The 103,445-nt window shown below is 46.5% G+C and overlaps 1 protein-coding gene across 1 annotated transcript; it reads right to left on the bottom strand.

The window, feature by feature from the left end:
* Nucleotides 1-14,709: 14,709 nt before the first annotated feature.
* On the bottom strand, nt 14,710-91,792 carry LOC119390590 (techylectin-5A). Its single transcript, XM_037658184.2, has 6 exons — nt 91,771-91,792; nt 33,146-33,336; nt 31,136-31,278; nt 27,868-27,973; nt 18,564-18,731; nt 14,710-15,064 (listed from the first exon to the last, which is right to left on the bottom strand). Exons 2-6 carry the CDS (start codon nt 33,294-33,296, stop codon nt 14,769-14,771), a joined length of 864 nt encoding a protein of 287 aa, XP_037514112.1. The 5' UTR covers nt 33,297-33,336; nt 91,771-91,792; the 3' UTR covers nt 14,710-14,768.
* Nucleotides 91,793-103,445: the final 11,653 nt, after the last annotated feature.

Raw genomic sequence — 103,445 nt, 5'->3', positions numbered from 1 at the left:
TCTCATTAGGCTAGTCGGAGTTTCTTCGTTGCGTGGCTAGAAGGTACTGGCGCCCTGGTGTGTTCCACATGATTTTTCAAAAAACACAGGAAGGTTTTAGAAGGTATCAACAGAGATCTTGCGAGTTTAGATATTGTGCTAAGGCCCTAGGCGCGCTCGGGCACCAACATTAGTGCCGTTTGGTTCCCGCTGCGCGCAGGCCAATTGCGCAAAGAGGCCTTCAGTACTGAAGAAGGATCGGCAGCAGTATATTGTCTCTAGAAGCCAATAATCAAGTTGGGCGCGTAAGATAGTGGATATGTAACACATTTCTATTTTTGAGGTGTTGTCCTTGCTATTTCTGCTGATAGAAAGCGTAGAGGACAAGAATGCTTTAATAGCTCGTGGTGATGCACCGAAAACGATGGGCGTTGACACGGCTAATCGCACGATGTGTTTCCGTATAATATAAAAAAAAAATTGTTGAAGGTGCATCTGACAGTGCTACATACTGTACACGCGCGAATCAAGTAACATGGTACTTTTTTAGCACTAAAGTGTTTTATGCCGGGGTTCTCCAAGGCTTCCATGACGTATTTCTGTCACTGAAACACGTTAGCAAAACGCACACGTTGAGATGGCAAAGTAAAAAACATTCAAGAAAAATGTTTGTAAACGGGAGTAGAACCCAGGACCTCTCGGTCCGCGACGATAGACGACGGACGCTCTAACCACTGCGTCACGGTCACACATGCAGGAGCCTTCGCGAACATGCCTTTTATCTCCCACACTTTCCACTCGCAGTGCTCTTGGTCCACGGAGCGGTGTCGTGCTCTGGCAGCGGTAGAGTGAGGTAATACGTGGTTCCGCGAATACTCCGGCAACGCGCCGTTTCACCATTGCTACAACCGTCCCATTCGGCGCGTTTTCAAAAGAAGTGTAATTTTCTCACCTCGAGCTGGCGGCTTTAGCCCAAGCCTGGTAGCGTGTCTCGATGCGTGAAACGGAGAGCACGCCTCAAGGCACCCTAAAGCCTCGCTCATAGCATCCATCTATATAAAAAAGATAGCTCTGCAACGCTCGCCTGGCCGCCACACCGCATTCCGCGCTCGAACCGTGATAAATCACGGCCACACTAGAGGGTAGACACGTCGCGTCGCGTATTCCGTCGCGTTTCTAGCCCGGCCGTCGTGCAATTTTTCTGTTAACTCTTTAAGATTCCGCGGGAAGGCGACCTTAGCCCAAGCTCAGTAAAGAAGCTCAGCGTCCAATAACCGACGCCCTTCTGGCTGTCGCACAGCTTTCTCTGATTACGCTCTCCCCGTGCGAATGGAATGGCCTGAGCAGCACTAGCAACGGCGTTTTACCGGAGCCGATCTCGGAGGCCGCGAGTAAATACATCATTACGCCAGCGACCACCGACTGCGAACGTTTCGGTAATCTCAGCGTGGCGGAGGCTTTTGCTGCAATATTCTAAAAAGCTCTATGGTCGGTGAAATGCGGCGTCCAGGGTGATTCAATAAGGTGACGACGCAGTTGCGTGGTTCGCCTTTCGCGTCAGCGTGTGACGCCGCCTCGCCAGCGCAGGGCCGCTTTCAAATGGACTAACGGTGTTTCTCCGCCGCCTACAACTTTGAGTGCCCTGGCACCGACTACTGGGGCGCGCACACCTTACCGTTTCTTTCGTCAGATGACTAAACTTCGAAAGAGTGCATGTCGATAGTGTTCATTATGTTGATGTTGAATACATCTTTGTACGAGATTCACTATATGCTATGTCCAGGTGTATCTTAAGTACTACAGCAACCACAAAGGTTTAATCCCGTTCACGGACGTTAGTCGTCGGGATGAAGATGTGCCACCAGGCGTCAACCTGAGTGCGTCCACATCAAGAGCTGCTATAGCTGCCAAACACCAATAGATATTGTGCAGGTATAATAAACATCCAACTACTTCTGAGTGGACACGTTTGACTTTCATGTTATACCGGCGGCGGCGGCGGCGGCGGCGGACTACTACGGCGCCAAAAACGGCCGTTGAAATGATCTCATAACAGCTTTTGCTGTAAAAAATGACTCGAGAAATCGTGGAGGCCCAGACTCGTGAGCCTAAAAGACAGCTGTGTTAGTACCCCTTCCATAGCCCTTTTACAGCGAAAGCTGTTATGAGATCATTTCATCGGATCTTTTGGCGCCGTAGCTGACCGCCGCCCCCGCCGCCGGTGTCCGTAACCACTATCCCTCTAAATAACAAAATACGCAATAAGAAAAAAAATTCCAGGATGGAACGAGGTTCGAACCTGGGCCCTCTGCGTGGGAGCCCAGTATTTAACCTCTGAGCCATGCCGGTGCTTCAACCTGCTGTGCAAAAAGGTGCTATACAGGCTTCATGTCGGGAAGGAACCACATTAACATGTGCAATGTAGCGTGGTAGACGAGTAAAATAAGCACTAAGCGTCGCACAACGCGAATTCTGTAACCAGGCGCCACACAATGCGAAAGCGCAACGAGTAGGTTGTTGAGTGCTTCCAACCCATTACAGAGGCCTCCGCCATAATTCTTCATCGTCATCAGGCACAGCATCAACAAAGTGCGCATAATGCCTTACATGCGCTTAGCAGGTACCAGGGCTCTCCATAGAATGACGAAAAATGGCAAAGTGCCTGCTTCCCTACTCAAAAATTACAATGATTTGTAGCGTAGTGGGTTCCTCGCAAGTGCACTTGTATTGGTTGCCAAGGAAGCCCATAAGCGCATGATCCATTTCCTCGGGGTCTCAGTAAAGTTCTTTGTTCCCCCCCCCCCCCGTCTCTCTCCCACGTCAACGTATGTTATACAGCATAGCGGGAGAGGGAAATAGCGACCGGGCGTCACCCAATGCAAATTACATAACTGGTGGGCCGTTTAGAGCTTCCAACCCTTTACAAAGGGCTGAGCCATAATTCTTCATCGTCATCAGTCGTCGCGTCAACAAAGTGCACATAATGCTTTACAGACGTGTAGCTGGTGCCTCGTTTCTCCGCAGAATGACGAATAATGGCTTAGTAGGTGCTTCCCAACTTCACAGAAATTGTTATTTATGGCGTAGTGGGTACCTTTCTAGTGTACTTGTATTGTAGCCCCAAGAGAGCTTACAGCGGGCTCTAGAAACGCCGCTCTTCCAGCTTTCGCTGTGACTGTGCTGCGGTTTCAGCGCGGGCCTGGCGTTTTTTTTTTTTTTTTTTTTGATAAATAGTTAGCCTTCCTATTGGGGGCTAGATAATCGGGTTACCTCTCGTAAAACTGTTTTGAGCGTGTATCTGTCAGGTTTTGCTTATTTTGCCGTGCATTTTGGTTGCTGTTGATACGTGCTGCATATTTACCGTGGCGTATGAGCCATAAAACTCCAGTAAACAGCGTCTATGCCTTGTGTTCCATCTGTCCGTCCTCGTCAAGTGCGCGCTGTCCTCACCTCGTTTTCAGGTTCGTTGCTGGGCATGCACGATAGTCGGCCTATGCTTATTTATGCCACCAGAGACACTGTCCAACTTGTGTATCAGGTACGATTCACGAGCCTCCCGGTCATAGTGTGTTGTGAAATTGGATTGATGTACCACAGCGGAAAATGCGTGGAGGGGGTGGCAAAGGTTATTGACATGTTTGGAGAGAGGAAGGTGCGGTAGGGCCTTTACGTGTGCTTTGTGCTTCTTGATTCTCGTCCTGATGCAGTCTCAGTATGCCCAATGTACTGGGCGTGACATAAGGTAGATTCGAGAAGGTATTTGATGTTTGCGCTGTCACAGTTGAAATTGGCACTTTTCTAATAAGAAAACGAAGACGCGGTACTGGTGACGCTGGACACCATGTTCATCATTGGATAGAGTTTGCGCCTTGTCTTGTTGCAGGGGCCGCTGCCTGTGAATTCAGGAGTGTTGACTTTAGAGGACATTACAATATATCTAATGTTCCTCGCCCGTCTGTAGACAACGCGTGGAGGTTCCGGGAATACACATCGTAGCTTTTCGCTTTCAAGCAGAATGTTGTGGTGCCTTCTGAGGGTGCGGTTTATGTTAGGGGAAGAGGCGGAATATGTTAGAATAATGTTGGGACTAGTATTTGCGGGTTGAGATTTTTTTTTATCAGGTGGCGCGCGGTCCGGCTTTTCAGATTTCTTAATAGCGTCGTTGATGACAGAATGTGGATATTCCTGCCTTGTGAGGTCATTGCATAGTTGTTGACAGTCGGAGGCGAAATCGGCCTAGTCAGAACATATACGCCTAAACGAAAGAGGTGTGCCGAGTTTACAGTACTTGACGTGGCTGCTGCTAAAGTAGAGGTATTGGTGTCGGCCCGTTGGTTTCCTATACACTGTGGTCACGAGCTTATAATCCGATATTTTCACTGAAACGTCAAGGAAGTGAATGGTGGATGCCGGATATTCACGAGAGAATGAAATATTCTCGTGGGCGTTGTTAAAAGCACTGACGACATCTATAAGCTTCTTTTCTCCGTGGCATCAAATGAGAAAGACGTCATCGATGAACCTGCGATAAAAAAAAATGGGCGAAGGGGGTGATGCTTGAAAATTCAGATTCCAATGTGCGCATAAAAATATTGCCATAGTTGGCGCCTATCTTTCTTCCCATTGGGGTTCCATTATTAACGCGATAGCGTTGAAGAGCTCGTGCCGCAGAAATTCCAGTGTGGGCGTCGGTGTTGGCGTCGTTGGTTTTGAGCGAAAAATCATCACCTTGTCCATGACCGAAAAATTGAGGAAGATGCAATTAAAATAAATAAAAAAGCTGAGGTTCGAGTGAGCATCGAACCCAGGCCGTCTTCGTGGCAAACAGGTGCTCTACCACAGAGCCACTCAATGGCTTTGAACTGCACTGAAATTAATGTCTTACAAACAGACGCGTCCTATGTACAGGTGTCACAGTACGAGATGTATATCGTAGTGAAACTGGGTACAATCGTATGTTGTCATCGGGCGTCACACCATGTCAAATCAAATCAAATCAAGTCAAATCAAATCAAATTTTATTCCGGTGTACAGCGAACACTGTATACCGAGGAAATTGGGCTAAAGGTGTGTTAATACACCTGACGAGGGCCCAACTTCCCTACGGTAGGCACATGTTGCAGCATGAATTTCATAGAAGTGCTACACTTCTACCTTCTACCTTCTACACTTCTGAATTGCATAACAAGTTGCTGGCTTAAAGCGGGCCACCCATTGGAAAAGGCACACACATTACTGCGCGTATTCCCTTATTCCCTTACGAACACGTAGTGGGTGCATCGCAACTTCGAATAAATATCACGCACGTAATTGCTCCTGGTATAAAGCATGCCACCCATTACAACGGGCATACACATCAGTGCGCGCATTCACTTACACACACGTAGTGGCTACACTGTTGTCTAAAAAGTGCTGTTGAAGAGGGCGCAAACCTTCACGTTTACTACACGTATGTCGTGTGTGTGTGTGTGTGTGTGTGTGTGTGTGTGTGTGTGTGTGTGTGTGTGTGTGTGTGTGTGTGTGTGTGTGTGTGTGCGTGTGTGTGCGTGTGTGTGCGTGTGTGTGTGTGTGTGTGTGTGTGTGTGTGTGTGTGTGTGTGTGTGTGTGTTTGTGTGTGTGTGTGCGCGCGCGCGCGCGCCTGGGCGACTGCACCTAATGACAAGCGAAACAGAGCGCGATGAGGATGGGGCCGGTTATCGCTATCGCATTCAACTCTTAAAGGCGAAGCTTAAGCGTCCCCAATTTTTTTTTGGAAATAGTGCATGTTATTAAACTCGAAGTTGTTCATCTCCAGAACGAGCTTCAAAGGTGCACCGAGAGTTTTGCCGTCCATTGAACTGTTCTGGGGTGAATTGTCGTATGCCTGAATAACAGATTTAGTGCCGTCCGAATGAGGAATATTTTATACAGAGAGGTGATGTCAAGCGTAACACAGCAGACTATCCTTAGGTGGAGTCAGATCGATAATGTCAGCCAGAAAATGACTCGCATCTTTGACATAGGAAGGTAATGTTGGGGGAATGTCTTTCATTAGGCTATTTGTAAATCTGGATACTGGTTCAGGATAGTCTGCTGGATATGCCTGACGTCGCCTCTCTGTATACAGATATTCCTCAAAATGCAGTCTTCTGAGAGGTAGTCGGGTAAGTCGTTGAAATGTGATAGCAAAACAAAAAGGGCCTAACATAAATCCCTGGGGCAGCCCTCTGTTAGTTATCACTTGTGAAAATGACATGTTATTAACAAGCACATACTCACCTGCAACGGTGGTCTATTGGTTATGGTGCTCGACGGCTGACCCGCCGGTCGCGGGCTCGGATCCCAGCAGCGGCCGCCGCATTTTGGATGGAGGAGAAAATACTTTAGGCCCGTGTGCCCGCTTAGGTGCACAGGTGCACATTAAAGAACCCTAGGAGGTCGAAATTTCTGGAGCCTTCCACTACGGCATCTCTCATAATCATATCGTGGTACTGAGACGCTAAACCCGGAAAATTATATAGCGACCGCATACTACTCACGGTTTTCAGGTATGTGCGAATGAGGTTTAGTGGTGTTGCACGGATGTCGTATTTCTCAAATACTTTAATAATACACTACGATTAACGAGATCAAATGCCTCCCCTAGGTCTCAGAAAACACCCACATTTAACCCTTAAATGCCCATAAGGTATCTATTGTAAATAGTAATGCAATACTCTTCGAAAACGCTGTTTATTGACCAAAGAACATAATGCAATCTCAAAAGTTTCCTAATACGACGCAAAGTAAAAATTATTAGGGCGGAAATATACTTCCCTATGGGCCTTTGGCAGAACCGTACTTCTGGTAAAATTCCTCAAAAATGGCGGGGCGCAAAGGTGTGAAGATTGCACGTAAACCAAACAATCTCCGACCTCTCGTCATTCTGTTCACTTGAGTAGCCCCGGCAGCGTTTGAAGGTGGCTGTTCCTCAAGGAAAATGCCGTACAAGAGAAAGCCGCACTTCATCTCAGACGCCAAGAAGCTTTCCGAAGAGCCAACGCCTTGCATTGTAGTCGTACGGGCATTGTCAGTTGCATCAACATTTGAGCGAGTAATTATCATCATCTTCCTCGCTCTCACCGGAATTCTTAACATCATCAGGTAAAGAAAAGTAATAAATTTAGGGCCTCTTCCACGGTCAAACGCCTATCGATCTAGAGAAAGAGGAAATCTCACCCCGAGGATTAGCATCGTTCCCACTGCATAGCTGCAATTCCCACTGCATAATTACAATTCAAATGTCAATAACTTTAGTTCCTCGTTGCATTCGGCTCTCAGCGTGAACCAGAAAATAGCCCTACACTTGAGGCTTTCAATAAATGTAGTTACTCACCTTTCTCATGGAGGCAAAAACATTCATCCAAGAGTTATTTTAACTGGTGAAAACGCGCGCGACGAAGTCTCAGTACCAGTGGCGCCAGCGAAAACGCTGGTGCCGGGTGGCTGGTTGCGTCGGAGTTGCTAATTTTTTTTTTTTTCAGTTTATTCTCAAGCATTACCACAGATGTAGCAACCGTCTCAGGGCGAAGGATCTAGGTGTCCTGGAGATAGACGTGTTTAACCGTGTAGGAAAATATGTTTCCTGCGGGCGTTTAAGGGTTATGAATATTTTTTTATATGTCCACTATTGTGTTTTTTCTGTAGCGTAGTCTCCGCAGTCTTTCTTTCTGTGTACCCGTACTGCTTTTTCACGTATATTTTGTGTATTCGCAAGACGTTACATTAACGTGTTAGCAGCTCTTTCTCAAAAACTTTACAGAACAGAGATAATATGAATATTGGACAGCGATTGAACATGTCCCTCTTGTCTCCTTTTTGAAACACTGGTGCAAACTTGGAAACTTTAGGTAGCGTATAAAACGAGCCTGGAAGAAACATTTCGTTGATCATATGGGCTAGGCGGTCACTATGCAAGTCGATCACTGTTCTGTTACCCATAGAGAAGCTAAATCTAGAGTTGCGGATGAAATATTTCTTAAGAATATTATTGCGTTATTTTAGATGTGAAGCATCTTATAGCGGAGTTCAATCCGGTGGTGGTGGTGGTGGTGGTGGTGGTGTGCGGCGTGACCACCCTTACTGCACATGCGCAAGCCCTCTCCACCCGCCCTTTCCCCCTCTCCTCATCACCCCTCCCCCTCCCATTTCCCCTCTCCACTCCTCCTCTCCCCTCCACTCTCCCATCTCTCCTACCCTCTCCCCTCTCCATCTCCCCTTCTTTTTCCCCTCCCCCTCTCCTTTCCCCTCTCCACTTCCCCTCTCCCCTTTACCCCTCACCACTCCACCTCTGAAACGCGGGCTCTACATGCCGAAACACTGCTTCGCATCGCCTCATGGTCCCCTTTAGCGGGAGATGGTGTGATTTTTTATCTAGGTCGGTAGGCTGAAGAAAGAAAAAATTGGGGGAGGGGCGAAGCATGTTGGGAAGGGTGCTTCAGCTCTACTAACGTGTAACCTGTGGAGGGGCGAATCAAGCAGTGTGTGCCGGTGTTTCCCACAGTAAAATCACTGCTAATGGCCAATGAGAGACAGCAGAGAGATTAGACACAGAGACCCGCAGTCCGATTTTAGTTAATGTCCACGCTGCGAATCTTTATTGTTCAACTACGCACAAGAGAAATCTCCCAGCGGCACTACATTGCAGGTCAAGATCCAGTGTCTATAAATACGCGGTGGCCGGTGAACGGTTGTGCAGCGTTAGCAGTCGGTCTTTTCAATCAAGAAACTCGCTAGCACACGCTGCCTGCGTCGGCCTTGTCTCTCGCCGTCAGCGCGCGCCGTTCGCTCTCTCTCGCCACACGGCAAGCGCTGAGGCGGTGGCGCCCACTCTTGCGCTTAAGCAAATGGACCGTCCCGACAGCGGACGTCGATGCACGCCGACACGCCGAGACCCCAAGGTTCTTCGCCCCTAAAACTGGGAATCGATATCATCGTGTCTGACTGTGAAGTACATGCATTCATTGTGGCCAAAGTAGCTGTTGAAGCTTTCAGCTATTACAGAAGGATCACTTGCTATCTTGCTACTTACAGCCATATCGCTTATGCTATTTTAATTCGCATGTTGAGGGCTGTATTTATGACGTTCCATGTTACTTTGGAATCGCCTTGCGCTCGCTTAATACCGCATAGATATTCTAATTACGTTTTCAAGATTTTTAATGTATTATACCTGTTTTCTAATGGTTTTCGCTCTACTTTTCTAAACATTCTTCTAAACATGCCTTTTTCATGCACGGACGTGGGATTTTGAGTTGTTAGTGGGTGGAGGGCCGGGCATGAGTTATGTCGCAGAGCGTCATTGCCTTTACCGGGAATGGCTGGCGCTCACGAGAAGTGGCGTTCTCCTGGACTGTAGAGGTGTGCGCCGCCGCGCTGCGCCGCAGCCGCCGCCTGTTTTTGGTCACGCCGCTCGCGCCGCCGCCGAAGTCCCAAGAGAAATCATGCCGCCGCCGCCGCCGCGCAATAATTGCGGCGCGCCGTTACTCGTTTCTTTTAATTCGAATGGGGAATCTGGAAATAAAATACAGCACTTCGCCGGAGGAGCTCTTCTCGATGTGTCCATGTAATGAACTGTCCATTTCAGTGGCCGCTGAATAGCGGGAGCTCGGCGAGAAGCGCGCCCCCTGTTTCCAGTTCTTGTACTGCAGCGCCATCATGACATCACGAAGCTTTCAAACACTTTCGACACAAATGATAGGGACGGAATGCGCTTCAATGCAACGAACGCAGCCCTAAGAGATCCGATTTTCGGTGCACATGTCTTTTGATCGTGTTAGCCATCGATTTAGGTTTAATGCGGCCGCTCGTCTAACGCAGCTGCAAGGTCGGTACGCGTTCTCTGCATCGTTCTCAAACATCTGGGACACATTCATATGCAAATTCAGACTTGAAAAGTTCCTGTTTCTGTGCATTTCGTCCACTCTCTTCTTACGCTAGGAATGTGCTGGCGGGTTCGGTGCGGCGGCATGGTCAAGAGCGAGGTGACATCACGGTTCACCGCTTTTTCGAATCACTGAATGCGCTCTGCCGAAATGGACTGTGGACATCTCCTTTGGATGAACGCATCGAGAATAGCTCCCCAGAAGTTGTAGTATCTCTTTCTTCTCCAGAAATATCAGGAGTACTGCCTGACCTTAACGCTACCGAGTCCTCCAGCCTTAAAGGGCGATGACCCAACTCGCTGGATAGCATATTCTTGGAGTCTTCGACCTTGTACACTGTGCATAAATAAATAAAAAAAGATAAGTAATATATATATATCTCGGTGCGTTAGTACACTTTTTCCTTTCATTCTTACTCGAGCAAATCGATAAATAAATACAGAAGTAAAGAGAATGGCAAACTTGGAATATAGCGGAGCTAGTTGGTAGGTATTCATGTTAAGTAGACACGGCGTGGAAACACGGACATAAGAGGAAAGTCGAGATAGTGAACAGCTATCTCTCTCGTAGACCACTACTCGCAATTGATTGACAGGTATGGCCTCTTACGTGGGAATGCGCAGATAAATATTTGTGTCTACCTTCGGTTCCGCCGCTGAGTGATTTTTCAGTTGTTAGCGGCGTTTTTGGTGTTTTGACTACTCTTCTGTGTCCGTGTCTGCACGCCCTGTGTTTATAAAGGACCCCACACAGCCTCTGAAATTACAACAAAAAGCAAAACCAACGAGCGCGTTATTCTCTCTTGGCGTTTCTTGTCTTTTGGTGCACTTCGTGATGCCAGAACAGTGATTCACGTGATATCATCAGGGTACATACTCTCGACTGGTCCATATACGAGAAATAACAATTGTGAATTGTCTCCCATACTGCTTTGCTATGCAGCCGCCCACCCGCTCTTGCTTCTCGCACGACTATCGTGCGCGATTAACTGATTTCGCTCCATTTTGTGTGTTTGCGACGGCGCATGCAGAGATAACAGACTGTAGCCGACAAGCGCGAAATCCAGATAGGTTCAGCGCTTAGTGTTGACATTGTACGCGTGCTTTATGAACAAATAAGTGGCGAGGAGATGTCCACTGTAAGAGGGGTATTGAAGGCGAGAACGAAACCAGTGGAAAAGGCGCCGGATTATATGATTCTTCCAACGGACGAACTCTTTACGGCGGAGACGATGCAGCTTCCCAAGAAAAAGGCGAGCGCGTTTCGATGGTTTTTTTGTATATTTTTATTGCGTTAGCAGTTGTATTGACACTCAGGACAGGCTTTCATCGTCGCCGTCATGTTCCGTATAAACTCTAAATCGATTGCATCGCTCCGCGCATAGTATGTTCTACCCGCGAGTAAAAGCTCGCGAGCGTTGGCAAGGAAAATGGCTAAAGCAAAGATGAAACAAGCTGGCCATCTCCGTCACACGGAATAATATCAACCCGCGTGCGAGGCCTGCCGTCGATTGCTCTTCAAGCAGAAGGAAACGCCCCGCCCGTCATTTGCTGGGCGAAGGATCAGGAAGGGATGTCCGGGGAGAGGGACTGCGTAACTCGAGCAGCATCTGTGAACTTTGACTAATAAGGGCGCCGTCGGGAGCGCTGGCACGCGCGCTATTTCGGCAGACATCCCCCAGTGAGCGGCTCGTATAGCTTCTACGCGCTGTTAGCGCTGTGAGCGCTGTGATCTCACTGCTTCGCGCTCGGACCACTGATATACGACAAGCTGACCGAAAACCGCTTCTCTACCGGGAGCGGCCGTATTGACATACACCAGCGTTTTGTAGAGTTAAGTGAGATGGGAGCAAAAAGAGTTAGCAGCTAGCCCTCGTTCATGTAACATTACGGCGTGTACTTACCCGCATTCACGGCTTCACCCCCCCCCCTCCGCGCCGCGCCGCCGCCCGTCCGATGAACCCCGCGGCGTTCACGCGCCGCCGCCGGAGGTGGAAACAGCGGCGCGCCGCCGCCGGTGATTTTGGGTCCGGCGCACATGTCTACCTGGAAGCCGTCTCAACTGCCCGAAACTCGTCTGCGGTAACTGAGGCCTTCCTTCCTCAATACTAACAAATGTCACAGTAGGCTGCACCCCCCCCCCCTCTACTAAATAACAGCGCACTTGACAATCTGCCGGTGCGGGCAGGAATGCGAGAGGCACGAGCCGGCAGACTCGCGTTGGAATAAGAGCCATGGGCGGAGGGCGGGGGTGGGGGCTGTCGGAGAGCGTCGTAAGCAGCGAGGAGGGGCTTAGCGCCATCCATGCCGCGACTGTTCTCTCGTTCAACCATTTTTGTTTTTCGATTCTAAACACCGCACGACGGAGCGCGGAGAGGCAGTCTGGGCTGTAACCACGCTGTTGTAGGACGGCGAGGCTCTGTACTGCGCAATTCCTCGCAGTGCCCTGGGCTCTAACACCAAACGAGGTGTAGAAGAGTGAGGGCCTGTTTGGTACATCCCCTGTCAAGTGGAAATTAGTTTTCCCATCTCCAATTACCCTGATACAATTACAATACAGTTTGTTCGTTATCATTCGAAGTCTCCTGTGGAGTACTTCATCCCCGCCGAGCTACATCACCAGGGACCTTGTCCGTCAACTTCACGGGAGGAAAGGAACCTTTACAGTGGGGTTCACGTTTTTTTTTCTTTAGTAACTTTGAAACACTTTCACCTAATTTTAACACCTGGTAAACACGTTGATGAACCGTTCATATTTACTGCCAGTTGTTTTAGCTGAGTATACAGAGCACCGTTTTCTTTTATTAGAGCATCACATATATAGTCCTATTTGCGTATAATTCAAGTCAGTTAACGGCTTGTGTTAGTGCTGGATTTGATGGTTGTGAAATCAGGAAGGCAATCAGTAATGGCATAAGCTAAGGCACCGCTTGCGGGCACGGTACTTGGCATATTCAAAATTATATCGTCCAGTGTGCTTTGTCTTTAGTCGGTAATGGGTGTCGGCAATGTGATAAATTGTAATCAATCGGTAGTTAGTAAGTCTGCGTTGTGCTATTTATAGACATCGATTTTATGAAAGCCCATTCTGATAACACCCGCTATATTTATCTGCGTAAAACTGTTTCTGTGACTTTCCAGTCACTTGTCTAAATCTAACAGAAACTCATGTTTGTTGTTTTGTGTTGACCTGTAAACCACGGCAACTAATGCAGGTTTGTGTTTATGCGATACGATGTTTTCCCAGGCTTGATCTGGTGGTATTTCGATAACAAGCGTTTTGCACCACGCTGAATTTAAAGTATTGCATTAATAATACGCTGCGTGCAACAATTCTGACTCCCTACATTATGTCGTCTCTTACGTATCGGGTCACACCCACGTATAATGTTTCTTTGGTTTTGAGACTAGAAAGTATACCTTGCCTACAAGCAAGCTGGAAGTGATCGCAAAGGAGTGGACATATTTGACAGCGTTTCCAGGCAACCAAGTTTTTGACAAAGCGATGAAATTAAATGCGTGTTGTACGCTTTCGCAAAGCTTATTAATGTTATAGCAAAATTTTGGAGGCTTCATATATCCTGTTCTACTAATGATAAATGACGCTAATTGGAAAGCTGATTACTAAAGTTTAGTAGGTTCGGGTGTTCAAATGCAATTTTGCCTTTTTTTGCACCTCATCAGCGTTTCGCCATAGGTTATGATGTGCAAATCACCTCGTGATGTTATCTTGTGGACAGCTCTGGTTGAATTTTATCTTGCTTTTGTGCCACCTTGGTCCCTCCACAGAAACTACCACTATTTGCGCTTTTTTTTCAGCTTGAAAGCCTCTGAGAAGGAATGCTTTATTTCACGAACCTAAGTGACCGTTAAAAAATCGCTTGGCTGGAATATTTGCTTTTGCCGAGATAGATAATATTTAGAGGTCAGGCGAGCTTTTTTAGTTATTTTATGGAAGTCATTCCTTTTGTTCCTATAGACAAAGCGAATGACTCGATTGTTTGCTCTCGCGTTATTGGCGGTGATCACTCTATGGATAGTGTCAATATCAATTGGGACAACAGGACACTCTACTTGTTTTGCAATGTGAATAACTAGTTAAAGAATGTTTTCGCCCGCGGTCTTTGATATACCGCGCATCTCTATATTGTTCAGGCGCAAATATTGTCCTAATTGCGAAACCTCTTTGGCAAAGACGGCATTCGATTCTTTTAATCCGTCGTTTTTTTCACACAGCAGACCTCTTAGAAAAAAGATGCTGAAAAACGTGAAATAAAAAGTCACGCGTGTATCAAAATACACCTAGGCGGCCTTCGCTTTCCTTGAATGCACAAATGCACCGTGGGCATGAGAATGTAAAACCTGAAGCTCCCGCATGGCTATTGCGCAGTCCCCAAGATAATAATTTTTACCTACTGGCACATTTTTCATCAGGGGCATATGACATTTGCCATTTTTGACGGCCACAAAAATAATCAGCCTTAACGCGTTCTTTAACAAATGTACTTGTTGTGGCATCTCAATTTTAGCGCATACTTGCGTTGCTTAGATTCCACAGTCCTTGGATACATCAACTCGCACTATCCGCAATCCTAAGCGCGAGGGCAGTAAACATTCATGCTTATTCTTTTAGGAAAGTAATGTTGTTTAGCTTTCGAGTTTACCGCATGGGCTCATGGAGGATTGATGCCGCAAGTGACGTGGAGGCGGACGATTATAAGAGGGACTACACGATACTCTTACATGTTTCGCACTTGTTTGAGCGATCGTAGTAAGCTCACAGAGCGCTGACTGCTCGAAATTCTGGTGCCCATTCATGAACAAAATAGTTACGCAACAACTTGCCCAACTTTATTTCAGCAGTGTTGATTCACGTACCTACATTCGCTTAAAGAGAGCTGCTCTTGTGATTTTCATTCAGTTTCGCGGGTCTCGTCATCATTGTCACACTGGGATATGAGTAGTAATAAAGGGAAACACTGCCACTCCGGACGCTCCACTCGATGCCGTCGGCGTAGCTGTCGTGGGGACCGTTCAAGTTGAGGCCGTTCAGGTTGGCCGTGTGGCAATCGTTGTACCACCAGCCACCCCGGTATTTCTTCGCGCAGTGGCCGCTCCCGCTGTTGTGGGTCTGGTCGAAAGTGGAAAAGCCGGTGCCGTTGCACTGATGGAGAGCGTCCCAACCTGCGTGTTTTGTCGCACAGACTAATTTCTGCATTCGTTTAATGCAGGGACCATATGCAAATCGTACAAAAAGGATTATTGTTACCAAATTATCAAAGGGATTTTTTGTTTGTGAAAAATACTCTCGATGCCTGAGGAAGCTTGAGGAATGCAATGAAATCAGGCGTCGTTTGGGCTCGAGGGACGCGCTGGCAATTTCAAGCTGCTTTGCGTTCTTCGCGTTACATTCCAATTTATTGCTATCGCATTCATTGCTTAGCCGTTGCGGCGAAACTGTGACTTTTTTTAATATTTGTCTTAATTATCGTTCCCACTGCATTCCAGTGAACCTGCCGCTCTCTGCCATCAACAAACTGATAGACCAAAAGTTCACCACTTCGATATTGCTGGTGGAAGGAGAAGCGGTCTACTTGGCCAAGCGTGTAGTAGCATCCAAAGAAAAGAAAGAAAATACAATAATGCTCGCCGGACTTGTTCTGCAGACGTCGGCTGTGAACAAGAACTCACATGAACTTGAAATATTGGTTGAAGAAAGAGGAGTTATTGCAGCAACCTGAAGCTGCAAAGCAGGGCAACAACGACCCGTAAAAGTAAAATGCAGAATTTTAATGCGCAGCATTATTTGGCGATTTGCCCAGCAATTGTGGCAGCATGTCGTATTTAACGCAGACGGCGTGGCATCTTTCCCACATAAATAAATAAGGCTCCAAGAAAATACATGCAGTTGGAGAGGCCCAGCTTGAGTTTGAGAATGGCACAAATAAATTTGGGCTTTTTAAAAAGCATGTACTGTTTGCATCAGGAGACTGCATGCTTGACTGAAAGTATGTTATTGAAAACATAAATGCAGCACACATCAGCCGCAGCATTTGAATCGCTCGCTACGCACATCCACCAGCAAATGCCATTTAGCTTATGAGGGCGAAAGTCTTAGATGCCTCATGAAACGGGAAGATTGACAGTCGGCGTCCCGCGTCGGCGGCGTGAACACAATGATGCGAAAAATCATCACGTGATGACGTCACCATATGACATCATCATGACGTCGCACATCACCGAAACTTGTGACGTCATGGCGTCACATAAAATTATGCCATATCCACATGACATCGCCATATCGATGCGTGGATATGGCATATTATGCCATATCCACACGACGCGTTAGGTGCAGAAAGCTATTTGGGGGAGGGGGGGGCGGGAGGGGCGAGAATTAATACATCGACTGACAAGAGGAAGAAGAAGGTGGTTTTCGCCTTCCAGTCATCTTAGGGGAACGCGTACGGGACCCTCTGAGTTTTTAATCCAACGTATGTTAACAATGACTTAAGGGAGGACGCGGCGATCATTTGTAACTTTTGAGTTTCTTAGTCTAGGTTAACAAAATTTGGGACAAACACTGAAAGTCATCTTAAAAATGCAAATTGAAGTTTTCATAAAGATATCTTTAGCAATTCTTATTTCATAAAAATTCACACGTTGCCTGCTTCTGGAAAGCCTGGCACAATGATGAAACATGCTAGGAGGCTGGAACTACTTTGTGTCCTTGCTCACATACTGCTGTACCTAATGACACTTTTAGATTACTTTTTAACGGTCCTAATAATTTTCTGCGGAACATTACATGCAAATGCTCTTGTCTCAGCTATTCGTGCGATTCAGTAATTATGAAATAAGAGAAGAATAAAAGCCTAAACAAAAATTCCAACAGTGCATTGAAGTATAGCACAGTCTGTGGATTACAATAAAACAAACAGCATAAAAATCTGTCTAGCCATAGTTTTGCTATGCTTTCCACAAGCGGAGTGGCAGGCACAAAACACTCTTTTGAGAAAATGGACAACAAAGTTTTAGTTGCAGTTGACCCTATGCTAAAGTGAGTCAAGACAGTAATAATTGGTGTCCTTGCCAGAAGGCAATCTTTCGGGCCTCTACTTCTTAATTTGGCCTAATTTAGGAAGTTTATTACCCTCTATCATTTACCGCAGACGCTTTCGTACATCCCCCTAGAACGCTAGTGCACGAGGCTGCATGTAAACATTTGGGCATGTTGGACTGTATCGCTACTTTTGCGGCCACGGAACATGTCGTCACGTGGCTGACATTAGCTATTATTAGTTTGGTGAAGCTTTGCGATCACCCCTGTCAACTACTTATGCCTAAAGATTGATTTCCTTGTACAATGAACCGCACCCGCGCCGCATAGCCGACGCCTTCTCGGCAGTCCGAAGCTGACGGCGACTTCGCACCGAACTATACCGCAGACGCGTTTTCTCACATTATTAGCTTTTCTAAGTGAAACGACAACGCTATTCCGCTAGTGGGACCATTAGACGCCCATTTTATCGAAACGGGACTAGGAACGCACGCGCACGAAGCTATATATATATATATATATATATATATACATATATATATATATATATTTTTTTTTTCCGTAAGGTACACCATGCGGTCAGCATATGTTATTAGATGAGCGGAAAAACAACTCTATATCTAAATTGGCGTCCAATCGATATGCTGTTGGAATCCTTGCGCCAAATCCTCTTCAGCAAAGATTCATATATGAGATACAGGGAAGGTCGTATTTCAAATGACAACGCTCCTCTCCTCATCCCCCTGCCCCACCCCCCAACCCCGCCCCGGCCGCTTTAACTTTCATCACTGTCCCGGCCCTTGCGGGACCACATTTCGTGCCTCCAGCCCGCTAGCAAAGGTGAGATTGAAGCGCCTTGTGTACACGAATGACCCACGTATCGCTCCATGTTTTGTTGAAAAAACAACGCATAGCTTTGGCGAAGAAACAACTAAGCACTTGTTTACTTGAAACCCGAAGAGACTTCGCAGTGCTGTCGACGTTGAAAAGAGCAATCGATCGATGTCACTGCGTAGTCAAGGAGGTGTATTTTTTGGTTTCAATGAAACAGCAATTTTTAAACGAAAGAACATTTTATTATTCTATTTCACGTCGCTTTCCATCCTATTAGTTTGCACGTTTATGTACTTACTCAGGAACCAACACAAGTCAACAATATAGCCTTAAGTGGCTAGTGTAGCTAAAACATGTTGGCGGGCAAGTTGCTTATAATCCATATCAGGGTTTGTAAGCGCGGCTTCGCGAGGAAGCAGAAAAAAGAGGCACGGCGTTGTGTATGCTTCTGTTACTTTTTACATCATCAAGTCCCGCTTACACGCTTTATCATGTCTAATGTAGGACTCGGCTTCGTTCTATTGCCTGGCACCCTTCTAAACGTTTTGTGCAGTCTCATTCCAGTTCTCTTCACTCATATATTTGACGTTGCTCCATATCTCGCCTTTGATATACAGTAGTATCACTCACTGTGCGCTAACTGCTCAATTTTATAACAGTATCCGGACTTTTATAACAGTTTCTGGCCTCTACTTACCACTGCAGTCCTCACGTCATACACCCACAAATAGGGACAACTTGCGCGAAGGTATCGCTTGCCAAATGGAGAACTCATGGTTCATTCTTTCTTACCATTGGGACCTAGGTACGCGCCTAAGCGCATTTTGAAGCCTTCATCTTCAGAGCCGACGCTGAAGCTGTCGTAGTCCATGGAAACGCTTTCACCGCTGTGGTTCGTCAACATAACTCTCAGCTCCATGCGTTCTCCAGTCGACGTTAAAGCATGCAGCGCTCTGTTGCCTGTTTGGGACAAAGTGTCAAAAAGAACAGTCAGAATAGCACACTGGAAAAATAGCAATATACAAATTAGGAGTTCTCTTTTTGCTAAAAGAGTCAACGCCAGGCGCCAAAACTGGACTAACTGTCATGGAAGCTTAAAGCACGCATGAGTGCCACTCACTTGAAAAACATTGGTAATCGAAATCCGGCAAGGTCTGCAATAACTCCCATGGGTGAAAGAACGAGTCGAGAGACATAGAAAAAAGGAGAGAAAGAAAGAAAGATAGAGAGAAAGACAGATAGCGATAGAAAGAGAAAGAGATAAATTCTCGGCGTAAAAAGATTCCTTGCCGAGGCGGTATTCGAAACCGCCTATCCATGATCCTAAGGCGAGCATCGTAACCACTAGGCTATGCAGGCACGCTATCTAAGCAGTAACACAGCTTTGTATAGTATAGTATAGTATAGTATAGTATAGTATAGTATAGTATAGTATAGTATGGTATAGTATAGTACACCAAGGGACTCGGAAAGAGACGTGTGGGTGAAAAAGAGACATGCGAGGGTAAGGAAGAGGGCAGAGAAACAGAAATAAAGGCGAAAAAACAGAAAGAGGAAGAAAGACAGAGAAAGACTGAAAAAAAACAGAGAGAAAGATATAAACAAAAATAAATACAAAGAAAGAGGAAGCGATAAATAGGCAGAGAGAGGGATAAATAAAGAAAAGCGAAAGGAAGATAAAAAGAGCCACGAATAGAAAGAAATATGTATGGAGAGAAGGAAATAGAAATATACAGACAAAATTATGGAAAGAAATAGAGTTAAGAGAGAAAAAGAAAGAGATGTAGAAAGACAGAGAAAAAAATCACACGATCTCCCGCTAAAGGGGACTACGAGGCGATGCGAAGCAGCGTTTCCGCATGTCGAGCCCGCGTTTCAGAGGGGGTGTGGAGAGGAGAGGTGGATCGGGTAAGTGAGGAGAGGGGGAGGGGAGAGGGGAGAATTGGAGAGGGCGAAAGGGGTGATGGGGTGGATAGGGGGAGGGGGAGTGGAGAGGAGGTGTGTGGAGAGCGTTTGCGCATGCTCAGTAAGGGTGGTCACGCCGCGCACCACCACCACCATCACCACCGGTTTGACCTCCACCGTCAGATGCTTCGCATCTAAATATTCGGCAGATCCCACGTACCGTGGGAATCGACGTTATGCGAAGCATGCGGCGGGAAGGTGACCGTGTGCATGTGTGGAAGCGGTTCTTGAGAGTTCTCAGGTAAATGGCGGAGAGCGAACTCTTTTATTGTAATTCATGTGCGCAACAAACACCTCGCCTAATCCGCTGCTTGTCTGTGTGTGTTTTGTGTCTGAATGCAGGCGAAGTGGGATGCGGCTTACGCTGAAGTTGCGCATCACCGTGTTCTTGTATGTGCCCACGCCTCCACGCCTGCAATGAAGCCGCTTACTGTGGACAACACAGTGGGCTCATCGCTCCAGGTTTCAGAAAGTGCTAACACGTCAGTTTCTTTTTCGAGGTCGTACACGTGCGTGTGCACAGATTGTACGTTGAGAGCGGTGAGCGTGAGGTGATTTTTGTTGTTGTGGCATCGAATGAAGGCAATAGCCCGGTCCAAGACAATGTCTAGAGGCCTGTTTCCTAGCCGGGTCCTGTCATCGACAGACTGTCTCTCGATAGAGCCGGCGACATGTCGGAGCCTGAAGTCACCTTTTGCGTTGGTGAGGTATATATAGGCCGTGGACGCTGGTAGCCCTCGAAAGTGCTACGTAGATCAACTTCAGTAGGTGGCGCGTAGTATATCCGTAGACCGCGTGGGCGTATGTGGCCCTTTCTGACCTATATATAGTTATGGCGTTTGCTTGCGCAAGGGGAAACTGTGTCCTTTTACAGCAGGTAATTTTCTGGCATATATCATGGTTCTGGTGGTTCGCATTACCACGGGCGCCCATTTCAATTGTATTGAGGGGTGTGCGGTAGTGATGTGCTTCGTCCTGGCTGGGACGACAATGCCTACAGTGCGCGTTGGAAATTCAAGCCACAGCCGCATGAAGTTGCCGTGTTCGTCACGCTCGATGTATACTAGAAGGTGCCCATGTTTCCATTAATGAAGCCGTCGCTTACGTCGATGTTGGCCGTGATCATGTACGGCTTGCCGATTCGCAGGCAATTGGACCGGCAGGCCACTCATGTCACTTGCGTTCATCTTGGCCGCCTTGGTCAGTGCATCCCTGTGTACCTGCTCGTTCTTACAGCTAGTTATGTTATCGCATGCAGGCTCACATAAAACGGTGTCCGTAGCGTCGAGGCAGCGTCCGTTATAGCGGTCGACGTCCTCATTGCTTAGCGGAGGCCACTTAGCGACGGCTTCTTCACGTGTCACAAAGCGGCTCTCAATCTGACGTCATACCCCGTCAGCATGAGACCGTCGCCCAGCCTCATAAGAAATGAAGACAACACTGCGTCATTCTGGCGGACTACGTGGACGAGTGGATGGCAGTCGAGCGTCTTCCAGGGAATTTCCACCTTCAGCTCCCTCATTTGCCTTCCGTTTCGATGTGAATGTACGCGGTTACTGTGTTCATTGAGACTGAATCAACTGAGGCACATACCCGCATAACGTGAACTGTGGTGTGCGGGCATGTGCCACACGTGACTGAGGGAAATGGTTTCATGAAGTACGCAACAGGCGTTTTGCATTATTATGTCATGACAACTGAATCATGTTCCTCATACACTGGTCCCCTGATATGCCAATTTTTGTGCATTACAAGTTATGGAGACGACCAGAAGAGCGGCCAGACATAGATAGATAGATAGATAGATAGATAGATAGATAGATAGATAGATAGATAGATAGATAGATAGATAGATAGATAGATAGATAGATAGATAGATAGATAGATAGATAGATAGATAGATAGATAGATAGATAGATAGATAGATAGATAGATAGATAGATAGATAGATAGATAGATAGATAGATAGATAGATAGATAGATAGATAGATAGATAGATAGATAGATAGATAGATAGATAGATAGATAGATAGATAGATAGATAGATAGATAGATAGATAGATAGATAGATAGATAGATAGATAGATGGCCTGACTGAACGGCTGAACAGAATTCTAGCCAACATAATATCGATGTATGTCAATGTCGAGCACGAAAAGCGGGACGAAATTTTACCCTACGTCACCTTCGCCTATAACACTGCCGTAGAAGAGACCACCAAGGTTACCCCGTTTCAACGGGGTAACCTTGGTGTATCAGTGTGTGTGCACCACAATGCGCGCACTAAGGTGCGTGTCTTATGTGATTGGTAGCATGCTTTAAACCAGGAGCAATTATGGGCGAGAAACGTTTTCGAAGTTGCGATGCGCCCACTACGTGGTATTAAGAAAATACTCGGAGTAATGTGCGTGCCTTTTTTAATGGGTTGCTCGCTTTAAACTCCCCAAGTCGTTATGATATTCAAATGGTGTGACGCCCGATGTCAATGTAAACTGCTGGCATGCAATATTGCTACGATATTACATCTCGTACTGTGACACCCGTATACAGTGCGCGTATGTTTGTAAAGCGTGAAAGTTACTTTCAGTGCAGACGTGGCTGTGTGATAAAACACCTGCTTGCTACGCAGTCGGCCTGGGTTCCATTCTCACTCGGACCCAACACCTTTATTATTTATTTTATTTCCAGCTTTCTCAATTTTTCGGTGGCGGACAAGATGACAATTTCTTGCTCACAACCAACGACTCCGACAACGGTACTGCAGCAAAACGAGCTCTTTAACGTTATCGCGTTAATATTAAAGTCAATAAATGGCGAGGCAGCGAAATGCAGGGACAGTTATAAACAACGCGAGCGTAGTAGAGGTGCTACCACAGCCGTCTGCTGTGTCATTGGCAATAAACTGACCCTTTGCACAGCGGCAGGCTTTCAAGGCGTGGAAACACTAATTCATTTTGTTTGTATTACATCAGTTATGCCACATAAATTCAAACAGTCCTCTTTCCTTTGCTGATACAACGATCAAGAAAAAGGAAGTGCTACACCTCGTTTCCCAACAGACGTCATCAGCTGCTTGCAGGAGTCTGGTCGTCTACAACGCTTTGGTTTTAAGACCAAGCTTTCTGGGCAATGCAATTTAATACATGCCTCAAGAGACAACCATAGCGGGTCAAGGTAAGACTCAGTTATCCAAATTTTCGCATTTACAACCCTTTGTAACCGTATTGCTGCCTAACAGTGGAACCTTTCTACGAGTGGACTAATATGACATTGCTGAGCGCGCTCCCACTTTCTAAAAGCTTCTCGTCCTAAGCGCCGAAGTCGGGACCGATATATTATTGAAAATGTGGCAACTAGAATGATACTCGCAACGAGCGTATGATTGTTGTGTTCTTAGATATACGTATTGATGCAGTAAAGAAATTTCCTACACTTCAAGCAGTTGTTCCCATAAAATCTTCAGTTGAAGGCTTTTGACGTCGCCATAAGTAACTAGCCTCACAGCTGTTCGCCATAAAACACGCTAAAAGACTTACTCAACCACTGAGATAACACCACTTGACGAATGGTTGAAAATAGAATAGAAAATGAATAATGGTTCTTCTTGTTTTTATTCTGCCGGGCGACTTTCGCCATTATAATTTGTCATAATCTCTTCCAATACATCTGTCAAGTGCATTGGAATGTAGGAAGCCCTCGTTAATGGCTCGTTGTTGGAGGAAACGTCGAGGAGCATTCTTTATTGTCATTTGAATCTCGAGTTGTAGAAAAGTAGTTAACTCAACTCTACAGAGTTCAAATGGAGTGTCGTCGAGTCGAGGAGCGTTTGTGAGTACGCGCGTTAATCTTTGCTACGCTGAGGGAGCTCCGGTACCAAGCTTGTTTTCAACTGTTTTTGTCACCGTTACGCTATCGCACAGCCAGGAATTCGCGATTTATAAATAATAACTGCATGCAATCCTCATGATCAAGTCACGTCCAGGGGAGCAGAAGAGAAAGTCAGAGACTGCTTCATACGGACTATCAAGAGTTATTGGCATCCGCGCGACACATGAACGTGTGTAAGTTTTTTTATGGCTCTCTTGATTGGATACAACAGTTTTTATTATGCAATGATCTTTCTTTTTCTCTTGTACCACACATGCCCCGTCTAGATAATCGCCCTAGAATCAAGGAGTGCAGGTCCGAAAAAAATTAATGTAACGCCTCCTTTATAACGCTGTTGGCATATAAAAACTCAAAAACTCATATACAGGTTCCGTAAAGAGAGGGCGAACGAGAGGAAGAGAGAGAAAAACAACGGAATTGCAGGGAGATTAGCCATAGGAAATTGGTGCAAAAGGTGTGTGAAAGAATGAAAGAGTATAGCCTGGAGCGACACTACAGAGTAATGACAACAGCACTCTCCACGAAGTACACACCGATACTGTCAGTGAATAGTCACACAGCGTCCTTCAGCCCGGTTTCTACGCCGAGGGGAGGCAGAAGAGAAGGGGGCAAGCATGACTTATTCACAAACAATGGAATGAGTGCAAATTAATTATAAAATTACTCATTCCAGCAATGCAGCCATAAGCGCAAATTTCAATCCCGAGTGACGGCATGAGACGCCATACCACTAATACTATGCCATTTTATTCACCCGGCTACGGTTCGCGGCTTTCGCGAAGCCGTTTTACTGCCACACAAAGTAATGTTTGTAATGTTTATACAGGACAATATTGCAGACTTCTAGAGAAACATGGCAGCGTTGCTGCGCTCTATCGTAATTCATGTCCGTTCACTCACCTCCATTGCTATGCAAATATTGTTAGGCCACCAATTTTTGCTGCAAACGAGTTAAACACTAATGCATCGGTTCCTTGTTGCGTCATATCCAGTGCACTTTTAGGGGCGAAGCTTCTTAAGGCGGCACCCGTTCGTCCCTCGTAGTCGTAGTAGTGCATAACCAGTCGTAACGCTAGTACCAGATCTTGACCTCTAAGGTGGTGCCGGTGGGAGATTTTTCCTATGCGTTGTTGAACAATAAAACATTCGCAGCGTGCGCGTTAACTAAAAGCAGAATTCTTCTGTCTCTCATTCCCCATTAGCAGCCATTGGCATGTTCCAGTAGGAAACGTTAGTAGAAGTGTAAGTGTTAGCTAAAAGCCGACTTCTGTCTCTCATTCCCATTAGCAGCCATTGTTTACTTCCAAGGTAGTGTCTGGTGAGATTTCTCCTGTGCGTGATTAAACAATAAAAATTTTGTTCAAAACGCCGTTGATTGATGAAATAAACCAACGAAAGACACCAGATGTTTTCTAAAAGCAAAACGAAAGAACGCCAGATGTTTCTAAAGCAAAACGAAAAGACGCCAGCTGCTTAACGAAAGACGCCAGATGTTTTCTAAAGCAATGGTTTTCTAAACAATGAAAATTCACAGCGTACATGTAAAATTAAAGTGAGCTGCAAGTCGTCATAACTCATCGAACCTTTAGTATAAACGCGCCCGATCTCACGTCGGTGATGATGTACTGGGCAGAATTCACGGAAGATTCACGGTGTTCCGATGAACCTCCGCAGCTTCGCCCACTCATCACCATTCACTCCGTGGATATGCTGTGATTTTTTACGCATTCTTGCCTCACATCAGCACCGTGTATATTACAAACAACGGCTGCTGGGCCAATGATTTCTTTAAACAATATTCGCAATGCCCACGAACTATAGGTGGCGCGCCGTGCTCTTCAAGATGGCGCCAGGAGGAGGGTCAACACGTTTGTTAGCATGGGAACAGATATAGGACGTGCGGACCACGTTGGTGCGGACATACGGCCCGTGCAACTTTCACCGGATGAAGTCATGAGCTGCGCTGAAATGGATGTCAGACTAAGATACTTTCCCAAACCATGGAAAGTGCTAAGTACTCGCAACCTAATTATTTGCTGCGGTGTGAAAGGATATTTCAACTCCGTTACCGTGCATAACGATGGTTTGCGAAATCCTGTGCGTGCTACATAAAACTGCATGAACTAGAACTGACGTATGAGCTGAACGGCACTCCGAGGTAGTACGTACCGAGTCTGCCTCACGGATTTGCCGCAGTAGTAGGCCGCCAGCGAGTAGCGCCATCGCTGCTGCACGGAACCACACGTTTAATGTGGTGATGGTTTGCAAACATCATACGCCGTCGTCATTACTTGCGTGGTCGGGAACACGGAGTTACGTCTTGAACGGAACACAAGCATTTAACATCCCATTCAGTAGCGCTTGTGTCACAGCCATGCTGAGACTCTAGCCGTGTGTAATTCCCTTCACTCCGATGTTCGATCAGCACGAGCGAAACATGAATATCGAAAAGAATGCACACGTATGCTTTTCGCAACGTCGAAGAAATTAGCCGAGAGGCGTGGATTGTGACTGCACGTTCCATCGCTCTAACCATTTCGCTTAGCAGGTCGAGCTCGAGCGTGTTGGCGGCATACGGCGCTCCATAATATCCACAATAATTGTGATACATGCAATGCACACGAGGAACTATGCTTTTATTTTGATCTCGCTCAAGGATATTATACATGAAATACAAACAAAGTGACTTACGAGCGTGAAAGAACATTAACGGACGATGGGACGTGAAGTGCAACTCGCTCCTCGTGAGTTAGCAGCTGATCGTTCTTCGTCGCTGTCACTCTCGGTGCTTTCACAGTCTTCTACGTCCAGTGAAAAATCCTCGTCGTCAAGATGGTTTCTTTCAACACAACAACAACTGAACATTACCGGGAGGTAACTCATGGGATCCGGACCTACATGGTTTCTTTCAACATCAATGCTGAAAGCAATCTGAAGAATTTCCTCCGCCGAACGACTTCGACCACTCCGCGTCACCACGTTTACGATTAGAGAGATGTCTGGGCGCGGAGAAAAAGCACATCGCTTGCAGTAGGCTGCCACCTATCAACAAACGTACAAAAACAAGCGGCGCAGCGGTGGCTATGAAACCCAACACCACCAACACACTGGCGAAGGACGGCGTGGAAAGCGTTCGCTCTACGAAAGGCGCGCCGAGCAGACGCGTCCTCGAATGATTGTAACGTCGCTCGCACGATTCGTAACAGCGCTTTGCTGACAAAGTATAGAGGCCCTATTTTAATGTATCGCCAACTTGAGATAGCACATCGCGAGCCCGCGCGACCTTCCGCGTGCAGTGTTATGGGGCTCATGCACTACAAGAAACACTGGCCAATGCTATACGCAAGTAAAACAGGGTGAGCTTCAACTGAATATGTCAGACGATAACATTTAACTAACCTACGTGGCTACAGAAAGCCTCGCGAAGCTGATAGTATGTGTACGCTGTGGGCTAGCATTGAAAGCGCGAGTTGCCACGTATTTTCACGAAAACTTCGCGTCTGGCAAGAACGAATCAGATTTCTCGTGTCACGGAGGGCCCGGTTTGTTCACTGATGCAGGGAACATGCAAAGTCGTAGTGTACCTTTCTTGCCAACGCGTTAACACTGAGGCTAACACAGCCGAACAAGGGAGCGACTGCGTAGTGCTGCCATTTTGTTGTCTACTAACCCTCCTCGAGAGGACGCTCCTGAATACCGCTTGGCGGTGCTACAGTCTATGGGCATTGCGAATAGTTGATCGCTCTCAATTCTTCAAAGCCTGCAGCCATAGCACGTAGTTTTAGTCAGTGTTAAGAAATATCTTGTCAAATGAGGTCCGGATAATGCGAAGCTATTATAATTTTTCTTATGAATGTTATTTTTGCTTCCTTCTCAACATTTCTATTCAGTACATAATCACGACTAAGGTTGGAAATGCCAGAAAATAATCGATTGCACAGTTAACGTCAAATGTTTAGAGATCCCGAGACAGAAGAAACAAGCTGAATATTCGTGCTGCTTCGGTAGGCAGCCTTGAAGTTAGATCGTCGGCCTGTTCTAAAACGCGCTGTCAACAAGTACTGTGCAGTTGCCGAATACTGCCCCGAATTTCTAGGAAATATGAAGTTTTCTCAGACATAGTGGTCTCTAAACGCTTGACACCGACTGTACATCTCACTCACGCGGCACCGTTTAAAGAAATAACACTATACTCTGACACTGCGTGTGATATACATCACGTGCTCGTCCAGCATAATCTTACCGAGCCAGTATTCCTTGGCCGGCTCACCAAACCCGGTGGCATACTCGGTCCAGTTCCGGTAAAAGTAGTACACGTTGTTGTTGAACTGTCCTCGTCTCTGGATGACCTGCGTGTCGCACAAGCAGAACGGGGGACTGCAGCTTTAGTTCTATCGAACATTCTAGTGTATAGAGGTTAGCGCTGCCGAATAGCTGTTCCGCGGATATTTGCTACTTAAAAACAAAAACACATTGGGAATGTTCACGTCGTTATGACGACAAAAAACAGGCAGCACTTCCAGGACTACTTTGAGGATCTAAGACCTTATACTTATTGAGAAAGATGCCGCTGGACTTGTTCCCAGTAAATCATACAGAAAGGAAATCTTGACACTGGCGATGGGTGCGATCGTTGAGTAGAAACCCATTGATAATGTATACGTTTTAGAACTTTTTGATTACCCAGTTGGTAGTACTTGCTATATGACATGCTTCCCAGCAGTGTGTGCATTTACAGTAGCAGTTATGCCATGTATCATGCGTATGTGTGTTAATTTCCTTTCTTTATTCTTTCTCTTTTTGCTTAAACACTAGCTTGGCAGAGAAGGTGTATGAGGTTCGAAGTAGGTGCCCCTCGATGACTGGACTGCGCGGTGGCAGCGCGAAGGAAGCGCCGTTGTCCAGTAAAGAGGTGGTTAACTGCACTACTCAGGCGTCTGCCCGGGTTCATGCCCGTACGTCTGCTCTCCTCTCACGTCCAAAAACATCAACTCCTGAATCTCCCGTTAGACAAAACGTCTCCCAACAAGCCAATCACACAAGGGGGGTTCACATTGTCACAACCAATAGCACAAGCACTTTCATTCAATGTAACGCCCCTGAAGACCTGAAACATGTTCTATGTGAATGCAGGCGATACGCATCAGAGAGACGATCTCAGAAGGCGGCCTTGCACCTTCAACGGGACTCTTGCTTAGAACTGAGACATATTCTGGGCCCATGGCAAAGCACCACCTGCGCGTTACGTGCCACAAAAGCGCTGCTGACTTTCTTGCGGGCCACGAGCCTGAACGAAACTTTGCAAACAGTGTAGTCTGTGTATGTGTGTCTTTGTGATGTGGTTATCCGTGTATATATCATAATCATCACCCAGAACCTGGTCTAGCATGTCAGGTGAATAGCTAGGCTAACATCTCCAGCTTTTCAATGAAACATTTCTCTCTCTATCTATCTCTCTTTCTTGACAGACACGGCATTGGTAAAAAGCATGGCGCAATCCACGACACGCGAGAGGAAGGGTTCACTGCGCGACAAGTCTCTCCCATACGTTATACCCCGAGTATCGGCTTTGTTGTCTGCCGGCACCAGAGGCCAGGCTCGAGCTCGCACTCGCAACAAGGCCTCGCACCATCTCTGTAAGGAGCAGCCCAACAGCGGCGCGAATGTCCACACGCCATGGCTACTGACGATATATATATATATATATATATATATATATATATATATATATATATATATATATATATATATATATATATATATATATATATATATATATATATATATATATATATATGTGTGTGTGTGTGTGTGTGTGTGTGTGTGTGTGTGTGTGTGTGTGTGTGTGTGTGTGTGTGTGTGTGTGTGTGTGTGTGTGTGTGTGTGTGTGTGCGCGCCCGAGAGTGAGCTGTCCTGCCTGCCAGCACTAAGGAAACTCAGTCATCCCGTGCAGTTGGGAGCCGGTTCGCCTGAACGCTCGGGATGCAGTAATTTTGACCCGAGGGCGATCGCGCACAAAAAACATCCCTCGGTCGCAGCCGGCCAAGCGCTCGCAAAAACAATTAAGATTTCTTACGGCGTTCTCAAAGGGCTTGCGCGGATGCCAAACGGTCACGCTGAAACCCGGCGGTCTTGTGTCGCGTCACCCTATCTCCGCAGCTACGCTTCCCATTAAGCTCGAATATGTTCGCGCTTGTTCCAAGCGAGGGGGCGGCTTTGGTGGCCTCGCTCTTCTACGGCGCAACCACTGAGTGGCCTTTCTTTCCCTGCGTGCGGGTCTCCCGCGTCCCTTTTTCGCGGAGCCGACCTGCGTCCTTCGTTTGCACTAAGTGGGCAAAACTGCAGCGTAGGAAATCACCCTATGCCTAGCAGCACTCGCATAAACTGGGCCGTGCAACAGCACACCGGCTCCGCCTACCCCAGACTGACTGTGTGTTTTATAAAAGTGCAATCGTGGGAAATATAGAGCAGTTGCGGACACCGCCACCACCGTTCTTGCATAATCTACATCACTATGATGCGTCCAATTTAATCAGGCCTACTTTCCTGTAGAGCGGCTGACAACGCTTAAAGTCCCTAGATTTTTAAAAATCTAGGGACTTTAACAACGCTGGATCATGTTCGTGTTCTGTTTCGTTTTTTCTAACCGACAAGGTGTTAGAAATTACTAGTCTAGGGAAAAAGAACACGTGCGAAAAGCAACAAAATGACGCGTAACAAAAGAGTTGGACTCAATCGTACGGCCCATGCAAACAAGAAGTGACGCCTAGGGTAGGTCACCCAGCAGGTGTTCCGCCACCTGCAGGTCACCAAGCAAGTGCTTCACCACAGAGCCACAGGCGTGGCTCTGTGGTGAATCTTCTGTTTGACACGCAGAAGGCCTGCTTTCGATACCGATTGGAACCCCTGATTTTTATCATTTGCACGGATAGCAACGAAAGGCGGCGACGCCGACACTGGCTCCGACACCGGAATTTCTGCGACACGGGTTCTTAAACGCTGTCCCGTTAAAACAGCGCTTATATGCGGTCCTTATAGTGTCAGATTGGACTACACAATGGCTGGTGTTGGCGTTTATATCTTGCTCACCACGGACACCATGCAACATGCGAGAATGAAGATCGAAGCAAGCCACCTAGGTATTGTCATGTTGTCTTGCTGTGACGGCGTCCTGCAGGGGCCGCGTCATTAGGCCTACCACAATCGAAAAAAAAAAGATGCGCTGTCTTAGTGATTAATTTTCGATGCTATCAGTTAGAGGGTAATGCTATCTCTCTGTGCGTTGTGAGAGGATATGAAACCAGCACAAGCACAATGACGCACCAGCACAGTGGCGCTCTGGCGCACGAACTCAGGGCTGCCCAGGGAGCCTGTGTGGCGGCAGAGCGGCTTGGTCTCCCTGTCCCGACATGGGAGCGACCCTTATCAGTCCCTGATTGAATCTCCACGAGCTCAATAACGTTGTTATAACCGTACACTCTTTCTCAAGCATAAAGAACAATGTCACGCACCGTCCAGCCTCCTCCGTCCGTGTCCATGTCGCAGTAGACGACTTTTCTTGTGCCGTCCTCTTTCCCAAGGAATATATTGTAGAGGCCACTAGTCGTTTGACCCGCCTTCATATGGTCGGCGCAATGGCGCGGTCGCATGCTGTCTGCGAAACAATAGTCACATTTGTGCAAGGCCGCTCATTCACATCTTCAAGATAAAATAAAGCCTACCCCTTTGCTTGGGATATGCCTACCGAACTGCACAACCTACTAAAGCTCCACCCCGGATAAGTAAGCAGACAGGCCTGTAAATGCGAGGCATGGAACCTATCTTTTGAAGCATTATTTGTTTCGGATCTCAGCGTGTAGATTTTATTTAGTAGAGACGTTAGAAGTAAATTACAGCGCCCGTTATTTCCGGCAGTTACTTTCTGCGAGCTTCCGTTGCTGTCATGGGCGTGTGCACGGTGAGTACAGGGCGGGGACGCCCATGCAAATCATCAGAACGGGGCGCCAAGCCTGTCTCATGCCTTTACACAGTAGGACCCGTCCATTCCCGATGCCCTTCGTGTTTCTCAATATAGGGGTTTGCATTAACGACAAGATAAAACTTCAGAAGATCAACACAACCGAGATGTTGAAATGAGGACTTCACTGTACTGCAGCAGCATTTGATGCAAAATGTGGAAATCCGTGCTAAACAATGGCTAGAGCTTCAAGACTCTCAGTGGTGAATGCTAACACGAAGTGCGTGTCATGTTATATGCTAACCAGCGCTAAGCCTTAAGATGTGTTCCTGTGCATACACTTTTACAAAAAAACGTCGGCATATTTACGAACTAAATACTAACCCTTTACTGGTCAGAAAAGCACTAATCTCTTAGCCAGTGGTGGTAGTAAAGTTCATGTTATTGAAATCCACTACATCGTCCGCTAGTGAACAGTACTAACTGAAACTGTTGGTTTTTTAATTAGTTGTTAGTAATCGAACTAGCAATTTAATAAGCGTACTACCACTAGTGGATTCAGATTACGCAACAAGAGGCTTCAGCAGCTTAAGTACTTCATGGTTATGTGCCGTGTGCATTACCATACCAAGTTCATTCTATTACAAAAGCGTATACGAGCTGAAGTAAAAGAGACAAAACGGCATTGAACTGTTGCACTAAACTATAACCGCTAATTACTTCAAGTAATTACGACGTTAATTATCTCACAAAAACGTACATAGACGCATGAATGACCCAGAACCCAGGTCATGCACACGCACACACATAATATCAAGGCTTCAACACACGCGCCGCGTATTCCAAGAGCTGCTTGACGGCTATTCATGCACCTACTTTGGGATAGCAACCGAGGCCCTGGTTAGCCGCCATAAAATTTTGAGGAATGGCCCATGTTTCGTATTCAATATTTTCTACCCTGCTGTTTCCACATATGTGCGCCGTCATGTAGTACTAAACTGTTATTCCAACATAATGAAGAAAATATGTGAAAATTATTATTTGTCTGTGTTCTCTTAAGACTGTGATAATTATGGCATGATGTGCTACATCATCTACGAAGCATCTAGCAACATCGGTTGCTAAATAGTTAACGAGTTAAAAACAGTGAGGAAGGCTCCCTCGTAAGAAACCACAAAATTTACTAGCTTTAAGAGCTGATGGTTTGCAAGTTGATGCCGCGAAAGCAGTAAAATGCGGTCAAATCCGGTAAATACATGCATTTGCTAATTACCAACCTTTTTTTAAGAGTCAAACGTACGGGGAAAACTGTACTAAAAGACGCATTCTGTCTTTGTTCTAATGTTCTCGTTATGATGCAGGTAACTACAGCAACGACATGCCACCACGCTTTCAGCGATCGCATATTAATTTTGGGTGTCGACGCACGAGCATATAGAGAACACGTGTTTTAATCGTCAGCGCTTATCAGTTTCATTTAATGCAGAGACGACACCGCGAAGTTGGTGTTTCTTCAGGTTCCACAGAATCACACTGCGTGAGCAAGCACGAATATTTGTCTCACATTTTATGTTGGAGAAGAGGTCCACGAGCTCCTTGACACGTTTTTCGGCTTCATCAAAGTTGGCTCGAGTCACGACGCCAGCCCGAACACCGCTTCCACTTGAAGCCGAGCAGACGACCGTGAGACTGAAGCCAACTACGATCCAGTTCATTTTCTTCCAGTTTTCACGACTCTCTTGAAAGTCAACGAAGCTGAAAAAAATACCACGTCAATGGATGTCATCCTAATACACATCTCAAATGTCGTATACCATATGCAGCGGCTTGCTGCTTTTTGTCACTCTTTTCGTACGCACATGCCTCTCGCGGTTATGGTGCCTGACTGCTCACCCGATGGTGGCGGTATCGAATGGCGGCCACATTTCGATGAAGGCCAAAGGTTAGAGGCCAGCGTGCTTAAAGTTAAATGCACGCTAATGGACTCCAGGTGACCGAAAGTTACGGAGCCCTCCACTACGCCGTCTCTCGTATATCATATTGTGGCTTTTGGGCGCAATACCCCAACAACTTTATTGCTGTTCCTGCGCAAATAAAAAAAAATACGCATTGGCGGCTCAAAGTGTAGTCAGGTGCTTAGAATGAGAGGCTGTCTCTAATTGGGCAGGATTGATCGTTAACGAAGGTACGGCGTCTAATAATAATAATAATAATAATAATAATAATAATAATAATAATAATAATAATAATAATAATAATAATAATAATAATAATAATAATAATAATAATAATAATATCCGCGGTTTCACGCGCTAAAACCAAGGTATGATTATGACGCACGCCGTAGCGCAGAGCTACGGAAATTTAGACTATCTGGTGTTCTTGAACGTGCTCTGACATCGCACAGTACATGGCCCTCTAGCATTTTGCCTCCATCAAACCCGCGACCTTTGTGTCAGCAGCCGAGCACTGTAACCGCTACACCACCGCGATGGACAGGTACGCCATCCACAACAGTAGACAAAAAGAACAGACAACCCGCTGTTGTATTCTTTCTGTTCTTCAGATGAGAAAAAGAGACAATGGTTGCTAACAAGGGATGAGCTTTTACAGATCAACTAACTGGCTGCGTTAAAAAAGTCACAGTTTCGCCGCAATGGCCAGGCACTGGCTGCGGTAGCATCAAATTGGCATGCTATACAATGTAAGGCTAGCAGCCTACCGTAAAACCTTGCGTTACTCAGACGAAACACTGGTGTAACGAAACACTTCTGCTGCAGCGAGCGAAGCGTCCTTCGTGCCGTCCATGGCTTAAACTCAATTTTGCGTTGCGAACGCCACGCGTACAAAGGTTTGAGGCGTCTGCTTATCCCCGCTGAAGATACGGCGCACGCGATCGCTGGCGACCACGCCCGGCCGGTTACCTGTTTTTACCTGCATTTCCTGTTGTATCCACGCAACCCCCTCCCTCCTGCGCATATCTCCATGCGCCTTTCGCACAACGGCGAGCGTTTCATGTCTCCTTCAGGCGCGTTCACCGGCAGCGCGCACTCGCTTTCTCTCGCACATGTAACTTTAAAACATACGACGCGCGGGGCAACTTTATCGATTTCGACTTGATACAGAACATGACGGTGGCGCCGATGGCAAACATGCACCTGGAGAGTCCATGTAATTGCTATCGCTATCAAAAGTGCTTTGAAAAATCAAGCGGACGTTAGACGCTAAGGTGCCTGAGGTTTCTGATTTAACTCCCCCGTGGCACACCTCAGAGTGCCGGCACACACTTCTGTCGGAGGAACAACGGTGATTCCTTATTTAATTTTCAGTGTGAGTCAATAATACTGTCTTGTTAAATGTAATCGTTAATATTATTGCATATATTAGCTTCTTATTTGCACACGTTCAAGTGGCGGTATTGTTGTATATAGATGTGACGAAGGAGACATGGCGTCAGTCAGAAGAGCCGTTTACTCTAACTGTCCTCATCTTCCTCTTCATTTCGCCTATTCACCTGTGCAGGGGCGTAGCCAGAAATTTTTTTCGGGGGGGGGGGGGGGGGGGGGGGGTTCAGCCATACTTTATGCATGTTCGTGCGTGCGTTTGTATGCGTGCGTGTATATCTGAGCAAGCAAAATTGAAAAATTTCGGGGGGGGGGGGTTGAACCCCCCCCCTGGCTACGCCCCTGCACCCGTGAACCGTCACAGGCTTCCCCCTGCCCCCGAGTGAGGGTCAACTTATTGGGACAATATTTACAGCGTAGTTTGCTGACGTACACAATGTCGGTGGTTCTGCTTAACGCATCGGTCGATCTCATAGTTGACTGGAGACAGTCTGCGAAGGATCGTATAAGGCACTTCCATGGCTGAGCTGTTTTGGAGCCAAGGTGTTTTGGTGCCAAGGTTTTCATGACTGTTTTGGTGCCAAGGTGTTTCGTAGAGCACCAGCACACCAACTTGAAGATCTTGTGGCAGGAACATTTTGTCATAAATGATCTTGTTCTTTTCATGGTAGGCGAGCGTGTTCTTGACTGCATTCTTCCTTGCATCTTGCATACTTTCCTTTGTCGTCTCTAAAAATGTCTCGTAAGAAGGTATTCCATACATTCGGTATGATGGTGGATATCGGGTTACTTCATGTGGGGTTCTGTTGTATCCTTGAACAACGTCCGAAAGATGTTTCACCCAAGACTTCTGCGGCTCTTCATTCATTTTTTCACTTTAGTCGTGTCACGATGGTCTGATTCGTGCGTTAGTTCATTCTATTGCATTGAGGGTGCTGGGAGGACGTGAATGGACATTGTTGAGCTTTAGGAACTGACTGAGCGTGTCTGCAGTGAAGCTGGTACATGATCAGAAAGGAACTTCTTTGGCTTCCCTGCAGCGAAGATGGTGGTGAGGCACGAAATATATGCGTCACGCATTTCATTTTAGGGAAACACCCAGACTTACCGCGTGGCATGGTCTATCGCCAAGTGAGAAAATTTCTTCGCAGAACTATATCCAGAAAAACCGCCTATAGTGTCCATCGCCGAAAGATCGAAGGGCTCTTCTGCGGGTGGTAGCGACTCCAACGATCCGAATCTCTTGGTCTTATGATTCTTGCATCGCTCGCATATGTCGCAGTGTCGGACGTAGGATGAAACGTCTGTGATGATTTCCGGCCAATAATGTTGAGGTGACACCAACCCCAGAGTTTTCTTTACTCCGACATGTCCGAAGTGTTGGTGTGCTTTCTGCAGAAGTTCCAGTCGAAGCTTGTGAGGAGCGTACACTTTGCGAAATCCTTTACGTGTCACGATAGTGACCCCGTTTTCTGTAGTGTACTTGCAGCGAGGGTGATCATCCTGGCAACGAAAAGAGTTGAACCACAGGACTCCGAGAAAATGCGTCTTCCTCGATGTTTTCGCTGCGTTTTGGTGTCGAATGTTGACGTCATACATAGACAGCTTCAGAGACCATTGAAACAGACGGCCCTGGGGATTTTTTTATTTTTCAGCCATTGTAGGGCAGCGTGATCGGTGACAACAGTGAATGGTCGTCCAAGGATATAGCAGTGCCACTTCTCCACAGCGTCGACTATACCTAGGCATTCAAGCTCCGTTATGGCATAGTTTAATTCGTGCGTTACTAGCTTGCGCGAGTGATAAGCGACAGGGTGTTCTTTGCCATCATCATCACATTGCTTCAGGACTGCACCGATGCCGACGTTAGATGCGTCGCAATAAAGTACGCATGGTTTCTCGCAAGAAAATATTCTTACAATTGGCTCTTCGGTCCCACGATTCTTCATTTCGTCGAAAGCTTGCTCGCAAGAAGCGTCCCATTCCCATGGTATGTCCTTCTTCAACAATTTGGTAAGTGGTAAAACTATGTCACTGAAATTCGGTATTAACTGGCGGTAAACGCTGGTGGTGCCGAGAAAACGTTGCGGCTATTTCGGAGATCTCGGTCTTGGGAATTGCAATACTGCTTCTATATTGCTCCGTTTCGGAGATACGGTACCGCGGGACACCTGTTTCCCAAATATTCAACATAATCTTGGGCAAAGTGACACTTCTTCAACTTTAGTTTGGTGTTCTTTTTTTTTGGAGGTTGCAGTAGAGCTTGGAGGTAATTTAGGTGCTCAGAAAATGTCGGAGAGAACTGCGATGTCATCAAAGTAATTAACGACATTCCCCAAATTATGTTTTCTTATCACTGATTTGACAGCAATGCAGCGGGAGCATTCCTCAAATCGAAAGGCAAAACAAGTCATTCATAATGGCCGTTCGGCGTGACGAAAGCTGTTTTTCGGATGTCGTCTGGGTTCATTTTGACATGCCAATAGCCTGATGTAATATCTAACGTTGAAAAATGTTTCGATTTTCCCAGGTAGTCCAGCACATCGTCGATGCGGGGAATAGGTTGGTAGTCAGGCATAGTGACATCATTAAGCTTTCGGTAATGAATGCATAAGCGAGTACGCCCTTCGCCTTTTTCTCCGCAAGAATAACAGGAGATGCGTGTGGTGAAAAAGACGGACGCAATACACCTTGCTTTAGAAGTAAGTCCACTTGCCTGACAATTTCCTCTTTTTCTGCCGAGGAGCATCGATATGGTGGACTGTGAATCGAGACGTTGTTGCTGAGGACGATACGATGTCGTTCATCCGCAATACATGCGAAGTCCATCTGGGACTTTGAGAAAATGTTCTCGTAACTCTGAAGCAGATCTTTCAAAACAATTTTCTGCGACGTCGGAAGGTGCGCGACATCAACGCACTGAAGCGGGGGCGTATCCACACTGAAGATGTACTTTTTATTTCCGCAGGGGGTTCGCAGAACTTCGTTGTCTAGAAGCAAAGTCATGGTGTTCAAGTTCAGTGAAAGGTTGAAAAAGGAGGCCTTGTCCAGGCCTAGCAAGAATTCAGTTTTCATTACTCGGAGAACGTGTTCTTGGACTGCCTGCTTTATCTTCCTCGTTTGCAGCTGTATGTGTACGCGACCCAAAGTTTTTGTTGTTGAGGTGACTTGTTGGACACTGATGCATGGATCCTTGAGCAATTGCAGCTTGAGCTTTTTCAACACAACGTCACTGATACAGGTAATAGTGGCTCCTGTATCCAGAGTTGCGTTCACCAAATGTCCGTTCACAAGTGCACCAAAACGTATTAGTGCAGCTTTGGGCCGCCTTCTTCGTTTCCCTGGTCGTCAGCAAGAGCAGACACCATTTCACGACGAGGGCACTCATTGTGCCAGTGAAGATGTTTTGTCAAACCAGGAGACGCACACTGTCCGCACTCACTGCGAGGGATGCGCATCGATCCTGCAGGGTTCCATCGTCGTGTAGAATGAGGCTTTTAACAAGACTGTTTGTTGGCCTAGTTGGTTGGTACTTGCGCAGTAACATATTTTAGCCGCGTAAGAGAACATATGTGTATGTTGTATATCTGTTTCTGTGTTTGCGCTCAGTCTAATTCAGTTGGAAGTGCCGCCCATCCTGTCGCTGTGCTTTTCTGCTCAGTGTATGTGCTCTTACGCGGCTAAAATATGCCAATAGGATGAGGCTCCCGTTGCACGGGTTGCCGCTTCTACGAGCGTGGGGAAACTTCATTTGGACAGAGACTTACGCTAGAAGTGCAGCAGCAAGCCACTTGGCTAGGTCAGAGAGCGTCAATCCAGCGAGGAGCCTTTCGGTCTCTTCAGGCACACCGTCGGTCAATCCTGATATTATATGAGTCTCCTTCAATTCTTCGAGGCGACCAAGGTGCGTCTTTTCCTCGTAGTAATGCCCGACGCGTTGTCCTTTTTTGAGTCTGCACTGTATGAATTGGCGGAATGGGTCTCCGATGGGCTCAGCTAATCGCTCTCTCATGGTTTCTTTGATGCCTTCCCACGAGTCTTCAGCGTCAAAAATCTCGGTGAGTTACCAGCGGAATGCCTCACCTTCCAGGTTCCAGGTACTCGCTGATGTAGTTGATGCGATCTCGTTCGAACTAGGCAACGTTGCTCGCTTTCGCTTCGAAGAGGCGCAACCACTTATCCAAGGGGGCGTCGTCTTCAGTGCCGGTGCATTTAGGCAGACTGATCGTCTTCTTTGATGTGCTCATGATGCTGGTGAGGTAGACCCTGTCGACTTACTGTGACAAAGGAGTCATGGCGTCACTCAGAACAACTGCTTATTCTAACTGTCCTCACCTTCCTCTTCCTCATTTCCCCGTTCACCCGTGAACCGTCACTTAGATATTTTCCTTCACTTAGAGTTGTTTTAAATGCGAAGCATTTCTTAGCGAACCTTTGGCACTTTGAGCGTTTCTATCTACGTATCTATCTATCTATCTATCTATCTAGCCGCCTACGTCTGGATGCTCTCATGATCGCCTCCTTAACTTGGTGTAGACCAAAATTGGCATGGAAGGGTAAGAGGATTTGACGAATATGACTGTCGGGTCATGACATGAATAACGTAAAAATCCTGTCGCCTACGTCGTCAAACCCTTTCCACTAGACACGTGTGGCACATACCCGTTTACCACGGGCCGCGGTGTACGGGTATGCGCCACAGGTGATTGACAGTTTATATCTACCCAGGAACGGCGAGAAAAGACATTCGTAACTTAAATGCTACAGCGTTAAGGAAAACCAACATCGGCAGCGTTGACTCGACGATTGGAAAGAATAAAAATTAGGATCCCAGCAGAAATCGAACCCAAGCATTCTGCGTGGCAATCAGGTATTCTACCACTGAGCCACGCCAGGTCTATAAACTGGCTTGGAAAAACAGCGCACGCAGGCGTAATATCGGTGCAACGTCAATTGTGGTTGTGGTGGTGGCTATCTGATTTTACAAGAAAGCAATAAACACTACATATGTACTCCTACGATACAGGCGTCATATCAGATTAACGTATGTGGTTCCAGTGTTGGCTCCGCTTTTATAGCAGTCTAATAAACATTACGTTTGTACTCCTATGATTCAGCAAGCTATAATGAAGCATTGCTCGACCCCAGAGGAATACATTAACGAAAGTTACATATGATATTCACATCATCGCAACGTAAAGTGCACTTAGTCCGCCAGAACGATGCAGTGTCCTCTTCATTTCTAACGAGGCTGGGCGATGACGTCATGATGACCGAGAGTGATGCCAGATTGATTGACAGCCACTTTTTAGACTAGGCTACGTAGGCCATATACGCCCAGGTATTCTACGAATACGACAAGCGCCATCCACTGATGTTGGTCGACGTAGCACTATCCAGGCCTACCAGCCTCGACGGCCTATACCTCACCAACTCGAAGGGTGGCTTCATGCTCCGACATGTCGCCGGCTCTATCGACAGACAACTTGTCGACGAATTGACCAAGACATCCACGAATTCCAACAGCTCTACTATACCACATACTTCATAACACATGTAACCCTCTTCAGCACGATCACGACCGGATCCTATAACAAGTCATGACCAGCTGCTGGTGCTCACTGATCACGGTGATGATATGCCCTTGATCAAGAACTGTCAAGAACTTCTTCCACACATGCACACGGGTTCGTGAAACGTGCGTACGTTCTCGGGACATGTATAAGCACTACATATCAGCTTACCGCTTCTGGTGTTGGTAATACCCACGTTGCCATTGGCAGCGTTACCCAACCGTAAACAGCTGGTTATATAACACATATGCGGCTCTTTAACACATATGTGTGCGTATAAAATTTATACAAATCTTTAGCGTCATCTTGTAACCTGTCGCTCAGTAAAAAAAAAATTACGCCACAGTCCCCTTCCCGCCGCATGCTTCGCATAACATCGACTCCCACGGTACGTGGGATCTGCCGAATTTTTTTTATTCTTAGTAGAGTAGTACAGTGTCACATGTTCCTTAGTTGGCGTTTTAAGCGAAGATTTTATTACTCACAGATTCCGGTAGTGGCGTCATAAGCGAAAAACCCGTTGCCGGCGACCGTACAGAAATGCGACCCTCGATGGCGCGCCGGTCACATCCGTATCTGTATGCGCCGTTCTCTAATAATTGATGCTCTCTTGATCATCAGCTTGTCAGAGGTCATCCGTCCCTGATATGGCAATCTGATCGATTACCGAGGTGACTTCTCATTTCACGTTGCCACGATTGATTGTTGCCTGGATATGAACGCATTACCGTCGTTGTTGCCAGTAGCAACGTAAGTGTTACGATGCTAAGCACGTGGCTGAAGGTCTAATTTACGGTAGGGAGGAAGGAAACACTTGGGAGGGAGCATTGCGCGAGGTGAAATAGGTAATAAATAAATGAATAATTGCAGTACATCAGGCGCCTAGACGCAATGTTTCTCTTGCCCCCATTTTCTGAATAAAACAACGACCCCTGAATTTTCTAAAAGCACATCTCACGCTGTCACTGTAGAATTACGTAAACCGTCTAGACCACGACATAAATTGTACACAGCCGTCATCTGCGCTCATGTCTTTTTTTTATTCCTTACCTCTCACTCGCTTTCGTCTTCGAAACTTTTGTGTTTTCTCGTGTAAATTTGCCCCCCCCCCCTCCCCCCCCCGCGTGGGCCAATGTGGGCCGGCAATGTGTTCTAACTAAATAAATAAATAAATCAACAATTTCATCGGCGATTACGATACTGTCTAATGCGAATTCTGCGCGCAGCTTCCTGTTATGGCAATACCGAACTGTATTTGAAGTTTTGGCTATCTGCAGTTGTAGCAATGATGATCATAAATTTATTTTCCACCAAATAAGAAGGCCCCCTACTCCCCGTCCTCGGCACACAGGCCTGGGTGACCGGGGCCGGCACCTCCACGATTAGAAGCCGGCAAAGAGGTTTTGACTCTTCGCGGCTTCTTCCGCCAGGCGGATGGCTTGTTGCTGTGAAACAGGCTCCTCGCTCCGCAGCAGGGCTTCCCAGGCCTCTCTACAATTTATATTTGTAACAATCGTTACATATTACCACAGAAATGTGCCAGCGCTCGAGTGCTGCGCTTCCCACACCACATACTACGCTGCGGAAGCAAGCGAGACTTCTTGCAGTAGATGCGTTCGCATCAAGGAGTTCAATGTTCTTACCACCCAGAACATAATTTTCTTGTTTTTACGACGAGTAGTATTTGAAGTTCTTTTATGCTTTACAAGCAAACTAACAAACGCCGTCATAAGTCTGTTATGCGCCTTGGTCCCTGTGCGTCTATTTGCTTTCGTTTTCTAGGTATTTCATTTGCAGGACTTCGTGACTCGTCACTCGTAGCATTGCTCGAAGTCTCGTTCTCGTCGTCTTCTTTTCCCAAGCCTCGTAGGTGAACCTACTTTCACGTGCCCGTGTGTTAGAGGCATGCGTTGCGCTGCCACAAGAAGCGCGAGCAGGCACGAGGCATTGCAGACGCTAACCCTGCGGCTCGCTGCGCTCCCCGTTCGCTCTCTTTCGTGCTCGTTCGCTCTATCAGTTACGCCGACAACATGAACGGCAACACCGCTCAACGCAGGAGCGGGCGCCTATGGCCTGCGCTCTAATGAATAAATAGCAACATTCTCGTTTCCAGCATTTCATATTACCCTGTACCGATAAAGTATCAGCGTGAAAATTTCCCACTGACTTGAGAGTGAGCTTCCTCGGCGAATTGTAGAATTATCCCAACCAATGGACTTTATATGCCGCTTAAACGACGGCTATGACTACAGCAGTTGAAGTGGGATTCCACGTAGCTCACGAACGAGAATTTCTGTAAGCTCCAACAAAACGTTCAAGGGGAGGAGTGGCTGGCATACAACTTCGCCTAACTTGAACAGAAAACCGTATTTGGAAAGGATTAATAGCGCATGCAAGATTAGAAAACGCGACATGACGAACGGAGGCAAAGAGCGGTATTTGCTTCTGTTTGTCCTGTCCCGTTTCTTCCAAAGACAGCATAACATGATGTATGCGGTTTCGCCTCTATGTGCTTCACAGATTGCATTACAATTCTTCAGCTAAATCCATGTCCCGCCGGAACGCACGCGTCATAGAGACAAAGAGAAAGGTTTAATGAAAGGCAGGGAGGATACAAAGGTAAGGAAGGAAAAAAAGGAAAAGGGGTAAAAAAAATAAAGGAAAAAAACTCACGCACACACAACAAATTATGAAGATCAATGTTAAGCTGTTACTACTACTGACAGATGTTCGTTCGAATTAATGATTGTAGAGTCATCAGCATATAATACGCACTTAGAAGACGTGAGGCAGTTATTTAGATCAATAATATAATGTGAATATGTAGTAAGGCGCCCAAAATAGATTCCTGTGGTACATCTAAATTAGTCCTTTTTGCTTTAGAATAACGTTTGCATACACTGACAGCCGGATACTTATCTTGATAGTAGTCGCGTAGTAGTATTACAGGAGGGCCTGTTATGACAACTGAGTCTATAGTTTAAAATTACCAATGTCATAGTCAATGATCTCAAGTGCCCGGGAAAAGTCTGCGCATCTGTAAGCTGCAAATTTACCGCCATCAATGGCTTTCTTTAGTTTGTCAGTAAGATAATAATAATAAGTACACGGGCCTCAAACATTTTCGCCTCCATCGAAAATGCAGCCGCTGCAGTTGGTCAGCAAGAGATACAAGTGCTGGGTCAGTAGAGTAACCAGACCTACATCCAAGTTGGTCAGGTGAAGGAATATTAAATTTGTTTAAGTATTTTATTGTTACAAGAAATAAACGGACGTGCCCTGGCAACGTCATGAGCTCGACAACAGATGCGATATCGGGCTAGTTGGTACGCAGTTCAATGTTAAAGGTGTAAAGCAAACGGGTTAAACTTCAAGATGGTGGTGGGCTGGGCCAGTTGCTACAACCTACTGTGAAATCCTGAGCGAAAAAAAAACAGTGATGGAAAGTATCTGACCTGCCATTTGTTTTCCGTTCCTGCTGTTTTTCTGCTGATACTTTTACAAAAGGGCTAAACTAGAAAAAAAAAGCCAGAACAAAGAGACCTACAGGAAGCGCTCTCTCTCCAAGTGCCACTTTTTCTTTCACAGTTTACCCTCGCGCCCTACTCCTTTAATGGTGTGGATTGCAATGAGTGCTAAGGTATCAGAAACTAGTATGATGACGGAAAATGTTTTGGTGGAGTGTAGAACTTGAGAAATTTGCGAGCTTAAAGTGGAATAAGATCGCGCAGGACAGGGTGGGTTGGAGGGGATTGGGAGAGGCCTTTCGTCATGCATTGAACATACCATCGGTTGGCGATGATGACGGTGATGATTACTTACCTAGCTTCTTGCAACAGTTTCAAGCGGGTGGTGTAACTATATCCGTTTTTTTTTTTTTTTCTCTGCTCAAATACTTGGAACCAGGCTGCCATTTTTTTCTGGTTTCTCATTGCACAAACGCAGGCAGCCGCCACCATTACTCAACGTATATCAGCTTTCTTGCGAATTAACGAAGCAACTAAACAAATGACAGTTTCCTGACTTTTGGTTAAAAACAGGTAGCCATTATGCGACACGTTTAATGTGGCACACGTAGCAGAATCACTTACCGATTTGGGACAGGGTGGTGCAACGCGCAACTGCAGCGCTGACGTCAAATTCACGGCTATGCGGCTATCGCTACTTACAGCTTAAGTTCGCATATGCGTCGCCTATTGCTGCAAGCGCTACTTAATATACGCCTCGTACACCCACTTCCTTAAGCGCGCGATTGGTGCAACAGTCACGGAATATTTCGCCACTAGCACAGTGATCCTCGATGCAAATTAAGGAACTGTTCCGAGCCGGCGCCTCCTATTATAAGATAAGTGTTGTCTAAAGGATTGCAAAATACACTTTGACGGTGACGTGTCGCATGGAGGACGTCTATCTGTAATAAATAAAACAACGGAAGGAAACAACATCAGCGACATTTGTGCATTTGGCGAGCATTTTTTTTTTCTAAAGCAACGCGGCTCAATGTTTCAGTCAAGAAGAAAGCTCAGCTTGCACAAGCAAATGACCGAAAGAAGGAACCGGATGTCAAAGGAAAACGATACCGTAGCAGACGCCGGATCAAGACAGAAATGTTCCGTTTCCTTTCAGCGGTCGGCACAACCGGAAAGGGGTTGCCGATAATGCTTAATTGACAACGAAAACGGCAAAGTGTGACACACTGGGCGCTGCTGTGATAGACGGTTACACAACGCGATATATAGGGTATTGCGATGACACGCACCAGTGGCGTAGGCGCAAATTTCTTTGGCAGGACAACGCACCAGTGGCGTAGGCCGAAATTTTTTTCGGGGGCGGGGGGAGGGATGGCACGCCCTTGATCCGACATGGGGTGCGGAAGGTGGAGGGCCCGGTGTGCCACCCCATGGCGACGCCGCTGACACGTACCGCTCAGAGAAAGACATTCCTCTCATGGCATACATTTCTTAACCTGAACTCCGAACCAGCTGCGTTTCTATCTCAAAATTTATTAGAGCTGGTGATAAAGAATGCAGCGCAGATTACCCCACAGCAACAATCGCCGAGACAGCAAAAATCACCATACCAGCACCGGACACGCAGTATAGTCACACCGTAAGCTAGAGGAGCGTCCTTAGTAGCCCGTTAAAAGCTCTCTAACGGTGCCTACTGCTAGTACATTTGCGAGGTGCCTACTACGCCATAAATCAGCATAACTTTGCGCAGTAGCGAAGTAGCCACTACATCATTTTCCAAAGTAGCGAAGTACCCACCAAGCGTCGATGAGGCAACACAAGCACCTGCATATTTGTGCATTTTGTTGGGGTTATAGAAACAGACGTAGCCTTCTTACAAGCCGCTGGATAAGATGCACGTCTTAAGATTTGCCCCAGCGTAGCGGGACTACCGTAAAATCTCGAGCAAGCGCCCCCTCCCGTTTTCGGGAAACTTGAAATGGTGGTGGTGGTGGTGGTTCCTTGACAACATGGCGCAACCCACTACGGGGGATCGGCCATGAAACAGGCGGCAGCTTATTTTAGAGGTAAAATTGTTTTACATTTGGAATATGTTCAGAAACGTATAGCTAAAAGAAAAAGTCAATCTAATAGTCAAGGCCGAAAAACGTTTGAGGCCAATATGAATTAAAAATAAAGTAAAATACAATAAACTTAGCATTCAATTCGCTTTGTATCCCGTAGGAAATTGCATACGGCTTCGAAAACGTTCCTGTGGCTGTGGCCCAATTTGATTGCACCACAGAAAAGAACCACCGGAAAGGATAAATTTAAGCCCATCCTTCGGAAAAGTTCCTCTAGCAGCCTTTTGCTTTGACTTTTGAACAATCTGCATGCTATAAAGAAATGGTGCAGATATTCACTCTCGTTGCAGTGGAGGCATAAATGTAACTGTGACAGACCAGACCTGTGCAGGTAAAAGTTCAGTAGAGGAACTCCGCATCCTAGTCTAGTGATAGAGATTTCTGCCCTTCTGGTGTAGCACCATCGATTCTTCCACGAAAAGTGAAGGTGAAGGAATTGGGATGTTCACAAAGGAGATTTAGCAAGGTCAACCGACGTGACAAACTTTCAAATCACGCCGTAGAGACAAAGGCCAACGTCGGTAAAATAGAAATTATGGGACCATCCTTGGATGCCACTGCAAGTGCGTCGGCACATTCATTGAGGGTTAAACCTTTGTGACCTGGTATCCACACCAAGCAAATCAGACGTAAATTTCTTGGGACAACAGAATAAAATACTCCTAAGGTACTGGACATGACAGGTGCCGTTAATGAAGAACCTACAGACAGAAATGTATCTTAAAATGACTACTTCTGTTATAGATAAGGGCAATTTACGTAAAGCTAGGATGATTCCAAGTAATTCCGCTTGATAAATAGGCGTAAATTCAGGCAAGCGAATGGAGAAAGACTAATCCAAAGATAATGATGCAATTCCCACTCCTGCCTTTTCTTCACAAACTGAAGCATCAGTAGATATTCCACTGTTTGTATCCAAGTTTGACAAATGTTCTTCCAAATTGGCATTTAAGTACCTATTAGGCAAGTCTTTGCATCTCTTAAGAAATATGTCGTCGAATTCTAATTGTTTAAACAGATCTGTTAAACACAAGCACTTCACGAAGGTTTACCTGTAATGTTGCCAAAAGTTTCTGTGCGAAAATGATTTGTGGACACCGTAATCTAGACCACTGATGGCTTAAAAATGACGTCGTATGATCCATAAAAACATACTGCGACGTCCTCAGGGGTGATGCACATATCTTTAGGAAGGTACCTACTGTCAGGATGTCAAAGCGTGCAAGAAGAGAAGGCAGGCACCCTCCTTTACATAAAATAGTATTCGCAACAAATTTAGGAAGCCCAAGACATAAACGTAGTGATTCACGTTCTACAACTAATGGCCGAAGTTTTTAGGCAGGTGCTCCAGAAAACAAGACGCAGCCTAACTCCAATATCGGGCGATTATACATACAATAAATCCTAATAGGCACATCACGGCGTAATCCTGACCGCTTATTGCTGGGCTTACGAAGCATCCCTCCCGCACGTGCTCCGTTAGCTGCCATATTTTCGATATGCGGACCCCAATTAAGTTTTTCGGTATAAATGGCTCCTAAATACTTAACCGATTCCACCTGCGAGATAACGTCTTGGCGATAAAGCAAGGAAATTTTAACAGGAACGCTAAGCGAGAAATTTACAATTGCGCTTTTTCTAATTTTCAAAGACAAATTATTGCATTCCAACCACGTTTCAAGAGTGTTCATATACCTCTATAAGTTTTGATACAATGCATGTATATCTGCAGCTGTAGCAAAAAATACAATATCATCAGCGTATACATATACCGGCACGCACCGTTGTATAGGAATAGTACTTAATAAAATATTATATAGTAGTGGAGACGATACCGATTCTTGGAGGATTCCTCTAGCTTGTTTATATTTTAAAGAAGATATACCAGATTAAGAGCAATGAAATTCTCCCTCCTTCAAAAAGGAGTGTACCCAATCAACGAAGTAATGTGGCAGACCTACGTACGTAAGCGAATTTATTAGTTTAACAAGTTCTACACTATTATAAGCTTTTGCAATAACCAGAGTAACTAACGCAGCAAAGTATTTCTGATCACGGGCTAGTAGTATCCTGCTTTCTAAGTCAACATGGGCACACCAAGTGGAACAACCACGCCTGAATCCAATTTGGCATGGGCTCAAGATCATGTTTTCATTCAACCAATTAAATATCCGAATGTGCAGTATTCGTTCGATTAATTTTAGCAGATTAGAGGTGAGCGAAATAGGCCTCATGTTATCTAAAGTATATCCAGAGGCTTGCTTTTTTAATAAAGGAATTATTTTCGCAATACTCCAACCAGGTGGAATCCATGAATTTCTAACAGAGTGGTTAACGATTTCAAGTAAATCCTGGGGTGAAGCTTTATGTATGATTTTTATTACCGATGTAGTAATACCATCAGGATCGGGGGCAGAATTAGGTGAGATTAGCACTTCTTGTGCTAGTTCTGAAGAAGGGACCTCTTCAAAGTCATAGAGTTTCCTACAATACTTACTAGAGGGAACTCTGGCGCTAGTGTCTATGGGAGCTGCAAAGCATGACGCTTCAGCCAGCATGGGAATGATGGGTAGTACACAAATTTGTCTAAACTTCGTACTTTCGGCTCCGTTTGGCTCCGCGTCGGCTGCATCCGCTTTGTCGAAAAACAAATTTCAGCAAAAGTCAGCAATTTCACTTCGCCACTTTAACTTCTTTAGGTTCAGCAATTCAAATCTGGTCACGAAGTTTACAACTATCCATTCTTTTGTCCGAAAGAAAACCAAAACATAGCAATAAACAAAGTCACAAGTACGTCTGAAGCCGCAAGCACGATGACTAGGCAAATTTGTGTACTACCCATCATTCGCATGGTAGCTGAACGATCGCAGCGCCAGAGTCCCCTCTAGTTAATGTTAGGAAATCTTCAAAGTCATCACTTTTGACAAGGGACCGTGAGAGGTATGAACAAACAGTCGTGAAGCGACTTTCAAGTCATTTAGCAAAATTTTCAAGAAAACTAGCCAATTCATTTGGCGTTGAGACTACCGATTCGATGTTTATGGGGGAAGGGATTACCTTTTTGGATCTAAGAAAGTTAAAAAGAGGTTTCCTGTTGCCAGGCTTTGAAAGGAACTCAGAACGTTGGCTATCATAACTCTCCTTCGCAGTGGCGACTGTTCTTCTAAAAAATGCAGCCACATATTTATAATCCATCCAATTTCTAGGATATTGGTTGTAAAGTAATTTTCGCCATGCATCTGTTTTTAGCCTGTAATCACGTGAAGAATCTGAGTTCCACCATAGATTTAAAGAACATTTTTAGATACCTTTACTGCGAACTTAGATTTATTTAACGATTCTTTGATAATATCACTAAAGTTCATGGGATTTTGTTCTTCATTTTCATCTATTTGTTTTGACAAAGCCGCACGTAGCAGCTTTTGAAATGTATTAAAATTTACATGAGTAATCGAATGGCAGGTTACTGAAGTCAATTGACATACAAGCGCAAACAGTATAGCAAAATGGTCGCTACTTGTACCCGAGTTCAATGAAGACCAAGTATAGAGAGGCTAGGATTAAAGAAAGTAAGGTCTAACACAGAACGGGACCGATTACAAACAAACATGGGTGTTCTTTTGTTAATGCATCATGGTAAATTATTCTTAGAAACAAAATCCCACAAACGCTTCCCACTCATATCTGTTTTGCAACCCCATTAAATGTGATGAGAATTAAAGTCTCCTGGCAATATAATTTCTTTCCTGCAAGAAGAAATTCCAGAATCCATAACAGTAGAATTTTGAACACCTGTAGGAAAATATACATTGACTAACGAAAACGGAAGACATCCCGGAAGAGAGATATCTAAAGCTAAAATTTCACTTTCTAAGTTCATTATTCGACATGTAATTTTAACCCGGTGAGCAATTTGTGAAGGAATAAATACTGCTAATCCGCCACCCCGAGAGCCGGTCTATACGAAATGTGTGGTAATTTTTTAGATGAAAACTCTTTTCTTTCAAAAGCCAAGTTTCTTGCAATACAATAACATCAGGGAAATGTTGATTACACAGGCAAAATAAATCAGGAGCTGCAGAAAAAATTCAACAGCATTTCCACTGTAAAAATTTTAAGCCACCGATTTTGTCGAAGTTCCGGCAGTTTTCACTGCCTTCTCCAGTATACTATCTTTCAAGAAATCCCTTTTTGATGCGGTTACCTTCTGGTGTTTTTTACTCTTAGCTTTAGGGCTCATTGGAGGACCTTGCGCTCCAGCGACGCACGCCGTTTTATGTGTGCGCCTATCAACAAGCAAGCGCACCCCCCCCCCCTTTCTCTTCCACCACAGTCACTGTTTTTATTCGCCGGTCGTGGGCGAATAAGAACAGTTAGTATATGCGTATTTCATAAAGAATTTCATTAGAAGCACGGGTGTGCATTCTCTGTTCTTAGCGGCTGTTCCGCCACCACCTTGAATTTTGTTCCGCGACCCAGCAAAGGGCCCACTATAGTGGGCGCTTCCCTTCACATTGCGTATACGCCATGTAAGACATTCTCACTTCGTTCAAGCAATGGGTGATGACGATGAAGAGTTATGGTTTGGCCTTTTGTAAGGGGTTGAATTGAATTGAATTATGTTTATTCACAACAACGAGGTTGCGAGGATGACCAGGCCAAAAACTGCATTGAGCAGCTTGAGGGGAACCTGGCCGCCTCATACAGTGGTTGAAAGCTTTACCCCCCCCTCCCCCCTAGTTGCGTGATTTCACTGTGTGACGCCCGATCGTTATTTGACTCTCCTATCATGCTATATTACATATGTTAATGTGATTTATTGGCAACTATTGCAAACACGCTTGCGAGGTACACACCAGGAAGGCGTTATGTCCACATTGTTGATGCTGTGGCTCATGACGATGAAGAATTATGGCTGAGCCTTCTGTAATCAGTTGCAACCATTAAACGACCCACCCGTCACGCAATTCGCGGTGTGCGATGCCGGGTTCTTATTTTACTCTTCTGAAACGATATATTACACATGTTAACGCGATAGCTTCCCCGACATGAAGCCTGCATAGAGTCCGTTTGCAAAGGCGCTTCACGCAACGGTATATCTATGGCAAATTTTTTCACGGTTCTACTTTTTTCGCGACAGACCATCCCATTATTCGATCATTCTTGCAGATTACGTTTGTTAATGCCTTACTTGACTTGATTGTTTCTTCAGATTTCTCTGTACGCCCGTGTCTGTGGGGATGTATGCAGAAAGTTGTCACCACTGCTAGGTTTCTCAAGGTCCGGTTTTCTATAGGATACTTATACACAGCATCACGCAAGAGACCCTACAAGGATTTGTTATCCATGCTTTTTCCACCTCCACTTGACCGGTCATTATATTCTGACTTTCCAAAACATGATGTGCTAAAACGAGTTCGGAAAATGTATCTTTCTCCTGATACAAAAACCTTCTTTTGCGAACTCCATACTGATACACTGCCGGTGAAATCATGGTTGCAGAGGAAAGTCATTTTTGTTTCTTCAGTTAACTGTCGTCTCTTCGATGTACCAGAGACAGTAGAACACTGTTTTATTAGCTGCAAAGATGTCATTCTATTTTGGGACACCCTTCAACGAACTGTTAAAAAATATTTTAACATTAATTCACATACTATAAGTTACCTTCTCCCAACGTCTCTTGATGAAGTGCCTTTTGAAATGGTTTTCCTTATGGGACTGCACAGTCTGTGGAAAACGCGCATGCCAGATTATAATAATAATATTTGGGGTTTAATGTCCCAAAACCACGATATGATTATGAGAGACGCCGTAGTGGAAGGCTCCGGAAATTTCGACCACCTGGGGTTCTTTAACGTGCACCTAAATCTAAGTACACGAGCCTCAAACATTTTCGCCTCCATCAAAAATGCAGCCGCCGCGGCCGGGATTCGATCCCGCGACCTTCGGGTCAGCAGTCGAGCGCCATAATCACTAGACCACCGTGGCGGGGCGCGCATGCAAGACCGTAATGCAGAACTAACCACGGCTTCAAGTATGCATTTCATGCGTATGGCTCTCTATCTAAAGGACATTTACGAAGAACTTGACATCAGACCAGAGTGGCACCCCATCTTGATGAGGTGTTCATCCTTACCAGCCTCCCTGTGTGACGTCTTTGAAGAACTTTTCCTCTTTCTCTGGACTTGCACAGAGAAAGGGCAATCCCCCGTAGTGGGTACGCGCCATCAACGGTAGGAACAACAACATTATATATGCATGTAAGTATCTGCATGCTTGTGCAGTGCTTGTGCGATTATTGTCGCTAAATGAATGCATCCCTACGTCATAGCGTTTGTGATAATTTCAAATGCGCATTAAAATAAATGTCATGAAAGAAAAAAAAACGGTGTATCTCTGTTGTAGAATACTCGACTGCCACACAGAGAGCCCGGGTTCAGATCCAGTTGTGTCCTGGATAATTCTTTTCTTTTTTGCGCGTGACATTTCTTTTTTTTTCGTGTGACATCTGTTACTGACACCGGCAGCGGCGGTGGCGGGTTGCTATCCCATAACAGCTTTTACTGTAATACAAGCGCGCTAACGTCTACGTCCAGCCGTTCTTTTGTTTTCTGAATTTTTTTGTAATGTCAGTGCCATTACACTTGTCCACTGCCGTGTGACTCGTACTGACATGCGTGTAGCGTCTATCGCGCATATTCTGATGCCGTTATAGTGCCAGCATCGAAGATTCTTGTGCGCAGTACATCATTACGACGGCTGAAAATTGCAAGAATGGGGTTGCTTCGCATCTCTTGGATTTCGACCATCAGCGACTCGAAGGATCTCGTGTATGTAAGATTCATTTTATGCAAATAGGATTGTGACCCCTAGTGCACCCCCGATACACGCTATTGATCTAAAAGAACAAGCATTTACGTAACAGAGAAGGGAGGCGGAGCAGCGATGGCATTTCTTTTCGTGTGGTTCATCCAGTGCCCTTAAAAGGCAGCAGCCTGCGCGCGGCGTAGACTGGCTGCCGAAGAATGGATTTTACTGCCGAAGAAAGAGCGTTGCTTGGCAATGACAGACAAGAAAAGATTCGCGAACTCAACGACATGAAAAATAAAAAGTTGACCGCGATAATATTTGCACTAGCGTCATGACCCCTAATGATGCAACATCTTCGGCGCATTTGTCTTCCACAGATGCTGGAAATATTGTAAATATTTCTAGTACCACTTTATCGACAGAAGAGCGGAGTGTTATGTCACGTGGTTTGAACTTTTGTCCTGCGACTGGCGGATAGAATGAATTTTAACTAATCAGTGACTTGGATAATTTTGAAAGAAACATGCGTTTACATGAGTACTTACATGCACGATCGGCCAACCTCTAACAACACAACTTATTTTTTCCACTAAGCACAGGACGCATTCTCAGAGGGATAAATGTCTCACCTTTATATCAGAGCAGAGCAGCGAGATGTGCTCGAAGCATACAAAAGTCACTCGCGATTCCACCGCAACCTGAGCGCTGTTAGATACGAACTGCGCACCCTTTCAGCATCCAACTTTTCAGCGGACAAGTACGGCATTCCCTCAGAGGCATGGGAGTGTGAGTCATCCTGCGAGCAACGCCTTAGCGCCGATGCCGAGGTGGTTCATGTTCCATGCCTGGCTGTGACGCAGCATGATGCAAGGAGGCATTGCATCTCTATGCGCGTGCTCTTACAACAATGGATCAACGCCGCAAGGATTGCAGTCCCCAGGCAACACGGCTCTGGGACTCCCATTGGCCGAAAGTGACGCCACCTGTTTGGGACTGGCGATTGGACGAACATGACATCACTCGTCCCAGTTCTTGATTGGCTGGAAGTGACGTGTTGTAAAGCTTTATAAGAAGCACAACCATCGATAGACGGGTCGTCTTCTCCCTGCCGTGGTCCGCAGCGTACGATATGCTGCCGGCCGAAACTATGTGTATCTGCAGTTTTTTCACCATATTCTATTAATGCACCTATTCTAAATAAACCCAAGTTTTTCATCGTACGTCCGCATCACTCACGGCCAACTCCCACACCTTGTTCTATAATGATGCACTGTAGAGTGGAATTATAAAACTGGTTTATTCAAAGCTCTAACGCTACATGACTGGGCGACGCCCTATATGCGTCGCACTGCGATGCGAGTCGAGCGTCCAATGCCCTCGGGCAGATCACACGCCTCTTGGAAACTTGAAGCCCGTGCCACCTGAGACCTGAGCCCATAAGCGTCGCTCTCTCCACATACCGTCTGGCGCATAGCAGTCGTAGGGCATCTTCGAGGCCGTTCTCTATTTCTGTTGAGCATCATAGATGGCGCTTGTAAGCACGCCGAAGCCGTGATGACTCCCGACACTACACACCTCAGCGGCGAGATGCAATAACTGGTGGCAGCGGTAAGGATGGACCCTCGATCCAAGAAGTTCTCAGCGACAGAGAACGGACTCCGGGAGGACTGAGCGTCTGGGTACGGCGAGTGAGGAAGCCCTCAACCCACAGACTCCTGTGGAACTGGGAAGAAAGTTAGAGTGGGGTCTTCGACCCAGATAGTCCTGAGCAACTGGGAGCAACAGACGCATGAACCAGATGGCATGGTGTCGCATCCGTGGGTGAGCGTGTGGTTCTTTTCCTTTTCATTCGACAGACTTGAAAACTTATGTGCTAATTTTTATTGTTCTGGGAATCGGGTAATTTGTCGCAACTGAGTATTTGCACAAATTTAAGGAAACAGTTCGAACCACCGGTCAGAGCAGCTGAAATGGATCTGAGAAGGTTGACGAGGTCAGACCTGCTGTTGTTGTGCGATGAGTTGGGAGTGGATGTGGACAAGAATATGAAGAAACCCGCTATCCGAAAGGCAATTAAGGAAAGTGGAAATGACCATGAGAGTATTCAGATTGCTTCGGAGGTGTTGCAGGACGCGCAAAAGCGAGAGCTAGAGCCGGAAGAACGCCTGAGAGAACACGAGCGAGAACAGCAAAAACGCGGAAAAGAAATGGCTGAGATACAGATTGAAATCCTGAAGCGCGCGCAGCGGCGGGTATTGAAGGGGACAACCTTGTGAGACCAAGCGAGGTCGAGCCATGTCGTATGGAATAGTGGATTAAACCATACAAAATAAGAGAGCCCATTACGTTGTTCTTGGTTGATTTCGAGAGAACATGCGAGAGGTGTCAATTCGCTCCGAGCACTTGGGCACAGCGCTTAGTGACGTTGTTGCCCTCTGAGGCGGCAAATGTAGTCGCAAGATTGAGTGCGAGTGATGCGGAAGACTACGGGAAAAGTAAAGGCAACGCTTTTGAAGAGGTACCGAATTTCCCCAGAAGCATTTAGGCAGCGTTTCAGAGTAGCGAGCAAAAAAGAGTAATGAGGACTACTCTGACTTCGCGTACGGTTTGAAAACAAACCTCGTAGAGTGGCTTAAGGGAGCCGAAGTTTATCAAAGTAGAGGCTAAATTATGGAATGTACATGCCTCGAACAATTCTACCGAAGTATTCCACAGGCAGTGAGGCTTTGGCTACAAGACAGAGATGGCGGAGATACGGCAGACAAGGCGGCGCTGCTAGCGGATGAGTATGTCATGCGGCGAAAGCTCACTACTGAAGACGAGCGTTCGCAAGGAAGAGATAATCAGGGAGGTTTTATCTATCCCAAAAAGCAGAAACAGGAAAAAGCTACTGAGGCGGTCGAATCTGCGGAAAAGACACAGGAAGGGAATCACGATAACGGAGTTGGCAACATTCCCGAAGAAAAACAAAAGAAGGTTGACGCTCGAGAATTCGAGAAAAGACGGCCGTACCGATGTTATAATTGCCAGGGTCTAGGTAACTTTGCTGCGGAATGCAAGAAAGAAAAGGCAGTAGTGCTTTCCTATGTGAACGAAAGCGAAGAAAGCTTTGAGCTTCTCCGTCCGTACCTACAGGATTTACGTATTAACGGATTAACCTGTAGTGTATTAAGAGACAGCGGAGCAACAATGGACCTAGTTCACCCTTCTTTTGTAAACGTGGAGGACTATACGGGGAAGGTAATCAGGAATAAATCAGTGCTAGAAAAACACAGCGTTCGCTTGCCAATAGCAAGAGTGATAATATCCGGTCCTTTCGGAGACCTGGAGACAGAGGCAGGCGTGTCGAAGGCGCTGTCAATGAACTACCCGTATCTCTTTTCAAACCATTCGGAACGTTTGTTACGGGAGCGTGATCGAGAGTTCGGAGAGGGAACGGTGCAAGCGTTGACGTGCTCGCCAGCCCACCAAATCGCGGCTCAGCTACCGGACGAACCAAGCATAGGAGGGGCCAATTGTAAGGAAGCGCATTCGCAAATGGAACCTAATGCCGTGGCGGAAAAAGGAAAGAGTGTGATAGCCGAGGAGGCGCGTAAGATGATCCCCGCTGAACACCGTCACCGCAAAGCTATTGCGCCAGTTAAAATATTAAAGAGGGAGAACGACTCTGAACTTCCTCCTGGATCGAGTAGCACTGTCTTGCAATGGGGAACGTAAGCATTCACAAAGAAGGGATGGAATTCATCCGCGTAGCTATACTTTGCTTGTGTGTGATTCTAGTTTTTTTTCATCATTCATTCAGTGTATTCACATTTTCTTTGCAACGACAATGGCATGCGGGCTTTCTTGACGTTTGACGAGAAAGTGAAGGCTGTTTTGAATGGTGGTTCGAATTTTTGTGTCAGAAGTGAGAAAAAAGACATTGTTAATTTTGAAATTGTACAGCCTGGCGAATCAGAGGTCAAGAGTCTGCGCTTGCGCATGGAGCAGCGCTATGCTGTTTTGTTTGTTTGACATACTTTTTCCAGGGCACGGATCAAGGAAGTCATCGAAGAACGGTCGCAGGCAGTGGGCCAGAGGCTGCACCTCCGATCTTCATGGCCAGCGAATTGTATTCACCGGTCATTCCGAACTTCCGGAACGAAGAGGAGCTGTTAGATAAAACTACGCACCGTTTCAGCATCCAGCTTTTCAGCGGACAAGTGCGACATTCCCTCAAAGGCATGGGAGTGTGAGTCATCCTGTGAGCGACGCCTTAGCGCCGGAGCCGAGGTGGTTCATATTCCACATTCATCGACCCGGGGACAATGGCCTCGCCGTGAAGCAACATGATGCAAGCAGGCATTGCATCTCTAGGCGCGCGCTCTTACAACAATGGATCAACGCCGCAAAGAGTGCAGTCCCCCGGCAACACGACTCTGGGTCTCCCATTGGCCGAAAGTGACGCCACCTGTTTGGGACTGCCCATTGGACGAACATGTTATCGCTTGCCCCAGTTCTTGATTGGCTTGAAGTGACGTGTTGTAAAGCTTTATAAGAAGCACAACCATCGATAGACGGGTCGCCTTCTCGTGGCCGTGGTCCGCAGCGTACGATATGCTGCCGGTGGAAACTATGTGTATCTGCAGTTTTAAATGCGAAGCATTTCTTAGCGAACTTCTGCGACTTGTCTATCTATCTAGCCGCCTACGACTTTGTGCTCTCCTGGCCGTTTCGTTAATCGGATTTATACCAAAATTGGTGTGGCATAACATGCCTTATTACGAACATAAATGACTGGTCATAACATGAAAATCATGACATTCATGTCATCAACAGCATGATTTACATTCCACGGCCTTGGGGCTCTTGCGGCCGTTCCGTTAATTTCACATATACCAAAATTGGCATGGCGTAACAAGAGTTCATGCCGTACATAATGACAGGTCCCAACGTACAAATCATGACAGCCATGTCATGTGCAGCATGATTTACATGGCATGGTCTCGGTGTGCTCGCGGCCATTTAAATGAATGGATATATATGAAAACTGGTACGACGAGACATCTCTGTATGACGAACATAACTGAAACGCGGTAACGTGAAAATCATAACATGCATGTCATGTATGACATGATTTACATGCCACGCTCATGGTGCATTCGCGGCCGTTTCGCTTGCTTTATTTAGACCAAAAGTGGTATTGCGTGACACGACTGTATGGCGAACGTAAATAAGAGGTGGTAACATGAAAATAATGACATGCAAGTCTTGTACGGCATGATTTACATGCCGCGCTCATGATGCATTCGCGGCCGCTTCGCTAGCTTGATATACACCAAAATTGGTATTGCGTGACGCGACTGTATGACGAACGTAAATGAGAGGTGGTAACATGAAAGTCGTGACATGCATGACGTGTACGACATGATTTACATGCCATGCTCATGGTGCACTCGAGGCCGTTTCGCTAGAGTGATATACACCAAAATTGGTATTGCATGACGCGTCTGTATGACGAACGTAAATCAGAGGTGGTAACATGAAAGTCATGCCATGCATGACGTTTACGACATGAGTTACATGCCATGCTCATGGCGCACTCGAGGCCGTTTCGCTAGATTGAGATACACGAAAATTGGTATTGCGCGACGCGACTGTATGACGAACGTAAACAAGAGGCAGTAACATGAAAGTCATGTACGACATTATTTACATGCCCCGCTCATGAAGCATTCGCGGCCGTTTCGCTAGCTTGATATACACCAAAAGTGCTATTGCGTGACGCGACTGTATAACGAACATGATTAACAGATGCTAACAAGAAAGCCATGACATGCATGTCATGTATGTCATTATATACATGCCATACTCATGGTGCACTCGCGGCCATTTCGCTCGTTTCATATACAGCAAAATTAGTATTACGCGTCGATGTCATCAGACGTCACTGTATCTATGTGCAATGGTAGACTAACTGCAAACCTTTACAGAAAGCCCACTCACTGACAGCGATATGTTCGTTTTAAAAGCAGCCATGTCAAGCATTGCAAAACAAGTATCCCTTATAGCCAAGCTATCCGTTTAAAAAGAATTTGTTCGGACAGCAATGAATTCATTCGTAACTGTGACCAGCTTCGTAAAGCACTAACATAGCAGCACTACCTTTCATGTATAATTGACGACGCTCTCAAGCGGGCTGGTTATCCAGCCCGTAACGATCTCATCAGTACTGACAAGCGATTAGCGCCGACCACACGAACTAGCCTCATCCTAACGCAGTATGCATCTATTTCTTACGTGTCGCACATCCTCAGTAAGCATTACAACTTATTGCCAGAGAGCGATCAGCTTAAGAACATTTTCACGGAATCACCAAGGGTGGTTTATCTCCGATAAAGGAACCTGCGCGATATCGTAACTTCATCCAAGACTAAAGCCATAGCTCCTGCTGGTTGTCATCCCTGTAACAAACCACCATGCAAAGTTTGTGCGCACACGACCACAGCAAAGACTGCTAAAAGAACAGTATCTAGTCTTTCAGTTAAGATTAGCGGAGACTTCAGATGCGACAGCAGTAACGTCATCTACTTACTTGAATGTACAGTGTATCGCATGCAATACATCGGTCAGACCGAAGCACCATTTCGTATACGCTTCAGCAATCACAGAGCACACGCTAACAGTTTGCCACATCTTCCATTGTCTAAAAATATTCGGCTGCCAGGTCATTCATTTGACAAAATCATGGTGACACTATTAAAATCAGGCTTCAAATCGTACCATGATTCCGAAGTTCGAGAATCCTTTATAATCCATAAGAGAGAAAAGGTTTATTATGGCAGAAAAGCTGAGAGGTCGGCCTGAATCAATGTTCTGGCCTGCTACTCAGCAGTAGGAAAAGAGAGAGTGGTAGTATAGAGAGTGGAGAGAAGATGCGGATGATGATGATGGAAAAAAGTGGCGACGAAGTAAGTCCTTGAATGTCCAAAAACTATTTACAGTCTCTCGTCGAGCTCTGTATCGCGCAAAAACATGTTCAGCGCTTTCAGAATATCGCGCTGATGACATGGTGGTGGTCCCAACAGAACTTTTTCTGAAACTTGTTGCTTCGATGACAACAAGACGGCCGCCATTGAATTTCTTTGCGTGAGGTATCGTGGGCAGACGCACAGGAGGTGTTCGATAGTCTCAGGAGTGCCACACATCTCGCAATTGGGACTGTCGGCACGGCCGATAAGGTGTAGGTAACGGTAGAGCACTGCACGGGCCGATTTTTCCGGCCCGGGCCCGGCCCGGCCCGAAAACACCATGCTCCGGCCCGCCCGAGCCCGGCCCGGTGTTCCTAAATGTGGCCCGTACCCGGCCCGGGCCCGAAAGGTTTGGGCCCGGCCCGGCCCGGCCCGGCCCGTTTCAGCTAGTTATGCCTTGAGCATAAAGGAGGCACTGTCCAGCCTTCGGTTATTGTGAAGATACCTGCCGCACACAAGATATTTTCTAGATTGTTTTAGGAACTTCTTTCAGTGTCACAACTTTCACCGGTACTGTGTATACTTTCGGTGAATTACGCGCGTAACACTTTTGCGAAATGATTGCAGGGCAATATAAAATATAATTGGAGTCATAGCTGGCTCTTTCATGTACGCACGCAGTGCTAACCACGCAATCTCATTTTTGCATTTCAAAGAACAACTACAAAATATAATACCTGCATAAAGTGGAGAAAAAAGCATGGCAGACATTTTTAAATTGAGTCTACATCAACTGCATACGAGCTAGGGCTGTTGAGTAAAAGTAGCAAGTCTCCTGCAAACCTCATCTATTGCACTATGCAATGGGGAAAAAAACGTGCTCTATCTGCTTCTGGGAGGAATACGCCAGGCTGGGCAGCGTTACATAAATTAAAGCTGTCGTGTTGACTCCTCGGCAGGCAACTGCACCCAACCTACACTATACGTTTTCGTGTTCAAAACAATAAGGTTCTTTGTCCCACCCTTCTTCCCCGAGTCACCGCCCCCGTCACCGCCACTCGGGGAAACGAGTGTCTCTATGGTCTGGCGCATCACCACTAGTAATGGGAGAATCAACAACGGCGTTTGCCCTGGGATAAGAGTCGCTCCGCATCTTGCACTTAAAATGCACGAAAAACAGCTCCTGAGATATTAATGACTCGCAAGTCGCCTTGGCCAGTCTACGGGCATGCGAGCGTAGCTGCATACTCGAAATGTTTCCCTAGATACCAACGCGCACATCTTATACACAGTAATCTAGGCAGTTTACCGTTCTTTTCCTTACACGGTACCCAAGAACGTCTTTCACTCACTATAATGGCGGAAACTTATATTAGGCGTTTTTTGAAATCCCATGTAGCATACCGATGGAGCAAAATTGTAGACGTCTTGTACTGTGCAATTTCTATGCACGCCAATGCACTCCAGGTGGTTTAACCCTTTCGGCCCTGGCGTCCTATAAAAAGGACACGAAGAAAAATTGCTATAAATTGTGACATAAATTACTAAAAAATTCAGAAATGTGTTTGTGGCATTCCCAATGCACCTGTGCAAACATAGTGAGTATATTTTCCATTATCGTCTTCCTCGGAAGTCTGCAATGTTGAAAACAAGACGGCGGAAGGTGAAAAAGACGACAAACGCCGCAACCAAATATTTGATGACATTTTACTGAATAACAATTTTTTCTGTAGCTATCGTAATTTTCTCTGTTGTTTCTAAAGTATTTGACGGCTTATTTACAAAGGGGGATTTCCCTAACATTTCCGCTTAGGCCGCTGCAACGAAAAATCTTCATGTCCTAAATATAGGACACCAGGGCTTAGTGGATGTGAGATCTTTGAAAGCATTGCATGATGACCCGGAGCCGTAGCGCTTGTGTCTGCTTCCAATTTCTTGTTATTCTCCTTGGGAAATACGCCTGCATTTCTTGCTAATTTGCAAGGGGGTCCGAACGGCGAGATTGTACATAACTGATGTGAATACATTTGCTGCAGTGTATGAATGATGCATGAGAGGGCTTGAAGATAACGAGGATGAAGTGCAGTTCCATCTGCTTGCCCATGCAGGCACGGGCGACAATAACTGCGGCACACCAAACGAGGATTCGGCAACCTATTATGATGTTAGATCTTACAAGGCATCCAATAATTAGATAATGGCCATTCAAGTGCATTGAAGAGCATTGTGTCACGAGTGCAAAAACTTGCTTTTGGACCTTTGAAACGCAGTAACTAATATATGGTTGCTGGCATGCTAGCTTCACAACCAGTTTAGATGTAAAGAGAGTAAAATAAATAGCAATATCGAAATATCCCCATATTTCCTTTCACAACCACTAAGCCCTGGTGTCCTATATATAGGACATGGCGCTATTTTTCTCATACACTGATGGGATGCTCAGGAAAGATTATTTTCGTGATCTTGAGGTAATAAAAAAGCAATCTCAACAAGAAAAAAATTATCTACCCGTTAAAAAAATTTCAGGGCTGAAAGTTAAATTACCCGGTGCCCTCAACGACGGCGTCTCATATTGGCCTCGAGGAGTTACGGAGTCGCCCTCTATCGGACGCGCCTCGATTGCGTGCTAGGCAGGATGCCGCCGGCGCGCTCCCCATAGGTTTTGCTGTCGGCGCTCTACAAAAACACCTCGCGGGAGCCCTCCAGGGCATTTCTGTAAGTACTTTCGAAATGAACTGTGTTCCTTACTGTCAAGATAATCATTTTCTACGAACTGAAAGCACAAGGTAGTCTGCAGTCGCTGTCTCTTTGCAGAAAACCGAGCACCCGCTTCTGTCACCGCGTTGGAGACCGCTGAAACCGGCTTCTTACGTGAAAGGTAGTCACTCGCTGAGTGCAAACTATGTGAAATATCTCGTTAGAGTAGACTGCCTGTATAACCAAACGGAGCATAACAGAAAGAAGCCTCAAGCCAGCGATCGCACGGGTTCGCGACGACTGACGGTGCCTCTACATGTATGAGCGTCTGCATGTATGTTCGTACTGCTGGTTTCGCTTTTGCTACGAGCGCGTTTTGGCACCGCGCTGCGAACTTTAGGCCGCAAAACATGAGAATTTGTGAGTAAACAGACAACTACTGTTGCGCGGACGCTATCAGAGCAGTTCAAAAACAATTTCCTTACAACTGCGGCTTCGGTGCGCATGACAACTTTGTGATCTGCCGTCCCGACGATTCAGTGTTTCTTTTTTTCTTTTTCGGTCTAAATTCGGGTACGTTTCAATGTCATTTGACAAGTTGTCTCGCACTGCGTATTGATCGGTCTTCTCAGCGGGCAAATGCCGCTGCTTCTGTTTCTTTATTCAGCGCATTCGTTTCGTTTGGTGCTCACACAAAACGTGAGCAAACGCGACGCCTTTTTTTAATGCTCCTTATTATCGTTCCGTTTGCATTCCAGTGAACTTGCCGCTCTCTGTGATCAACAAATTCATAGACCAAAGCTTCACCACTTCGAGATTGCTGGTGGAAGGAGAACCAGTCTACGAGACCGAGCATGTAGTAGCATGCGACGCCTAGGAAAAGAAAGAAAATAGAGTAACGCGGGAGAATCAGCACATCGACTGACAAGAAGAAGATGGCTTTCGCCTTCTAGTCATCTTTAACGAATGCATAAGGGACCCTGTGCGTTTTTTAATTCAACGTATCTAAACAATGACTTGTGCATCTGCAGCCGATTTTGTGGACGCTGAGCACGGGGCCTACGATCAAGAGGTCGCATTGGAGGGTTCTGAGATGGCATCGCACGTGGTAAAATGTAGCGCTTTTACCATCCTGTGGCAGATAAGCATCATTTGCCGGCGGGAAGCGCGCGCGAGCCATCGTCTCAGTGCGCGCTGTCTGCTACTCACCGAACATCGCAGGCCCGACGCAGCAACAAAAGTCTTCGTCGCGGAAGTGTTTGTTGCACACAAGACTCGTAGCGGATGGCTACTTGCCGGTTCTTAGCTTTACAACCCATGCTTCACGCTGTTTCTTGTCCCGCGGTTACCAGTGCAGGCTGACACTGGGCTCCTTTGCGTAAGCGCGGCGCTGCGGCACCGAGCGGTAGAGCCGCATGTTCGTCGCCTTCGGAGGCAGCCACTCTATTAAAAATGGTTTCAATTGAGTAGAAAATGAGAGAAAACTTCCGAATTTGAACAGACCGCAGCGCATGTAGGACTTGAAACTCGTTTTCAAAGCACGCGGCAGTGCGCCACAAGCAGCCGACGCGGCGGCGGAGAACACGTGATCCTGCCAAGTACGTCACGCCGACGGTGGCGCCGGCGTTTCCAGTGGTGGGCCTCGAGGCCAATAGCCTAGGTCGCTTCGGGAAGTTAAACCCCACAAAACAACAAAAACAAAGCCACGCAACGTACACACGCAATTATACCTATACGTATGAGACCCGGGCCTAATACGGGCCTGGCTCAGGCCCGAGCCCGACCCGAGCCCGAAGACAAAGGGCCCGAGCCCGGCCCGGGCCCGATCCAAGAACCCCTTACCCGGCCCGGCCCGGCCCGCGGGCCGGGCCGGGCCCGGGCTTTCGGGCCGGCCCGGGCCCGTGCAGTGCTCTAGGTAACGGCGAGTGAATGCCACACCTAGTCGTAGTCGGTGAAATAAGCTTGTAAAACACCTTTTCATGGTTGGTGGGATTCTAGCACTCATATTTGGGTCAAGTTCGTGAAGCCGGCGGTGACGATGGCTTGGTAAAGACCAATATGCTGCTGTAGTCTCACTCAGGAGTGTATACACTACGGTGTTAGTATCCGGTCGGGAAAAGGGGATAGCTAGTACTCTGGCGTTATCATGGGCCATCTTTGCCTCCGCATCGGCTTGCTCATTGCTCTGCAGACCGCAGTGCCCTGGAACCCACTGACACATGATACGATGGCCAGTTTTCAGGGCGACATCGTGTAATTCGGCCACTTCGTGAGCGAGTATGTAATAAGGCCCTCGTTTAAGTGCTGAATCTATCACTTGGAGTGCTGGTTTACAGTCACTAAATATAGTCCATTGGTGAGGAGGTTGCGTCGATATGTAACGAATTACCTCGCGGATGGCTACAATCTCTGCCGCCGTCAATGTTGTTCGGCGGTCCAGACGGAAGCGTTCACTGGTCTTCAAACTTGGTATAACGAATGCCGCTGTTGACGCAGTGGGTAACACAGACCCGTCAGTAAAAACATGCACAGAATTGGCATATTCTGTAGATATATATGATAACGTTAATTGTTTGAGGCCACATAAAGGTATGCGCGACTTTTTACCCACTCCTGGAATGGATGGGTGCACTGTAGGTCTTGATAAAATCCATGCTGGTATCTCTGCAACTTTTGCGGGAGCGAAGCCTGAGGGAATGATGTTCTCATGGCGTGAGATGATTTCTGCAAAAGTGCTGTCCGGTCGGTGGGTGTGGATCGTTGCCAGAGGATGACGTTCATGCCGCGTCAATAAATTTAACAATGTATCCTCTGGTATAAACGAGAGCGTACGAACGAGAGCGTGTGTTTTCATATAACCAAGTTCCTGAAAAAGCAATGAAATTAAATGCGTGTTGTACGGTTGCGCAAAGCTCAACAATGTTATCGTAGGAGTTCGGAGTCTTCATATATGACTAATAGTCCTAGAGCACACACTGATGTTACTCCTCGTTTTCAGAGTGTCCCACAAAAAGCTCTGGACGCCTCTTATTCGGATGTCTATAATGTGTGTTGGGACCATGTTTATCATTTGACTGATGCAAACGCTGCTTATGATGTTGTTCTGAGTTGCTTCACGGCAGTGTAGAAAAAGCACTTCATTCCCAAACGTTCGGAAAAGAAAAAAGATTGTCGAAAGCCATGCCTGACACGCGATCTTTTGCGCGAAATCAACAAAATAGATTCTTTATTTAAGAAATTAATGCGTACGCTTAATGAAACAGACCTGGTTACATTTAAATGGTTTAGAAATGGCCTAAATAAAAAGGTTAAAAAGGCGAGAGAAATGTATTACTTTAATGTTTTCTTCCTCTTTTAAACAAACAGATGTATTATAGAACAAATTGAACTCACTTATTGGACGCAACAAGGGAAAAGAATCAGTGACGGAAATTTCACTTGTTGGGGAAACTATCAGTGGCTATCGTATAGTAAATGTGTTTAACGACTATTTTGTGTACCGGGACTTTGACACCGGACCACGTTCATCTTACGTCAGTCTAAATCCTGATAATGTAAAGACACTCTTTCTAGAAGCAACGGTAGAACATGAAGTTCGTGCAGTTTTCCTGGGCCTTAAAAACGTAATAGATAAAATTGCTTGCGTGCTGACATATATATTTACCTTGTGTATTTCAACGGGCGTTTTCTCATCCAAAATGCAAGTTGCTCCTGTAGTGGCGTTATACAAGAAAGGAGATAAAACAGACGTTTCTAATCATAAACCAGTGTCAACATTGCCGATATTTTCTAAAGGTCTCGAGAAAATAAATTATAATCGTCTATATCCCTTTTGTAACAAGTACGTCATAACGAAATGTCAGTATGGATTTTTCAAACACCACTCAACAGAACTTGCTCTTCTCGACCAGAAGGAGTACATACTGGAGAAATTTGACGAAAAACAATTTGTCCTCGGTATTTTCGTCGATTTTACGCAAGCCTTCGCCTACATAAACCATGAAATTTTGTTTCATAAACTCGATCTCTATGGCATTCGTGGGCTTCCCCTAATGCTACTAAAAAGCTACCTTTCAGAAAGACGTCAGTTTATATCCATGAACGAAACGGTATCAGAAAGAAAGAAAATAATCTCAGGAGTGCCGCAGGGCAGCATTCTCGGACCTTTGATTTTTAGTTTGTACATAAATGATATGGTCTACACTTCTCCGGATGTCAACTTTGTAATTTACGCTGACGACACTAGCATATTTATTTCGTCTCCATCAGATGACTATCTCCTTCACAAAGCTAACCTCATGTTAGAAGAATTAAGCATATGGGCAGCCAATAACCAGTTAAAAATAAATACAAAAAAGACGAAGGCCGTGGTTTTTCATTCTTGTCAGGCAGGTTTCTGCAAAAGACAACCTAGTTGATCGCGGCTCACAGTAAGAGTTGGTTGAACATATTAAGGTACTTGGTGTGCATCTCTCAAAATCACTCCAGTGGGATGCGCACGTAAATGCAGTATTACAAAAGTTAGGTGCGACAACTGGTATCGTGAGTTGAAACCGCTATCTAATCCCGAAACCAGTGAAATTGTTGATTGATAATGCCCTTTTCGCCTCGTGTTTGAACTACTTCCATTTGATTCGGGGAACTACTACAGAATCGAACCTCTTGCGGCTATTACTTATGCAAAAAAGATTTTTGAGAATAATTGTAAACGTAGCAACTGCGAATCCTTCTGAAGAGCTATTTAGAAGATTCAGAATAATTAAAACACAATACATATAAGTGTACAGATTGCTCCGTGAATATCTAATACATTGCGAGCACCAGGATTCTCTTTTCATGGGAGTAGTAAAGTTGCGTCCGAACGAAGCATCATATAATATACGAACAACCGAGATATGGAATGTTCCGCATTGTCGAACTGGTTACGGTCGGCAAATGGCTCATAATACGCTTCCGTGTATGATAAATGATTACAACAATAAACAAATTGGTATTCGCGGTGCAAAATTGTCTGACTTGTATGATTTTTTCTAACTTAAGCTCTTTGTATAAAATTGTTTGACTTTATATAAATGTACACTCAAAATGTCACTAATGCAATATCATAGTAGTGATGAAGTGTTGTGTTGGTGCAGCACGCAAATCTAAACAGGATGTATAAAAATGCAGGACGTTCTGTAAACCGTAACTAACAATAGATGTGTATTTTGGTGGTTCGTTTCAATTCATATTTTGCATAACATGATTTACTGCAAATTTTGTGTTAACAGTGTTAGTAACATGCCTGTGACTGAGCTGCTGTCTTTGTACGGGGGCGAAGGACTCCCTCAAGCCATTGAAATGGCTTCTCCCTTCGCCTCCGATCGCATGTATTGCGATGAATCAATAAAATCAATCAGATAAAATCAAATCAAATGTACTAATGGGAAATGACGCTAATTGGAAAGCTGATTACTAAATGTTAGTAGGTTTAGATGCTGAAGTGCAATTTTGCCTTTTTTTTTGCACGTCATCAGCGTTTCGCCATAAGTTATGATGTGCAAGTCATCTCGTGATGTTATCTTGTGGACAGCGCTGGTTGCATTTTATCTTGCTTTTCTGCCCACCTTGGTCCCTCCACAGGAACTTCACTTTATTACCTTAAAGACCCGGTGAGGGGGTATTACATAAGGGGTGCCACCATTTTAGCCTTTTTTCAGCTTGAATGCCTCAGATAAGGAATGAAGGAAAGGATATGATTCTTAACGGCTCGTTTATCTTTGTTAGACACAATATAAATGAGAACTAAGAGACAATAATGCCAAGGAAAACATAGGGTGTGATCTGTAGCATTTAGAATATAAATGTGAACAAAGTAAAGTGGACGATAAGGAATGTTTTATTTCACGGACCGAAGTGATGGTTTAAAATCATTTCGCTGGAATGTTTTGCTTTTGCCGAGATAGATACATATTTAGAGGTCAGGCGAGCTTTTTTGGTTATTTTATGGAAGTCATTCCTTTTGTCCCTATAGACAAAGTCGGCGATTCCATTATTTGCTCTCGGGTTATTGGCGGTGGGCACTCTCGATGGTGTCAATATCAGTATGGACAATAGGGCACTCTACTTGTTTTTCAATGTGAATAGCCATGGTCAGAGAATAATTTCCTCCGCTGTATTTGATATACCGCGTATCTCAACATTGTATCGGCCGTGAATACTGTCCTAATTGTGAAAACTCTTTGGCAAAGACAGCATTCGATTCTTTCAATCCATCGCTTTCATTTCACAGAGTCACCCTCTCAGAAAATCAAACGTTCAAAAAACGTTAAATGAAAAGTTACTCGTATATCTAAATGCACCTAGGAGGGCTTCCCTTTTCTATGTACTATGATTCTGTCACGTCATAGACAACAGATAGCAAGAGAAGTCGTTCAAGCGTTCCACATCCAAAGGAAAGAAGAAAAATGTATCAGTCTACCATCTATCGCGCTAAGTGACGCGGAATTTCAATACCTAAGCGGCACCTGCACATGATTACAAAGATTATTTGTTTTCTGTTCCTTCTTCGTACTTTTTATTAGCATGTTTTTTCCAAACAAATTCGGTTGCGAGTTAGAACCCATGTTGTGCACCTTCTTTTCCCTGTCCTCGTCCCACAGTGCGCTGCTTTAATCATGATGCACAAATGCACCGTGGGCACAGGAACGTAAAACCTGATGCTCCCGTATGTCCATTTCGCAATCACGAAGGTAACAATCTTGACCTACTGCCATATCTCGCATTAAAGAAATATGTCTTTTGCCGTTTTTCCACGGAAACAGCATAAACTAAAGCGTTCTTTAACAAATTTACAAGGATATCATGTTGTTGTGACATCCGAATTTCAGCGCATTCTTGCAACACTTAGATTTAGCACACCTTGCATGCATATATTCGCGCTATCCGTACTCCTAGAGTTGGTGGCAGAAAACACTGATGCTTATTCTTGTATGAAAGGAATACGGTTTACCTTTCGAGTTTAGCGCATAGGCTCATGGGAGACTGATGCGTGCAGCGAGGTGGAGGCGTACAATTATAACAGCCACTGCAAGGTGCACTTCCACGTTTCGCACGAGTATGGCCGACCGTAAGCTCAGAAAGTGCTGACGGCTCGAGATTGTGGTCCCAATTAATGGACAAAATAGTTACACAACAGCTTGCCCAGTTTTATTTCCGCGGCGTTGCCTCACGTAACTACGTTCGATTAAAGGTAGCTGTTCTCGGGGTTTTCATGCAGCTTCGTGGGCCTCGTCATTATTGTTACACTGGGATACGAGTAGTGGTGAAGGGAATGAGTGTCAGTTCGGATACTCCACTCGATGCCGTCGGCGTAGCTGTCGTGGAGACCGTTCAAATTGAGGCCATTCAGGTTGGCCGAGTGGCAATCCTTGTACCACCAGCCGCCCCGGAATTTCTCCGCGCAGTTGTGTTCCACATTGTCATGGTCCTGGTCGAAAGTGGAAAACTCGGTGCCGTTACACAGGTAGAGAGTTCCAGCCTGCGTGTTTTGTCACACCGAATATTTAAGCTACATTCCATGAACACAGAGACCCTAGCCGAAGCATACAGGAGAATTATTGTTACGAGATTATCGAAAAGAATATAATAGAAGGTTGCCCTTAACAATGAAGTTGGAGCTCATTTGCATTGTACCAACATGTCCAACTCGCCATTTCAATCAATTATGTCAACTTTTTAATTGTCTGGACGTAATACTTTAGCGCTCCCTTCATACACACACTGAAAATTCCAGCCGGTTCCACTCCACGGCAACCGACAGCGAAGCTGTCACCACTTTAGTTAGGCATTACATTTTGCTCTTATGTTACGGCGAAGTTTTCACTAAGGATTTCTTTGTTTGTTTGTTCTTCAGGTTAAGCCGTGTGGATACCGCTCGACGATGTGTTCATTCCAGCCGCGCTCGAACGGTATGGTAGCTTTCAAGTGCGGGCGTCGCCCATTCCACCCGCCCACTCACCCTCATCGCGTATTAGAATTACGGCTACACTGGAACTCAAGCAGCGTTGCAAGCGCTGCTGCTGTGCATGGCAAAGCACGGCCGCGCTGGTAGCGTTTTACCGCGGCCGCAGTTCTCGTAATGCCGTGTGCGACAGCAGACGATCCAGCACTGCGTCCGTTACACCCACGGAGTAAAATATACAGGATAAGAAGCCTACATGACCGGCTGGTCATGTAGGCTCCCTAATACAGGAGCGCCAGCACCGCCACCGCGACGCATTCGTTCCAGACAAACCGCGCAACGCGGATGCGCGGGTCTAACTGCCTCCTCTCCGATTCGCCTACTCAACGCCATTCGTTATGCTCCTCTCACTCTTCCCTTTCGTCAAACCTAGTCTCTGCGGCCAATCAAGTGACACTTTTCCCTTTCCCTCTCTCACGTGGCGCCTCCTTCCCGTTGGCCACGCGATCTGTTTCAGCTAACTGCTACGATACCAGCACAGGATACGCATAGACTATTTCCCTGTAATAGGGGCATCTTGTGCGAGAATATTACTTGAAAATACGAAATTCCTTGTTACTTTTTTTACTTACCAAAGGGACCCCAATACGCGCCTAAGCGCATATTGAAGAGTTCATCTTCCGAGCCGACCTTGAAGCTCTCGTAGTCAATAGAGATGCTTTCACCGCTGTGGTTCGTCAGGATAACCCTGAGCTGCATGCGTTCTCCTGTCGACGTCAAAGCATGAAGCGCTCTGTTGCCTGTTTGCGACAAAATTTGAGTGAAAGAAGAGTCAGAATATCGCACTGGAAGAATATCAATATACGAGCGTACTCTGTGCCATATGACAACGGAAAGGGTAAAAAAATTTAAATGACACTATGCAAAGCTGCACTGGCCCCTGGTTTATAGAGATTAAGAGAGTGCTTTTGGACATCTTCAAGGAGAGCGATAGAGTGAGAGAGAAGGAGAGACACCAAAGAAACGAAAAGCAGAGGCCAACCACACTAACGCTGTCTTTGCTACCCACATTGGGTGTAAGAAAATACAGGTAGAAAAATGAAATGAGGCGGTACACATTCACTACACGTGCTCAGAGGGACTTCAACTGGTCGCTGAGGATGGATTGCACTGGCATAACTGACTTCGGTGCTACGGCATTCAATTGCGAGATCGCAGCCTTTCGAACTTCACGCGCAAATAGAGCGGTGATCGAGCCCCGGTGATTCCTGAACAAATGACAGCACTGAATTTATAGCACCCAGCTTTTGCACAGCGATCCAGGACGTGGGGGTGTGCAGCTTTCTCAAGAGCACGCGTGCGGCATCGATGAAAGGCCGCATAATTTTTTGGCTACCTGTGACGTGCGCCACTCTGCAAAGACTGCTGCTTCTGTTTAAAAGTAACTCAGGCCTATATAAGGCTATGTAATCACACGTTGCGAACTATTTTTAACGAGCCTGGTATTCTAACGCGGACCCGCATGCAGCTCGATGCACAAGATTTCTTGCCTTAAGCCACAACAAAGATGTGGTCATCACGGTATTTACTCAAACGCGCCACCTCGTGTTTCACAGCCAAAACCATTATGGAATCACAACAACAGCCGATTTTAGTGGCGTAGTTGCCCGCCGTCGCCGGTGTCCGCAAGAGCTGTCGCGCACAATGAGAAAATAATATCCAAGATCCAGCAGGATTCGAGCCGAGCTCTCTGCGTGGCAGTAGAGTATTCTACCACAAAGCCACGCCGGTACTTGGAACTGCGTCGCAAAAACACCCAGTACAGGCTTGACGTCCAGCAAGAAATTATGTTAACAGATGTAATATACCGTGGTAGAACAGTAAGATAACAACCAAGCATCATACAAGGCGAATTCGGTATCGAGTTCGGTAACGGTTTAGAGCTACTCCATCCAATACAAAGGGTTCTGCCATAATTTTTTATTGTCCTCGCCACAGCATCGACAAACTTCCATACTGCCTTACACTTGAAGACGAAGTGACAGCATTGTCTGTGTGCTCCACCTTGCTCTGTTTTAGTACTGTTTTTGCGTCATACGCTACGTTTACGAAGACTTCTTTCGTTGAAAAGGGGGAAGGCCTTCCCCCAGGCCTGCGTGCAGTCGGAGATCCGGCTCCCAAATCACTTCACATGGAAGACACTACGAGTGGAAGCGCGAGGCTTCCCGAATCTTCGGACAGCTCAACGGAGGAGGCTATGGAATCCGAGGAGGGCTTCACGACGGTCCGAGGCCGTCGCTTGAAAAGGAAACTACGCCGGACGTCACCACGGTGCGGGCAACCGGTGCATAAGGAAGTTCCGTCATGTATCATTGGGTATGTGACCACATCAGCCAGTGACAATCTGAATAGTCTTAATAGGCAATTCTTGACGGAGTTCTTTGACCGCGTAGCACCAGGCCAGATTAATGAAGTTCGAATCAACCCCCGCAAGAACATACTTACGGTCGATGCGAAGAATGCAACAGTACTAGAGACATTGAAAAACATTCAGGCACTTGGTAATTTTCCGGTGCGTTCCTTCAAAGTGTACGGAAAGGATGCGTCAATCGGGGTAATCTCTGATGTGGACCCTCAAATCACGGAAGAGTCTCTTGCCAAACATGTGACATCAACAGTGCAGATATTGAATGTCCACCGCTTCGGACTGTCACGTTGTGTCAAGCTAGTCTTTGACTCATCTTCTTTACCAGCACATGTGAAAGTGGGTTACGTAAGGCATCCGGTGCGGCCATACGTACCGAGACCTCTTCAGTGCCACAGGTGCCAAAAGATAGGACATGTGAGTGCAGTCTGCAAGAACTCTGTCACTTGTCAACGGTGTGGTGAAAGTCACCAATTGGAGGAATGTAAAGTTGAAGCGCCTAAGTGTCCAAATTGTGCTGGGACACATGATGCGACCTCCAAGTTGTGTCCAAAACTCAAAGACGAAACGCGGATTCTAAAGAAGATGGTGAGAGATCACTCTTCCCGAAGAGAGGCAGCTCAGATTGTTCGTCGACAGCGGTACCGTTCACGGCAGAAGCACAAGCGCGCCAGCAGTACGACCAGATCCAAAGAACCAGAGCCTCCACCGCCGCCCAGCATCATGCCTTCTCAGCCAACTAGAGAGTCGGGCAACATCTGGAAGGAGCGACCGACTACAAGCGGTATCCCTAAGCCGGCTAGAACAGTCCCTGCGACAGTTCCCCTGCAAAATGCTGATGAGGCTACCTGGCCGTCCCTGCCATCGATAGGTTCTCTCCAGAATCACTCAGAGGAAGGTCCTGCGATACGTCTGCCTAACAAGTCTGATGGAGTCAAGGTCCAGGGCATGCTTCGTCAACTGATGGCTGTTATGCGAGATGTGCTCTCTAGTTTACGCACGCCATCAGCGAAAGCTGCGTTACAAATAATGGATACTCTAGAGCCGCTATTAGCGGCTATGGAGTAGTCATTCATCATGGCGCTCTCAGGAAGATCTTCGTCATACGAAGAGTGCCTGCGTCGATCTGTTATTATGCAGTGGAACGCGTGTGGTTTACGTGGTCGCCTTTCAGATCTTCGACAGCGTCTCTTCAAGTATCGATTTCCATTTGTGCTTATCTGCGAGCCGAATATTACTTCTTCCTTCCGACTATCAGGGTATTTGCAACTTTGGTCACGCCAAGATATATCCACAAGCAAAGTTTTGTTGTTTGTACGGCGTGACATTGTGTACGCGAGGCATAACATTAGAGATCATGCCTCCAATGAATACATATGTGTGAGCGTGAAACATAAGCAACGCGTATTTTCTATCATTGGAGGCTACATACCACCGAAAGCGAGATTTGACTGCAGATACCTTAGTTCTGTCATTCAAAGCTGCCCAGGACCGCATATTCTTATCGGAGACTTCAATGCACATCACCCGTTATGGGGAAGCGTTACGACAAGTAAACGGGGAGAACAGCTCGCTACCTTCCTACATGACGAAGGCCTCGCAACGATTAATGACGGTTCGCCCACATTTCTACGAGGTCCAACATACAGTAGCTCCTTAGACCTTGCATTTGTATCCAGGAGCATTCTGCCATCAGCTACCTGGTGTACAGATCTCGAGACTCATGGCAGCGACCACATACCGACCTATGTACAACTGAAATGGTTCCTCCAAGCCTCTCCTCCTCGTATTCAGTCGACTAACTGGCAAGATTTCCAGACATCGGTTGAAAACGCTTGTTCACATCAAACTACACCGCCGGACCTCGAACGTATCATAAGCTCAACTCTTCAAGTCACGACGAAATACATAAGCGTATTGGCACCTAGATCGCCCGTCGACATTGAATATGAAAAACTGCGTGCTATACGTCGCCGAGCAGAGAGGAAGTACAGAAGAACGAAATCTGTTTCGGACCTCAGGACATGCCGCCAAGCTCAGCGACATGTACTTCGGCACCTTGACAAATTGGACACTAAACGCTGGAGGAAATTTTGTACTTCCCTGGATCCCCGAAAGCCACTTTGCAAAATATGGCACGTTATGCGCAGCCTACGATTTCCCCCTCAAGAAAAGTACCCATTTCGAGCTCTGGCGGTTGTACAACGTAGGAGCGAAGTAGACGTTGCGGAAGACTACTGCAAACTTATTGTTGCTGGAGCTACTGGTATTCCCCCATCAAACGACCGACAAGCCCCGCCAGCCCTTGATGACCGTCTTGATGTCATGTTCACGATGCAAGAACTAGATGCTGCACTTGCTTCAACTCGACGCTCATCAGCACCGGGACCAGACGGCATCACGTACGCTGCGCTCCGTTCACTGGGAAAAGAGGCACGCACTCTTCTTCTATCCCTGTTCAATGCGTCGTGGAGCACAGGCACTGTACCGGAAAAATGGAAAACCAGTCGTGTCGTGGCGCTTCTGAAGCCTGGCAAAACACCTCATGCCCTGGCATCCTACAGACCAATTGCCCTGGCAAGTTGCGTAGGCAAGGTCATGGAGAAAATGCTGTTGACGAGGCTGGAATGGTTTCTTGAGAAGAACAACCTTTATCCAGACATAATGACAGGTTTTCGCAAGGGAAGGTCTTCTATTGACAGCATGATCGATCTCGTATCAACTGCTGAACAGGCCAAGAGGCGCCGACGCTTGACAGGAGCGCTATTTTTGGATGTCAAAGGCGCATATGATAATGTGTTACATGACGCTATCCTCGACGCACTTGAGGAGCTAGGGATTGGAGGCAGAATGTTTCTGTGGATACGAAATTACCTTACACGCCGGACCATCTTTATGACGACGAAGAATGGAGAGACGAGTCGTCATGAAGTCCTCCGTGGAGTTCCTCAAGGCGGCATTCTCAGCCCGACGCTCTTCAACATCACTCTCATAGGACTCGCCGACGTAGTGCCAGACACAGCCAGGATGAGCTTGTACGCTGACGCAACGCCTCGGCGTTGGCTGACGACATCTGTATATGGGCTTCCGGTGTTTCACGACCACAGCTTCGGGCAAGACTACAACCTCTAAATATTTGCGTTCGCGAGGTCTACAATTGGCGACAGCAAAGTGTGCGGCCCTCGCATTTACACGCAAAACAATGCATCGTTTCCAAATCATAATTGATGGCACTTCCGTACCATATGTAACACATCATCGATTCTTAGGAGTGATGATTGACCGAAACTTGTCCTGGTCGAAGCACGTGTCGATGCTTAGATCCAAACTAAGCAGCTTCATACACATGCTTAGATATATAGCAGGCACGAAATGGGGCCCATCAGAGAGGTCGTTGCTTCAGCTGTATGAGGCACTTTTCGTAAGCTACCTACGATGCAGCTTACCTGTTATGACAAACTTACGCCCGTCCTGCCTGCGTACATTAGAAAGTTTGCAAGCTCAGGCATTGAGGACATGTCTTGGCGTACCGCGATGTACGTCAACATTAGGAGTTATTGCGGAAGCACGCATAACTCCCATGGATAGTTATCTTTCATGCGAACCGTTAAGAGTTTATCTCCGACTATTGACGCGGCATGAACGTCATCCTCTGGCAACGATCCACACCCACCGACCGGACAGCACTTTTGCAGAAATCATCTCACGCCATGAGAACATCATTCCCTCAGGCTTCGCTACCGCAAAACTTGCTGAGATACCAGCATGGATTTTATCAAGACCTACAGTGCGCCTATCCATTCCAGGAGTGGGTAAAAAGTCGCGCATACCTTTATGTGGCCTCAAACAATTAACGTTATCATATATATCTACAGAATATGCCAATTCTCTGCATGTTTTTACTGACGGGTCTGTGTTACCCACTGCGTCAACAGCGGCATTCGTTATACCAAGTTTGAAGACCAGTGAACGCTTCCGTCTGGACCGCCGAACAACATCGACGGCGGCAGAGATTGTAGCCATCCGCGAGGTAATTCGTTACATATCGACGCAACCTCCTCACCAATGGACTATATTTAGTGACTGTAAACCAGCACTCCAAGTGATAGATTCAGCACTTAAACGAGGGCCTTATTACATACTCGCTCACGAAGTGGCCGAATTACACGATGTCGCCCTGAAAACTGGCCATCGTATCATGTGTCAGTGGGTTCCAGGGCACTGCGGTCTGCAGAGCAATGAGCAAGCCGATGCGGAGGCAAAGATGGCCCATGATAACGCCAGAGTACTAGCTATCCCCTTTTCCCGACCGGATACTAACACCGTAGTGTATACACTCCTGAGTGAGACTACAGCAGCATATTGGTCTTTACCAAGCCATCGTCACCGCCGGCTTCACGAACTTGACCCAAATATGAGTGCTAGAATCCCACCAACCATGAAAAGGTGTATTACAAGCTTATTTCACCGACTACGACTAGGTGTGGCATTCACTCGCCGTTACCAACACCTTATCGGCCGTGCCGACAGTCCCAATTGCGAGATGTGTGGCACTCCTGAGACTATCGAACACCTCCTGTGCGTCTGCCCACGATACCTCACGCAAAGAAATTCAATGGCGGCCGTCTTGTTGCCATCGAAGCAACAAGTTTCAGAAAAAGTTCTGTTGGGACCACCACCATGTCATCAGCGCGATATTCTGAAAGCGCTGAACATGTTTTTGCGCGATACAGAGCTCGACGAGAGACTATAAATAGTTTTTGGACATTCAAGGACTTACTTCGTCGCCACTTTTTTCCATCATCATCATCCGCATCTTCTCTCCACTCTCTATACTACCACTCTCCCCTTTCCTACTGCTGAGTAGCAGGCCAGAACATTGATTCAGGCCGACCTCTCAGCTTTTCTGCCATAATAAACTTTTTCTCTCTCTCCGCCTTACACTTGTCTAGCGAGTATTTCGCTTCTCCGCAGAATGATGAATAATAGCTTAGTGGTTATTAGATGCGAAGCATCTTATGGCGGAGTTCAGTCCAGTGGTAGTGGTGTGCGGCGTGACCACCCTTACTGCGCATGCGCATGCCCTCTCCACACACCTCCTCTCCACCCCTCTCCCCTTTCCCTCTTCTACCGCTTCCCCCTCTCCACTTTCTCTCTCCCCTCCCCTTAAGCCCTCTCCACTTTCCCTCTCCTCTCCACTTCCCCTTCCCTTCCCCTCTCCACTCCCCCTCTGAAACGCGGGCTCGACATGCCGAAACACTGCTTCGCATCGCCTCATGGTCCCCTTAAGCGGGAGATGGTGTGATTTTTTTCCTGCTTCCCAAAATTTTGATGATTTATGGCGTAGTGGGTGCCTTGAAATTGTATCTGTAGTAGTCGCCCTGAGAGGCTTCACAGCGGGCTCTAGAAAGGTGTCACACAACGCGAATTCTGTAACCAGGCGTCACACAATGCGAATTGTGCAACGAGTGGGTCGTGGAATGCTTCCAATCTATTACAAAGGGCTCAGCCATAATTCTTCATCGTCATCAGGTGCAGCTTCAACAAAGTTGACATAATGCCTTACAGGTGTGTAGCGGGTACGACGGTTCTTCGCAGAATGACGAAAAATGGCATATTGGCTACTTCCAAACTTCACAAAAATTATGATTTATAGCGTAGTGGGTGTCTCGCAAGTGTACTTGTAATAATTGCCAAGGAAGTCAATAAGACCCCATAATCCATTTTCTCAGGACCTCAATGAAGTTATTTCCTTCTCTCTCTCTCTTTCTCACGGTTATTTATCTTTCATAGCGCGGAAGGAGAGTGAAATAACGACTGGGTGTCACACAATGCGAACTACGTAACAGGTGGGTCGTTTAAAGCTTCCAACCCATTACAACTGGCTCAGCCATAATTCTTCAAGTTCATCAGCCGCCGCATTAACAAAGTGCACATAATGCCTTACAGATGTGTAGGAAGTACCTCTCTTACCCGCAGAATGAAGAAAAATGGTGTAGTGGGTGCACTTTCGAACGTCAAAATAATTATTTTTATGGCGTAGTGGGTACCTCGCAAATGTACTTGTATTAGTAGCCCTAAGAGAGTTTACAGCGGGCTCTAAAATGCCACTCTTTCAGCTTTCGGTGTGACCGTGCTGAGCGTTCCGCGCAAGACTGGCGTTTCTTGTTCTTTAGAGTGTAGAGGCTTCGTATTGTGACCCCATTTCATCATGCTCCTGCTCGCGAAACTTATAGAGGACAGCGGCGACAGAACAGGCTTTGTACGCTCTCGGCAATACTCGTGGCCGCATCACTCACCCCACCTGCTCCTGAAATGTAAAACTACGCGATTACCATTACCAGGATCACTTCACTATGCAACAAATGTATTCATTATTTTAACCAGTTGCAGATGAACAATATGTGTAATAAACACTATAAAGTACTGGTCTCTCAAACATTTCGGTCAAAAATAGTATACAGGCAGCAAACGTCTTTAACATGTGCGTATGTCCGTCCATGTCGTCACGTGGCGGACCTAGCGAACTTATCAGAACACTGTGGGCCCGCGATTTCTAATATCAGCATAATAAAAAGTCTTTCCTAAGTCTAGCGAATACACAGTCTACAGATGCCACGCGCATTTTATGCTCGTATGCGGAATCAGCCGGGTACGACACCATCCCAGAATTTATTCCAGAGTCTTCATTCCATTACCATAATGAACAAAGGTCCTACAGTTAGACCAAACCTTGAAAGACAATGTCTTCTGATTAACAAATATTCAGAGTGTAAATGCATTTAACTGCGTTATTACAGTTTGAAAGCCTGTCTACGCTGGATGATTGTGTTGTATTTATTCAGACCAGTCTTTCCCAAATGAAAGAATCTAACGCCTTTACGTGCGTATTCCCAAACACTCCTTGATCTCAAGCACCACTTCCTGGAATGCTCGTGGTCAGATTCGCATTTCCAAAATCGTGCTATACTAGAAACACTCCTCTAAGGTTGAGCCCTCAGCGTTCTCCTCGAGGATCTCGAGGTAGTGCAGACGTTCCCTTGAGCGCTTCTCAAAAGACCTTAAAATATGGACGCCTTTGTGCTAAGGCACTGTTTGAGGGACATGCTCATTTGTTCGGAAGATTGTTTTGGAAACTAGTTGAAACAATGGTTTAAATTCAAAAGTGCGTGTTCACTGTACTTCTTTTTATACTCCCGGGCCACTTTCGGAAATATATATTGCGATAACCTTGTTCCATACATCCATCAAGTTCGTTGGAGTAAAGGACACCTTCGCTAAAGGCTCCTCGTTAAATGACACGTCTAGGAGCATCGTTTAATGCCATTTGAACCTCAGTTGACGCGAAGCAGTTTTCTAAACTCCACGGAGTCAAGGCGTAGTGCCGAGTCGAGGAGCGATTGTGAATGCGGGCGTCCTTCTTTGCTACGCCGATGGAGCTGCAGTACTGAGTGTGTTTTCAACTACGAATGGCAGCGCCACACTTTCGCATAGCCGAAAATTCGCAAATTAGAAATGATAACTGCGTGCAATTATCATGGCGATGTCATATCTAGACTAGCGAAGACACAAGACAGGGACTGCTTCGCACGGACACTCAAATGTTTTTTGCATCCAGTTTATGGCTATTTTTTATCTACATCGCAGTTTTTATTAAATGCGAAGCATTTCTTAGCGAACCTCAGGCACTTTCGGCGTTTCTATCTACGTATCTATCTATCTATCTATCTAGCCGCTTACGTCTGGGTGCTCTCCTGGTCGCCTCCTTAACTTCTAATATATACCAAAATTGGCATAGCAGGAGATCAGTGTATGGTGAACGCGATTCACTGGTCATGACATCAATAACGCAAAATTCCTGCCGCGTACGTCATGAAACCCTTTCTCTCAGTCACGTGTGGCACATACCCGCATACCAGAGTTTATGTTATGCGAGTATGTGCCACAGGTGATACAAAATCTCAACCGACACAGTAAACGGGAACGCACACATTGACACGCAAGGGAAGTGATAGTAATAATAATTGTTGGGGCTTTAATTTTGACCAGACAGACAATGAACTTTATTAAGATAGTCCTGCGCATCTGGTATTCTTTAAAGTGCACCGAGATCGCACAGTACACCGGCATCTAGCATTTCGCATCCATCGAAATGCGACCGCCGCGGGCGGAATCGAACCCGTGACCTTCGGGTCAGCAGCCAAGCACCATAACCGCTACACCACCGTGGCGGACAGAAGGAAAGTGAGGAAGTTGAAGACAGAACAACCGTTGAACACGCTCAACTACCATGTACTCATTCACGTGGTCCGCAACGTGGACCACGTCGATTACGCAAAAACAGGGGCCAATGCTTCCTACAATAAATCTGCCGAGAGAACCAGGCCTCTCATCGTTACCGGTGACTTCAACATTGATTTATCAAGACCCAACAACGTCTGGTATTTATACTGCGTGAAAGACGGCTTGAATGTGGGCAGGGCGTCAAAAGATCGCTGCCACGTGCAGGACAGGAGGCGTCATAGTTCATCTCATCGTCAGAGGCATCCAGGATTTCTACCAGCTGTGCTATACCTCGCACTTCACTACACTTAGAACCCTCGTAGCCGCGATCACGAACGGATCCGATTAACAAGTCTGGTCCAGCTGCTGGTGCTCACTGACCACTGTAATGATGACCTTGGTCAAGCACTGTCAAGAATCCCTTCTACGCATACACGCGGGTTCGTGAAACGTGCGTGCGTTCTCGTCATAACAGATAAGTAGAAGCACAACTGTAACGCAACTGTGACTGTAACGTACGTGCAGTGCGCCTGCGTGTGCCGCTCGGCTGTATGTATATTGAGGGGAACTTTGCTGAATGAAGCTTAGTTACGAGTAACGCCTGTCCTGTGCATTTGTGTTTCTTCTTTGTGCTGTTCGGATTCGCGCTATTCAGTATTGAAGAATATAAGCACTACATATCAGCCTACTGCGTTTGGTATTGGTAACACCCATGTTGCTGTTGGCATCGTTATGCAACTGTAAACAACTGGTTACATAATACATATGCGACACTTCAGCATATGAGTGTGTTTATACCACTTCCACATTTCTCTAGCGTCATTCCGTAACACTTCGCTCAACATGAAAAATTATGCCACAGTCACCATCCAGCGCATGCTTCGCATAACATCGATTCCCACGGTACGTGGGATCTGCCGAATTTTTATAACCATCGCTTTTTTTTTTCTTTGTACCACACATACACTATCTAGGAGATCGCCAAAAAATGAAGGGGTGTAAGTGCAAAAAATAATCTATGACCTCCTTTATAACGCTGCTGACATATCAATAAACGCAGAAAATGGCACACAAGATGCGTAGAGAGTGAGAACGACAGGAAAAGAGAGAAGCAATGACAAGGCGATTAACCAGGGGACATCTCCGGTTGGAGGCCGTGTATTTCGGAAAGGGAAAGTGGTTGAGAAGGAATGAAACAGAAGTGTCTGGAACGACCCTACATAGTCACGGCAATAGCACTCTCCAAAAACTACACACAAATAATGTCCTTGAATCGTCACGGTGTGTCGTTCAGCCAAGTTCCTACGCAGAAGGTCGACAAAACAAAATTGGTAAACACCGGTTGTTCCTAACTTCTTCGTGAATATTGCAATAAGTGGAAATTAAGGAGAAAATGAGTAATTTCGACAGTGAATCCATGTAACGTGTGCAAATCCTGAATGACGACATGAAACGTGATACCATCGTGCCGTTTTGTTCAGCTGACTTTGGTCCACTGCCACGTCCCCAATAGCTTTGGCGAAGCATTTTGTTTACCCCACCAAATAATGCTCGGGGAATTTATAGAGGACAATATTGCAGGCTTCCAGAGAACCAGTGCTGAGTTCGAGTGCTTTCTCGTAATTCTTGTTAATTTACTCCCCGCCATTATTTTGCAACATTTTTCTGGGCCACCAATCTTATCTGCAAACAGATAAAACGCTAATGCACCTGGTTTTTTGTTTCGTTACATCCAGTGCATTCGCTGAACATCCTTGCCTCAGGCAAGCACCTTACAAGCAGTATTGGCCCAGGGGTGCTATGCAGGATGACCCGAGTCTGGCAAAACTCGGAATCTCTCTGAGCTCTGGCGACACCCCCTTTTGAACTAGCTAACAGTACGAAAAGGTCGAATCCATCCCTCAGCGCGCGCTGCGTTCCATTGGTTACGATGGAACGTGGCGTCACGTCAAGGGCGGTCGACAAAGTTGTGTGGTGTCTTCAAACCAGAGGCATCTTCTTTCATTTGTTTGTCATTTCACTGAGTGCAGGAGTGCACCCATGCACAGAATGTGTCAGAAACATTTAGGTACTAACAATATTTTCTAGAGGTACGGGCTTCACTTTCAAGCTTTTAAGGTCTGCACTATGTATCCTTTCGAATAATCAGCATCGTGGCCTCTGAGATCAGCTCCAGCTGAGCGCCTTACAACACCGCGGCCGGAGCTAATCGCCGAGGCCACGCGTGTAATCATGATCGGCCTCTACCTCCTAGCGAGTTGCTTGGCTGGCGCGCGCCCTCCTCGTCCTCTTATTCATCGTCTGCTCGCTCCCCAAGCACGCACGCCCGGCTGATTAGCTAATTGGCTGGGCGGTATACCTGGCTAATTTAGCCAGGACATGCTATTACCAAGCTAATTAGGCCAACTTATGCTAAGACCGAGCAAACTAAGCCACGTCTTACTAAGACCATGCTAATGAAGTCGTGTAAAGCTAAGACCACGCTGATTAACAAAACGCTAAGTAGGGGTGCCATATTTAAAATAGAGCTAATTAGGGCCTTACTCAATAAGGCTATGGCAGTTAGGGCCATGTTAATTGTGTTTATGTGAATTAGCGCCATAATGATTATTAACTTGCTATTTAAAGCTGAGTATTTGTTGACACGTTAATTGAATCATTACCAATTAAGACAAAACTATTCTACATCACGTCAAGATTTAGCTAATTAATACCATCAATATTAAACAGCGAACTGACGTGGTCTTTACTACGAAGCGGACTGAGCAGACTGAGTAGACGAGCCACGTAAAAGGCGGGAAGAATGTAGGGGACCACAAGCTCCTCCGATGTCTCCAGCCTTGCACAAGTAGTGCAAGCTGACCAAATTATTTTATATGCAAAAAAGCTGCTGAGTAGCGTCCACCACATGAAACACTCGACAGGCACACCGGCACTATGACAGTCACGAGTTGAACTAGGGCCTTTTCACAATCAACGAGTTTGTGCCCGAGTTCGCGCGTCAATCATATTAATTGACAGACGCCCGCGGCGAAGATCGGGTCCACCCATCGCGTTTGCTACTGCCGAGGAGCAGTGCTCGCGCCGTAACGCCAGCGAGCGGCACGATTCACCTATGACCTTAATCGCATAGACTATGCACTCACGCAGGAAGCACTAAAGGTTATCTCATCACGTGGCTACGACGTCTCGCATTCAATTTCACCGCGCTCACGACGTACCACTCGCAGCCATGAATCAAGCGCCCCTGGTGGCATTTGCGGCGAGAAATGTAACTATTTACTTGTTCGTGAAGACATTGTTTCTACCGTTTCGTTACTGCAGAAAAATCTTCAGACGTATAATGGAAGTAGCAGTAACCTGTCCATTTATTTATCTGTAATATTCGAGAGAAGCGACACGAGCTGCACGAGAGTGGTACGTGTGCGCCCTTTTTGCCTTCGAGAGTGGAAATTTCCATGTTGCCGGTCGAACGAAAGAACTTGCCCGAAAAAGGACAAATGCCCACGAACAGGCCTGTGGGAGGCGCGATGTTCAGTTGGCTGGCTGAGTAGATGGCTGGCTGATGTTGACTGAGCAGCGGCGCTGACGCGTTCGCACGCGGTGTTCCTTTGAAAACTGCCGGAAATGCCCCACATGCGCTTATGACACCGTGCTCGTTCTTGTAGCCGTTTTTATCAACGCTGCTATCGCGCGCTCTGCACTGTCTTCCTACCATGGCTGCCGTAGTGCGAGCTCGGAGCAAAATCGTGTTCCCGAGAAGCTCGGGTCATCCTGCATAGCAACCCAGCTGTCGGTGCTGCCCTCAGGCAAGCACCGACTGCTGGGCCAATGTTGGTTGAACGATAAAGTTGATCGCTCTTCCTTCACCAAAGGCTGCAGCCATAGCACGTGCTTTCAGTCAACGCTAAGAAATTTGTCGTCAGGTGCAATAAATGAGGTTTAAATAATGGGAGGATTTAGAGACTTTTTCTTATGAATGTCATTTTTGTTTCCTTCATGGATGCTAGAAAATAATAAATTTCACAACTCAGCCATGCAGCAACGTTTTAACAACGGGACTATACTCTCTGCCCACGTGTGATACACATGAGGTTGCACGCCAGACGGCTCGCTTACCGAACCAGTATTCCTTGGCAGGATCGCCAAATCCGGTGGCATATTCCGTCCAGTTTCGGTAGAAGTAGTACACGTTGTTGCCGAATTGTCCTCGTCTCTGAATGACCTGAGCGACGCACAAGTAAAACAGGGAAACGCAGCTTGAGGTGCGACGCTCACTGCGCTATATAAAGATTAGCACTGCAGAAAAATTGTTACGCGGACATTTGCTAGCACAAAAAAGCGCCATCGCAGTCACGTCGCAAAGACGACGAAGAGCCGACAACACAGCATGGACTATGCGCGAAGAGTTAACAACTTAGACTACTGGATTTTCTTCCAGCAAAGCAGAAAAAACATTTTTTTAATCGTTAACAGCGGCTGTTACTGCTGTGGTTGATTGTGAAGCCAGTGTTCATGTATATGCTTCAGGAGAACGTGGAGATAACCTGATTGGTAGTAATTTATATATGAGATAATTGCCGGTAACATACACCCAACGCAAGCAATTAAAAATTCCTGAACACGTGTGTTGCTGCAGCCAACAAGTGGCCTTGTAGAAGCGTTAGCTCCAGCGACGACCCTTCTTCATGAATTATTCATAACTTCATGCTTTCCTGTTCCCGTGAACTTCTCCCTTACTGAGAAAATGCAGGAAATAAACGCCAGCCCGCCGCCCGTACCGTCCTGATTCTGTTTCTCTGCAGCGTTAAACGTCGTTTCAGCGGCAGTTATGCGATATATCAGGCACGTGCGTGTTTTATGTAAATCGAACTGTGGGGTACTATGAAATAATTTCGCACGCCGCCACCCCCGATATTTTTCGTGGCCTATATCACCACTCATGGTGTGTGCAATTTAATCAGGTCTACATTCCTGTAGAACTGCTGCCAACACTGTATCATGCTTTCAACGCTGTATCATGTTATTTTGCGTTCTTTCGTGCGCCAGTCGACTACGTGATAACAATTTATAGTCTATGAAAAATGAACACGTGCAAAAATGAAGGAACGCGGCCCAATGTGCAAGTTGTTTTTCAGTGCTCCCGACAAGCTGGCAAATAGGACCTAGACATGCGGCAAGCAATGGGTCGTCAAACACAGAACCCACTTTATTGACACTCTGCAGGGCGTTGTGTAAAGGATCCCCTTGTCTTGCGGGGCGTGTTACGTCCCCCAGGTGGGCAGACGTCTAAATGAGCGCTCACGTGAGCATGCCAATAGTGTACAGACGGGTCCACCGTTAAAGGGAACGCTGGCTTAGATTTGCATAACACTACTGGTGGTTGACAGTTGCGAACCCTTATGATAGACTAGTAACGTGAACGAACAATCTTTCCGCATCCGATATCCGTTAAGGGGCCAACAAAATGAAAGTTGCTCATTCGAGTGTTCCCTTTAACAGTGGACCGTACTGTACGTAATGGAAAACAAGACTTCCTGGCACTGCTCGTGAGCACGTGTGGGTGCACTCCGCAGTTTAAGAGGACCACAAGTGTTGATAAGAACTATGAGCAAGTGCGCATAACCAGTGAGGCAGCTCAAATGGTGCGAGAAAGGAGCGGGTGCGTAAGCGAACCATTGGTTGCACTATCTGACAGGGAGCTCATTTTCTTGGAAAGCGGGGGCTTGTGCAGCAGGCCGCGATGATCGTTAATGTTTTTCCTATCTTCATGTCAGTACGTCTTGTTTCCCATTCATTTTTTTTTCCTGTTCTTTCCTTTCTGTTTGTAACTGTTTCCTTATATGACGCGTTCATGTCAATCAAAATTAAGTTGGAAGTCAGCGCTTGTCCTGCGCTTTTATGCTTCGATATTAAGACAACGAGTTGGGCACATTCCTACGTCCCATGCAAAAAATAAATCACGCCTAAGGTCGGTCACCCTGTTGTTATTGTACGTGTCATCATGTTGTTAGGGTCTAGTGCCAAAAAAAAGAAAGAGCGCGTATGCATCTGCGAAAACGACATAGACTCGGCCCAGCATTCCGGGCCTTCTCTAGTCACCGTCTCTGTTAGCATATACGTCTTCTGAAATAGCTATTTGTGTTTCCTCAAAAGATTTCCGCAAAAGGTGTACAATGGAACCGCGGTCCACGGTAGAAGCAGCGCATAACACCGGCTCCGTTACTACAGTGACCAAAGTCATTCCATGTCATTAAGGCTTGAATGTGATGCAATTCAGGGATGTTTGGGGCTCAAGGTGTTTCTAGATAAATACACGTGATTATAAGACATGTGCAACGTGGCGGCTGGAATGACTTCCTTCCAAGATTGGAAATTTAAAACTTTTTGTACGCTTAAGGCCACGCTATGTGCTTAATATAAGAGCTTCACTAGCGCTTACACTTCGCCCTTAGCGTGAGATGAGGCTATACAACGGTTTATGCGGACAGTCATCTTGTGCTACACCGCGCCCAGCAAGCCACATGGGAGAATTAAGAGCGAAGCCTGCTACCTAGGTATCACAATGTTGTCACGCAGTAATGATGATCTACAGTCGTCAGGCATACCAAAATTTAAAAGAGGCGTGCAGTCTTGCTGACCTTACAGTTTGAGTCTTGGTGACCGTAAAAACGCGACCCTATCAGTTAAAAGGTAACGCTACCTCTCTGTTAATGCTGCCACCAAATCTTGAACTGGCCCACGCGTTTCGAAGCGTAAAAAACGACGAGACGCACCGTCCAGCCTCCTCCGTCTGTGTCCATGTCGCAGTAGACGACTTTTCCTTTGCTGTCCTCTTTCCCAACAAATATGTTGTAGAGCCCACTTGTCGTTTGACCTACCTTCAGATGGTCGGCGCAATGGCGCGGTTGCATGCTGCCTGCGAAAGGCAACATCACAATCGCTGCAACAATGCTCATTCGTATACGTTCAATGTGAAGCCTTCTCATTTGCTTGAGATGCGAATGAGTATATACCTACCAAAATGCTCCTGGCACTAAAGCTCCACCCCGAATAAGTTAGCATAATATAAACGCAAATTATAGAGCAATATTCGGAACAAACTTTCTGACCCCAGCTCTCAGAATTTTTTGCGAAGTGATGTAGCACGTCAAATACAGCGCCCATCAGTCCCTGCTGTTACCTTCTACGGGCATTCGTTTCTGTTACACTCGGAGAGTGTAACAGAATCGAACTCTCTAAGGAGAGTCGCGCGTCTCGAAAATCGACTTCTGCCAATAAACACGACCATGTGTCATCTTATGTTTTAATAAGCTCAGCTTATTCACGTTTCCGAATCGCGGTCTGTTTTTGCAATGTCGATGCCATTCGTATATCGCTTTAGCGTTTTTCGTTACTGGCAAAATAAAACTTCACAAGAATAACAAAACTGAAATCATTCGATGCCAAATTTGGACGTCGGGGCTAAGCAATGACTAGAGTTTCACAAGCATCTGTGGTGTGTGCTTATAAGAGATGTACGCCACGCTGAGTGTTAACCAGGCTTATGCGTTAAGATGTGTTTCTATGCGAACCAGTCACATCGTGCGGAGAAAGTTCTACTAACAGGCACATGCTGGCTATCTCAAACATCACTCTAGAAACTAACTGCAGCAAAAGGTCTCCATCATGGTTTTAGTGATCTCATATTAATTAGTTGTGAACGTACAAGCCTATAGAGTAGTCCGCGCATACCTGTTTCCTTCAAAGCAATGACGACACCAACAAGTTCGTCTTTCTACAGGTTCCACAGAATCATACTGCGCAAGCGAACACGAGTGGTTGGCTCACTTTTTATGTGGGAGAAGAGGCCCACGAGTTCCTTGACACTTTCTTCAGCTTTAACTAAGTCGGATCGAGCCACGCCATCAGTTGCGATACTGGGTTCACTTGAAGCCGAGCACACCATCATCAGGCTGAAGCCAAGTGCGATCCGGTTCATTTTCTTCCAACCTGACTCTATTAGAAGTCAGGGCAGCTGAAAGAGATAAAATATCATGAGATATCATCGTAATAAACGCATTTCAAGCGCCGTATACGCCTTAAGCAACTAGTTGCTACTTTCCTCCGATCGTTTCAAGCAAAGCTTGTTATGTTTAAAAGACATGGCTGATCCCTCCGTTATATGAATCGGTACAACACGAAAGTGCAACGTGTCTTCGCAGAAGAAGTTGAATGTTTATTGTGCATTGATATACGACAGCTTGTACAATGTCTGTTAAGGTTTGGCAGCTATAGCATCGTTTGACGTGAACGTACCCACGTTGACGGCTAGTGGCAAATCACCATCCCGACGACTAACGCCCATTATCATGATTTAACCCTTGTGGTAGCTGAAGTTGGTAATATATACCTGGACATAGCATATCGTGAATCCCGCGCAAGTATGGCACCAAGAAACTGATAATAAACACTGGTATTCGGTATGCATTCCTCCAAAGCGTCTTCAATTGAGGAGAGGAACGGCAAGGTGTGCGCTCCCGTGTAATAGGGTAATCTACGCTTGAGCTCATGCATACACTCCCACACTGCGCTTCCGCAACACGGGAGGCAGAGATTCGTAGCTTCAACCGCAAACGCGCGCAGGCGTCCCGCTTCCCGCTGGCGTCTGTCTCGCTCCACCAAGGCGCGACATGCGCCCGTCGACATCGTTGCCGCTCTGCGGCGCTCCTTGCAGCAGTTTTATTAGTCGTTGATATCGCACTCGAAGCAGTAGGCGGCGGAGAAACGCTCCTCGAAATAAATCTTGATGGAAGTAAGCGCTCGTCTTCGTCCCCCTCTCTTGTCCTGTGTCAAATTTTGCGCTACGTGATCCGTTATCTATCTATCTATCTATCTATCTATCTATCTATCTATCTATCTATCTATCTATCTATCTATCTAGTCACCTACCTCTGGATGCTCTCGCGATTGCCTCCTAAGCTCCGTATAGACCAAAATTGGCATGAGGGTAAGAGGGCTTGAGGAACATGACTGTCTTGTATTGATATGAATAACATGACAATCCTGTCGCGTACGTCGTCAACCCCTTTCCTCCAGACACGTGTGGCATATGCCCGTATACCACGGGCCACGGTAAGCGGGTGTGCGCCAAAGGTGACTGACAGTTCATATCTTCCAAGGAGCGGCGAGAACAGACATTGGCAGTTTAAATGCGAGAGCGTAAAGAAAAACCGATCTCGGCAGCGTTGACCCGACGAATGCGAAGAATAAAAATCAGAATCCCAGCAGGAATCGAAGCCAAGTATTCTGCGTGGTAGTCAGGTATTCTACCACACAGCCACGCCACGTCTTGAAACTGCTTCGGAAAAAGACCCTCGGCATGCATAATGTCAATGCAACGTCAATTGTGTTTGCACTGCTGGCTATCTAAATTTATAACAAAGCAATAAACATTACATATGTACTCGTATGATACAAGCGTCATGTCGGATTAACGTCAATTCTGGTTCTAGTGTTGGCTTCGCTTTTATAGCAGTCTAATGAATATTGCATTTATATTCCTGCGATGCAGCAAGCTATATTCAAGCGTTGCTCGACCCCGAAGGAATACGCAAACAAAAGTTACGAATGATATTCACATCATCGTACCGTAAAGTGCACTTCGTTTCGATAACATTGACGTCTGTGCTCTAACGTGAGTGCTGACGTTACGTCAGACCATAGGTTACCCTTTAAACGCCAGTGTGGTCGACGTTCCTGGTAGACCCACGATGTGCGCACTACTACTACGCTTACAAAAACACGTCGATCCACGTCGTAACCCTTGGAACAAAGCCAAAAAATGCAGCATGGGCAACTACTCGCCGATTGCTGCGCATGAAACCGATTCCCGCAATGCGTGGAATCTGCCGAATTTTTCTCCCACGATTTTCTTCGCACTTGCTCCTTCGTATCTCGCCCTCTGTAATGCCCCAACGGACCCTTAGGGGTACTCGTAAAGAAACAGACAGAAAAATCAATGAATAAAATAAATAAAAAGGAGACGACAGAAAGAGATTTAAATCGCGCTCTTTCCGCTCTCTGTTCTAGTTCCGCAGTTAAACCCTCGCGGCTTACAGTTTTATTAGTGAGATGAAGCGATGATCGATGATTAGCTAGAGTTTGAAAGAATCCAAAGAGTTGAGAAACGAAAAATTATGAAAGTTGCAAGCATAAAGTGGAATAAGATCGCGCAGAACAGGGTGACTTGGGCGTCATTGGGAGAAGCCTTTGTAATGCAGTAGACAGAGGATGGGCTGACGATTATGATGCTGATGATGACTTCCGTGACTTCTTGCGACAGTTTCAAGCGGGTGGTGTATGTCCGTCTTTTTTTTCTCTTCTCAAATATTTGGAACCAGACTGCCACTTTTTTCTGGTTTCTCATTGTACAAACGCAGGCGGCCGCGTCCATCACCCCACATATATCAACTTCCTTGCGAATTAACGAAGCAAATATACAAATGGCAGTCAGTTTTCTAAGTTTTTGGTTAAAAATATGGAGCCATTATGCGATGCGATTACTGGGGTACACGTAGCAGAATCACTTACCGATTTGGGACAGGGTGGTGCAAAGCGCAACTGCAACGCTGACGTCAAATTCACGGCTATGCGGCTAACGCTACTTACAGCCTAGGTTCGCATATGCGAGCCGAGTGCTGCAAACGCTACTTAATATACGCCTCCTACATCCGCATCCTTAAGCGCGCGATTGGTGCAAAAGTCAGGCAAGGTTTCGTCACTATTAAAGTTATCCTCGCTACAAATTGAGGAACTGTTACGAGCCGGCGCCTCCTACTGCTAAGATAAGCGTTGTCTAGAGGATTGCAAAATACAGCTTGACGGTGACGTGTCGCATGAAGGTCGTCTATGTGTGGTAAAACAAACAACGCAAGCAAACAACATCGCCGACATCAGTGCATTTTCCGAGCATTTTTTTTTTCTTAAGCAACGCGGCTCAATGTTTCAGTCGAGAAGAAAGCTCAGCTTGCATAAGAATGACGATGACGGGGTTCGTATAAAACTCAAAAGAAAAGAAAGTAAGATTGCGTGATGGAATAAGCCTGTCTGAATTAAACATTCGCTAAACGAAGAAGGAAATGACCGAAAGAAGGAAACGGATATCAAATGAAAACGAAACTATGGTAGACGCCGGACCAAGATAGAAAGCTTCCGTTTCCTTTCAGCGGTTGACACAACCGGAAAGGGGTTGTTGATAATGCTTAATTGACAACGGAAACAATAAAGTGTGACACACTGTGGGCTGATGTGATAGACGCGTTAAACAATGCGATATCGGGTATTGCGATGACACGCACCACTAAGAAAGACATTGCTCTCATGGCATACATTTTTCAACTTGAACTCCGAATAAGCCTCGTTTCTATCCCAAATTCGATTAGAGTTGATGACAAAGAATGCAGTACAGATTCCCCGACAGCAACACTCGCCGAGACAGCAAAAACCACCATACCAGCACCGAACACGCAGCACAGTCACACCGTAAGCTAGAGGAGCGCCCTTCAGAGCCCGTTAAAAGCTCTCTAACGGTGCCTACTGCAAGTACATTTGCGAGGTGCCTACTACGCCATCAATCAGCATAACTTTGCGCAGTGGCGAAGTACCCACAAAGCGTCGATGAGGCAACACAAGCGCCTGCATATTTGTACATTTTGTTGGTGCTGCAGATGATGATGAGGAAGAAGAAAAAGAATTATAGCTGAGACCTTTGTATGAGTGAGAAGTTTTAAACCAACTACTCGTTACGCAATGCACATGGTGCGATTCACCTGTTCGGCATAGTAGACCACTTACCGATGAGGTTGTGTTAGGTCCTTGGCCTGACGTCAGTAGCACAAATGTGGTTATAGAAGCAGTCGTAGCCTTCTTACAGGCCACTGGACTGGACGCACGTCTTTAGATTTGCCCCAGCGTAGCGGGACTACCGTAAAATCCCGAGCAAGCGCCCCTATCCGAGCAGCATCCCCTTCTTCCGTTTTCGGGAGATTTGAAATATGCGCCTATTACCGAGCAAGCGCCCCTACCGTTCTCTCCCACCATATTTACTATTTTTATTAGCCCATCCAGGGCGAATAAAAACATTTCATGAATCTGTATTTCATAAAGCATTTCACTAGAGGCACGGGCGCGCATTCTTTGTTCTTAGCGGCTGTTCCGCCACCACCTTTACTTTTGATCCTCGACCCAGCAAGGGCCGCAGGGAAGCACCCACTATAATGGGTGCTTCCCTTTACATTGCGTATACGGCATTATTCGCAGTTTGTTCAAGCGGTGGGTGATGACGATGAAGAGTTATGGCTGAGCCCCGGGCTTTGCAATGGGTTGAAAGCTTTAACCGACCCAATAGTTGTGTGATTTCATTGCGTGACGCCCGATCTATATTTTGCTCTCCTACCATGCTATATTACATAAGTTAACGTGATTCTTTGGCAACTAATACAAGCACACTTTTGACGTACACACCAGTAAGGCATTATGGCGTGTACTAAGGCCCACCGCTACACTCCAGTAAGGCATTATGTGCACTTTGTTCATGTTGTGGCTCACGACGATGAAGAATTATGGCTGAGCCTTCTGCAATGCGCTGGAAGCTTTGAACTACCCACTCGTTACGCAATTCGTGGTGTGTTAAGCCTGGTTGTTATTTTACTCTTCTAAAACGCTATATTGCACATGTTAACGCGTTTTCTTCCCCGACATAAAGCCTGCATAGAGTCCGTTTTCAAAGGCGTATCAAGCACCGGTGTAGCGCTGCGGTAGACTACTTGACTGCCGCGCCGAGAGCCCGCGCCCGAGTCCAATTCGGTCCTGCATATTTATTTTTCTTTTAAATGCGAAGCATTTCTTAGCGAACTTCTGCGACTTTGAGCGTATCTATCTATCTATCTATCTATCTAGCCGCCTACGACTTTGTGCTCTCCTGGCCGTTTCGTTAATCGGATGTATACCAAAATTGGTGTGTCATAACATGGCCTTATTACGAACATAAATGACAGGTCATATCATGAAAATCATGACACGTATGTCATGAACAGCATCATTTACATTCCACGACCTTAGGCTCTTGCGGCCGTTCCGTTAATTTAATATACACCAAAATTGGTACGGCGTGACAAGAATTCATGACGAACATAATGACAGGTCCTAACATGCAAATCATGACGCGCATGTCATGTGCAGCATGATTTACATGCCATGGTCTCTGGGCGCTCGCGGCCGTATAAATGAAGGGATATATGCGAAATCTGGTATGACGAGACATTTCTGTATGACGAACATAACAAACACGTGGTAACATGAAAATCATGATATGCATGTCATGTATGACATGATTTACATGCCACGCTCATGGCGCACTCGCGGTCATTTCGCTAGATTGATATACACCAAAATTGGCATTGTGCTGTGTGACTGTATGAAGAACATGAATAACTGGTGGTAGCATGAAAACCATGACATCCATGACATGCCACGCTCATGGTGCATTTGCGACCGTTTCGCTTGCATGATAACACCAAAATTGATATTGCGCCACGCTACCGTATGACGAACGTAAGTGAGAGGTGGTAACATGAAAATCATGACATGCAAGTCATGTACAACCTGATTTACATGCCACGCTCATGGTGCACTAGCGGCCGTTTCAGTAGATTGCTATACACCAAAATTGGTATTGCGCGAAGTGACTGTATGAAGAACATGAATAACAGTTGGTAAGATGAAAACCATGACATGCATGTCATGTATGTCATGATTTACATGCCACGCTCATGATGCATTCGCGGCCGCTTCGCTAGCTTGATGTACACCATAATTGGTATTGCGCGCAGCGACTGTATGACGAACGTAAATGAGACGTGGTTACATGAAAATCATGACATGCATGGCATGTACGACATGATTTACATGTCATGCTCATGGCGCACTCGTGGCCGTTTCGCTTGCTTGATATCCACCAAAATTGGTATTGTGCTATGTGACTGTATGAAGAACATGAATAACAGGTGGTAGCATGAAAACCATGACATCCATGACATGTATGTCATGATTTACATGCCACGCTCATGGTGCATTTGCGGCCGTTTCGCTTGCATGATATACAACAAAATTGGTATTGCGCGGCACGACTGCATGACGAACGTAAATGAGAGGTGGTAACATGGAAACATGACATGCAGGCCATGTACGACATGATTTGCAAGCCACACTCATGATACATTCGCGGCCGTTTTCCTAGCTTGATATATACCAAAATTGGTATTGCGCGACGCGACTGTATGACGAACATGAATAACAGGTGGTAACATGAAAACCGTGACATGATGTCATGTATGCCATGATTTACATGCCGCGCTCATGGTTCATTTTCGGCCGTTTCGCTAGCTTGATGTACACCAAAATTGGTATTGCTCGAAGCGACTGTATGACGAACGTAAATGAAAGGTGTTAACATGAAAATCATGACATGCATGTCATGATTTACATGCCACGCTGATGGCATGATTTACATGCTATACTCGTGGTGCACTCGCGGCCATTTCGCTCGTTTCATATACACCAAAATTGATATTGCGCGATGTGACTGTATGACGAACATAAATGAGAGGTCTTAACATGCGAATCGTGTTATGCATGTCATGTACGGTATGATTTACATGCCGCTGTCACGGTGTGCTTCCGGCCGTTTTGTTAACTGGATATGTACCAAAATTGGTATGGCACGACACGAGTGCGTGATGAACATAAGCGACAGGTCATGCAATGTATATACCAGAATATGCGTTTCATTGGCATGGTGTATACTAGATTGTGCATGCATGCGTGCATGGCAAATATGCGATATATGGTGGACTAATGTCATGGCATGAATGATTTAATTTGGCTCAAAGACAAACAAGGCGATGTATGCAGCTCTTTGCTGGCTGCTTCGCATTACATCGATGCCCACAGTGCGTGGGATCTGCCGAATTTTTTTTTCTTTTTTCGCGTGATGGCTGTCACGGACACCGGCAACGGCGGCGGCGGCGGACAACTACGGCGCCAGAAACGGCCGTTGTCGTGATCTCATAACAACCGTTCTGTTGTTTTCTGGATTTTTTTTTTGTCATGTCAGTGCCTTGATACTTGCTGTTGGCCACTGTCCTGTGACTTGTACTGACATGCGTGTAGCGTCTATCGCGCAAATGCTGAGGCCGCTATAGTGTCGTCATCGAAGTTTCTTGTGCGTGGTGCATCATTACGAGGGCTCAAGAATGCAAGAATGGTGTTGCTTTGCATCTCTTGGATATCACACATCAGTGACTTGAAGGATCTCGCGGATGTAAGTTCGACTTACATGCAGTAAGATTCACTTATGTGCAAATGAGATTCTGACACCTAGAGTGCCTAGAGCACCACCGATACGATGCTATTGATCTAATAGAACAAGCATTTACGTAAGAGAGAAGGAATGCGAAGCAGCGATGCCATTTTTAAATGCGAAGCATTTCTTAGCGAATTTCTGCGACTTTGAGCGTATCTATCTATCTATCTATCTATCTATCTATCTGTCTATCTATCTATCTATCTATCTATCTATCTATCTATCTATCTATCTAGCCGCCTACGACTTTGTGCTCTCCTGGCCGTTTCGTTAATCGGATGTATACCAAAATTGGTGCGTCATAACATGGCCTTATTACGAACATAAATGACAGGTCATATCATGAAAATTATGACACGCATGTCATGAACAGCATGATTTACATTCCACGGCCTTAGGCTCTTGCGGCCGTTCCGCTAATTTCATATACACCAAAATTGGTACGGCGTAACAAGAATTCATGACGAACATAATGACAGGTCCTAACAGGCAAATCATGACGCGCATGTCATGTGCAGCATGATTTACATGACATTGTCTCTGGGCGTTCGCGGCCGTTTAAATGAAGGGATATATACGAAAACTGGTATGACGTGACATTTCTGTATGGCGAACATAACTGACACGTGGTAACATGAAAACCATGACGTGCATGTCATGTACTACATGATTTACATGCCACGCTCATGGCGCACTCGCGGTCGTTTCGCTAGATTGATATACACCAAAATTAGTATTGTGCGATGTGACTGTATGAAGAACATGAATAACAGGTGGTAGCATGAAAACCATGACATCCATGACATGTATGTCATGATTTACATGCCACGCTCATGGTGCATTCGCGGCCGTTTCGCTTGCACGATATACACCAAAATTGGTATTGAGCTACACGACCGTATGACGAACGTAAGTGAGAGGGGGTAACATGAAATTCATGACATGCAAGTCATGTACGACCTGATTTACATGCCACGCTCATGGTGCGCTAGCGGCCGTTTCAGTAGATTGATATACACCAAAATTGGTATAGCGCGCAGCGACTGTATGACGAACGTAAATGAGACGTGGTAACATAAAAATCATGACATGCATGACATGTACGACATGATTTACGTGCCAAGCTCATAGCGCACTCGTGGCCGTTTCGCTTGCTTGATATACAGCAAAATTGGTATTGCGCGACGCGACTGCATGACGAACGTCAATGAGAGGTGGTAACATGGAAATCATGACATGCATGACATGTACGACATGATTTACGTGCCAAGCTCATAGCGCACTCGTGGCCGTTTCGCTTGCTTGATATACAGCAAAATTGGTATAGCGCGCAGCGACTGTATGACGAACGTAAATGAGACGTGGTAAGATAAAAATCATGACATGCATGACATGTACGACATGATTTACGTGCCAAGCTCATAGCGCACTCGTGGCCGTTTCGCTTGCTTGATATACAGCAAACTTGGTATTGCGCGACGCGACTGCATGACGAACGTCAATGAGAGGTGGTAACATGGAAATCATGACATGCATGACATGTACGACATGATTTACGTGCCAAGCTCATAGCGCACTCGTGGCCGTTTCGCTTGCTTGATATACAGCAAAATTGGTATTGCGCGAAGCAACTGCATGACGAACGTCAATGAGAGGTGGTAACATGGAAATCATGACATGCATGACATGTACGACATGATTTACGTGCCAAGCTCATAGCGCACTCGTGGCCGTTTCGCTTGCTTGATATACAGCAAAATTGGTATTGCGTGACGCGACTGCATGACGAACGTCAACGAGAGGTGGTAACATGGAAATCATGACATGCATGACATGTACGACATGATTTACGTGCCAATCTCATAGCGCACTCGTGGCCGTTTCGCTTGCTTGATATACAGCAAAATTGGTATAGCGCGCAGCGACTGTATGACGAACGTAAATGAGACGTGGTAACATAAAAATCATGACATGCATGACATGTACGACATGATTTACGTACCAAGCTCATAGCGCACTCGTGGCCGTTTCGCTTGCTTGATATACAGCAAAATTGGTATTGCGCGACGCGACTGCATGACGAACGTCAATGAGAGGTGGTAACATGGAAATCATGACATGCAGGTCATGTACGACATGACTTGCAAGCCACACTCATGATACATTCGCGGCCGTTTTCCTAGCTTGATATATACCAAAATTGGTATTGCGCGACGCGACTGTATGACGAACATGAATAACAGGTGGTAACATGAAAACCGTGGCAGGATGTCATGTATGTTATGATTTACATGCCACGCTCATGGTGCATTCGCGGCCGTTTCGCTAGCTTGATATACACCAAAACTGGTATTGCGCGATGTGACAGTATGATGAACATTCGTGACAGGTGGTAACATGAAAAACCATAATATGCATGTCACGTATGGCATGATTTACATGCTATACTCATGGTGCACTGTAGGGCCGGGCTTGAGTTATGTCGCAGAGCGTCATCGCCTTGGTGCCGGGAATGGCTGGCGCGGACGAGAAGTGGCGTTCTCCTGGAAGCCATCTCGACCGCCCGAAACTCGTCTCCGTTAACTGAGGCCTTCCTTTGCCCCAATACTAACAAATCGCACAGTCGGCTGCACCCCCCCCCTACCTACTAAATAACAGCGTGCGTGAGAACCTGCCGCTGTTTACAGGAATGCGAGAGCCACGATCTGGCAGACTCGCGTGGGAACACGAACCACGGGCGGAGTGCGGGGGTAGGGGCAGTTGGAGAGCTGCGTAAGCAGCGAGGAGGGGCTCAGCGCCATCCATGCCGGGCTATACTGTTCTCTCCTTCCCCCACTTTTGTTTTTCGACTCTAAACACCGCACCACGGAGCGCGGAGAGGCAGTCTGGGTCGTAACCACGCTGTGGTAGGACGGCGAGGCTCTTTACTGGCGCATTTCCTCACAGCGCCCTGGGCTCTAACACCAAACGAGGTGTAGAATAGTGAGGGCCTGTTCATTACACCCTCTGTCAAGAGGAAATTAGTTTTCCCGTTTGTAACTGCAATAGCCCTGTACAATTATAATACAGTTTGTTAGTAATTGTGCTACGCCTCCTGTCAAATATTTCACCCCCGCCGAGCTACATCACCAGGATCCTCGTCCGTCAACTTCACGGGAGGAAGGGAACCTTTACTGGCGCAGTCGAGACAGGATGAGGCATCTACCACTTGTGAGCGAAGATCACCAAGCCACCAGGTGACGGGTCACGAGATTCCCGCAAGAACTGGGAGCAGTTCATCGAGGCCGCCTGCGGCAAACGACTCGCGTGAACACTACAACAACAGTTCGACGGGTCGCAGCAGGCATCGACGACGGCACTGGTGAGCGGGATTTCTTGCGTTTCGTTGAGGTGGCGGTGGCTCAAGTGTTAGAGTGGTGTATGTATGACATAGGAGCGCAATGGCGAGCGGTGGGGCAGAGGAAGGTCACGTAGGCGACAATGTTGAGCAAAATGCCGGAGCGCCAGAACCGGCAGAACTGGCAGTACGACACCTAGAGCTGCAGTTTGAGTTGCAGAAGATGCAACTCCAGCTGCAAGTTATGCAGCTTGAGTCGCAGGAACGCATTGCGCTTAGGCGAGCCGAGTTGGAGATGGCGGGTGGCGGGCGGACCCCTTCGAGCTTAGACTCGAGAGAACGAGGGCGCTCAGGCCTAGACCCTGTCGCTCAATGCAGCAAGGTTCTCAAAGGCCTCAAGCTTCCGTGCGATGCGGACGTACCTCTATGGTTTGATGAGGTGGAAAGAGTGTTCAGTGCGTACAATGTACCATTGGAAAGCCGCGTTCACTTAGTGATGCCAGCGCTCACGGAGCGGGTGAGGTACTTGCTTCGAGGACTCAGCCAGGCCGAGTGCAGTGATTACGACGCGGTTAAGGCGGCCGTCCTCAATGAACTCAAGCTTACTCCTTCTGAGTATCTCGATCGGTTTGAGACGGCCGCAAAAAGAAAAGATGAAACATGGGCGCAGTTTGCTTCACGTGTCGGGACGTATTTTGACTATTATTTGCACTCGAGAGAGGCGAAAACGAAAGATGAGGTCATACAGCTAGTTGTCGCCGACCGTATCAAAGCTAGCTTAAGTTCGGAAGGTTTAGAGTACGTACGCCTACGCGAAGGCGAGAGCTGGATGAGGCCGGCTGAAATATCACGCGTTCTACAAACTTTCGAGCAGGCGAAAGGCAAGGGCAGGGCGGCAAGGCAACAAATAGCTGCTACGCAGCAGGACAGGGACCCGTCACGACAAGGAAGCGGCGGCGGCAAAAAGCAGAACTGTTACGTGTGCCGAGGAGAAGGGCACCAAGCGAGAGATTGCCCCCGAACAGTCCAAAGCGCGGCGAACAAGCCGGAGAGACGGGCACGCGCACAGAAAGTGCAAGCGGCAGAGCCGGAAATTGACGATAGCCTCTTAGAGAACAAAGAAAGCAAAGCTTTGGTAGCTCGCGTAAACTCGTCGTTGTCGTCTAGAGAGGTACGAAAGTCTAAGTTGCAGGAAATCGAGCTACAGTGTGCCGGCAAGCCCATAGTCGCTATCCTTGATACCGGCAGCGAGGTCACTATTGTTAAAGAGAGTCTCGTACCGGACGCAGTCCAGGAACCATCGGGCAAAATCAAGCTCGTTTCAGCTTTCGGCGATACCGCCGAGGCAAAGCTAGTGACCCTGTCCTTCAGCCTTAGGCAGACGGCGTTCGCAAATGCACCTGAAGTTGTACAAATCGTTTGCGCAATAACAGACAAGCTCACTGACGCTGACTGCCTACTTTCTAAAGAAGACTGGGAGCTGCTTACAGACATGAGAAAATACGCGGAACCAGCATGGGGCGCGGTTGGCGTAGAGCAAGACCAAAAAGGTGTGTCGGTAACCACACCGAAACAGGGCGAACCGGACGTTAGAGGTGAAGCGCCGGGTGAGAGTTACGCGCGCATCAACGAGACTCGCTCGGACGAACAGACCGCAGTCGTATTTCCCACATCAGGTGAGGAGGCAACAGAAGCCGGCAACGGCGTAGACACCGACGGAATCCCAAGCCAGCGAACCAAACTTCGAACCGCCCAGCTGGCGGTCGCAGGTTTGAATAAAGCGTGGGCAGATGCGAAGGCAGGGAAGTCGGGCATGTTTGTCTCAGACGGCCTTCTATACCACTGGGGCTCAATTGCCGGCAACAAAGTAAAACAACTTGTGTTGCCCACTGACAGGCGCGAGAAGGTACTGTTGCTGGCGCATGAGTCCCTTTGGGGCGGCCATCTGGGCCCAAAGAAAACAAAACTGAGAATAAAATACAGCTTCTTCTGGCCTGGCATAGAGGAGGATGTTAAGAAGCACTGCCGGACGTGTCATGGTTGTCAGGTTCGATCGTATAAGCACCTTAAAGACAGGGTACCCATAACACCGCTTACGAGGCCAGATCACCCTTTCCAGGTAGTGAATGTCGATGTAATCGGACCCCTTGACACACCCTCGGCCAGAGGCCACAGGTACGCGTTGTGCCTAGTAGACCTTTGCACGCGCTGGCCTGAGGTAGTGTGTCTGCGTTCCCTGACGGCCAAGGCCACTTGCGAGGCCTTGTTGTCCGTATTCAGCCGCACTGGAATCCCGGAGGTAATCTGTTCCGACCAAGGAACTAACTTCACTGCACAACTCACTCAAGCGATGCTAACCAGATTGGGGTGCTCACCTCGGTTCTCCACGCCGGAGCACCCAGAAAGCAACGGTGCTGTGGAACGATGGAACCGAGTCCTAAAGAATATGCTATTCCACGTAATGGAAAAAGACCCCAAGAATTGGGACAGGCTCGTTCCGTTCGTCTTATGGGCATACAGAGAGGTTCCTCATGACACCACAGGTGTTGCACCCTTCCGGCTGTTATACGGCAGAAATCCCTCCGGGCCGCTGGCTATACTTCAGCGCAGCTGGACAGGCGAGGTCCCCCTTCCCATCACATTGAGGGAGGAGCCCGCCAAATATCTGCAGCAGCTGCGGGAACAACTAGAGATAGCGGCAGAGGTGGCAGGGCTTACAGCAAGCGCTCGACAGGGGAGCTACGCGCTGGCATATAATAAGTCGACGCGTCGCAAGACGTTCAGTGTAGGAGATCAGGTCCTAGTATTTGACACGGATCGCGGTAGCAAACTGGCACCAAAGTGGCTGGGTCCCTTCAGTATAATCGCTCGCGAAAGGCAAAACTCATATCGGGTCGATAGCGGACAGCGAGCGAGCTCAGTGGTGCACGCAAACAGGCTACGCCCATACTATGCGAGGGTGAACCGTATAGGGGTCGTGTTTGATGATGACATAGAATTTGGGGACATCGAATATGTCCCCCGATGTGCGCCTTCAGGCACACCTTCCGTACCCGTTGACACGCAGCGACTGGTGCATTTAGATAGCAAACAGCGGGAGGACATTTCACGTGTGTTTGCGAAGTACTCCGATTTATTTGACAAAACGCCAGGAGCCGCAGAAGTCGGACTACACAGAATCGAGTTAGAGGAAGGGTACCGACCAAAGCGTGCATTTCCGTACCGCGTACCTGAGCTCCTGAAGCAAGAGGTTAGCCGCCAGACAGAGGAACTGTCAGATCTTGACCTGATCTACCCAACAGAAAGCAAACACGCTCACCCCGTAGTTTGTGTCGGAAAGAAAGACGGGTCGGTCCGCATGTGTATCGATTACCGGACACTGAACGCCGCTACACGCACCGACGCTTTCCGTATGACGCCACCGCAGGAGCTGCTAATGAGGGTAGGCCGCGCTAATTTCATTACCCTGGTAGACCTGCGTCGCGGGTAGACCTGCGTCGCAAGTAC

The sequence above is a fragment of the Rhipicephalus sanguineus genome, chromosome 4, assembly GCF_013339695.2.
Source record: "Rhipicephalus sanguineus isolate Rsan-2018 chromosome 4, BIME_Rsan_1.4, whole genome shotgun sequence".
Taxonomy (NCBI): domain Eukaryota; kingdom Metazoa; phylum Arthropoda; class Arachnida; order Ixodida; family Ixodidae; genus Rhipicephalus; species Rhipicephalus sanguineus.
The sequence above is the reverse complement of the archived record's forward strand: the minus strand, read 5'-3'. Positions and strand labels throughout refer to the sequence as shown.

What these genes read in the sequence shown, in the direction of transcription:
- LOC119390590 (XM_037658184.2), bottom strand. Translation starts at nt 33,296, where the DNA reads ATGAACTGGATCGTAGTTGGCTTCAGTCTCACGGTCGTCTGCTCGGCT. An exon ending in CCTCTTCTCCAACATAAAAT is followed by an intron (nt 31,279 to 33,145) that starts GTGAGACAAATA and finishes ATTGTTTCGCAG; the next exon opens with ACAGCATGCGACCGCGCCAT. An exon ending in CGCGTACCTAGGTCCCAATG is followed by an intron (nt 15,065 to 18,563) that starts GTAAGAAAGAAT and finishes CAAAACACGCAG; the next exon opens with GTTGGGACGCTCTCCATCAG.